Genomic DNA, 110,483 nt, shown 5'->3' with positions numbered 1-110,483 from the left:
GAAGCACCCATGTTCAGATTAAATATGTTATTTATTGCAAATGACGAAAATAATGAAATATAACTATATCAAATATGGAATCAGACTCCAAGCTATATTTAATATTCAAGCAACACGAAAGTGATCTATCCATATGCTGTAACTCTGAACTTCAGATTAACAATTAGTAAGCAAATAGCCGTAATTTGTTTTACTGTAATAGAATCAATGATCATAGCGAATCCCTTATTTCCCATGGTAAACTCTTCAGTCAAACACCAGTCAGCTTGTTACATACACAAACAGGAGTTACATATACCTCCCCGAACAGAATGATGTAAATGTTTACAATTCACTGTTAATGTATGCATAATTTTTTTTTCATTTTCTGATAAAGAATCTTTAAAATGTATAAAAAATGAAATAAAAAATGTATAAACAACTTACTTAAATATTTTTTTTTTTAAACCAGAAAGTCTTATTCAACAATTAAGAATTTGTGCGCCGAACTATTAATTTTATTACAAGAATTATTTTAAGCTGAATCTAGGAAGAAATGATAGTATGGGCGATGGTCTATTTGATGAAAAGAAAACTAGATCTCGATATGATTTAAAAATGATGCAATTTCGTTTTAACCAAAGATAAACCGAAGATGAATTTTAAAGTCTGAAAGATTTCAAAGACCCACAATTGTCATACTTAAAGAAATATGTGTATTGTATTTTTGTTCAACAATTCAACAATTAAGAATGTGTGCAACGAACTATTAATTTTATTACAAGAATTATTTTAAGTTGAATCTTGGAGGAAATGATAGTATGGGCGATCGTCTATTTGATGAAAAGATAACTAGAAATCGATATGATTTAAAAATGATGCAATTTCGTTTTAAACAAAGATAAACAGAAGTTGAATTTTAAAGTCAGAAAGATTTCAAAGAACTGCAATTGTCATACTTAGAGGAGATGATAATTGTGGCGAAATTTTCAGTTCAACCACCATGTATATCGCAGATTTTGAAATTTGAAATAGAACAAACTACCTTAAGATGCACAACATACAGCAAGCTGCATAAGAAATATAAAACATGACGAATGAAAAGATGAGTGTACCTCACATGTGTACATGAAATCAACAAACACATTCTGTTCATATTTACCATTGATCAGAAACAAGTTTTCTTGAAACATTTGTATTGTCAAAAAATTAAATAAAAATGCATATTTCAGATTTTTTTGCTACCAATACTTTGAAATACGAAGACAACATCGATGGTCACATAGTATCACCAGGATATCCTTTGGAGTATCCCAACAATTCCAACTATACATGGGTCATAAGGACCGGAAACTCATCAGCAAACATAATGTTTAGAATATTTGAAATGGATATCAAAGAAAGCACAGGCCATTCATGTGATGATTATTTAGAGGTGAGGTTAAAAGTGCAGTAAACCTAGAACCAAGAAGGTTTGCAGCTTTACACTAAAACATAAACAAAAAATATGCAGAGTCTATTGCTAGACGTTTCCGTTCGTGGGTTTCAGTTAACAATTGAACATTTGCAGCTTTAAACTTAAAAAAAATGATATGATAATGTAATTAAATGTGCATACATGGATATCTATAAATATACTGCAGGATTATATTATATCAGATAATATGTACTCTCTGTCTCTCTTTTTAAAGAAATATCAAACATTGTTTATAGATAGAAGAAATTGAACCTTGTTGCGTCCGCCTTTTTAAACGATGTGGTCGTTTGGAAAATAAAAATTTATTTGGGCGAGGAAAGGAATTCAGAGTATCGTTCATTTCAGACCAAAGATTGACAGAAAGAGGATTCAACCTTATCTGGAGAGGTAGCTTTCTTTGATTTCGGAATCCTAAAATCATAAAGTTATAACCATCCATACACCAAACCATTTAAGTATTTCTACCATCATCAAAAGTTTTGCCCAAAACAAAACTGAAAACGCAGACCATTTTGGAAAAAATTAAGAAAACGGACGTCAAAATTACTGCATAGAAAGAAAATATCACAACTCTTTCATTGTATAAAGGTTTCACAAAAGAAAGCAAGTATATTCTATGTCATCTAGGGTTTTAAGAATTACAAGGAAACTTTTAATGTGATATATCTGTAGACATAATATGAAAATTTAAAATGAATTTCTCTATTTCACTGGCACTTTCAAATGGGAATTCTATGTAGTTTACGAGTAGTTCAAAAATTTAACGCGATTAAGGATCATTTTCATATAAAAATAGTACCGATACAAATAAACCTGATTCTAAATCTTTTATATTTTAAGCGGAAGGGGCATATAAAGAATGATTTTCAAAAGACAGTCGTGTAATATTTCAGTCCATTGTAATTATTACAAACATCGACACAAATCAAATTTACGACCTTTTTCATATTAAATTTGCTTGAATAACAATTTCAGAACTGTGTTTTGATATTGTGATTATTCCCTATAAAAATACACGTAGGTTCATGCATATGTTGTTTTACAACATTCATCTGATTTCTGCTGTTTGAAAATGACCCAATGGTACAGATCTATGCTTTTTTTAACGCCTAGTGCAATATCGTACAAATATTAATCTTTAACCACGTCTCTACTGTTGATATTGGAGCTTTCATCAATTGAGGAGAATTGAAGATGAATATCCGGAATTCACATACCATTTGAGTTATAATCATATTTCTGTAAACAATATTACAACGGCAAAAGTATTTAAAAATATTCGCGACCATTGACACTGGCAGCAACGACGATAAACTAGTAAACTAGCGTTCATCTTTTGGTGAAGATACGAAACCTTAGGAAGAAGAAAAGTTTGCATTGATAGACACACAAATTTTAAAGTAGGTATTTCATGATTTATAGTTTGAAAACTGGTTTTCAATATATCAAACATAACTTCTAACTATTTTGATAAGTCGAGTTCTTGTTTTCTAAAATATGCCATTAGAGGGCTGTGTAGCAACATCTAATGATAAATCTTTCAAAATTAAATCATTAAAAGTCAAAATTCACATCCACTAATGATATACGAAAACACACCGCAAAATAAGTACATTGTTACCTTTGTGATAAAGAAGAGTGTGATTAATGGTCTGTTGTCATTAGAAATTAGGATTGTTTTTACTATTCATGTGGACACTATGCAATTTCTTTTAAATTTTTGAATCATTGTGGTTGTAAGATGGCAATAAATGCAGAAAGTTTTGTCCAAAATGATAAAACTGTTCAGAAAGAAAATTCATGCTTACTATCTAATGTTAATTGGGCTTAATCACAGCATAAAGACAAAACAATTAGAAGGGTTATTGAACTATTAAAGAAAGTTTATCTGCTCTGAAAGACAGGATTGAATTCGGAACCTGCAGATGTTTGTAAATGTTTTAGAGAATCTGTATTTGTATTTACAGAAAAGTGTATTGATTAGAAACTGTTTTGAATAATCAGAATGTCAAACAACTTGTTTTACCAGTCAGTTACAGAGATATCGTTTTCAAGCTCATGGACACCAACTTGGGACATTTTTGCAGAGACAGAACCTCTTATCAGAAAGGGGTTCTGTTGACCTCGTATAGAACAAGCGATATGTGAAAGAATTCAGAACTGTGACAGATGTGTGAAGTTTAAAACTCCTGAAAAACTTTCATCATAACTGGTTTACATCAAATCTTATCAAGCTTTAGATTAAGTATGCATTAATTATTTGTCACTTGAAAGAGCAAAGGTGGTAATAAATATATTTTGGTAATATCAGACCACTTCACTAGGTAAACTCAAGCGTTTCCTACAAAAAATAAACTGCTAAAACCACTGCTAAAATACTTTCTGAAGATTTTATACTTCTTTAAGGCTTTCCTTTTAGACTTCGCAGTGGCAAATGGCAGGAATATTACCAATCGTGTCATCAGAGAGCTCTGCAAGTTAGCTGGATGCAGCAGTCCCGCACTACTACCTACAATCCAATGGGAAATGGTATGGTCGAGCGATTTAATCAGACACTTGTCTGTATGATCGGTACTTTAGACGATAAACAGAAAGAGGGTTGGACATCCCTCGTAAGTAGCATCGTTCATGCGGACAATGCGACCAAACATGATAGCACCGGCTATACACCTTTCTATTTGATGTTTGGTAGACACCCGCTTACTGCTTTTTTCTGCATGTACATCTGTCTCTTTCTCAGTTTGCTGAAAGGAGTATCAAACAATTTATTCACCTTCTTTTTGCTTTTTCTATCATTTTGATTTTATAAAATTTATCAAAGAACAATTAAAAAATATTCCTATATTTAGATTTAAATTATGTGAATTTATAATATGTAAAAACACTCAAAAGTTTACTAAACATAGTGTTTCAACTGTCATACATGTACTAGTATACACTATGCACTGAGGTTCGGCCTATGTGTTATGTGCTACATCGGGGACCATGTTGTGGACTGTATGTAGATGTGTTTGTCCTCCGGGATATTCAGGGTATTACATGTACAAGTACTTTTATCTCTATTTTTACTTATATGTATACTTAAAATATACAGTTTGTACCAGTTTTACGCACCAGTTTTCTAATGTGTATAGAGGTGTATAAATATTTTTCGTTAACTTAAAAAAGTTTGTGTTCAATGAATATCAATATACCAAACTGAAAGGACATGTATGTGAGTGTGTGTGTGTGTGTGGGGGGGGGGGGGGGGGGTAGATTATTTGATTGTGATTAAAACCAATAGAAAAGGAAATAATATTGAAAAATAATAATAAATAAAAATGTATTATATATATCAGATTTAAAAAATAAATATGTTAAAACAAGAAACAGGAAACAACTGATTACAGTTTAATCACCGTAAGATATAATTTTAAGGAGTAAACTTTTATAAGCTGCATAGTCAAAATTGCAAGTGTTCTCTTTAACAAGTTTAAAATGTACTAGATCACCAGGCCATCAGTTATTTTGAAACCAGATTCCCATACTGAAGGAAAATGTACAAATGGTAAACATAAATTTGTATTATATGCAAATATTAATATATTACACAGGTTTAACAGTTTTCATTTGTGTATATTTGTGTATATTTCCTATAAACTATATATATCATAAATATACTTCTGTTTCAAGTTCGCATGGTTTTGGTCATAGTCACTTATTTCATTTTCTCAAATTTTCCATTTTACTCAAGCTGCGCATGCTCGAGTTATTGTTTAGTATAATTCAGTGAAAACAAACTAATAGGATCACAAGAAAGGAATTACAAGAATTTTCCACACCCTTTTGGTTTTTACCTTTAACACACCCACCAACCTTACTTATTAATTTCGATTTTGGAAGTACTTGTTTGCTTTATTATATTTTTGTTCCCCTTTCCCCTCTTCCGGATTTTTTCGTTTTTATATTTTGGGAGAATCTCTCACCCCCTTAAAATAGTATAAAACTGTACTGTTTTATAAATTACTAGTAACATCTATAAGAGTATAAATGTTTTTGCATTGCTATGATTGACACTAATGGAAATATTTGACTTGCATGCTAAAGCTAGTAAATATCTGATAGATTTAAGATATAATTCGTATTTCGCATTCCATTATTTGAAAGATGCAATATGCAATGAAGCCTCAATTAACCAAACGTTTGTGCTATTTTATCTCTTTCATACTAAACAGCAACAAATTAGATTTGTCCTTTGAAATTCATCTACTTTTTATACAAGAAACTGCTATCTAGCCAGGATATATATTAACCACACTATAATATTAGCCATATCTAGCTAAATATATCGTGTCCAAGTGTGAAATGTGCCATTTACGTTATGTTTTCAACACTCTATTTCTAGTCTAATTTCCACAAATGTACTTCCGATCAGTTGACATTCTTTTCCTTTTGTTTTCTTCCTATACTTCCGGTTTTGTCTTAATCTAACAAGAAAATCCCGAGACACTTCATTTAAAATAACTTTTGCGAATATAAATAACACAAATCTACTGTGTAAAACTTCCTTGATTTATTAAGTACATTCTTTTTTTGAAATAGAGGGGTAATTTAAATAGGTATTGAACTTGACAGGCGCACAGTTTAATCTACGGAAGACCTACAAAATGCCCTCAACAAAAGACTTCAATTCTATTAAGAAGTGTTATTCATATTTCAGAATTTGTACAAAGCACTGTAACACAATAAATATAGAGAAGGTGACAAAATAAAAAGAAAGCAAAAAAGAGATCGATAAAAAAAAATCCAACAGATTTTCAATTTGATAATAAGAAACCAACAGGAAATACAAATCAAATATAATCATATTTCTTAGTATTTAACATAAATAAATAGAAGGTTTATTTTAAACGGGAAATGATTCCAAGCAACAGCATTTGTCATTCTTAGAGCAGACGATTTTTGACATGTTAAGTAAAATAACATATATTGCTGTTAAATTCAAAATTATTGAAATTAAAATAAGTTTGTGTTCTTGTTATTGTTTAACTCTAAAAGAATGGTCTAGGCTTTAATTAAACTGTGGTACATGGAAATACATATTCAATATTCTGATGTCATGCATATATTGAAAAAGAGAAACGCCAAGGAAAGAAGTCAAATTGTGGAGCAGGTTCACTAGAAATCACGTCCTTCTGGAATATCTACAAAATACTAGTTCGTCAATAGTTCACTAAAACACATGTAAAGGAAACAGTATATCAGACATTGCCGCTAATATGATCTATAGAATAGCATAAACGTTAAATGCTGTGTAAACTTTTAGATGACATCACAATGAAAGCTGCAAGCGCTTATCGTTTGACGATTGCATTATTTTAAACATAAAGACATGGTTATGGAAATAGTTCTGAATAATTTGTTTTTCTCAAACGTGAATTCAAGTAAGAAACAGCAGTGTTAAAAAGTTGACCAGGATATGAACAAATCTTTTGAGAAGCCTTTCGGGCGTCCCAGGATTTGATCACGTGACCAACCAAGTTCATATCCAGGTGAACTTTTTAACCCTCTGATTATTTCGGATACAACATTTTGTTATGAGTATTTTTGTAATCAAATCTGTTGTGTGTGATTTTAGTTTAGTCATGCTAAAAAAAAATGTAACGTAAAATATTATTATGAAATTGATTAAAATTTATCAATCAATTAGTAACCTAATGGCACACAATAATCTACACACAATTTTTTAAAAAGTTTCTTCTTTTACGGCAAAGGTAGAAGAGCAAAATAGAAACCAAAATCTTGATAATGATGTTGTATATATCTGTAGAATCTCTTTATCTTGATCAACATTATTTAACTTACTTTGTTATTTCCTTTATGTTTTTCCTAGAGAAGGAAATTGTTGTTTTAGAGCAATCTGCATCAGAGAGACCAAAACAAGGCGACTAAAATGAACGCAGCTACATTTCTCAAATTGACTGTTGTTTGGATTTTATGTTCTGGTAACACATTTTCTTGTTATACATGTATGTATATTTTATAACAACTGGATATCTGATGAATTTGACTGTTATACGTGAATTTTTCAGAATTGGTTGCTGTCAATGTTTTGAAATACTTAGACGGCATCAGTGGTCAAATAACATCACCGGACTACCCTGGGAACTATCCCAACAATGCTAATTATACATGGATAATAAGGACGGGGAGCCGCTCAGCAAAAGTTACTTTCAGAATTATTGAAATGAATATCGAAAAATGGGAATGTGATGATTATTTAGAGGTAAACTTGAAAATGAAAAATTTAAAAAAAAAAAAGAGAATCCTTCAAAAATTTGTTAAAATATCTATGCATGATATTTTGATGTTGTTGCTACATTAAAAATGGTCGTTAGCTAGTCGTCAACAAATAATTATACATTGATATAATGAGGTACAAGGAATATTGGGATCGATTTGATCAACCTCTATTTGTTTCATATTCAGTAGAAAAAAGACGACCACTGTCTCGTGATCATGTTATAAACTTTGATATTTACACTAGCAAATGTTTTTCATTACATAACATTTTTTGCGCAATCCAATGTTATTCTTGCACAACAGCAGTCTTGTTCTAGATGTTAAGAGGTCAACGTAGCGTATAAATAATCTAGATCACTACTTTTTCTACGTTCTCAAACTAACCGATTTACGCTAAACATACTTAATATTGTATTGAAAATATGATTAAGGCATGAAGAAAAATACTTATCTGTATTTTGTTAAATGAAGTTAAGATCATTCATAATTTTTTTTTTTACAATAAATAGCATTAACTGCGGGGATAAATTATCCTGGCTTAAAATTCACGTAAGACTATGTTTATGGATCGACAACCTAGCAAAGCGTTCTTGACAATTACAACCGCAACTTGTCAAAGAAGATAAATCAGTTCATATTTAACTCTCATAAAAAGTATTGATCAAAATGGCAAACGCAATATCACAGACCTTCCGTGTTTAGTCCAATTACGGACAAGTTTTACTCCTTCTGCTTCTCTGTCCGTTTTGTTCCGTGAAAGAAACTAGAATAGCTTGTCTCTAAAATGTCCGATGAGAATCATTATGCTCTTGAATCCCATTCTGCGACAGAATCTTATCTAAAATGCCAAGTAAGTAGACTCTAACTTAGCTTTTAATAGCTTTGTTTTTAAATTTCGAACTGCTCTGTTACTTCGACGGAAAAGCCAGTAATCCGCTAAGAATTAATCTTTTTTTTCAATTTTACAAAACGTAGTAATTTTTCTTTACTGTATCACTTTATTATATTAAAAAAGTGCTGTCTTGTCAAACGTAACATCAGATTTATTTATTGACATAATCGAAAACTTGCAAGATTATTGAAGTATTTTTGTCACGTCACGTTAAGCGGCTTTCTAGGTCATCACAAAAAACGAAGTATGGAGCAATGTTATAGTCCTAATTTGCAACAATTGTAAATAAAAAAAATAAGATATCATTTTTGGATGTATATCGGGGTATAAATATGGGTTGGGAAGTGATCAAATCTTCCATTCAGGCTTTACGGGATTTAATCACGTGACCAATCCGTATTCATATTCCGTCATACATCCAAAAATGAAACCTTTTTTCTTCATAATTAAGCTCACTTTAATAAAAATAAAAAAGTAATAAAAATAAAAAAAATAATAAAATAAAATAAATAAATAGATAAATAAATAATACAATACAATTGCGACATCGACGCTCATAAAATGTAAGTCCGTTATTTACAGCAATTATTTTTAAGCATTACAATTTTTAGTTTATTATAGCAAAACAATTAGAGCCTTTGGGTTTCGGTTTCCACAAGCTTTTAAAACATTTTGTGACGTAATCTTAAGTTATCTAGCGAATCTATAAAATCTCTCATCGTCCTGCAACGACCCTCCAATAAGGTTTGTTTTTTGTTGATGCTCAATAAATTTCCTTTTATTGGATGGCTACGTGTGACACACTGGACTGCTGCAGATTATTGGGTTAACAAACTCACAGAGACACAATAGAAGAGAAAAACACAACTACTGGTTTCTCTCATGAGAATTTATCAGTTTTCACGTCCATACCACGAGAATTGAAATAATTGAAATTTAAAAATCAAAACAGAAGAGAAATTCTATCAAAATCAAAATAATCTATTGCACAATTTTCAGAAACAAAACATAATCTCACTTAGTTTGAAGTTCTAGATTAACGTCTTCCTTCTGTATTCATTTAATGTAAAAGATTTCTAAATCATATAAAACATTAAATTTTGTAAATCTACGTATTAACATATTTGTCCTACAGAACCACATCATCCCCTACCGTTGTTTGTAGAGAAATGACCAATATGAGGGAATTCAGAACTATACTCACCTTTGCGCATGTTTTTTTCATGAAGCAATGAAGACTATTAAAACTAACGAAAAAAAACCCCAACACTTTTCGTTTATCTAAACATTCTTCACCGTCTGACAGGAGTTCCTTTATTCAGTATTTATTATTTTTACGTACCCAAACGCAAAAGGATCTGTTTTGGCCATATGCTTATTGTTAACTTATCACCTCACTGTAGAAGGTCAAAGTACTAGTAAATGAATAAAGCAAAACGACCATACTGGTACTGTACCAGTTATCGGCTAAGACCAGTTATCGGCTAAACTGAGGGTTCGGGTTTATAGCACGCGACAATCCAAAATTTTTAATTCAGTCGTCTTTTTCGAATAAAGAAAAGTAAGTTTGCTTGAAAACTTTCTTGAATATGTTATAAACATGAGCTTAAACGACCATTGTTTACCGCTGATTTTATATCTTTGCATTTCAGCAGTGGGGGAAGTGACGTAATAAGTTAAAAATAGAATATGACCTCTTTGTGATACGTTATTATATCCCTTTTTTGATTTGACATATAATATCAATACATATAACATGTATAAACAAAAGGAATTCACAAATTTCCGAGAGATTCGTAACGCAGTTGAACGCCTGATTGCACAATTATGTATTGAATATTCTACGATTTGGTGTATTGCCGTATGATTATAAACGAATAATTTTATGAGTTTTGTTTATAATGTATCATAACCCCGACTACTTAATTACCCCACAAGGGGCATAATTCAAATCACATTTAGCAGAGTATAAAATCAACATGTACAGGGAGTTTGCTATTTTATTATCACAGCCGATAACTGGTACAGTACATCGTAAAAACTCGGCAAATTCGGGCCGTGCTAAAAAACACAAAACAAGATGTTATGGGTTCTAAATAATGATATAAACTAACATATTGATAAATAAGGACTTTACTTTTTATAAAGTATGTCAAGTTTTATCCAAAAATATCAAGAAATAAGGACATACGAAAAGAAAACGTTATATTTTAGCCGATAACTGGTACAGTGCCAGTAGAGCTGTACATGTTCATAAGCAATAAAAAGACAATGATTTCAGGTCATTGACTCTATAAAACTGTTTGAATATGTAGCAGACAAACCTACATGCACTTAAAGACACCATATGATCTTGTAAACAAGTTAATTATGATTGGTCAATGATAAGCGAATAGCATAAACACAGGACAAATATCTTTTACCACACATTGCACCGCCACAATTTTCTGTGTGGTAAAGGTATACTTACACTTTCATTTATACATACCCAATTATCTTTTCTTGTGTAGTATTGTGATGAATAATGTTCAAGTATACCAAACACAACCATAATCATACCTGTATTTCTATCCATGTGTTACAACAAATGAATAAAGCTCAAGATAGTATTTTAAGTACCGTACTCTAATGCATTTACATGTATATGGGTTCTTCACGGGGCTATATAATACTCAGAGGATCTGTAATGTCAATGGACCTCATGTCTTACGAAATGTCATTGATTGCTTGTAGATAACGGAACTTGAACCTTGTTGTTTTCGCCTTTTAAAACGATGTGGTCATTTGGAGAATTACAATCTAACTGGTCGAGGAAAGAAAATCAGAGTATCATTCATATCAGACGAGAGTATGACAGAAAAAGGTTTCAGCCTCACATGGAAAGGTTGTTTTCTTATCTTGTTATCACAAGTCAATATTTTATTGAAAGAAATATGTGACATAGCTCATGGATATTTTTGTTTCAGTAACTCTACCACCAACAAAAGCCTTACCGACGCAGAAAATGTTGGCAACAACAACAAAATACATGGTTAGAACATCTAAGAAAATGGAAGTCAAAACTACTGCATTTCAGCGAACGACCACAACACCTTCATCTCAGGGTAAGTGACTGCAGAACAAATAACAGTTAAATAACTTATAACGTTGTCGAATTAGAAGCGTTACAAACAATGTGATCAATACAGATACATATACAAATTCACACGTTCTCATACTGCACAGACTCATCGCAACTAGGTAAACGTCAAAAAGTTAAAAACTGAATCGAAACCGACGTTGTGATGAAATATGTAATTCATTGCAAATGATGAAAATAATGAAAAAGTAACAATATCAAATAGGTAACAAGACTCCAAGGTATATTCACAATAAAAAGTGACCTATCCATATGCTGTATCCGTAAACTTCAGAATTACAATATATGTCAAATTATATACAGCTCATTAATTAACATCAACGAACTAGCACAATTGAATAAGTAAATGCGCAACAATCCCAAACAATACAAATTACAAATGTCATTTATACAAAAACATAATTATTTACATGTTAGAAAGGTATGTAAAGCTGGAGTGGGATGGATGCTAGCTAACAAGAAATTGACAACCAAGATTCGTGTAACATGAAATTCAATTGAACTCGAGGTTTCATGATTGAAAATTATAGGCCGTTTTCACATATACATATACCTGAGAAAACATTCCTGTGTATTTATACCATTGTCATTGCAAACACCTTGCTTTTCACACATCTGTTGTTTTGTAATATAAAGAGATGAAAATCTTTCGTGATTTGAAGGATCTTTTAAGAATTTAGTTGAATAGCATTAGATAGCTTTAAAAGTATCATTTATGAGTTTATTTTTTTATTACTTTTTTATATTAGTTACTAGTACAGTGCTGGCTAAGATTGAATCAACACTTACGTCAACGGGATTAACTACAGCAGGCACAAGTACGTACAAACTTATAACCCCTTAATAAAATATTAAAGTTATTTTCAAGATTTAAAAAATCAATCATGATCCCCTTTTCTATGGTGGCACATCTCTGCCCCTTGTAAGCAAGTAATTTTTCCATCAAATATGTCGACATGCAAGATAAATATGTTGACATGCAAAATAGCTATGTTAACATGCAGCATAACTACATTGACCTGCAAGAAAAACAATTAAGAACTGTAAAAAATCACAAACAATCTCAAATATCGCCCACACATGACATGCAAGATACTAAATGCTACTTATTTATGTCGACATGCAACTTAGGTATGTTCTTATGCTTCTTATTTATGCCAACGTGCAACTTTGTTATGTTGACATGCGAGATAAATATGTTGACATGCAACTTAATTATGTTCACATGAATATGTTGACATGCTACTAATAAGTAGGATGTTAACATAACTAGGTTGTATGTTGACATATATATGGTGCATGTTAACATAAATAAGTTGCGTTTCAAGATGAATATGTTGCATGTCAACATATTTATCTTGCATGTCGACATAACGAAGTTGCATGTCGACATAAATAAGTAGCATGTAAACATAACTAAGTTGCATGTTGATGTAAATAACTTGCATGTCAACATATTTATCTCGCACGTTAACATAAATTAGTTGCATGTCGACATACATTAGTAACATCTAGCATCTTGGATGTCACATGTGGGCGATATTTGAAATTTTTTGAGATTTTATATGATTCTTATTTGATTGCAATTTTCTTGCATGTCAACATACATGTAGTTATGTTGCATGTTGACATAATTATGTTGCATGTCATCATAATTATCTTGCATGTCGGCATATTTGATAGAAAAATAACTTGAACACAATGGGCAGAGATTGGCCACCATACTTTTCACATGAAATATATATGAGGTAAAATTCAATGTGCATTGAAGCTATACCAATTATGATGAATAACTGAATATCCTCAACGCTTATTGTTTCGTTGTTTTTAATTTTTTCTTAATATTATATGTAGTTAGTAGTACAGTGCATACGATGTTTACGTCAGCACCTAGAACAACTGAATACACTACAGATGACTCAACTTCTTTAATTCTGATACCGGAATCACCATCAACTGTGACGAAATCAGGTAGAGCAACTAGCCTAACCATAATTTCTGAGCTACTATCATCTCTCTCTATACAGTATTCAGAAACAAAGTAAACAACGCTTTTAAAACGTTCGCTACCGCTGACACTGTCATCGACGACGAGATCATGTAGTATTGAGTTGACAACATTAGATTTCAATGAAACAACTAAGAATGAAGAAAATCGTACTCGACCTTTCATGATTGAAAATATCAATCATGAGACTGTTTTCACATGAAATTTATTTTATATGAATTGATGCTATGGTTATGGTTAACATCTTGTTTTTCACGCATCTGTTGTTTTGTAATATGAAGAGATAAAACCCTCTCTTAATTTGAAGGATATTTTCTAATTGTGTTGAAAACCATTACATAACTCTTGAAACATCCTAAATGCATAATGTTTTTGGTTTTCTCTTTATGTTAGTCAGTAGTACAACGCAGGATAAGATTACATCAACATCTGGAACAACTGAATCAACTACAGATGACACAAGTACGTACAAATATACATCTCCTACAGCATCTTCAACACTGAAACCAGAGTTCCCATCAACTGTGGATAATCAGGGTAGAATAACCAGTCAATCCATTCCCACTAAACTACTAACAACTCTCTCTATAAAGTATTCAGAAACGAAGCGAACAACGCCCAAAACACGATCGCGACCGCTGACATTGTCATCGACGACGAGATCATCCAATGTTGAGTTGACAACATTAGTTTTTAATGCAACAACAAACAAAGAAGACAAGAATACATTTGATATACAAAAAGGTTAAGTATTATACTCCTGGTTCATACTGTCTTTCCTTCAGCCAAAAAATGATACAAACTGTTCAGAACTAATTCTGGCGTTTCTGTCTTAGTAATAAAAGACAAAATACAGAAAGAGTAAAAATGGTACGTATTTTTAAAAAAACGTATTTTATATTGTTTAATGTTGTAGTGTACCTTATCATCGGCTTAGTTGTTGTTGATTTCCTTCTTTTGCTGGTTGTTTGTGTGTGCATTTATAGACGTTGTACTCAAACCAGGTGAGTAATATCATACGATAAATGATGAATATTATAAAATATTGAAATATTTAAAATCTGTAACAAAATACCATCCTAAAGAAAGCTTTTCTGACGAGTATATGGATAAAAAATATAGGAACCACGAAAGTTTAGTAACTCATTGGATGTCCACATTTTAATACTGTAGAATAAAAAAACCCGAAACAATAATGCCTGCATAGCATAAAGATATGCATTTACGTGAAGATGTGTTTTAGTAATTATGTTGTGATACATGTCCGTAGTCAACAGTCAAGTTATGTTGCAAAGGTGATCAATGTAGATCATGCACTTTCTTTAGTGCACACTATCAAGATATATAATATATTGAACATTTTGTTTTCTTTTTTTTTGGTTTAGAGCTCTTCAGAAAAACCTGTGTCAGCAAAAGAGAGATGAAGGAGCACGGGATGTTATCAACAACGCAAATTGCATATCAGTTCACGTTTATGACGATATCCCAGTGGATGCTGTGTGTGAATTAGAAACTAGTCCCGAGGAGAACAACGAGGAGGTTGAGGAGCAATCAACATTGTACGATAAATGCTGGAGGAATGAATACGATAAAACACAGTCAGCAATGGACGAATACAACAGAGACACTGAGCACACCTATGGTACCTGTGAGCGATTCTATTTCACTCTGGAGGCTACACACCCACGTTCAATCACTCAGACGGCGACTCCCACAACTACGCAACGAGATTCCACCAACGTTTACCACACATTGAATACTCATTTTATAAATTCAAGCCAACCGAAGTAAAATATCAGTATAACAATCTAAATGTATGCAACCGTTTTATCGTCTTGTTTGGATGACATTTTTGAAATGGATTCAACATGTTTTTGCATAACATAAAAAACTTTATCGGTTGAGATAGATATTTACTTATATTTTCGTACTGCAAAATACCTATTGTCATCAAGCTTCTAATGTTTTATTCATAATGAGTGTATGTGTACATGTTTATCTTGTTTTTTGCACGCATCATTTTCGATATATATATATCGTTTATTTTGGCACAGAAGAAGATAGCCTTATAGAGTTTGAGAGAATGTACAATATCAGGAAAAATAAGGCCCCATAATAAAAACGTGCTAAGACAAAATGTTTGGATTTAGTCTCATAAGTCTAGACATCATTGGAGCGATCAATAACTCCTATCCGTATTACTTCACCTAAGGACCAACACAAGTGTATCATATATACGCCTAGTTTCCCAACTGATGTTCGTTCAATAGAGTGTTATAGAGTATAGTAAACACTAATCCCTTATTTCCAGCGTTAATCAGTTCAACCATCCGACTCAACTACAGTAAAATTCATTATTTAGCTAGTGTAAACAAACAGGATTACATCCCTAGAAAAGAAAATGATGTAAATATGAATAATTCACTATTAATATATGTATATTCTTGTTACATGTTTGTTGTTACAAAGAAATGTTACAATTTTAAAAATGAATTTACTAATATAAATAATGCTGCAAAAAAATTATATTTTTTGTTTGAAAAAATTGATCACAATTATTATTTTCGCTTTAAGCACTGTACATAAAAATGATTAATGATTCGTTGCAAGTTGATGACCCATCAAATTTTGGTGTTCCAATATCTTCAACAAACAAAAAATAATTGAAAATGAATCAGAACTTTCATAAATTAAATACATGTAATGCTTAAACTAAATAGCCGTAAAATAATTGATTTTTTTCTTCCAAAATATAGTGAAAATATTTGGACCGACCAGTTTTAAAATGGTCACAATTCAAACACGAAATAATAAATCATTTGTGAATAAAGTAAGTGAAGAGCTAGGATGCAAATAAAGTAGTGTATCCATCAATCCATCCGTCCATCAATCAATCAAACAGAAAAAAAAAATTACTTAAATTCTGTCTGGACTGAAAAGTAATAATTAAGGACTTTTAATACAAAAGTGAAAATGACAATCTAATAACACAGGGAGAGTTTACCTGGACGTTAGGAATAATGTTTGTAGATAGTGTTGTTAAGGTCTTTTTCATAAGAATTGTTTTGATTTTTCCCTCTTTGAGTAATAAAAACAAAGGCTCTAAAAAATTGCATTTTAATTGGAATGTTGTATGCTCATTAAAACGCCAATAGTCAACTTCCGTTTTTCATTACGTTTGTTTTAGTTCCAGATCAAATAATATAACAATAAAACATTGATTGTTAATTCCTTGATTTTAATTTACTAGATGTCAAAGAAACAGAGCATATATTAAACTCCAAAGAAAAAAACCCCCAAAACAAAATCGTAAATGATAGATACATAAAATGAACACGTATATTTAAATACTTTTCTTTACTGTTGTTTTGAATTCATGTTAAATATTTTCTTGAAACATGTATGGCAAAAAATAAATAGCAATTTTGTATTTTGAAAATTTGACTTTTTCCAATATTTTGAAATACGAAGATAACATAGTTGGTCACACAGTATCACCAGGATATTCTATGGAGTATCACAATAATTCCAACTATAGATGGGTCACGAGGTCCGGAAATACGTTAGCAAATGTATCCTTTAGCATTTTAAAATGGATATCAAGGAATGAAATACATGTGGTGATTAATTGTAGGTAAGTTTGAAAAAGCAGAAAACTTAGGAAAGAGATTTGCAGGCTATCACTCTACAAACAATTATGCGGAGCGTTCCGTTTGTGGTAGTCAGTCCATAGTTGAATAAAAATTTCGAGAAACCTACTAGATCTGAGCACAAGACAAACCAAGTTTATCTTCCTGTGAACATTTTTAACTTGCTGTTAATTTCTTAAAGATACCAGGTATAACATATTGTCATGATTGTTTTTGTATTCCAATTTGTGTGATCTGACGTTTGGTTATTAAGGTAAACGAAAAAATGACACGTAAAATGTTGGTCTTAAAATCAATCAATCAATCAATCAATCAATCAATCAATCAATCAATCAATCAATCAATCAATCAATCATCGCACATAATAATCTACACGTAAAATTTTATTAAGGCAAAGGAACAACCGAATAGAAATCATCATCGTTATAATTTTGTTAAATAGACCTGTGCAATCAATCTCTTTGAGTTTAACAACATTGTTTTTGTATTTTCCCTATTGCATATGCTTGAGGACAAACTTGTTGTTTTAGAGCAAACTGCATTAGAGAGACCAAAATAAGACGACTAAAATGAACGCAGATTTACTTCTCAAATTAAGTGTTGTTCGGAATCTATGTTTAGGTAAAACATTTTCTTGCGACATCTGTCCAGATAACTTGATACCTGCTGAATCATATGGTCATACGTGAACTTTGTAGAATTGGCTGCTGTCAATATTCTGCAATACGAACATAGCATCAGTGGTCAAATATCATCACCGGGCTATCCTGAGGACTATTTCAACAATGCCAATTATACATGGATACTTAAGTACCGGGAGTCACTCAGCAAAAGTGACCTTTAGAATTATTGAAATGAATATCGAGAAATGGAGGCATTGTGATGATTATTTGGAGGAAAACTTAAAAATGATAAAAACTGTGTATAGAGAAACCTTTCAGCATTTGCTTTTAAGAAAAGTATGCATGAATCTTTTTATAATGTTGTTAAAACATGATTTGTGTACGTAAACCATATTCCGGAGAAAAAGACATTTATATAGTAGAATGTTCCCCATATTGGGTTTATCCCTACGTTTTTGTTTTTGATTTTATAAATTGACAGATGGGAGGCTAGTAGGAACTAAAATTAAAATCAATCTTTGTACATCTCAAGATGTGCACAATTAATGTGTTTTCGACTAGTTGTTTTACAAAGACATTGTTTATTTTTGGAATACAAAGAACTTAACTGTCGTAACTATTTGATATTTGTTATAACATTTTATGCATAAACGTTCAAAATATGTTCTGAATTGATAAATGAAAAGTGTATCTATAGAATTCTAAACAAATCAAAAAAAAAAAAATAATCACGTTTTATTGTCCGTCCGTCTGTTTGTGCAATCGTATCCGTGCCCTATCTCAGCACTAGAGAATCATTCAAAATATTGTTGTCATACAAAGATCGCTCCTGACTTGATGGATTCTGTAATAGTTTTTCTCTCATATGTTTACTTTAATGTCAAGCAGCTTTCTTTTTTTCAATCAATTCTTTGAGCTTGTGCTTGGTATATTTTTTTTGTTACAACATTAATTAATATAGTGTATCTGCAGTCGGGTATAGTGCATGTTGCCTCTGTCAAAAAAGGATGTCTGTGATAAACGTATAAATTTCGTTTATATTAGAAAGAGATTTGGTACAATTAAATTAAATGTTATTACAGGATTACCTCATATTTTAAAAAATCATGATCTAAACAAACATGTCCATGTATCTACACTACCTTAAGATGCTTCCACACAAGGTTCAGCTTTTCTGACCAAACTTTTTATGAGAGGAAGATTTTTGACAAAAATATTAACACATTCTCGATAATTTAAATTTATTTTCCCTTGAAAGAAGACCTGGACCTTCATTAACAGAAACTAAAATGTCCGCATTGTGCCCCCAATCTACCACTGGGAATGATGGTTTAAACAAACATGTATCTACACTACCTTAGGGATTTTCCAAACAAGGTTCAGCTTATTTGAGCAAACTGTTTTTGATAGTAAGATTTTTGAAGAAAAAAAATACCAATAGATTCTCAATAATTCACATTTATATCCCCATGAAATGAGACCTGGTCCTTACAGACAGAAACTAAAATTCCCTTTCTTTAAGGATGCTTTTCGCCACGTTTGGTTAAAATTGGCAATTTTTAATCAGGAAAGCTCATGTGAACCTTGGCTCAGATGTGTTAAAAAGGATAATTCTACTAAATAGTAGGCTTTCTATGGCTGTTTCCCGGGGCTCTTTTCAGAAATAGGTCTTCGTCCAAAAGTAAGCGTAGTCCGGACAAAATCAGGAATTTAACCTCATCGCTAGAGTAAGTTGCGTTTCACAAAAGTCGAGACTAAATTTGAATTCAAGGACACCTGCTCGTGAGTAGGCGTACATTCTTAGTTTGTACATACATGTACACATTGCGATTGTGTTGCTTTTATCGCAAAGAAAAAAAATTCAAGTTGTTGCTGTGTTATCTGTAATTTAAAAAAAAATACATTATCGTTTCAATATTTGTATATTTTTAACTTTAAACTATTCTCAATTGTTTGATAATTGCTGCAAAATGAAATAATATGAAATTAATTTTAAAATGATTAATTATAATAATAATATTTACGTTTGCAAATATAGTTCCTTATATGAACCTACAGAATAAAACCCAATCAATTCTGTTTTAACTTTTTAATGATGTACAATGATAACCGCATGCATTTATGTTTGACGGTTGCAATATTGTAACATAAATACACCGTTATATTAATGATTCTAAACAATTTGCTATTCTCAAACGTAGATATAATTAATAAACAGTCATGTCAAAAATTTCAACGAGGTATGTACTCGATGGGTGCGTGATCAAATTTGCTGAGAAGCCCATAAGGCTTCATTTTAGTTGATTACGTGACCAACCAAGTCCATATCCCGGTTAACTTTTTAAACTGTTGTTTATGTCTAAAATAAATAATGTTAAGGTCAGACGACACGTTCCTCAATTTTAGATAACTTTTTCCAGGAATTTGTTAATGGTTTACTACTACTTTGACAAGCTTTCTTGCAAAACATTAGGGTACCTTACCAGGCATTTCTGCAAAATACTAGAGTATGCAATATCCTATATAATCTTCTTGAAAATACGCTTGAATGCTGATATAAAAATAAATACATCTACAGCACAGCGAAATTCAATATCTCCGCCGGGGCGGGGCTTTGAACTCACGACCTCTAGAACCTATACGCTTTTGGCAGTGAGCGGCCACGGTTCTCATCACTCGACCATCTAGACATATAACCAAAATCCAAGTAAATTTTGATCATTTTTAAAGTAATTATAAAATTAATATTTTTTATTGGAACTCTTTATTACGAGGAGATACAAAAAAGATTTTTGAGGAACGTGTCGTCTGACCTTAAAACATAATTAAGGCTCAAGGCGGTTCAGGTTTGTAACTTCTTTAAAGCAGTTATACAGATTCCTACCGCAGCTGTATCATACTAAAGTGATTGATAACAACGTTTCTGTTGTCTAACGAAAATAAATTTATTACTTGTAGATGACAGAAATTGAACCTCTTTGCTATCGCTTTTTTAAACAATGTGATTATTTGAAGAATGTGACTTTATCTAGACGAGGAGAGGAAATAAGGATTTCTTTCATGTAAGACAAAGAATCAAACAAAAGAATAACAGAAAGAGGATTCAACTTCATCTGAGAAGTAGCTGTCATTGATATATTAACCATTTAATTAATCTTTATTCTTATTAAGCAAAAAAAAAAAAAAAATCTATTATTTTTTAACCCTTTTCAGTTTATCTTCCATCGACAATAGCAAATGTGTTAAACAAAAGTAAGTACTCCGAAAATGTTGACACCAAAAAAAAAAAAAGAAAAAAGAAGGATAAGAACAACGTCAAAGAAAATGGGCGTCAAAACGACTGAATTGCAACAAATAACCACAACTCCTACTTCACAAAAAGCTAAAGGGCTTTGAAATACAAACTACAGCAATATATTTTTCCTTAATTATGAATATCAATGGTTGTAGCTGTACAATTGTGTAAAACAAAGGGACTTATCCAATAAAATAAAATTTAGATTAACAATAGGTAACATTTGTAGTTCATGTATTCAAAATTTATTAGAATCTAATGCGTGTTACTTCCTCCATTTAGTGAGTAGTACAGTTCAGGTAAGGTTTACCTCAGCACAATTGAATCAACTTCAATAGATACAAGTACGTATAAATCTGATTAATGTATAATATATATTTTTGTTTGTAATTGATAATCGATACATATGTAAACAATAAAATGAAATTTAAACCATTCGAAAAAGATCGATATAAATTACAACAAGAGGCCCACGGGCCACATCGCTCACCTGAGCATCAATAGGCATGACAAAATCAGCTTCATGGAGTCATAATACAAAATATTTGGACAATGTGATATATACATGTAGGTCCTTTACAAAAAAAAATCTGTTTCCCACTATATATTGTTATATTTAAAATCAAGTCCCTTTACTAACAGGATGATTGTAGAGTCATATCACATTCAGCATTGTAGTACTCTAAAAGACCCTTCACAATGGATAATATACAGAATAAAAACCTACATCAGACTCCGAACCCTTTGTGAGGCCCAAAGTTTAAACAATTTTAAAGAATCAGCAATATATAAAAATGATTGCATATAAGTAAAAGCATACATAAAAACATTTCAGTTTTGTGAATAATTGAAATGTTTTCCTCTGTACAACTAAATCCCCAATCTGGCCCACACTACTCCTAAAGATTGTGATTTGAACAAAGGACTATGTGCGGTATTATGCATTTTTCGCCCCGGAAACTTCAGTTTTTTGAAGAGCTTTAAAAATAAGGTGGCGGGAAGTTGAATTTATATTGAAAATAAGTGTGTAAAATTTTAATAGCATACATTCTTACTAAGAGTAGATTTGTGTTGATTTTTTCAATTTAGTCAGTAGTACAGAACAAGCTATATTAACCTCAACACCAAGTTTAACTACATCAACAAAAAGGAGTAACAACTTTGTACAAACATATCGCCACTTCATCATCTGTACACTGATCCAAAAGTATTTGTCAACTGTGGAAAATTCAGGTAGAATAGGCATTTCACACATACCACCACCATCTCTCTCAGGGCGAACAACGCATCAAAGACGACTGCGACCGCTGATTTTGGCACTGACGAGAACAACTAGTGTTGACTTTACACCATTCGGTAGCAAGAATACATACATGATATAATGTTGCGAACATTTACGTTTGGTCAAGAATTGTTATTTGTACATGTATGTGTGTGCATTTATAGACATGTAATCAAGGCAGGTAAGAACAATTCTATGATATATTATTTACTAATGCAAGAATTAAAATTAGACTCCTTTTGAAGTCGATCATAATACAAGAAAATATTAGATATTTGAGATATCTACACGACAAGCACTTTAATGAAATGTTTAGTAAGAAAGTATGAAGACCACAAATCAGGCAACCAACTGAAGATCCACATCTATATTCAAATGTAAGAAAATTAACCTCTTGTTAAATTGACTGTAAATTTAAATAACAAAGACAGAATGTATAAAGATGCGTAATCTCAAAGTATGTTTTGAAATCCGGTAATGTTTCTTTCTTGACTTAAAAAAATATATATATTAAAAATGGGCCTTGTAATGTATCTGCATGGTCGACAGAAGGATCTTGTTGCAATGTGATGATTGTGTATGATAGTATTTCTGGTACGTGTAGTTGCTATTGTTTTGATAAAATATTTTCAAGGGAAATATTACATATTGAAACCTTTTTTTTAAATTGTTTCAATATATATTGGTCCAAAAATCCTCATAAGCAAGGAGGAAATGAGAATACACGCCATTGTACTGAAAGTATATACTGGAAATTTTCAATTGACGTTTAGGAGTCAATCCCAGTAGATTTTGATTTTGGAATAGAAACATGTCAAGTGGAGAACGATAAGGGTATTAACGAGCAACATTATATGCCAGATGAAAAAGGAATGACAGAGCAAATCGAGCATTGATTGAAGAATACACTGATCATGTGCAAACCTAAGAGACTCATGAACAGTTATAGCACACTCTACACACTCTACAGACAACATGTCCACTTAATCAACCGGACACAATCCCGACTTCTGAACGTGATATAGGGCTAAAACGGTGAACTTTTCGCAAAATGTGGCTTAAAAATTCAGACATGTTCTATACATTTTCAAAATTTTATGCTAAACGTTTATCACTCTCTCAAGATTGGATTTTGTACATGTCATACAGAACCTATAGAATATGTTACAAACCAATCAAATGTTAATATTATGAACAATGAATAAAGTATGAAAAAAAAAAGAAATGTACATTGACAATTCATAAAATTGCTTATTTCTGTTATTTTTGTCTCAAAACCTTCCGCGTGAAAAAAAAAATAGTTCCCCTAAAAACTTGTTTGTTTCTTGAAATAAAATTTATTTTTCTTATGAATGTTGTGTTATTATGAAATAATAATCTCTCTGTGATAATTAGATAAACAAAATCATATTCATTCATGATATAATGATCATCTGCGCAGTGAAATTAAAATAATGAGGAGTGAGATACCTTAAATCATATTAACCAATTATATATTCTTCTCTTTCAGCTACTAAATGTGTAATTATTTCAAAGTGTACTACATGGACGATAGTTCGAAGGTAAAAATTTAACTAGAAAATTCAAACACGCATAGGTTTCTTACATCGTACTCTAGTACTCCCGTTTAATTGAAACAACACTATTTTTCTCAAAGGTATCTTAATATAAAATACATTTAATCAAGCTATTTTAATCATCGTTATTTATATTTGGTGTTGTTCATGCATGATTTATATGTATATATCATACATGTAGGTGCACAGTCTTGAAAAATATGATACATCATCAAAATTATCAAATTAAACAACATTGAGGGAAATTTGCTGTTCAAAAGAATTATTAGTTTTTGAATATTTGCAAAGATTCGAATTGGAGACTAATGTCATCATCTTTTGCCACTTGTTTCTAATTCTATGTGTGTACATATTTGACAATTCTTGTCTATTATTTTCCGACGAAGGCGACTCTAAACTTGTTTCCTGTTTTGTTGACAATGCATTTGCAGATTTCAGCATCAAATCACAGCTCACGACTACAACTGGGTGGCAATGCTGAAGTTCGACCTCCAAAAACCCCAGATAGGTCATGTAACCTTAAGATAAAAAAAAAACATTTCACAATTCGTAGTAAAGAAATGAATTCTTTTACAGCTGCAATTTTAATCGTATTTGTATTCCAGTAATAAAAGTACACTCTACTCGTTTAAATTATGTCACATTGGATTTTTCTAATTTGTGATCTAAAAAGTGTGTCGTCAGATAAGCATACACTGAAACAGTTAAAAAAAGCAGCCAAAAAATATAACATTTCAGTTTCTTCAAAGTCATTCATCATTAATTAAAATACAGATTTACTTCCGTGTATGATTTAAGACACTAAAACTTATTCTACAATACATTTAAACATACCTATGTCAAACTGTTCAAATCCCGAAACAAGTAGTGGTTTATCCATACGTGCAATGTAGAATAAACTTATGAACATAGAAGTCAGCACACGGTATGTACATCGGTACAATCCAGTCAGGATGTAGTAGAAAAACAGGAAAAATGACAGGTTCTGGTATACCCGTCTGTAAAACAACCACTATATATTGATAACATCTATATTAAAATTTCACGAGTACTTGCATCGATTACAAATATAAGACAATGCACACAATATCATTATTACATATTTAGTCAATGAATCTAAATGTCTTGCCAAAGGTTCTAATGTAAATCAGAAAATTGATTTACTGTAAACTCTTAATTAAAAGCGAGGAATTAATATCCGAGTAAAATCGTGAGAATCAAGTCTCGCAGATTTTAAAATAACGCTTTTAATTTTCGGACGCATGTTAACTAAAAAAAATAATGATAAAATTTTTATGAAAAACAGTTAGATCGTTGAATTAAGTAATCGCGTAAATAAGGAATCTACAGTACTTAGAAAAAATCCGAACATGTCATAATTAGCTAAATGTTTTTGTAGCCAAGGAGAGACAATTTTCTAATAAAAAAAACATGTTAATGCAATAGCCTTCAATCAAAGCGTCTATGTTTTAAAATATTGATTTAAAAAAATGTAATTGAAAATGTTGAGCTTCAAACTTCTGTCGGAAAAGCTGCTAATGGGATTATACAGTGTATAATCGTATTCCACTGAATGCTGTAATTCCTATATCAGGCCATAAGTAATGAAAAAAACTTTTTCAAGCTGAAACTAGTTTTTCTATACCGAAGAAGCAAAAATACATATATACCTGTTATCAAGAGCCAATACTTTTTCCATGTCTGTAGCGCTTTGACGACTGACGAAATGGTTCTGCAGGAATATACGACCGCTGATGAATCGAAGTAGGAATTGAAGACCAAACATGAACAACACACCAGGTCTGTTAAAATGTTAAAGTAACACCGAGAAAGTACAAGAGGCGTTTGAAGTGAAATTTATCCGTAAACATATGCATTATACTTACAAGAAAACTTCAACAGGATACAGGAACACACTTGGAACCTTTTCCATTATCGGCAAAATAACACAATATGCCAAGAAGATGCAGAAGACAACAATCACTACCTGGGAAAGTAGGTAACCTGGAAGTATGCAAAGCAAAAATTGTCTTATACTATAATTTATGATAGGATGGTAAGAGGAAACCTGGAGATATCTTCCACTAAAAGAAATAATATTTTTCGAGGATATCGCCCTCGGGAAACATGATTTCATGGGGAAAATTATTTATGATTGGGAACATCGTGTAATAAATTGTTTATCATACCGGGCGACTTACGACTTTATTTCATGCGTCAAGTTTCTGTAGATTTCCAACTTCCAATGAAAAAATCCAAAGCAAACGGAACCCCAAATTAAAAAAAAATTACAAAATCAATAACACCCCTCCCCAAACATATAAAACCTAATATTTATTTCCGTTTTATCCCTTGACAACAGTTTGTGGCAGAAGCAGGCCAGTTCAAGAAATGTTTACATTTTGATCCTCAAAGGTACGAAATAGCCGCACTTCCCCGTTAACGATAAACAACTTCTAAAACAAACGGAAAACTCTACATTGTTTTGCATCTGATGCACATTTGATGACACAAAGTCAATACGATAACTCTGAGAATTAACAATAATAAAATGTTCATATTTTTAACGTTTTTAGTTTTTTTAAATTCTATCAATGATGGAATGATGGTGTCACTGAAGTAGGAAGTAATCATGATAATGACATTTGATTTTATTGGCTTCAATGTAATAAAAATTCCTGTGAAGAGTCGCCATAAATGATTTCTTTTCCGCCAGCAATAAATAAGTGATGAAACAGTGAATCTTACCACCAAGAAGATATGAAACCTGGTTTCCAGCATACATTAAACTTTTTACCTAAAACAAATATAATCAAATCGAAAAGTTGATTTCAATATGAATTGATTGGGTTTTATTTGAAATATACGAATATATCACCGAGATAACGTTGTTTGTTGATTGTGTTTTGTTAAAGGGACTTGGACACGATTTGAGATCAAAATTTTTAATCTAATTTTTATGTATAAAATAGTTAACTGGTGCATTTTAAATGATTGACCAAAATATTCAATGTTAAAGTCAAGTTACAAGCGATATACAGAGGTAAGAATTGGTTATTATGTAAACAAAACTCGAGTCTTATAGTTGTTTACAAAAAAAGTAATGCAGAGAATTACCATTTCTTAGACAAAATGACATGAAAAAAACAATTTAAACTTATTCAGTATCTTCATAACTACTATTATCAACAAAAGAAAGATACATTTGATTGAAACTTATACCAATACAACACATATGTAAAAAATGGCAATATTCAAGCTTTGTTTACAGTTTGAATTATGAACTCAGTATCTTGCTTATAACTTGATATTTGACTTTCAAATTTTGACATAGCATTATAAACTTTTATATTTATCAGTATAAACATTAAAAATGGAAAAATAAAAATTGAAAATTTTAAGTCAAATCGTGTCCAAGTCCCTTTAAATGTATGTGATGTAGTCGTATATATTAATGTAACATTTTAATAATAAGGAATTTCTAGTTAAAATAGGAATTAATATACTTAGGTTTAACATATAATCTATAATCCATTGGTATTGAAATATATACGTTGGGTTTTGTTTTTGAGAGATAAATAGAAAAAAAATACGTTTAACAATTCGCTTAAAGCTGACATGAAGGCACAAAAGAAATTAGTTGTCATGATATATCCGATTGTTCATCGAAATCCAACTCCGGAATATATATATAAATATTTAGAGCCACGGTTTGTTGTTCTTATACCGAGCTCCAAATTGCTAGGGCCTTTATGTATATGAACTTTTTGATCGAAAAGAAATAGGACAAAAATCATTTCCATAAGATTTAATCCGTTTTACAAATATGAAAAAAATCACAGAAATGCTAGGGTGTCAGACTTCGCGTTCAGATTAAAAACGTGTTTAGTACTCATATAATACATAACTCAGCAACGATGATAAGTCGGAAAATGTCCATTTTGTCCAATATTGTACAGTCCGAGGCGCGTAATATGCAGCAGTCCAGCATACTACAGCTACCGGTAACTTAGTAAAGCGCCTCAAGCCGATGAAAGATTTTAGGGACTTAGGGTTTAACACAAAATGACGTTTTTGTATCCCTCACATTGTAGACCCAGGAAAAAATAAACTGCTTTTTCTAAAACGTGTGGTGTATATTACCCGTGTGATAAACCTTTCGCTTTATGAAATGGGTGATGATTTATCAAATTCTTTCGGTCCGAACTCTTTTTGTTTCGCTTCAACGCTTTAGTCAGTTTTTTCCGAAGACCTCCATAGCATTTTCACATATTTTTATCGAACCGAAAACTGACTTAAACTGGAGTTTGTTTAAGTTTTAAATGTGCAGGAAAATACATCACTATATAGTTTATAAAACTGCATATTCACGCTAGCTATCAAGGAGTTCCACCTGACGACGCGATGAAAATAGGACGGTTGTGGTTTTTTTTTACAAGAACGTTTCGAAATAATTTCTCCCAAGTTTTTTATTTTGCCACCACTGTCCAGTTAGCATCCTTATTCAATATTTTCAACTTTGAATCACTAGGCTAGAGTTTGTTTCATAAAACATCAACAACTCGTTCGAGTCAATTCAAACTAATGAGCAATCACAACTATCTATGTCAGCAAACTTGATTATCAAAGTCTTCTGATCAGTATTTTCATTTAGTTAAGTAATTAAGCTCTAAGAAAAATTATTTGAAGATTAAAAATATTTCAAGGTTTATTTCAGTAAAGCTTTAAATTAAGACAGTTAAATTTATATCCGAAATGACGTATGGTTTTGCGCAAGTTCACAATAACCGCATATACTATAAACTCAACTTTGTAAAGCGTTTATTCTTTGATAAAAGTTAATTCGGTCATATAAGGGACTGTCTAAAAAGCTTCATAATATAACTCAAATTCTATGAGATAAATAGGACATCTATATTTGTGTAATCTATATTTGCTCTATCCAACTCGTTAAAATGTTTATGTTCGCTCGGCAAGCCTCGCGAATATATATACCATTTCAACTCGTTGGATAAAAAAATACAAAACCACATAATATACAAGTAGATATCCTCCATATAATAAATTTACCATAGCCAACATATAAACTAGCAATGATAATAATACTTAATAGGTTAGAATCTGTGGTTAATTTTTGGTTTGTTATTAAAAATAGTTCCCTGCATGATCTACTAAAGCATAGCGAATGTCATGCGACCTCATACTGAGGAGATAACAGTACGAAATGTAACTAAATTTTATTTTGTTCGAGATCTTATTGAAAATGTCTATTCAATACGGCCGTAATTGTTCTTCATAAAAATGCGTTGCATAAGATTTTTATTACTGAGGTAACGGGTTCAAGTGATTGAAGTTCCTTAATGTCGTGGAGCATGACTAGTTTTCTATATCTCATATCACTGTTTTGGAGAATAAAGAGAAATGATGACTTAATTTCGGCTTTTTCAATTGATATTAATTTTGTTTTCAGATTATATTGCATACAATTGATTTTAGTAAATGTAATACTTACCAGCATTTCTGAGTGATCAAGTTTGCATTGACTGGGAATAAAAGATCTGTCTCCTCTCCATCTTTTCATGAGATGTTGTCTCTGAGACCGGTAGATAAGGACCATGTTGGTTATCAGATAAACAGCGGACAGAATGTTGCCGATTATCAACGACACTGAAATATTAGATAAAAATATGACCAGGTCCTCACGTTTAAAATATAAAATGATATATTAGCTTAATATACCAGTAAAAATATAATATTACATAGTAGAACACTAAATTAAGACAAAAGAAAGATAGAAATGGCATTATTTTAGAATGCCATATGATTCACATATTTATTGTTAATGTATTTGGTTTTAGAAATGTAGTTCATCGAGATGTTTACAATACAACAACTACCTCTAATGACGTCCGATAAAATGACAATCTGTTCGTGAACATTCATTGAAGTAATAAAGACATAATCCGCCAAGTTCGACAAAAAACTCTCAAATAGCTCTCCTAGATAAAACGTCAGTAGAAAATTCTACAAATAAATCATCAGTTATTATTCATATAATTTGGTTAATATCTGATACAAGAATGAAAATGAAATGATTTTAAAAGATATCTGAAGTTAATGACATTAGCAAAAGAATAATATAATTACATAGTAGAACACAAGTATAACAATGGTGTTGATGGCAAGAGTCCTTGTTGTACACCGATACAGGCTTTTGTGAAGACAACATAGCTTTGCTTCTGCCAAAACAGTCTCCGAATACGAAACAATTTTTTCTCTAAAATATAAAATGAAATATTGTATTGAAATTGTTGTACTGTGTTAAAGCTTTTGAAATTTGTAAAATAATTGACTGACTACTTATTATAATGTATCTTATGTTTACTTAAACTGTATCTTAAGTTGGTTTATAAAAAATCACATGTTAGCTGACTAATACATGTACATTTTCAAATTGTAAAGGGCTAAGCTAATTTTCTGTCAACCTGAACTATTCAGTACATGACTGTGTGAGTGGGAGTACAAAATGCATAAAAGAGGAAATGCAAACAATTAAAGGTCATATGAAACGATATCCTGACCATATTGAGTTATATACGGGAATGAGTTCATAAGTGCCTATTTAATAAGACTGACATTGTTTTTTGAATATTTTATGCAAAATGTGAGCGCCACAGTCGATCAAAATCACTTAATAGGAAAAATGAACATTGACTTACGCGGCTTAGCTCCCTTGCTTATGACGTCAGTAAGACCCAATGGCCTTATAAAGCTATGTTGTTAATACAAATATCCATGTCATTTTGTAGCATTTTAAAAGAAAAACAAATACTATTTTATATAAAAACTTGTATAATTATACAATAATGAACCACGGCAGTATTTTTTCTCTCAAGAAATAAATCATGTGCGTTTATATTTGATATCGTGTACATATTCAGCTTAGAGACTGCACAGAGAATGAATGATTTTCTTCATCGATCTACATGCAAGTATAATATACATGTAATTTTAATAAATGCATGTATATATGTTTTATTTCAATCTTTTTAATGAAATTGTCAAATTCAAAAATAACTGATCGTTTTTCCCATTTGCACGTTCATGCAATTTATTAAGATTTTCTTCTAAACAACATATAGGCCTCATTGTGCCTCATTCGCTTCACGATTAAATCGTCTGTTTCGCTTTCAAATTCACAAATATGTTACCATTTAATTATTTTTAGTCTAAGGGAAATTTCTTCCAATGTTTTGATTTTGAAACGTGTACGTAGACTCATCAAAAAAAATCTTGACAAGCAAAAAAAAAAAAACCAAAAAAAAAAAAAAAAGGAAAAAAAGGAAATATTAGGACTTTTCCAAAATCCTAATCCCGGGGGGGGGGGGGGGGGGGGGGGGGAAAGGTTTGCGTTCTATATATTTTCAATTTCAATCCTCATTTGCTTATTTTCATATTAATTTTTTACATCCTCCAAAAAGTGGGGGGGGGGGGGGCAACTCCATGATAATTCAATTTTTTATATGTAAATTTTAAAAATTTAGTTGCTGCGAGAAAAAAGGGGGGGGGGGGCTGCCCCCCCCCCCCTGATGCTACATGTACGTGCCTGCCTGTATGTGTGGTGTTTTGATTTAACAACGTGTATGTGCGGTGTTTACTCACAGATCCCTTCGATCTCACTTTCTTCCGCAATTTTTTCTTTCTTTTTTTTTTTTTTAATTATTATTGATGCTTGTTCTTAATCAAATCTGTTGATTATATTCACAGTCGTTCACAACTATTTTTATCAAACAACCGATTTAATTTACCAATACATTTCTGAATCCCTAAATGTCATATTTCCGCGATCTAATTTAATAAAACGTATATACACGTGTACACAAAGTATTTTCTTAAGATATTGCTACATGTATGTATCAATAAGTCAGAAATTTATATTATTTTACAATTTTTACAAACTATGTAGCCAATGCATCAAACATTTTCATTGGCCTGCCTTATACTTTTTCATGTGAAAAAATAAATTAAATGATTTAAATTGCTTTAATTCCCTTTAAATGTAGCTCAATCATTATACGTATCGAAGAAGAAAATGATGTTTCTCTTTCAAAAGGATTATGATAATTCATTAACCAGTTGTTAATGTTGGAGCATTTCTTTCGTTTAATTTTCACTGCAGCACGGGATCTTCAACAAGATCTTACTCTGGTCAGAAGCTGATATTAGATTTATTCATTAACGACCAATAAAAACTAAGTCCTCTGTACTACGAAATCAAATGATCTCATTTCAAAAGAAAGACACGTTCATATATGCAAAAACTACAAAAATCAAATCAATAAACTACTGTAAAATTACACTAGTTTTGTTGCATTGTTTACATCAGTGGGTCTGTGTGACGTCATAAATCCACAAAATTAAGAACGATAAGCGGGGGAGAATTTTCACGGTTAATTCTCAGTAATGCAAAGGCAAAAAAATCTTACTTCACGTATTTTAACATTTGTTTATACCAAGTTTTATAATTATAAAAGAAAATCATAGTGTTAAAAATCGTTTCATATGACCTTTAAATACAACAAAGACAAAAAAACATTAGTCACAGACTGAAATTAGGAAATTATACATAATAATCGTACCTGATATCATTCCTATCCGAGTGCAATTTGGGCTTCACCAAAAGCTCCTTAACATGTTGTATCTGATCTATTTTTACTAGGACTTCATTGCGCTTTTAAAAGTTTAAAAATCAAGTTTTTACTCACTAAACTTGTTTTTATAATCTTGAAAAATTGAAATAAACATAAATATGGTCTTACAAACTTAGCTTTTTTGAAGATTGCTGTGAAAAATCGGTACGTAAACAAAATCATAATGTAGATTTCACTGATAAGTGTAACAGCATAGATGGCCCAGTACTGAAAACGTTACCAAAAGATCCTAGTTAATACATCATCAAACAAAACCTGTTAGCTGAAAAAGCACACACCTTTTACATTATTAATCAGGATTAATTTCGAAAAAAATATGTATTCAGCATTAGGTTACTCTGAGAAAAACATGTTTCTCCCATATTTCTACATCTTTAAATATCATCAATATGCCATTAGCTTTAAATAGCTGGTCAAACACATTTTCTAAATATACTTTTACGGGAAGAATTTTCGGAAATTGAGACGTGATTCATGTTAACAGTTTGCTAGCAAAAATTTATCAGCAGATTATGTTTGCTTTTTGTACAACGCTTTATGTACACATTAGGTCAAACAATATAAACGGCATTTATAAAAAGAAAACTGTCTTGATTCAAGGCATAGAATATGTTGGTCTTAAACAAAGGCTCAATTGAGCTTTCTGCATCTTATAACGTCGTCTGTCTATCCGCAAGTTTATCAGCGTTTCCAGTTTTGATTTTAGTTGAACTGAGCTGAAATAAAGCTCAATTGAGGTATTCTGCTCAATTGTCATCCGGCGTCCGTCAGTCTCTTAACTTTTTACATTTTCGACTTCTTCTCCAGAACCATTGGGCCGATTTAAACCAAACTTAGGTGAAGGGGATTCAAGTTTATTTAAAGGAAGGACCACGCTCTTTTTCAAAGGAAGAATTATTGAACATTTGCATGCATTTTTAAATAATCTTAACAAATACCATATGGCCAGAAAAGATGTAATAAGCATTCTCAAGTAGGATTGATTCGAGTTTGTTAAAATCATGATCCCCAGAGATAGGGTGGGGGCACAATTAAGGGAAGGGGCAATATCTGCATTGGAAAAAATAAATGATCTCATGAAGTTAAATAATATAATGCATGGTTTTACTAATATTCGACCCTCTTAACACATTGCTGATTCTCAATTGCTTAGACCCTAGATTAAGGGGCTAAAAGTTTGATGTTGGTTTATATATACATGTATGTTTGTATAATTGGTTTAAGATCTTCTTGAGAACTGTAATACTCATTATGTGATACGATACATGTGAAATAATCCTATTTAAAAGTGGTTCAATGTTCAACATAGGAATATATGAAGAATGTTAAAACACAGGATTAATTCTATTACTACATATTTTTTTAGCATGACTCCATTAATTTGATTACATTATGGCTAATGTTGCTCAGGTGAGCGATGTGGCCTATGGTATCTGTAGAACCATTAAGCAAAATAAACCAAACTTGCAACAAACATCCTTATGGAAGGTGAGATTTAAATTGTTAAATAAAAGGATAAATACATAACAAAGATAAGATAATTCAAACACTTGTGGAAATAGGATGAACGACTAAATAGTATCTCAGCGAGAACACTGAACCAGTAATGCTAATATTTACGTACAACTAAAAGCTTCTCTATAAAAAAATAATTCTAAATCATTCGTACTTAAACCATGTTCCCGGGACAATTTTTTGGCCCCAGAAGGGATTCAAAGCTCAATATAGAAATATATATTGCTTTTTAAAAAAAAGTATTTAGAACTGATATTTTTATTAATGATTACATGTATATTATGCAAGCAACCTGATGAATTATTGATTGAAAATCGCTGTAACATTAACATATTAACAAATTATTGTTGATCAAAAGAGCCTGTTAAACAGAATATCAATGCAAAAATTATATACCAACACATATATATTCAAATTATCGACAGAAAATCACTAGGCCTGGTAGATGGGACCTAGTAATTGTGTTATATAAAGAAAAACTTAAAAGAAAAAACTTTATTATAAATAATTGAACAATTTGATGATTGTGATATGTGAGCATCCTCCTTAACATTTAAACAATAGGTTCGTTTCTTTTAATTCATTCTAATCCTGCATCAAACTCAAAAATAGGGATACAAAGACCCACTTCCGATTAATGTTTTAGTTAAACAATGGCCTCGTGTAAAATTCCGTAGTCTATTAATCATGTAATTTATTCATTATCATTTTCTCTTGTTGGTAAGTGAACCATTTGAAAACTATGCATACGTTTGTCTTTACATTCAATATATTTCATAACTTTTTTCATTGTTAAAATACATTTCCTCACCCATTCTTTCACTTTACAGAAATAACTTCTTGCAAACATCATCAATGTTCTACAAAAAACATAAGATGCATTTAATACTTTGACGTACTAAAAATCAATTAATTTTAAATTCCTGTGGATGATTTAACTTGGCTTAATTGCATATCTTCTTTAAATTCGGCAATCGAAAAGTAAAAAAAGCAAAGACATCTTTAATTGAGCTAATGAAGTAAACTGTATAACTTACAGAAGTAACGTATATAAAAATCCAACGAGAGAACCAAATACTCTTGATGGTGAGTTCAAACAGGCAAATACTGGATAAAAACTCAATGCAACAATAAAGGAGAACAGGAACAACACCAATGCTGCAATAAATAATAATACATGTGTACTTCAAGTTACTAAAGCTTTACAATATTTATAAGTCAAATCATTATCAGATACACACGATCAGCCTCGCAATGCATACTGACTATAAGTCAACTCGTTGAACGTTTCTCGTTCTCATAAATAGTTCATGTTCTATTTTAAGAAGCCTGAGTGGTCAACATATTAGTCTTTCGATCTACCTTATTATTATTTAGTAAAGAAAGCTGTCATATATTTAAGCTTTTAAATATAAGATATTTTCCTATGTATATATTTACACTTTCAAGTGTTTTCCCTCATATAAAATACATTTTTTGCATGATTGTGAGGGAAATATAAAAATTAATTCTCCAGTGAAAACTCTTCATATCTCCCGAACGTTCATTCAATTAACTGTTTATCATACCGAACGACCTATGATAATTTAAAATGGATCGGGTTCTAATCGTTTTTCATTTCTAATAAAGCAATAACGTATTGGATGTTAACCGGTTTCTATGACGACAGGTAAATATGTATTGGATATATGCCGAAAACATTTCTGTGTGAAAAAAATATCAGAGAGTTTTGAGGCCCATTAGGGCCGAGAACTGTCTGATATTTTTTCATACAGAAACGTTTGAGACATATATCTTACTTAAAACACTGCCATTGATTTCCATATTTGGTTTTATCTGAGACAGTCCGATTTTGAGAAATATCAGTACTGTAACCACATTAAGACACTGTTTGCTTTCTGTGTACTCAGACTAACCAACTTACACTTTAACATACCTAGTTTTGTAATGAAATTATAATTTAGGCATAAAAAGAAAAAAATCTTATGTTTATCTGTAATTTGCAGTGTAAAGTTTTATTCATTCCTTTTTCTTTTTTTTACAATATATCGGCTTTAAAATACAATCACAATTTATCGAAGTGTTTATATCAGTTAAATATTAGTTCATTCCTGACTCTAATAACAATCGATAAACGTAATATCACAGACCTTTCGTGTTTAGTCAATTTTCGGTCAAATTTAACACCTTCTGCTTCTGATTTATATCCGTTTTGTTTCGTTAAAGAATCTAGAACAGCTTTCCCTAAAATCTCCGAGAGAAATCGACATGCTCTTGAATCTGATTCTGCGATAGCATTTCTTCTGACAATGCCTAGGTAGACTCTAACGCAGCTTTCAATCGCTTTGTTTTCATATTTCCAACCGCTCTGTGATTTCTACGAAAGTGTACTATTCCCTCAACCTTAATTTGTTTTTCTTGTTTAAGTGAAATGTCTCAACCATTTCACTTGTTGATAATTAAAAGAGTGTCATCTCAAAAGTAGTGTCACATTTTTTTTTATTATGATAATCAAATACTTGCAACATTGATGAACTACTTTGTTACGTCATGTTAATTTAAGCGGCTTTCAATAACAAAAAAAGATGTATGGAGCAATGTTATCGTCATAATTTGCAAGAAATTTAAATCTAAGAAATAAAGTATTATTTTTGGATTCATGCATCTAGCAAAAACAACATGTTTTATCAGAACATCATTGTCATTTTTTATACCTCCAAATACCTTAAGAAATTGGCTTTTCATTATATAAATAAATGATTGATAAATGGTAATTATGAATTCATGAGAATTTTAAAAGTTCATAACGTTGGCTCACGGTTAGTAAGCATAACTCTTTTTCTTCAATTTCTTTTATTTGACGTGTGAGAATAAAGACATGTTTTACTTTACTACACTTTGATAAAAATTGTTGCTGTCGTACATTACTTACAGTACATCCAATTATCTACTGTAAATTCCGTAAAGAACAACAGGGTTACTATATGTTGAAGAGTACACCCAAACGCTGCTGCATTGGCTATTGAATTAGATGTACCGTCCAAAAAATTGATGGGCCTGTAATGATAATGCTTTTGTTATGTAGGATCCAATTTTGAAATAAGATATTGTAATCTACACACGTCATTTACAATTTATCTTTACGTATAGTAAATTCTCTCTCTCTCTCTCTCTCTCTCTCTCTCTCTCTCTCTCTCTCTCTCTCATGAAATTTGCACTTCTGAATTATTATATTAAAAGCATCATAATAATGCATTGTGTGTCTGCAGAATGTGTGAAATTAAAAAAAAATTGTTCGTTTTTTTAATTTAGAAAAATACATTTTATTAGTATTTAAGTTTCAATAAGGGATGTAAACGAATACTCGAGTACTCGACTTTCGCTCGGTCACACCGATCATCTTCTAAAATTTTCTTAGTCGATTAGTCGTATTAACGTGGATAGAATTTAAATACATTATTTATATTTTCTTAACGCGGCAGTTTTTTGGCTACGAATGTTAACCCCCCCCCCAAAAAAAACAGAACAGTTTTCTCTTCTCGACATGTTTAATCCGTAAGTTAAAGGGGCATGGTCACGATTTTGGTCAAATTCTTTTTTTCTGTTTTTATTATTTACAATGCTTTAGGAATGCATTTCCAAAGACCAAATAAAATTGGAGAGTCAGCAGTAAAGTTATAAGCAAGATACAGGGCTCATAATTTTTTGTCATGTAAACAAGGCTCGTGCCCTGTTTTTGTTTACATTACTTCAATATACCGGTAAAAGTTCTTTTTCAAGCTGATATTTCAATCTTCTTATTCATTTTAAGCATAAAGAAACATATCTTAACGTTAACCACATTTATTTTCGGTCTAAAATGGGAGTTTTTACTTCAACGTTCAAAATGTAAACAAAAGCGTTGTTTACATAGCAATGAATTGTAAGCTCTGTAACTCGCTTATATCTCAACAATTGACACCTAAATTTTGGTTGCCTATTAAAAATGCCTTACTGAAGCATTGTAAACATTAAACTCGGGAAAATAATTTTTGACAAAAATCGTGACCATGCCCCTTTAAACTCTTTTCCATCGGTGTGTCTGGTGTAATTTTAAAGCGCCTAATAATTGATCTCTTTTGATTTACATGGGCAGATATGTACTTGAGAACAATTTGTGTTTCTTCTAGTTATCAGTTATCAGTTTTTTTTTTGGATTAGATGTTTGCATAATCAAAAATTTAATCATCAATAATTTTGTCAAGGTGTTTGTTTTTTTAATCATTAATCGTAGATTATAGAATAGAGATGGACAATTATTAAATTAACATAAAACAAGTCATATTTGATTTGCCTATTAAGATGATATTGAGCTCAATTATATGTAAGCGTCACAGGAAAAAGGAAAAGCCAGGACATTTTCTAACCGATACTTGAATAATATACTGTACTTTTCAATTTATCAAATATTATAATAAATATGTATTATCAAATACAGTTAGTACATACATTTAATATCATAAGTTTTTGATTTTAAGATAAGGTGTATATGACAGTAGCATTATTTGATTTGAAAAAGACACCCATTTTCAAATAAATATCGAGTCCTCGACTATCGCTCGACTTAAGCCTCCAGGTTATCGACTAAGCCAACCGAGTTAAATTGACATCCCTAGTTTCAATCATAAAAAAGATTTTTTAGTGTTATTTTTTATTATGAATTATTCAAAGTTATGCTTCATAGAAATGTTACATTCTAACACTCATGCATGTTTTTACTTTTCATAAAGTAATTAGCACAACTGAATATAATAACCACAAACATACTTGAACACATAAACAAACCATTCTACAGAGAGATACGATTGATAATACAACAGGTACTTACAATGGTAGTCCAGGTCTCCCAAAGCAAATTTCAGGTTTATATCGCCTTTTCTCAAACAAAGATATAATAAGTATTGCTACTATCTGTAAGCAAAGAATAAAATCTGTAAATTAAATAAACATCCATAAAAAGATCTAGATGTGGTATTTGATTGATTTTTAGGGGCTTTGTAGGTGTATTCTTACGAAATAAAAGAGATTGTGGAAACATTTGAAATTCTAATCTGTCTTAAAAGTTTCTTTCTTTCTTTATATACCGCATAAACCCACACTCCCCAAAGAACTCCTTTATCAATTTGGATGCACAGATCATTGGCAGCAGACGACACAGGTATAGCTGTTGTGGAATTCACAGAATATTTTGGCATTCTACAAATATAATGATTTTGTTAGATAATACTTCATTAAATAAAACTGCCTATATACTAATATTACTTTTATTGATTCTTTAATTAAAAGCATTATATTACGACAACTAATGTGTACATCCATATAGGATTCGTGTTTGAATTCTTTGCTAAAGGCTAAGAGTAGAAACACAAACAAAAACAAAAACAAAATTGAAGTTGGCAAACGTAGGCGGTCTGATAGAAGTTCTGCAGGAACAGAAAGTGAATTATCACCAAAAAGAACGCAAGTAATGCATGACCAACATAACACACACATACAGAGTACTAGTATTACTAGTCAAAATGTCACACTTGGCTTCACTGGCGAAATGATAGCCGGTTCAAATGAAATTCTAAATGCTAGACCCGAATTAGCTATGATGCACCAAACACCCAACCAAATGACAAACACACAGGTACTGGAAGGAGCCCCAATCCTTAGCCCTAATCTCCAGCAACACCGTCATTTTGGCGTACCGTCAGGATTCCCCCAGTTTCAAGCCCCTGTGCCCACTGTTCAGAACATTCTAGTGGATATCCGCAACAAATTATCAAAGTTAAACTGCTTAGATGAAATTCTTAATAAACTTGGCAATCTTGAAACTAGATTCGCTCATATGGAGCAAACAGTAAATTATCTAACAGAGGAAGTTGCCAAATGCAAAACAAACACATCTGTTATTGAAAACACAACAAGCAATATCAAAGCAGATCTAGCCAAAACAAAAGACGATTTGCTTGATTTACAGACCAGAACTATGAGAGACAATTTAGTATTTTTCAATATCCCCGAGAAACCAAATGAAAAACCAGAAGAACAAGAGCAAATCCTATACGAATTTATCGAACATGACATGAAACTAGATAGTCAGTTTGCCAAAAATATCAGTTTTGAAAGGGTTCACAGGGCTGGACCTATTGACAAGAAAAAACATAGGAAAATTGAGGCCAAGTTCAGTTTTCATAAAGAAAGAGAAACAGTCCGATCCCATTCAAAAAACCTGAAAGGCACCAACTATTTTGTTCGTGAGCAATTCCCCACAGAGGTAATCGAAGCGAGAAAGAGGCTTTACCCTATCTACCAAGACGGTAAGAAAAACAACCAACGCGCAAGCTTAGTAGTAAATAGACTCTATATAGACGGAACAGAGGTCAAGGTACCCGATGATACAAAATAGGACAGCGGAAGGGGTTCATTTGAACATCCTTTGAAGATATGTAGCTGGAACGTCCAGAGATCTCTTGATAAAAAATTACAGGACGAAAACTTTCAAACTCTTTTAAAGGACAATGATTTGATATTCTTGTGTGAAACATGGCTAGACAATAATGATTTTGAACTGTGTGATTTTGACGTTTTCCCGCCAATACAGAGAAGTAAATGTAAAGGGGTGGGTTATTACTTGCTAGCAAAACGTGGCTAAAGTCATTTATCACTGCATCCGAGGTTCTATTCGATAGCATTATTTGGCTAAAGCTTGACAAAGATTATTTGAAACTGGCAAGGACCTCTATATCGCCTTCACATACATACCACCCGAGGGAAGCGTCTTCCACTCTGCTTACAATATAGAGATTTTTGATATCCTAGAAGATAGTGTTGCGAAATATATCTCTCGCGGAAATGTACTTATTATGGGTGACTTGAATAGCAGGTGTGGAATTGCAGCAGATTTTATTGAATTTGATATTATTGATAAAACTTTATAAAGTCATATACTAAGTGTCCTTAGTTATATCCCGGATGAAGAAATTACAAAACGCAGAACAGAAGATAAAAATACTATCAACTCCCATGGACGTGCCCTAATCTCTTTATGTAAGTCAACGCAATTGAGAATCTTGAATGGTCGGTCTAGTGATGATAAAACAGGAAAAGTGACCTTCTGTAACTCGAGAGGCACCAGTCTTATAGATTATGTACTAATTGAAAATGCTTTTTTGCGAAGTGAAACTTGTAACTTTCGTGTTGGTGACTTTAATTTATATTCCGACCATGTGCCCATTTACCTTACAGTAAAAACGAAAGAAAACAATAATAAACAGCATAATATACCTCAAACCCCTGTGGTAAAAACTACAAAAGTATTATGGAACCCGGATGCTATTGACGAAATAAAAAAACGACAAGACCATAGTTCACCAAATATAATCGCTTCTGTTGAAGATATAGACGAATCTCCTGAAGGTATCAACATTTTTTCAGCGCAAATTTTTCCAGCGCAATACTAGACACTTTCAGTGAGTTCTGTGAAAAGGAATAACATCTAACCAAAACAGCGTACGCGGTTCCAAACAAAATTCCAAGTCAAACATCAACTCAGAACACAAACTATGGTTCAATGATCGATGCAAGGCCCTATATCAGGAATATAGAAAATCTTTGTCAACATTCAACACATCTAGAACACCGGAAAACCATGATAAACTCGCTGCTGCCAAAAAGAAATACAAAACCGTCGAAACTCGTCTTAAACGTACATACCAAAGACATGAGGGAAACCAACTGGAGTTACTCCGCCGATCCAACCCAAAGTCATTCTTCCGTGTATTTAAAGGTGCAAAAAAGAGAAATAATACAACGCTCTCGACATCAGAATTTTATGAACACTTCAAAAATATTGCGATCAACAAAACTGATTATGAAGACCCCGTATCCGAATTATCCGAACCTCCAATATTTCCAGAACTTGACTCTCCATTTACAATTGATGAAATAAACAAAGCAATTGCTGATTCAAAATTAGATAAGTCTGCAGGTTTTGATAATGTACTTAATGAATTTTTCAAAAGTTTTTCAAATGTATTTTCACCTCTTTTGACAAAACTGTTCAATGCCATTTTGAATGCCGGTTGTTACCCAACTGTTTGGTCACAAGGAATAATTGTCCCTATTCATGAAAAAGGTGATGTAAATTACCCAGATAATTATCGGGGGATAACTTTGTTAAGTCATATTTCAAAATTATTCACATCTATCTTGAATAAACGTCTGTTGTTGTGGAGTGAGGAAAATAATGTAGTAAGTGACACACAGTTTGGGTTTAAACCTGGATCAGGGACAAGAGATGCTATTTTTGTCTTACACTCATTAATAAGCAAAACTTTGAATGACAAGAAACGTTTGTACTGTTGTTTTGTTGACTATAAAAGGCGTTCGACAGCATTCAACACAATAAACTGTGGCATAAATTGGTTATAGCTGGTATTAATGGAAAATTGTTTGATATTATTCGAGAAAAATACATAAAACCTTACTACTATAAGAAACCTTCCTTTTTCAAATTTATACAGTTGTTTAGTTATGATAATTTCAAATCTACTCAGAAACTTTGCCAATATTTATTGAAAGCTTCGAAGCTGAGAGAAAACTTATTATGTTAATTCCTTATGATGTTTTCTGTCTTACGTATATTTACATATCTATTATATATTAATAATATTGTACACCATTTGATATATATTTCATGTAGAATCCCCCGCCATTCTCCTGTTAATTGTATGTATTATATGCCTATGAGCCGCATGGCTCCTTTGGTCAATAAAGAATAGTTAGCCATATGGCCAATGTAATATTTAAACCTAAATAAGTTTGATGTTTTTATTCTACAAAGATATTTGAAAAAAATAAACAAGCTTAGCAAACAATTTGTTCAGTCGTTTGATGTTTGATTTAAGAAAAAAAAATCAAAATAAAATACAATAAGACTGGCGAAATTAAAAAATAATATGGAAAATGTTTCCGTATAAGTACTAGGTGGCTTTGTTATAAAGTAGGTGGTATTCACAGGCTTTTTTATTTCCTTGATGTAGACTGAAGTTTGCTTGAGAGTCCATAATTAGGAAAATAAAATCACTAAATTTGTTAAACTTTTATATAGAGCGTACAGTTAAAATTAAGGAACGTTTTGTCTTCCAAACAATATTAGTACAAATCTTTGTTGCAGTGTGTGAGTACAGTCTGCAGTCTTGATTATCGTAACTAAAATTAACAAACTCCACGTAAGATCACGCAACTTTTCCCTCAAATTAACATTTTAAGAAAGACACTAAGAAACGATGGAACATTAATTTATATATCTTACACTTAAGTTTAAGAAGGGGTTTAAACAAGTTAGATCTTAATTTTGTCTTTAGGTAGCTTTCTTCATTACAGTGTATATACTATTTATGACAAAACAACAAAAGATGGCGATTTAAATGCTATGTGAAATTGTTTGTATCGATTAATTTGTTTGAATGTCATCATATGCAAAGTTAAGTGAATTTTAGTATGGGGTATAAACCACAGATCACGAACTCAAATCTGCCTTAGCCTTTTATTCGAAAGGACCGATTAAAAAAAAAGAAAACTGTTTGTCTCTTAAAAATACTTATATCTCGCCTTTTTGACTTATGCATAATGAAATCTTTTATAAGCGAGAAGTGTTTTATTTATCTGAGAAACTTTTTCAAGATATTTTCAAGATATAGTGAGCCACTTTAAACTGTAACGATGTCTCACATTGTGATCGTTTAGGTAAGCTAAGGCAACAGGAGATGCCTGTTGACCCATTGTCACTCAGAATCTATCTAAAAGACTTGCCAATACCCATAACAGTTAAGCTTCCTTCCATTTACTTTAACTCCGATACAGGAGTTAGCAGTTATAACCTTAATTCAAAATTTCTTTCACCGGATGATCACTTTTATTAAGAAAGTCAACTCGAAACCGATGCAAAAAATGTTAAAAACCGATGCTTAAATAATTGGATATAGAAACTAATATTAATTTGAACTATAATCAAACACCAATAAGAAGTCAGGAATTATATTAGCTATTCGCTAGAATAAAAATAGCCAATAGTGCATGTTTCCCAGTTCAAATTATCTTAAATACATAAATTCGAATAAGTGTACTATAAATATAGTGGCGATAATGGTCTCATGCTTGTAATTATAGCAAAAACAGATACCAGTGTAAACTCTTAAACCAGATGTTCACCTGTGTGAATCTAGAACAGACATTTCGTGATAAACATATACGCAAACAAAGTAAAAATCCATATTAACGCTACTGTAAACACTGATGCGCCTTTTATTTTAAAAACCAAAAACCCCCTATCTTTAGTTTTATAAACTATGTTCTCATTTCATGCTCTACTTTTTAAATTAAATAATTATGCATGGCATTTATTTTAATAATGATTCAACGTAAAGCTTAAATAAGATTCACGAACTGATGTCAGACTTTTAAATATTTATTAATAGCAATCAATTTTTTTATGAATTAAAAGAGAGAAATTTTGATGACATGTAAGTTTTATGATATGGTTATTTTTAGCGATGTTATAAATACAATCTACTTTTGTTACCTTTTGAATGACCATCAATGAAAGGTTGGTGGTGGGCGGAGGTCGTGGCGAATCATTGATTTATCTTGTATAGGTCATGGCTTCCCTATTCTTATTCTGATATCGTTTTCAACTACGATAACTGAGTAAGCCCTTGTCAATCATTGTGTTATTTTATATTTATCTTGTTTAACATTTATACACTGTAAATTAATGATTGTTATAATAACATGATTGATTTATATGTTATATGCGTGGAATTGAAATTTCCTCATATTGAAAGAGACCATTATTCATACATAACTTGTAACCATTTGTCTTTAGTAAAATTATATAAAAAACCCAAAAACATTCAACGCAATAGAGATATCAAAATTAAAACAAGTATTTAACTTTTGCCAACTAATGGCTTTCTTCAACACATTAAGTTAAGATATAATACATTCTTACAAAATCCCACTAGTTACATGTACCATTTGACTTTAAAACTTAAAAAAAGTATTACATAAAAACAAGAACATTTAATGCAATAAAGATATCAGATTCTAAGCAAATATCTATCAAAACAACATTAAATCTTATAGATGTCTGTGAGCAAAATTAGCTTCAAATCGATAGTATGACTAAACACATATGTCTATGGACATGCACTTAAATGAATTGATGTAAATGAGCTACTTCATAACTTACACTTTTTAAGGTAACTTTGCTTGTTATTCAAGTCTTAAATCCATATTATTTGGTTTCCTTGAATTCACAGATAACACATGTATACAGTTGTGTAAAAATGAAACCAAGGAAACATTAATCACGTTTAAAGATATGTCCAAACACTTGTTTATATTGACCTACGTGGTTGGGAATCGCTAAACAAATAATCTTTAGACTAACACTAAGAGAAATGAAAAAAACCCAAACAATGTTTTCAAACAGGCATGATTCATTTTAAAGATAAAAATAATACATCAATCATTGAACTTATTTGCACGATGCTAATTCATAATTGAAAATTGATTTTTACATTTGTTTGCAATTAACTAGTTTATGCAACCCATTCATAATACATTTTCATAGAAAGTAACGAGCAAAGAGGGTTGTCTTTGTTTTGAATATCATTTATAAAAATAACACTTTTGAATCAGGTTAAGTGTTTTTAAAATAAAGAGCCTAATAACTTCAAAAGTAGAATAATGTTAAAGCTTTTTAATACTAAATGTCAGGAAAACAATTTGATTTATGCTTGTGGGCGTAAATATTAATTAATTACTTGCCTAAATCCACGAAATATGGAGTAAAAATCACAACTTACCTCTCGTTTACGTGGGATAGGTTTGTTTTCTTTTTAAATTCTTTTTGTTTTCTTTTTAAATTCCTTGAATTCCCTTCTGCAAATTCGGATCTGTTCTTTTTTGTACATAATGTATTTTTAAAATTTGAAAAAAGAAAATTTACTTTTAAAGTAATTGATACGTACCATCGTGTACAGATATATTAAATGGAATTAAATGTAGAATAAATAGAGTTTTAGTACATATTTAGGATAGAAATTTCAGTTCAGCATACCTTTCTGCGTATGAACCTCGTTCATTGATTTTCACCATATTTATCAGATTAGAGAGCCGGAAGTAAATATAACCGTATCTTCGAATTTTCCATGCTTATCTAGCACATAAATTCAGCACAAAGACTGTCTGGTTTGAACAAAATCAAACACCTGAACGGAAATTCAGTGGTTTGTTTTACAAACTAAAAAAATAACTTGCTACGTAGTCTGTGTTTTGTTCCAAAAATGGAATGTTCATTTACAAGTTAAAAGCAATTTGACCCTTGAATTTAAGGTGTAACGAACTGAAAACTGTAGATGAGCTGTTGTTTTTCAAAATTATGTGCATCTACTCAGATTTATTCGTGACATACGATGCCCCCCCCCCCTCCAAAAAAACCCCAAATAAATATACCTTTACTTCACCCCAGTAAGTCATAAAATATTCTTCTAGGGGCCCTCTACATTACCTTAAAAAGTAAGGAAATGGTACATACATGTACATGTATGTGTAACACGTGTATTGAGGAAAACCCCAGAAGGTAAACTTGGCCCTCATTCTGTCTAGGAAGTACATGGGTCTGTCTTTAGAATATATCAGGGTCTTTATTTTGCAGTTATCAGTATTCAATGTAACAGCATTTGTTGTCGGGTAAAGGGCTCTTAGGTGATGAATTTATCATCAGCTGTCGTTTCATTTTTTGAATAGTCATGTGCATTTTATTGTAAAGTTTCATAATGTACTTTTACCATTATTACTTAAAACAGAGAATTATTTCACTGTGAATTAAAAAAAAATTTTTTACACGCGAGTTATGTGAAAAAAATATTTCTAAAAGCACGTATTGGGCATTTATTTACTTCAAACATTAGGGATGATAAATAAACATCAACACGCCTTGGCGAACTGCGATTTAAAAAAAAACCCTGCATTCACGTATCTCCATTCATATATTTTTTTCATCTTTTTCATTCATTATTTAATTCATTTTGGGTTAGTTTTATTCGAACTCCATTTGTTTTTGGTATTAAATGTTTTGTTCTCTGTAATGAACTACTGTTGATTATTAATTTTGAGCAAGTATATAATTCTGCGACTTAACCAGTTAGCATTAAATCGCGAAAATAAAAATTCGCAGCAAACACCGAATACTTGGCATAGTTTCGTTTGGTTTACATATGTCCGAAAAATAAAAGCGAGATGATGTGCTTCACGCGATTTTACGCTTATATTGATTTCTCGCGTTTAATTAGGAATCTACAGTATACAGCTTTAACAGGGTACAATACCTACATCTTTAAACTTGCAATAGTTATTCATCGATATACATCTCTTATATTAATGTATCATTGTGGTATAGGTAAAAAGTAGCAAGCGTTCATGTATGTTAAAGGTCATATGAAACGATATTCTGACCATATTGACTTATATACAGGAATGAGTTCATAAGTGCCTATTTAATATGACTAACAATGTTTTAGGATATTTTATGCAAAATATCAACGCCACAGTCGATCAAAATTTCTCAATCGGGAAAAGGATCATCGACCTACGCGGACTACCTCCCGTACTAATGACGTCAGTAAGACCCAATTGCCTTAGTGAATACAAATATCCATATCATTTTGCAGTAGATTAAAAGGAAAAAGATATCATTTTATATTAAAACTTATATAATCATACAGTAAATAACAACGGCAGTAAATTTTCTCTCAAGAAATTAAATCGTCCGCATTTTTTTTCAATTGACAGCGTGTGCTTATTCAGTTCGGAGACTCAAGAATGAGTGATTTTCGTTATAGGCCTACATGCAAATACGTGTATATGCATCTTTGTATGCATCGTTTCAATTAGTTTTAACGAAATTATCACATTCAAGGATAAAACCATCGTTTTTACCAATTTACACGTTCATGCAACTCATGATTTTTTTTAAACAGCTTACTAGGAAACATGCATCATCATTCGCTTCACTGTTAATTTTTTGGTTTCGTTTTCAAGTTGACAAATATGTTGCCATTCAATTTAATTACTTTTAGTCGAAGAGCCTCAAATGTGTTGATTTGAAACGTGTACTATTATACATGTAGTATGTGCGGTGTTTTGATGTTACAACGTGTATAATAATGTGCGGTGTTAGAACACTAGTTCTAATGCATTGTTTACATCGGAGGGTCTGTGTGACGTCATAAATCCACAAAATCAAAAACAATAAGCAGGGAACAATTTTTTACAGGTGCTGAGTTTTCACGGTAATTTCTCAGTAATGCAAAGGCAGAAAAATTTTACTTCACGTAATATGAGCTTTAAATTTCTCCTTCCTCAAACACTAGGCACCTATATAGATATACACGAATTGTTTAACTATTGGAAAACCAACAGAATTAAAATGTATAAAAAATGAACACATTCATAGAATTGCATTTTAACCATAACTCAAATACATCTGACAAATTAAAACAATAAGTAATCGCTAAGCAAATTAAACTTTTAAAAAGAAACTATTTATTGTAAGCATTTCAGTGAACTAAATTTAACTTGGCTTGCTGGGGCTGTTGAAAAGAAACATTTGATTTCGATTCCTTACAGATACTCTGGTTCAAGATCAATGTCTTCATCTTTTGCCACTTGTTTCTCACTTTTCGTGTGTAAATTTTGGACATTATATTTCTTTTATGTGCATCCATCGGGGACTCCAAGCTTGTTTCCTGGTTTGATGATAAGTGATTCACAGATTTCATAAGCAAATCACAGCACACCACAACTACTGGGTGACATTGATGAAGCTCAACCTCCAAGAATCCAAGATAAGTCATATATTCTAGTGTCATAGAATAAAATGCACTTATTATTATCACATTGGTTATAAATAATATATACCAGAAATTTCTGTATTTTAATCACTGTTTTTGTTATAAAGATATTTCTTGTTCAGTTATTTTATGATATAAATGTTTTGGTATTTTGAAGTCCGACTGGAATAAGAGAAATAGAATACGCATTTGATTTTTTCATAGAATCATTTATTCTTTGTACAGTCGTTTACAAATATTTCTAGATTCTATAAAATATTTACACGACAATAAGCAGTCATTCTCTACCTGCAATTTGTTTTCGTTAAAAATCCCTTAATTTCTATTTTTTAAAAGACAGATGCAGAATGCTTCACTAGATGCGTTTGTAGTAAAACATGTTGTAAAAAGATTACGAGGGTCATACATCTAATACAGTAAATATATTTAGATTTTGAGGAAATCAACATATGATATATTTTAAGTATCCAAGAATAAATTTGAAAATCTTGAAGAAACATACCTATGTCAAAACGCTCAAATCCAGGAATCAGTAATGGTTTGTCCATACGTGCAATGTAGAATGTATTTATACAGATAGAAGTCATGACACGGAATATACATCGGTACAACCCAGTCAGGATATAGTAGAAAAACAGGAAGAATGACAAGTTCTGGTATACCCATCTGTAAAAAATAAAGAGGAAAGCCATGAAACCCTTTATATGTGAAACTAGGCTATATCTAACAAGTGTTATTTTACAACTTTTTACTTTTTCTGGTTAAAAAGGTTTTAGAGTGTAGAGTGATGATGATCTTACTTAGCATTTTCAACGTTTAAGAAGTTATTTCCTTATCGTTGGAAATTATTGAGGGAATACACCTTAGACAGGTATATCTTTTGTCTTCTTTTCCAATATAAATTGTTACTTCATCCGAGAAATGAACAAATATGCCTTTTTGCGATAAACATAGGTCCTACTAAACCGGTATCTCATGTATTAGAAGGGAAAAAAGGTTGAGAGTTAAAAATTAATGCAAATAAAAAAATATCATTCAGTGGTAATGAATATTTGCTGATTTAATTAAAACAACTTTGTGTATAATTTTTTTATTTGCCTTAAAATAAACCATAGTTTGTACATGTATCATAATATTTTGTTTCCAACCATTATCAATTAAATGAAAAAGAATAGTCTCAAAAGAACAATATTTACAGTTGATGAATACATACATTTGTACAAGAGTGCATTGTATATTTAAAAAAGTGTTGCTGAAAGAAAGCACCAGTTTTACTCATTTGTTGTTGTCGTTTTTGTCATCTTTGATAAGATAAGCATTTTTTGCATATGAAATCGTTCTTGCTTATATAACATACAAATGAATAACCTGTTATCCAGAGCCAATGCTCTTTCCCAGTGCTTGCCATTGTCAGCACTTAGATAATGATTTTGTAGGAACACACGACTGCTGATGAATCGAAGGATGAATCTCAGGACAAACAAAAAGATCACACCAGGTCTATAAAAATCCGCAATTGACACAAGTTTATAAATGACATTAGAAAAAGGATAAGTTATAAAATCAAAGTACTGAAGTACTGACGGGTGTTGATTTTATCGATTATCATTTATTTTAAAATCAATTTATCTTGCATGACAATTAGCTTCTAGTTTGAATTTGAATTACGCACTTTTTTATAATATGAATTTTTTAGACTTTTCCGACAAGAATTTCGAGAAACACCATATGAATCATGTTGTGTAATATTTAAAGATAGATTTCAACTATATAGTATGTATTAGTTATCGAAACAATTCTAAAAATTGTATGGATCAAAGTACTATTGATAGCGAACTCTAGTCTCGTTTAACTAGACGCTCGGCTGTCTCCGTTAATATCCGACAAGCAAGAGAGCCCCCTCTCTGCTTGTCGCAGATTTACGGAGACAGCCGAGCGTCTGGTTGAACGAGACTATATTAATTAACTCTGGCGTAGGAATACATGAGACTACAAAAATATCTAAATTGTTCGTACTATATAAAATTTGACTATTTATAAAGTGTTTATAGACAAGTTTCCTTGAAAAACAATGCTTCGGCATACATTACATCGAATTTTTTTCTATTATTTTCAAGAACTTAGTCTTGTCAGCGGTGATGATTTGTACTTAGTTCCACACACTGTTTCACTTTCGGTTTGCCAGAGTAACTGCATAGGAGAGTTGAATAAAACCAACTCCCAAAAAGGTGCTATTTATACTTACAACACAAATTCCAGAGGTATCAAAAACTCTTCTGGAACCTTTTTCATTATTGGCAAAATACAAAAGTAAGATAACAAGAGGCATGAGACAAACACCAAAATCTGGAAAAAAATATAACCTGAAAAAAGGTATAATGGAATAATTATAATTTCATAACATTTCATTCGATTATATTTACGTTATATTACGTTCAGTGTTTATTTTCCCTTATGTTTGCATTTCAAATCTCCGACGTTAATTTTCCTTGAAAAACACATAGCCTTTTCACGACGCATGCCCTCAAATATAATTAAACGTCATTATGCGTTTTGAAAATATTTCTCATTGTAAAATAAGATGAATCGTTTTGACTTACATAACCAATTTAATATCTACTTATAAAAGCATTTAATAACTGTTAATTCATATATCTATTCGTTCATAAACCAGATTTTTCTCTAAACAGTTCGGCACTATAGTTTTTGTCGCGAAAGCGAACAAAGTAACATGTTAATATGGCTGCTCCATGCATGTTTCCCTGACTAAGAGTGTACTATATAAGGCGACGATACACAAATATTTCAAACAAATAAACATCCATATGAATATTTACATATATATCATTTAATGAATGATTAATTTTTTAATGACGTCGGTCCTATAACACACCAAGACTGTGCAGACAAATTATCATACAGCGTTAGCGAGCGGTATCCAAAAATAAGCATTCAATGCTTAAAAAACACTGTCCGAACATTTCCTATTTATTTTAAGATTTTGATTTTTTCATTAAAAATGGTTAAAATATTTCACTTTATGAACATTGACACAATTCAGTCATTTTTTTAATTTCCACTGTTATTTTGTTGATAATATAATTTAATTATAAGTACATTCAATCACATCGAGCTTTTTTTTGTAAAAGGTAACAACAAAAATTCTGCAAAGTAATTTTTTAACATTTAAATTTTAGCCAATTATAAAACGCCCAAGTAAACCACTCTATACATTTAAGGCGAAGGAATATAATATATATTTTTTCAAATACTTCCTACTAGTAGGACCCTTTACTATTATTTTTTTCTTCTTATCCAAAATATTGTACTCACATTTTCAGTATACGCAGTATCTTTGCTAGCCAAAGGTTTTCGGTCCACTCCGCTCCCTATAAACCCTTGGTAAATCTCATAACGAAAACTCAATGATGCAATGGCGCTGTCTATCGAACAACATGAGTTGCCCCCTTTTCATACTTACATTTTATTCGAATGAAGCAATGGTTTATTAACACGCCATGGCATAAATACAACTTGAATATTTGTTTATTAGTGAGTATTGGAACAAAATCAACGATGCTATTAACTAAGAATTAAGATGAAATGTAGAAAAAGCAAGGACTGTCTTATTTATAATGTTTGTATGGACCAGTGGAGGGAGTTAAAAAGTCGGTGATATATGAAAGCTTTCATGCCATAAAACCAAGTATTGTCGTGAATATTGTCGACAAAAGAAAATAAATAAAATAGAGTTCATTAAACCTGAAAAAGCAATAACCATCAGCAAAGACTCCTATAGCAATGGAATAGGCAACTTTTACATTCGCCATGTTTACTTCCCATACTACATAAATGTATCACGCTAGCCTTTACAAGTTTGTAAAACTCAGTACAATCCAAATAAAATATAGAGTTTTTAAAGCGGTTAAACCATCTTTGGGGGAAACATTTTTATCTCAACTTTTTAGAAGCCCGAAATGTTATACCAGAGATCACATGTGTGTTCTGTTTGGAATTTATTTATAAGAGCTTGTTTTAAACGTTACAATTGGATCAGCTACTTGCAGCTGCAGTTAATCATAAAACGGAGCTTGTAACCAAGTTTTCGTTATGAGATCTGCCAAAGGCTTATAAGGGAGCGGAGTGGACCGAAAACCCTTGGCTAACAAAGATGCAGTTTACCTAAATGTTTAATTCACTATTATTCATCAGTCTTTTTTAAAACCTCCTTTGGAATAAAAAACAGTTCTCAAATTATATTAGTGTCTTCGGATAACAACAAACCTCCAATAAGGTGTGAAACCTGGTGCCCTGCATACATAAGATTTTTTACCTAAAAAAAATGATTACATACATACTCAAAGAAGTTTGTTCAAAGTTTGGAACTATATTTTCATAGCTTTATAGACAATCTACAAAATTATTCAGAAATACCAGTGCATACGAAATTGCATAAGTATACATTACACTGTAAGTTAAATTAACTCTTACCAGTTTTTCTGAGTGATCAAGTCTGCAATGAGTGGGAATGAAAGATTTGTCCCCTCTCCATCTTTTCATAAGATGTTGTCTCTGAGACCGGTAGATAAGGATCATGTTGGTTATTAGATAAACAGCAGACAGAATGTTGCTGACTATCAAGGACACTATTTAAAGCCACAAAGAAAGTTAATATTACATGTAGTATTATTTTAGAATACCATATGCAATTTAACATTTGACTTTTTAGATATTGTTTTAGTATTAATCTAAATAATGTAACTTTATCAATAATGTTCTATCATTTCCAAAAATACAATCTTTATTTGTTTGTATGTAAAAATGCCCGGGTTATTGATAACAAATACATTTATTTGTGAAAACAGACTCTAGCCTAATAATCAGCCAGGTGTAAAATATTCAAAATGGTTTGCCATTTTGGTGGGAATTGAGAACTTTAGAATGTTGACTAAGTGAAAATAAATCGATGGAATGATCGGAAGAGAGATCACATTCTTATACAGGAAAACACAGAAAAAAATCTATAAAAATCTTTTCCTCAAAAACCAATCGGCCAGAAAAGCTGTAACTAGCGCCTTTAATTAGGTAAAGTAGATTTAAAATGTTAATATAAAAGGCATAATGTATACAAGTATCATGTCTTAAAATTGTTGATTCTTAATTGTTTACATTGTGGTCCCTGGGGTATTACTGGGCCTCACAAAGGGTAAAATTTGATATTAGATCATATTTATATAAACAATGTTAATGTCAATGTCTTCATGAAAACTGCAATCTTCATCACAATATCTGATGACAATGAAACCACCCAGTTATGTTTAATAAAAGAATTTTTTAGTAACAGTTTGAAAATATATTTATACAGGATTTATTTTACTACATTGTCTAAATTTTTTATATGACTCCAGAAAGCTCATTTATTATGGCTATTGTGGATCAAGTGAACAATGTAGTACATGGGCTACTTGTTTAGATTCTGGCAGATGTTCTTCATAGAGATTTTTTAATTACAAAATTACCTCTGATCACTTCCGATAAAATTTTAATCTGTTCGCAACCATTTAACGAGAGAGTAGAGTAAAGAGCCGCCAATTTCGATAACGAACTCTCCGTTATTTCTCCAAGTTGAAACGTCAATAGAAAATTCTACAAAATCATTCATTTATCACATAATGTGATTAAACGTGACATTTGTATTTAATATATCTGATACAAGAATGAAAATAAGATATTAAAAGAATGAAGTAATAAAAGAGAAAAATATCATATAATTACCGAGTAAAACACAAGCAAAACAATGGTATTGATAGCAAGAGTTCGAGTTGTACACCGATACAGGCTCTTGTGAAGACAACATAGCTTTGCCTCTGCTAAAACAGTTTCTGAATACGTAATGATTCTTTGTCTGTAAATAAAATGCATAAATTGCCTCAGGTTGAGCAACAAACCAATAATAATTTTAATAATAAAGAAATTGTAAGAGCAGAAATACTCCATCAATGTATACAACTAAAAAATGCATAATGTTTATTTTTAATTTAATAGAAATAAAAGTTCCTGCACAGTTCGTAAAACCACATCAATTTTTGTCAATTGAAATGGATTCTTTTAACAAAATAACATTCTTTCAGAGAGAGACAGAGAGAGACAGAGAGACAGAGAGACAGAGAGAGACAATGAGAGAGAGAGAGAGAGAGAGAGAGAGTTATTGGAAAGTAAAGGGCATGACAATATGATACATGCCGACACATAAGTAAAAATATACTTGATATCGTTCCCCTCTATTTTTGATTTGGGTGCCACCAGAAGTTCCTTAACATGCATTACTTGGTCAATCTTTACTAGGAGTTCTTTGTGCTAAATTTAGATAAAAAGAAACTATGAACAGTTCACTGACCAAGAACAGAATAGATAAAGCAATTAATGTTCAAAGAACTTTTAAAAAAATCATATTCCAACATATTCTTACAAATTTCGATTTTTTGAGGATGGCTGTGACAAATCGATAGACAAACAAAATCATGATGTAGATTTCACTGACAAGTGTAACAGCGTGAAGAGCCCAATACTAAAAATATAAGCAAAAGACGAGTGCATTTCCAAGACACATTTGATACATTCAATTCAAGCGAATCATAAGCCTCTCCTCTCCGATACATCAACAAGCCCTTTCTCAGTTGTTAGATTTCAAATGCAAAAATATTCAATTTTTCAAAAATTTGTGCAGGTTTGGTTATATCTAAAATTTATAATATGTGAATGAAATTACTTATGTTTATTAATCCAACTAGTTTTACCATTTTTTAAACACCAAAAATGACATTCAAGAACTTACAAAAGGCTAATACTAATATCAACCACAGAAAGATAAAAAAAAAAAATTATCTTAAGGTATCAAACGTATATATAATATACATTTTATATTCACCTTCATATTAAATACGGATAAATTTGAACTGTTAACAGTTTTATTATGTTTTATTCAAAATGTGGGCTACGTTAACTTACAAAAATTGTTTTCCTTACCCAACCAGATTCTTCACATAAATAGCCTCTTGCAAGCAAAACTAATGATCTACAACAATTTGGAAAAAATAATCAAAATATAACAATTGTAGTTAATGCCATTTATAATGCAAGAGGTCATACGTCGGTCCTCAGTCAGAACTTTGCTTACAGAGAAACTTATGAACAGTTTTACAAAACAATCCAATCATTGTTGAACTACTGAAAAAAATATCCAAGGTAACAAACCAATGCATTCATTTGACATGTGGAGAAAGAATTGTTTATGGAATTAATCCCAACGGCGTGGTGCATTACATAATTTCAAACAATTTCTTCCAAAATTCAATCAAGGCAAATCGTGAAAGGATCCAATCTCATTTTCGACTTTATTTTGGCCTAATTACGATAATGCTCAGTATTCATGATTGAATTATGTTGAATTATTCACAAGTTAAAAAACTTACAACAGGAACGTGTACAGAAATCCTACAAGAGAACCGAATACTCTGGATGGTGAATTCAAACAAGCGAAAATGGGATAAAACACCAATGCGGTTAGGAAAGTCAGAAGGAACAACACTATAGCTGTAATATCAAATTTAAAAGGAATTACAATATATCATTGTTGTGCTAAGTAATAATTGCATAATTATAACAATTGTACATAATATGGGTTTGAGGTGGACTATTTTAGATCTTGGAAAACATTACTTACCCACCAACCATCTGTTCACTGATATTTTGCCAGAGAACAGATAAACAAGGATATGTTCCAAGGTACACCCAAATGCAGCTGCGTTGGCAACTGAGTTAGATGTGCCATCCAGAAAATTGATGGGCCTAAAAATGAATATTTATCTATTTAATTATAATTGATCAGGGTTTTCATTTTTAATTCCATAAATACTATAGATCATGATATAAGGTTCAGACAAGGTAACAAAAGTAATGCCTTTAATTCAAAACATATATATAAACTAGAGCCTAGCTCGTTGCAAGCAACGAGTAGGTCCTCCGTTACAGCTTTAAGTCGACACAGGATTGTCACTTTTCAGGGTCTGACAATTTTTGATAGGAGGTAATTTTCACACTACATGGACCTTAACTTCTAACCAATCAGGGCTTTAGAAAATCAATTTGAACTCTTGAAAATTAGTTCATGCGTATTTTCTATGTATAAATGTAATCCCCCAGACTGCAGAGTTTTGAAGAGACCTCTCGTAAAACAGATAAAGGTATGTCTCTGTGATAAGTTTGAGATATATTTAGACAAGAAAAGTATTAGCTGCGAGTTTTAAACACTATTATGCACAGGGAGCTATTCCCTATAAGCAAAACGAAAGCGGATATGCATGTATTTATGTGAAGCTTTTAACTTTCATATTACGCAATATCCAAACAATACTATATTGCAATTAGATTGATAAGATAATGAAGAACAACTTTTCCAGCAACATTATTATCTTAGCATTTATCGTTTTTTAGTTATACTGCAAAGACTTTCCAGTCGCCTAGATCCCTTATTTAAGGAGCCAGTCCCTTTTTTCTCGTCTCAAATGAAACCCTTAAATGTATGCACAACTTTTGATCTATATGCATTTATAAAATATTTCAAACTATAAAGTCACGAAGAAAACACATGAGTAAAACTAAGCAATTTAAAACATAAATTTCGATTATATAATTCAAGTGGTACAATTGGGAAAAACTAAAATACAAAAATCAGAGGACAACACTCAAAGTGTCAATTTTAAAGATTCCTAACTTTGGATTATTTGCTACGGACCATTTTGGAGCCTTTGTCCGGAAACGATTGCCCCTAAAATATTGAAAAAGGGGATAACTCGAACCCGGAAGTTACGATTTCTCATCTTTTTTGTGACTTAAAAGCTTAATCTAATTTACAATACACCCTGAAAATTTAAATGAAATCGGACGACAAACAAAAAAGTTATGAAGGTTTAAAAAACGTCTAGAAGAAGAATAACAATAATGAAGAATTACCATCAGAATCAGGGTAAGGTCAATGTAAGGTTAACTATATAAAAAAACTTACAATGGTAGTCCGGGTTTTCCATAACAAATATCAGATTTGTATCGTCTTCGCTCGAATAGGGATATAATTAGAGTTGCTACCATCTGTAATGAAATATACCAGTACTTGACAATGATACATCTAATAAATGACAGAATATGCAAAATATAAACAGATAATTACGTAAAGAGCAATGATAAAATTGGAAATCTTTTAGTGAAATGCAAGTCTATACCTTTTTTTGTTTTTACTTCCTTACTTCATTATTTAAGTCACCACTCAACAATATTATTTATGTTAAACAGTGTGTTATAAATGTACATATAAAACTATTGGGTATTTACACACAAACGCCAATCCTTTGAAGAAATTCCTTTTTTCCAATTATTTAAGAGTTATTAAACACTATTGTTGATGGAAGATCGTTTCAGAAACTCAAGGCTTAAAACTTACCCAAATAATCTATCTATCTATCTATCTATCTATCTATCTATCTATCTATCTATCTATCTATCTATCTATCTATCTTTCTTTCTTTCTTTCTTTCTTTATAAATAATTCTTTCTTTATATTTACATACCGCAAAAGGAGACATTCCAAAACCATAAAATATTGCATTTGTATATTCCTTGCACAGCTCAGTGTTTGAAGGTGATGCTGCTACAGTAGTTGATACATTACCGGTTTCGTTTTGCATTCTACAAACATATTGACATTTTGTTTTTAACAATTAAAATGATAGGTATATAATTATAATTGAAGAGATTTGGCATTTATATAACATACCTCGCTTTTCTCCGGGAGTTAAAAAAAGCGAGACCGACCGTTGAGGTATAAGAAACGAGACCAGCCGTTTTCTGATGATAAAATTTGATTAACTTTGTTGTAATTGGAACCAATGAAGTACCAATCCGACAGCTGCAAATGATAAAGACACATATTTTCACGGGGTTGATAATTTCATTTCTCAGCTAGCCGTCAAACGTTGCAATATTCGATCTTTTCCATTTGTATTTTAATAATTTTCATTTGTATTGTATATTTTTTTATTTGTATCGTATAATTTTCATTTGAAAACTCTCATTTTCATTTGTATTATATAATAGTTCATTTGCATAGTATAAACTTCATATGTATTATATTATTTTTCATTTCTCAGTATAGTAAAAATTTAAATTGTATTGTATTGTAAAATATTATACTGGTTTTGTAAAATAATTCTTTATATGGCATAATTTTCATAGGTATTGTATCTTAAGGTGTATTTGTTTTGGTTTTTAGGAAGGATTTTATTGAATTAATATTATCCTTTATCGAACTTGGTAATGCTAAAGTGTCTGGAAGCTGGCTTAGTCCTTTTTGACAATCATAGCATGTCCCAAGTTGTTGATGCCTGTGAACAAAATACACTAAAAAAATAAAAAAAGTAAAAATATCCAAGATATCTTTATTATCAAATTATCATTTTTCACTAAGAAAAGTTGACAGGAAAGAAAAAAATTCTTAAGGAGATTTACGATGGGTAATGTATACTTCTTTACACCATTCTGAACTCACTCGGAATACCTTGCACAATTTTTCAACGTTTTCATTCGGGCCATTTCATGAATGATGCATTGCAAAATCTTTCTATAGACTTTCTATATTGGGTTGTGTATTTTAAACCTGTAGCGGGAGAGGGAGCGTTTCAAAACAGATAATCTAGACAGTTTTCATATACATGTAAGTGGAGAACGTACTAGTAGTTAGAGCACAAGGGTATTCATGATTATCGAAAATTAAGCAAACGTGATGAAAGCAAAAACTCAGGAGAAAGTATGAATACAAATATATTTTTTAAGAAATTGTAAGTACATGTATTAATTTAATCATCATCGGAATCGCACGAATGATCCAGCCTTTTTAACTCTGGAGGTGGGAAAAACGAGATTGACCTTGGAGGTATGAGAAACGAGATCGGCCTTGGGATTACAACGATGTAATATTTCTTTGAAATCTAGTAAATCCTATAAGTTAGTTGACACAGTTAGGAAACCCAGAGCCACTTGAAATGTTCCAACATGGAACAAATTAAGATTTTATGATTGGATGCTTACTTATCTGAGTCAACCCTTCCCCTCCTCTCTTTCCCTTCGTGGCCTTAACTTTTTGAAAAATTTGGCTTCAAGGAAGACTGAAGTAACTCCTGCAGGAGTTGGAGGAGGTAACGGGAGAGGTATCAAAGGTAGTGAGACCATCTCAAAGTTTCGGCGGTTGTAACAACCCAAGCCGGTAATAAAGCCGATAAGTTATAAAGACATTGAATTTGTTTGCTAAAAATAGATTAATAACCTGTCAAACAAGATACAGCAGATTTCAGGCACCATAGTATTACCCACTTTGATAAAGGATAACAATAACTAATGAAATCTTTTGAAACAAACCAAAAGAAATATTTCACCATGCTAATAGAAAGAAATTTATGCAATGAAAAAGACCTGGAAAATCTTAGAATACAAAAAAAAAATATACAATGCAAAAGGAATAACATAGAATTAAGTAGAAAGTTATAGAATACAAAAAGAAAATTATACAATAGAAATGAAAATTTAGGCAAGACACAAATGGAAAGGATAAAATATTGCAACGTTTGACATGCCATAAATGCTCTACAATTATTGTTGTATTTTAAGCTATGAATAGGTTGAATAAGTTACTCAAGAAAAACAAAATGCACTAAGTTGAAGTCTCGGTGAATTTTGCATTTCGATGGTAGCTAAATCATCGTATTGATAAAAACATTAAAAAAAATTATTATTTACACATGTATATATCTTAAATGTCTTTTCAAATTAGAAAAAAATCCATTTAATTCTTTTTCAATAGTAATTGGTTCCTCGATATTTATGTACGATCTTTTTTTTTCTCTTTTTTAAGGAAAAAAATATTGTATCTAAGCTATTCAAAGAATGATATCATTCTAATGATATTTTATTTATGTTGTTTAATTGTTCAATTATGTTGTTTTGGTCATTCTGTGAATTTTCTATAAACATATATTCACCATGCAATTTATATTGTTTTACATGGCTTCAACAAGAGACGGCTAATATGGGGAGGTACAAAAACCGGGAAAATTGAAATACACAGAAAATTCAATATTTTTAGTTATATACGGAAGGCGTTTCACTACTGAGAAAGAATTTTAATTTGTTTCCATATCTTCACTCATGCTTCGATTTCGTAAAATAAAAAACCCAAAATCTGTCTCACTCTTGATAATATTTTAGCAGGATAACAAACTTGACTTGTTAAATATTGAAAAACATGGATTTTTTTAAGAGATTAAAATTTAAATCTCATGCGGCCAGCACTGTGTTACCTGCAGTTAAACTCAAACCAATACGTGACGAGATGTTTTCTGAAAGATTTCACTCTTCAACGTAACTTTTTTAATTTCTCTATTATGTATGAGATTATTTTGAGATGGTTTAATAAATAGTGGAAAACGATTCTTTTTTATTTCTAAATATTATCTGCAATTTTACCCTGACCTAGTTTTCAAATATTGACACGGGATATTTACATTATGATAAGACAGGGAAGAAAAGTTTTAAAAAGCAATTTGTATTCCAAATGAAGTTTTATTATGAAACATCAAGGTAACTTACCTTTATACTTCTGTAGGTCCCAAACAATGATTGATTTGGCGGGAAATGTTCTTTCTGTTTAAATACTTAGAAATATTAGTTTAGAAATTACCCTTTCCGTCTTTTTTCAAAAATGAAAACACGCCAAAGTTACGTGTCAGGGTACTGGTTACATAATTCATATTAACAAACGACAACCCCGTTCTGATAGAAAATGTTCTATTTATAGTAAAACTATGATAGGCTGCACAAGCGTGGAAAATAACACTTTACACATCAATAGGCTTTGCATGTTAGCCAAAATATTTTTTGTATAATTTAGGTTGTTTTTTTTTCTTAATTGATTTTCCTAACAAATATTTATAAATTAAAATGAATAAAAAACCAATTGCTTTGGCATTAAGCGGACAATGAGAAAAAATCTAAATTGGAGTTGATTTTAATTATAAGTGGCTTATATTTTTGTTCTAGCTTACTTAAATGTCAACTTATTGTATATCTTACATGCTCAAGGAATTTCTTTAAACAGAAAGGGTGTTTGAAATATGAAATGAGTAAACAGTTACTCTGGTGCATGCATTTCGTAATTTATTGACAAAATGTCTTTATTCACGCATGTAAGTATAGAGACTTCCATTTCAGTTGAAACAATCTTTTAAGTTGCCGGGCTAGACAGAGATACTCAGTTTCGAAGGATATGTAAAAAATACAATATTTGAGACCAAACTATATTTAAAAAAAAATGTTTTTCACGAGATATATATTATACTATGTATATGTTTGCAATGTTTGATACCTTTGCAGCCCCACTGAAGCACCAAAAAAGCATTTCAGTGTTTATGTTTATATCTATTTTTGCTTTAGTCAATGAAATACCCAAAATACTGCTTTTAATATAACATAGAAATGATATAATTGATCTGACTCATTTGTTTTTATTGAGTGTACAGTATGGTTACTGAAATTGGTTACACGAATTGGGGAGTATATAAGAACTCAATTGCTATAGCAAAAAATCAACATAGCGATCATACATGCATCTTTAGGCCCTTTGTTTGAATGTTAAAAACATTCAACACAATTTTTCATTACTGCACAGTGGTGGAATTTGCAGGTAAAACCCGTCATAAGATAAGGTGTGATTGAACTTCAGACATTAAACTGCGCATTTCATATAATGTACAGAGTTAGGATAACGTTTTGAACACGAGAGGTGTCACATTGAGCGGAGTTTAAAGGGGCATGGTAACGATTTGGTCAAAAATTATTTTTCCGATTGCTCCAGTAAGGCATTTTTCATGGGTAACCAACATTTGAGTGTCATTCGTTGAGTTATAAGCGAAAACAGAGCTTACAATTATTTGCTATGTAAACAATGCTTTTGTTTACATTTCGAATGTTGAAGTGAAAATCGAGTTTTACACCTAATTTGAATGTGTTGAACGTTAGGAACTGTTTACTTACGCATAAAATGAATAAGAAGATTCACAGAATACACAAATCAGCTTGAAAAAGTTTCTCTTAACTGGTATATTGAACCGTTAACAGAAACAAAGCCCTGTTTATATGATAAAGAATTGTGAGCCCTATATCTTAGTAAAACTTATAACTCTACGACTGACTCTCAAATTTCATTTGAGCTCTCGAAAAGCATTCCTAAAGCATTATAAATCATATAAACTGAAAAAAAGAATTTTACCAAAACCGTGACTATGCCCCTTAAAAGGCATGTAGCATCGTTTTTGAAGACCAGATTATTAAAAAAAAACAAGTAAAAAACCCAGCAAATTATATGAGAGAGAGAGATAGACAGAGACAGAGAGAGAGAGACAGAGAGAGAGAAAGTAGGAGAGAGAGACAGAGAGAGAGAGAGAGAGAGAGAGAGAGAGAGAGAGAGAGAGAGAATGTTATTTGCTTTATTTTCACTTCCAGTTTTTACATGCTGGACGGAAATCCTTAATAATTCAAACTTCAATAAAAAAATAATAATTACCTGCGTGAAGAAGTGGGAAGGGGCAGTGGCGCTGTCTGCGTTATTATACAAACTAAATATCAACTAGATTTACATGGTAAGCAGAACATTGACGCCCTGGCACCTTAGGCCCATGAGGCAGTTTGATCGTCAAAAAACGTAATTGGATCATCTTGTGAAACTGACGCCATATTACGGTTTAAGAACAAATATAAACATCAATGTTTGATAAATGCATACAGATGTGCCATATTAATATTAGAGGTCAATTGAAATTTAGAAAGACGTACTTTTTTTTATAATGGTTCTTTGGGTGTAAATCTCTCAGAACTATATGCAGTTCACCTTGACACTCTTTATCGAATTTAAAATATCTTAGTCACGGAAGTTCATACTTGACCTAAACTTTATCATCCACATGTTTATAATGGTGCTGTTGCTAAACATGCGTTATTGGTTTTAATATCTTATCTTAAGTTTATACACTTGCTTTTCATATAATTATTGAAATCTGAAAGGACAATAAACCTTTCAAAATGTTGTTTTGATTTAATTTTCCAAAACATGTTTTAGAAACAATAAAGCTAGCAAAGCATGGATAAATTTGTTATGTATAACACATAACGTGCATCTTAAAATTCAAATTGAAAAAAAAATGCACATTTTGATATAGCTTAGCGTGCTGGCATCGCATAAAAGAAAAACATAAATGACAATAACAGGGGAACAAGTACGGAGCCTGATACCAATATAAACAGTGCATCACAAAACAAGTATTCCTTTTAAAGGAATGATCGGCATGTGAGATCATTGGTCAGCCCTGATAATGTAATACGAGATCATTACGCTTCATGCAAAAAACTATATATAGCACCTTTTGGTTGATTTTTGAAATGGCAAAGGATGAAATACGCTTTACTTGTAGTATTATTATATTTTTGATAAATATTCTTACGCATGTGTGAAGAAAAAAACGTGATTTTAATAATTATGTATGTAACTGTATAAATGTTTTAATTTCAAGACAAACGGATAAAATTAAGGGTTTTAGCAATCTACGTGTAATTAAAGATATGAATGTGGGTGTCATTGCATAGTAAATAAAGCACCATATATCTCAACGAATTGCATAAGGACGTATCGACCCGCTTCGCTTCGTATCAAATACTTAAACTATAGAAAAGTTCCGAGATCAGATACCATTTGTCACTTGCATGTAACAGATTGCACACAATGGGAACGTAGTATAATCGAAATCATTAAAAAGTTAAAGTAATCATTGGACATACAACTTAAAGAAAAGCAAGAGAAAACTTTAATGCGTTGACTCAGAACAATTAGGCCCATTGGAACAAACATTATACTGTCTTGAACTTCTCTTAATCTCACTACGGTTCCCATAGTAATTTCAACAAATCCAACAACAACGACAAATATATTAACAAAAATTTTTACCATCAACATATTCAAACCAAGGATCGACTCATGCATCTAGACAAGGTAAAATATTTCAAACACAGCGATTGCAGAGCAAAAGTTAAAACAACGGAACAAAAATTAAATATGTATAAGAACATGATACAACCCAATAGTAATTTTAGATGTGATGATTAAATTGATCATGATAGCGAAGACTAATTTGGACTAGGTCGCCCAAAGTTAGAATTTGCTCCTGCTAGAGAAACTTTTTGTCATCTTCGAATCATTGGCGAATTACTTCACTCTTCTTGTGTGCTCTCTGAACTCTGTGGTTGGGATAAGTCGAATAAAGATGAAAACGCGTAAGCGACGTATATTTGATAGCTCTTTTGCGTGTTTTCCAGATAATGAAGAATTCCATTTTACAAGCAGCAATGACATAGGAAGAGTGAATAAGTTGTTATTTTTGAGTTATCAAAGACCTTACATTAGTATATTTTTAACAACAGTGTTTTTGAACCGATTTATCAAGTTAGCAGGTAATGTCCACAGTGGTCAAAAAGGTACCAACAATGGGGTAGCCGACAACATGGCATTCCCCTTAAATCAACATATCATGCCCTCCCTGCTTAGAAAAGTAGCACACTGGGACGACCGCAATCGTGCTACGGGCACAATTCAAAGTAAAATTGATAATAAAGTTGTAATAAATAATTTTGATATTCTGTCCTCAAATGGCCTATTAGTCCACATAATATATCAATATACATCAACAGCAACTACGACAAACTCACTACATACTAAGAACATTTCAATGGTTAAATTGAAGGTGACATTTATGCCGTCTCGACCACTATGACGTATGCAGTAACCAAACGGTAGCTGCTATCCAGGTCACCATCATCGAGCCATTTACTCAGCTATCTGTTGAAAAGAAAAAGCAAAAAACAAACGGCAGCAAACTATAATTTTATAACACTGAAATACTGAATAAACTCGAGATAAATGTAGTATGTCCTAAAAATTTGTGAAAGAGAAAACATATCACAATAATATAAACAAGGATTAGGTTGGGCGGGTATTTCGAATTTTAAAAATATTTTCAGCTCCTTAATTAACCAATCTTTTCTTTCCGTTACTATATGAAAAAAGGGAGATAAATAAAAAACTAATCTTGTGCAATCGGATATGTAAATCCCGGCTACATTATCCACGGAGCTAGACAATAAGGTAAAATAATTGCGGGGGGGGGGGGGAGCTTTGATAACCGCGCATATTACGAGACAAACTCAAATATTCTTTATTATCAAAGACCTTAGATTAATATATTTTCAACAACACTGTTTTTGAACTGATCTATTAACAATTAATTATGTCCACAATCGTCAAAAGGATAACAACAAGTGGGTAGCCATTACAACATGGCATACCCCCTATATCAACATTTTTTGCCCATCCTGCTTTGTTGACCTGCTACGGACACAATTCAATACAAATTTGATGATGTAGTTGTATTTAATAAATTTGATGTTAACATAACAGTTCAGAAACGTTTCAAAATTTTGAAATTGCTTGCATGTTTTTGTTTTTATATTTCTATGTATTATTCAAACACCCATTTAGTAGGTTATGTTATAATCTATTTAGGGACTAAATAATTTTAAGAATGAAATAGTTATACAGTCATGTAAAACTTTAATTATGTTTTAAGTTTTTGAATTCAGCTGTAAATTATAATAAACACTTCCCTTAAGGCATCTCACTCCTCACGTTTTAATTTAATTGCGCATATGTTAATTATATTTAATATGAGTATGATTTTATTAATTTAATCATTACAGAAAGATCATCATTTCATAATTACACAAAATTCATAAAAAAAAAATCCAATTGAGTTCAAGAAACAAAGAAGTTTAAGGGGGAACTTTTTTCTCGTGTGGAGGGTTTTTTAGACGAACATGATAGAAACCAGCAATATGATGAATTTTCAATATACTTTTTTTTTTATTATTCTTTATTCATTAATCACATTTTGAACATTTGATAGGTTTGTGACATATTCTCTAGGTCCTGTGTGACTTGTACAAAACTAAATTTACAGAGAGTGATAGACTTTTAGCATAAAATTATGCATATATATATAGAAAAGGTCTGAATTTTTTAAAGCCAAAATTTGCGAGAACCTTAAATTTGAAGCCATATATCTAAACTTTGACATCACTGAGGCCAATGTTTTATTTTGTCAAAATAATAACGAATACATATCTACGCAAACTGGATACATCATATACAATCCTTGATATTCAAAATGCTAAAATCAAATTGTAACTTGTAGAAATTGTATATTATAAGTGCAAAAAGGTCACACATAAAATTTATACAGCTTCGTACAAAATGTTTTCGTAATCCCTCTATTCAGTGCCTAATCAAAAATACTGACAACAAATACTAATGTGGCTGAAATTGCATTTTAGGTGCAAAGAGGTCAAATTAAATTGGCCTTAACTCAGAGAAATGAACACTGACCTCCCATTACCTTTGTATTTTTCAAGTATATTTTGTCTATAGATTTCAATGATATAAATGTACTTCTCAAGAAATTCTTGATACAATAACATTGAGGAGTGGGATACCTAAATGAATCGTGGACTTTGCCCTTAGGAATACAATCTGCGTATTGGTCAGTAAGGGGGGGGGGTGGCTAGTCGGGAAAGATGATGACACCTAGTGTGTTTATAGCCTTTTGATTACAGCACCAACCTTTATAAATCGTTGCAGCGACAATTAGCTTTGCAGTTCTTCTAAGATCCTGAGGATGTCAGGGGCACAATTAAGAGTCGATCATGAATTGGTTAATTTTGTAATTGGTTAGTTGGTTAATTTAAAGGTAATTTTATGGTTAATGATTGGATTAGTTTTATTGGTAGATTTGGATGAAATCCGGATTATCTACGGTGCTCATCTGGAATTCTTGAAAATTACTTTTATTAATTACGGATTAGTTTTAACTACTGGTGATGTTTTTACACCGAGTTACAGGTGTTTACTATCATTTGGGAAACTATTGGTGGCGTCGATTTACCATAGTTTAGGACAACGGGAGTGGTGGTGATAAAGAATTGTTGGTGGCGTTGATTCACCACAAACTGTTCGCCAGAGTTAATTTAAATTTTTACCAGTAGTTTCCTATAACAAAAATTTGGGGTAATAACTAGTTTAACGAGTGTTTGAATTTCTTAATTTCATTTCATTGTTTAGTCAATGATCACACATTAGTTTTTAATAAACTTTATATCGTTTTTGTATACTGAACTTATTTCCTGTGAGTTTCCAACACCAAAGAAGTTGCGCTACATTACGCTATTGTCTAATAAATTATTCAAACCCGAAGTTTGTTAACGTTTCGAGCCGCGTCACAATATATAAGATTTGACTTAATTCTGCTATTGAGATAATTTAATTTTTTTTAAAATCGAGTACATATCATCACTAGATTTTTTGGAAAATGCAGAGATTTGAGTTTTCTCAAATTTAAGAAAAAAAATCAGACTATTATGAAATCATTATTTAATGTGATTGTTAAGAAAAAAAATCAAGTTTGTGAATTACTTTAGTGCAACTCGGAATTTGTTTTTCTTAAATTGATTACCGTTGCTATTAACTTTTCAAAAAGTAGGAATTTTTGTGCTATTTTCTTTGGTACTTTAATTACCGCAACAACAACACATCTGTGCTGCATAACAAAGCTTATTGGGGTATAAGGACATTTGGTAGCTGTTCATTTTTTTCAGTTTTTCGTTTTTCTTGGCCTTGTTAACATAGCAGCGGAGTACATTTTTCATAAAAAAAATAGACATTGATAGGAATGTACATGTAAAAAAGTAGAGAGTTATCCAATTTAGATTACAAAGAAATGTAATAAAAACGATTTTTATAATATTCAACGGTTTTTATGTAAACATTTTTAAAAATATCGTATAACTATTTCAACGAGTTGGGCAAAGCAAATATAATATCACACAATAATAGATGTTCTGATTATCTCATTCCGTTTGATTTATAACTATTATAAAGAATTGATATTTTTTAGCCTAATCGATTACTTTGTCTTATTGTGACCTTGCGCAGTCCAAATTATTTTATCATTTTGGAGATAAATACAGCTGTTTAAATGTAAAATTTAACTGAAACAGGCCTTGAAACAATTCTTTATCTCTAAATATTTATTTCTTAGGGCTTAGTAACTTAAATAAAAATATCGCAGGCTTGATAAGTCAAGTGCTCGTTTGTTTGAATATTGACTCGAACGATAAACTAGCTGATGTTACTTATGATTTGAAGTTGAAAATATTGATTAAAGATTCTTGCTGGTGGTAAAGTAAAAGTCTTGGTAGGCATTACTACGGTAAATTCTTGTGAACACAATCAAACCGTTCAGTTTTCATCATGCATCGCGTTGTCAATAGCTAACGTGATTTGCAGTTTTATTAACTACACCCCTATTTGTTGTCCGTCATGATTTATAAAGTAAATCTCTGACAAAATTATTTTCTAGTAGAATAAATATTGATTTGAAATATACAGGAAAATCTTCAAAACTAGGTCAATGAAGCGTTGAAGCGAGGGATTATGTCAAAAATAGTTCTGACCTGAAGAATTTGATAACTTATCGCCCGTTTGATAAAAAAAGTTGTATGAGATAAAATATTTTCTCTGAAGCTCAGGAAGCAGTGGACTGTTTTTATTTATACAATTCAGTGTAACAAGGGGATTTGTGTTATCAAAACTCTCTAACTAGAATTTCCTCAGTTCCCATTCAGCACAAATACCTTTAATTCACTCCTTATCAGACAATTACACATTTCTGAGGTAAAGTACTAGTCAGAACAGGTACGATTTTCTTTATATTAATTTTTCATGAGATTTCGACCCTTTCATAGTTCGCATATTTTAATGATTTTTTCAGCTTTTTGACCTCCCCAAGATAATACCCTGCAAATGGTTGACATTCCGTACCATGTGCATGTTGCACCATCACATGTCAGAAACCTGCTATTGTATAGCTTACTATGTCCCATTCACCTACTTTTCTTGATATTTTACCTCCCGTCTGTAACATGCAATTTCACTGTGTAAAGTCAATACAACAGTCATAGTCACCAGTTTCGAATTCGCATTTTACTCCTGATTCCATGTATTAAACCATAAGGGCCAACATATTGCATATCTATTTCAACAAGAGACATCTCTCTAACTATTGATAATCACTGAAAATCATTTCATGAATTTTAACAACATTTCTAAGCATTCAAGTACAGCAACGCTCAATTTTACAAAAAATAAATAACGGGTACTTTGTCCGTTGCTACCTCATCGACAGATTACACATGAAAGAAGAAGTGTACAGAGTGTACAGTGTGATTGCAAATTCCCACATACACTCTACATCATCGTTATATGTGTACATTTTCAAATAAATGTTCATGTACACTTTGTACAATTCAACTAGAAGTGTACTGTGTCAGTGAGTTTCAGTGAAAATGTTGTACACACTGCTCATAAAACGTTAGTGTAAAACGAAGGCTACAATCGGTCTTCGTAGGACATTGACATTATTTCTAATTATTTATACTTTGATATTCATCAATTAATTATAATTAATATTCATTTTAAATTTTCAATTTAATCATGTTGGTTTTGTTTTGCTATTAAATTATTAAATTTAATGTATATACATTTCTTTGGTAATTGTTCAGGTTCAACCGGATTTAAAATAATCATACACGCACTGGCGCTAGTATAGTTAAATAATCGATATACTACTAGTGCATGTACATATATATATTTTCTTTAATCTTGAAATGTCTAGAAAATGGTAAAAAAAAATCAATAGCCGTGTTTGTTCATAAGTCACCAAACTACTTAACTCATTGGTGCCATTTTATATTAATATCATTAAGGTATCCCACTCCTCAATGTTCTTGTATCAAGAATTTCTTGAGAAGTATTCTATTGAAATCTGTAGACAAAACACACTTAAATAATACAAAGATAATGGGAGGTCAGTGTTCATCCCTCTGAGTTATGGTCAATTAAATTTGACCTTTTTGCACCTAAAATGCGATTTCAGCCGGATTAGGATTTGTTGTCAGAATTTTTGATTAAGCAAACTCTTTTCATAAAATGTTGTTTTTAATTATGTACAATGGTCACACTGAATAGAGGGATTACGAAAAAAAAATTGCATGAAGCTGCATAAATGTTTGTATGACCTTTTTGCACTTAAAATAGACAATTTTTATAATAGTTACAATTTGATTTGAAATAAAAACATTTTGAATGTCAAGAATTTTAGAAGATTAATCCAGTTTGCCTACATATGTATTCAGTATCATTTTGACATAATAAAACATGGTAGTCAGTGATTTCAAATTTTAGATACATGGCTTCAAAGGTAAAATTATTGCAAAATTTGGCTTTAAAAAATTCAGACATTTTCTATATATTTGCATGATTTCATGCTAAACGTCTATCATTCTCTCAAAATTTAGTTTAGTACAAGTCATAGAGAACCTATAGAACATGTCAAAAACCTATCAAATGTTAAAAATGAGAATAAAGCATAATAAAAAGAAAAGTATATTGAAAACTCATAAAATTGCTTGTTTCTGTCATTTTCGACTAAAAAACCTTCCGCACGAGAAAATAGTTCCCCCTAAAACTTGTTCGTTTCTTGAACTCAAATGGGTTTTCTTTTCGAATGTTGTGTAATTATGAAATGATGATCTTTTTGTGAGGTTTAAATTAATAGAATCATATTCATTAAAAATATAATGAACATCTGCGCAATGAAATCAAAACATGAGGAGTGATATACCTTAACGACAAAAAAAAAAGAAGATACGGAATTTTATTGTATCGTTTATATATGATTAACAGAAATACCGACAAAGTGTTTCCTTTATGAACGAACAATGCTAATAAAAATATATGTCATAGAAATTATTATTATCTCCCAATTCACTACTACTTATGCTTAGTTCGGGCTCATGATTACAAGTAGCACATAAATGTTTTCAAAAGACTTTTATTAAAAAAAAACTGTAAAAATTACAATTTTGCTGACCTATTCATATTTCAGTCATTACAAAATAGTACATACAAGTAAATACTTTTATTTCATAACAGTAACTGTTTATAAGAAAGCAACTTTTTCAAATCAATAAGAAATTAAATGTATGTACAAGATTGTGTGTTTTAGCCACACAATAAAAACTCTCAACACATCTATAAAATGAAACGAAATGAAACGGAAAGTGAAAAAGTGAAATTGTAACAATCAATTAAAAATAACAACATGATTATCCTCGATTTTTTTCAAACATTTATGATGAGTCATTATAATAATACATGCTATCAACGGATGAACTTTAAGATAACTGACATAAATACATTGATTAGCACCTAATAAAATGTATATTCTTAGTCTTTACTTATGATTACAAAGTAGAAAATATTGTTTTTTAATGTTTTTTTCTGTAGGAAAAAAACTGCTAAAACTACAATTTCGTAGACAAATTCATAATGCATATATTTTGTTACTGTAAGAAACATAAAACATAACAGATACAAAATCTATCAACTATTCAACATATGTAAAGGTTTGTCGCCATAATGAAAAAATTAAACAATGATTAAACTGAACTTGTGACAAGCAATTGAAAATCTCAAAATGAATATACAAATTTCCTTAATATACATTGTTCAAAATACGGCTATGTCCCGATTTGCCGGTATATGTGCTTTAATAATCACCTGATGTTTATACTTAATCTATACCTACAATTACACAAAAGTATATATATATATATATATATATATAAAGCACAAAGAAATTCACCTTGTTGGAGCTCCACCTCCGCCCCGGCCAGGGCTTGAACTCACGACCTCTGGAACCCATTCTCCTAGCAGTGAGCGGCCACCGCGCTAACCACTGGGCCATCTAGGCAAGACAAAAATCTTGCTTTCGATGACGAAGGGAACCTAGCGCGCTGGTTCCCTTCGTCATCGAAAGCAAGATTTTTGTCTTGCCTAGATGGCCCAGTGGTTAGCGCGGTGGCCGCTCACTGCTAGGAAAATGGGTTCCAGAGGTCGTGAGTTCAAGCCCCGGCCGGGGCGGAGGTGGAGCTCCAACAAGGTGAATTTCTCTGTGCTTTATGTATATCTTTATCATTCACTATGGGCAGGTATATGTCAATTTGAGAGTTATTGCAATGTTTGTGCTTATTATATGTATATATCTATGCAATGTGTATCGTCCCGATCCTCTCAAATTGTCGTTTAACTGCATTCCACCTGTATCTCAAACGACCGTGTAGTGAGCGACCAGCGCGCTAAATTCCCTTCGTCATCGAAAGCAAGATTTTTGTCTTGCCTAGATGGCCCAGTGGTTAGCGCGGTGGCCGGTCACTGCTAGGAGAATGGGTTCCAGAGGTCGTGATTTCAAGCCCCGGCCGGGGCGGAGGTGGAGCTCCAACAAGGTGAATTTCTCTGTGCTTTATGTATATCTTTATCATTCACTATGGGCTGGTATATGTCAATTTGAGAGTTATTGCAATGTTTGTGCTTATTATATATATATATATATATATATATATATATATATATATATATATATATATATATATATATATATATATATATATATATATATATAGTTTTCTCATGATTTTTAACAGGAAAAAATAATGCAACAATAACATTTTTGCAGGGTACAGGTTTCCTTCATAAAACAATATGAACATAAAATAATGAACATACACTGTAAAGCTACTGAAGAATAGAACAGATTCAAAATATCTATAAAATTTGAACACATTTACAGAGATGTTTACCTAATAACTGTTTAAACATCAAAACCCTTTTTACAAACAAAATAATGAAAAGTACAGACTAAACAATTGGTCATCCAAAGTAAATTGAATTTGTGACAAAATAATGATTAAACTTTTATTGAACCAAATTCAACTTTGCTGGACGTGGCGTTTGAAAAGAAACATTTGATTTCGATTCATTACAAAGATTCTGGTTCAAGATCAATGTCTTCATCTTTTGCCACTTGTTTCTCACTTTTCGTGTGTATATTTTGGACATTTTATTTCTCTTACATGCCCCCATAGGTGACTCTAAACTTATGTTCTGGCTTGATGATAGAGGACTCGCAGATTTCATCAGCAAATTACAACAGACAACAACTACTGGATGACATTGATGAAGCTCAACCTCCAAGAATCCAAGGTAAGTCATATACCCTTGTAGTTATAAAATAAAAACAGATCAAGATTCGAGATCACGAAGGTTATCAATTACTCGCATAAGAACTTTTTGTATGATAACTGGTTTTTTTCTAAAATACTAGTTCTTGTTTTAAAATTTATTTTACTATGTCAAATATTTACTTTGACGCGTTTAATTGCGGTAAAACACATTCTAATAAAAAACACGGTAATCATATAATGCATTTAACATAATTAGAGTTAACGAGACCGGGTCTAATTTGTTCTGCCCTAGATTTTTGAATGAAATTTTTTACATGAATTTTTACTGATATAATTATAAAAAAATAAGACATTTACCAAACCGTTTGTTTAGGGGATCTCAGAGTTTGTTGATTTTTAACATAGGCCCTTATGGGATTTTGCTTGAAATGTATCAATTTTGCACAGTTTTCACATTTTTAAAAAACGTCTGTCCTAGGGATTTCTTTTTCTGTTCTACATATTAAGGTTAATGCTAAAAAGCATTAAATGATGAAATAAAAAAAAAAACCGTTTACCTCCTGGTTTGTTCCAGGGGTCTTATCAAACTTGTTTTTTGTATGCACAGTTTTCCAGATTTGTCAGAAATAGCTATTTTCTGTTTGACTAAGGCGGAAATGGTTATCTTTATCGTATTATATAAAACATTCAGACATATCTAAGTAATAAATAAATATATAACATCACATATTAAGGGTCATTAATATAAACGGCATGGTTACTATCTTGAAATATATGTATTAAGCTATATTTAGGCGGGTTAAGAAAACGTGTATAGCTTATATATAGCCAAATATAGCTTATACTTCGAGACATTTATGTTTATTCCACAATATTAACATAATATCAATTTTACGCATCAATCGAGCTATTTTCAACAAATTCCGCTGAATATCTGCAGTTGAAACTATTACGGCACGGCGTCAACAAAGCAAAAAGATGACGTCACATTACAAATGAAACGCTGCGCGAAAGCGTGCGTACACGATATGTACTCGGTCTTGTTAAAAAAAATAAACATATATAATAAGTATTCAAAAACGCATTTGAAAATTTATAAGAAACAAACCTATGTCAAAACGCTCAAACCCAGGAATCAGTAATGGTTTGTCCATACGTGCAATGTAGAATACATTTATACAGATAGAAGTCAGGACACGGAATGTACATCGGTACAACCCAGTCAGGATATAGTAGAAAAACAGGAAAAATGACAAGTTCTGGTATACCCGTCTGAAAAAAAACCAAGAAAGCCTTTTTACATGAATTAATTTTTCCTGGGTAACAGCTTACAACTAATAATATACAACGTTTCACCTTTTCTTGTCCAAAAGGTTTTACGTATGCTTGTGCAGGGTGATTATGATTTAATAAAATTTACATCTTTATCGTATCAAAAGTTATTTCCTAAAGAACTATGTGCGGTATTATGCATTTTTTGCCCCCCCCCCCCAAATCAGTTTTATAAAGACCTTAAAAAATAAGGTGAAAGATAGTCAAATCATTTTGAAAATATGGGTGTAAAAGGTTATCACCACAATGACGTTTTAATGTAGAAATGACGTCATGAAGATTGCCTTATTTTGATAAATTGATGTTAAGTAGCAAAATCTGGGTGTTTTCCGATAGTTTTTTGACTGGGAAACATCGAGTGCAGGCTTGCTCAAGTACCATCTTGTAGCATAATGTGTATAACTATCTCAAGAAAAACATATGTTAAAACCTTACTTGAGCAGACCTGCGCTATATACTTACAAATGCAAAGCATAAAGCAAAAACGTGATTATTTTCATCTGTTTGCAAATTTTCTGGAATAAAGTCATTTAGGGGACGTCATAGATAAACAGCGAATGAGCAATTATGACAAGATTAAAGTGATAGACATCCTCTGTACAACGATTTATGAAGATTTGATTTTTTTTCAAATTTGTGGAAATCGGGGGAAGATATTTGACCATACCGCACATAGTCCTTTTGGAAATTAATAAAATGGATACATCTTGGGCAGTTATATTATCGGTTTTTTTCAATATGAATTCTTTATTTGCAATGAATACTGCGAAAAGATTTAATATACCAATAGTTTTTATTAGTAATACGATGGTTTTACATTGCTGTATTAAAGCGGCATCATTGATCATGTCTAGTGATATTTGTTCTTTTAAGAAATCAATTTAATAATTGCGCGTAGTGCATAGATGATAAAGTTTCGCAGTCAGTTTTTCTTTGATATGTCAATCAATTAAAAAATTATCAAATTCATTACTTATCATTTAAAAAAACATTTTCAAATCATAAAATGTGAAATGTCATTGATCAAAAATGTAAATAATGTAAATAAAGCGGCGCGTATAAACACAAAACAACATCAGCAACAATATTCAAAATGGATGAGGCTTCAGCTAGTGAAGAGCTATTGAGCAGACTTTAATGGATTAAACAAAAATTGAGAGTTGAGATCTGAACAGAATGAATTGAAAACGAAGGAAAATAAATACGATGACTTGTGATATTATTCATTGTGCAGTAAGATTCGTTAAAAGTGGAATATTATGCAACTGGGCATAACCATGCAATGAGATGCGATCGTGGATGAAAATAGTTGATATGTCGACACATGATAGTATGTATGTGCAACTTTTGTAAAAATTGGGTAACTCGATAGCCAGTAAGGTACATAACTATGATATGTCTGTCGCTTGGAATACGCCGAAGGAGTTGATGCACTACTCATACATGTAGCTTTGCTTTACGATGCTTGTTCTGATGACCGATCATGTACTGTACTGAACGTGTGTTAATTTAACGTTATTAAATTTGAACAGCAATGTTACCGTGAAAGTGTAGATCTACAAGCCATTCCTTGAATTGGAACAGCCAGCCTCGCCGTAATTATTGAACATATCCTTAACAGACGAAATCGTGGAAAGACGCTTCATTTTCTATTTCATGAATTTTATGGATTGACTGGTATCAAAGAAATTTTTCGACCAATCAGAAGCGCCAGTATCTCATCAAACGAATAAATATCAAATGATTAACGAATAAAGATATCGTCTAATACGATAAAAATCTATTGAAGTTTATTTTAGAAATACTGCCGAAGAAATGTAACAAGAGGCCCATGGGCCACATCGCTCACCTGAGGAACAATAGGTCTGATAAAATCAGCTTTAGGTTTCGATCCTCATGAGCCTCATTTTTTCATCAAAAGAATGATATTTTACTTTCAACCTTTATAATTTGAATGATATAAAATGATTTTTAGAGAGTATCAATGTATTTTATAAAGTTATTGTATATTTGCCTACGATGGATAGAATTGAATGAAGAAACAAGTTGAGTAAAAAAAATTTGCAGTGCATCGATTGGCTCGAAGTCTATATCAAGATGTATATAAGTGGGAGTGCTCCGTGGATCCACTACGCCAAGCATGCAGTTGTGTAACTGATGGTTATACTAGAAGTAGAATACTAAACTAAAATTGTCTCTATAAAAGTCAGATTTATGGTACGAATGAAAGATATCTGGCTAATTTAGAGTTATCGAACTTTGCTGAGAATCGAAAATAGATAATGGAGTCATGATACAAACTATCTGGACAATGTACAATATCACATGTAGATCCTGTGTAAATAAAATCCATTTCCCCCTGGATATTCTTATGTTTATAATCATAAGCCCCTTAATCATAAGACACGATGATTTTATAGTCTATCACATGTTGGGTACTGTAGTTCTCAAAACGATCCTTAACAATTGTTTATGTATGGGATATAAACCTACATCAAAATCTGAACCTCTTGTGACCCCCCCCCCCCCAATTGTAGCCCCATCCTACCTCATGGCGATCATAATTTTCACAACTATGAATCAACAATACTTGAGTATGCCTTTACACAAGTTTCAGCTTTCCTGGCTGATTGCATCATGAGAAGATTTTTTAAAGATTAACTCAATATATTCCTATGTAAAACTTCGACCCCCCCCCCATTGTGGTCCCACCCTACCCCCGGGGGGTCATGATTTTCACAACTTTGAATCTACACTACCTGAGCATGCTTCCACACAAGTTTCAGCTTTCCTGACTGTTAGTTTCTGAGAAGAAGATTTTTAAAGATTTACTTAATATATTCCAATGTAAAATTTTGACCCCCCATTGTGGCCAGACCCTACCCCCAGGGCTCATGATTTTCACAACTTTGAATCTTCAATACATGAGAATGCTTCCACACAAGTTTCAGCTTTCTTTGCCGATTAGTTTCCGAGAAGAAAATTTTTAAAGATTTACTCGATATATTCTTATGTAAAACTTTGACTCCCCATTGTCGCCCCAACCTACCCCCGGGGGTCATGATTTTCACAACATTGAATCTACACTACCTGAGGATGCCTCCTTGCAAGTTACAGCTTTCCTGGTCAAATGGTTCTTGAGAAGAAGAACATTTCTCAAAAATTTTCATTAATTTCTAATTATCTTTCCTTGAAAAAGGGTGTGATCCTTAAATTTCACAGCTTTGAATTCCCTTTGCCTAAGGGTGATTTGTGCCAAGTTTGGTTGAAATTGGCCCGGCAGTTCTTGAAAAGATGTTGAAAATGTAAAGAGTTTACGAACAGACGGACGGACGACAGATAAAATGTGATCAGAAAAGCTCACTTGAGCTTTCAGCTCAGGTGAGCTAAAATGTTACTGAAAGTAAGCAACAGTTTCATTCACAATTGGAGGTCTGTCATTCGTCTTCGAAAAATTCAGCATAATTTTGCCAGCTAAATCTTTTTTGTCTCTATAACATACCAAAAAATATAATTCATAAAATTATTTTTAAATGTTTTTATTGCAATTCAAACTACCTGTTATCCAGAGCCAGTGCCTTTTCCCAGTGCTTTCCATTGTCAGAACTTAGATAATGATTTTGTAGGAACACACGACTGCTGATGAATCGAAGAATGAACCTCAGGACAAACAAAAAGATCACACCAGGTCTGCAGTAGACAAAAACAGGTTATAGATAGGATAAGGAAAAATATATATTATAAAAAAAGATAAGTTTAATACTTACAAAACAAATTCCAGTGGTGTCAGAAACACTTCTGGAACCTTTTTCATTATTGGCAAAATACAAAAGTAAGATAACAGGATGCAAACGGCAATCACCACTGATTGGAAGAGCCCGTAACCTAAAAAAATTCATAATGTAGTTTTATTACAAGTTCTTTTAATTACTTCATTCTATTACTGAAAAACTTATCTCTGGTTCTATTATAGAAAACCGTAAAATCTTATCTAGGGTTCTTTTAATATATCGATCTTTTCATAACAAAATTGCGTTATCAATAACATATCTTCCATTATTGGGACCTGGACACGATTAAGGCACAAAATGTCTAATTTTGTTTTTCTGTTTTAATGTCTAGTATGGTTAACATGCATGCTTTAATGCCTCATCCACTTTTTTTTAAATATCGAATTACAAGCGAGATAATAGAGTACAGAATAGTTTGCTTGTAGACAAAGCGCGTATCTTCATATTGTTCACATGTGTGTCGTCTTGGTTTTCGTCTCCATTAAATCTTCAATAGTTGGTGGAAATTTTATTTATCAACAAAATGAATCAATTTATTCCTTTTGCCATGAGGCAAGATTAAGAAAATATATGAACAGTACATTATTTTGTGAACAAAAAGAGACTTTAATTAAGCTTTATTTTCCTTAAAAATAAAATGCTTTCTTTGGTGATACATGAACATATCCCGTATAAGGTTTATTTTTTCTGCAATGATCGCTACCTTCATAACCCACATAAATCAAACAAAAACAAATTAATAAACTGGTCCTAAAAAGATAAATTAACTTAATTATTGTTAATGTACATCAGTGCGTTGAATAAAATTAAAGAAACAGCCTGATTGTCTTCTATGGTCTTCTATGGGAGTATGACATTATCATGATTATTACGTGCAGTCTGTGATCTTAGGTTTCTGAAGGCTTCGACCGATTGATAAACTGGTTAAATCGTGTCGATTTCAGTCCTGACAGGTTCTATACAGCTCTGAATTACAATTAATGTCCGTGAGAAATAATTATAAAGGGAATCGTACTAAGTGGATGTAAATATATAACCTCTATATCTCCCGTGCAACTTGACTTCTAACAGCAAGCATTTAGAATATCCGACGTAATCACTCTGTACATTAAAAGTAAGTAAAATCGTGTCTAGGTCCTTTCAGTAACTGTTCTTATTACGTAGAATTGCTACTCAAAACAATACTAGACCTTGTCTCCCGGTTTTTTAAATTAAAATTCATTTGTTTAAAGGAAAAACAACACTTTTTAAATTATATTATGGTAATCAAATCAATCAGACCTGCAATAAGGTATGAAACCTGGTGCCCAGCATACATTAGATTTTTTACCTAAAAAAAATAAATAGACAAGTAGTATTTTTGATTGTTAAAAAACATATGTCACTTTTTTTTTTTTTTTTTTTTTTTTTTTTTTTACATAATATGCCACCCAGGACTTAATTAGTTTTAGCTAACGTTGCCAACTACATGTAATTCATTTTTCGTGCAACATAAGTTAACCTTTTCTAAAAAAAAAGTCAGGAAAAATCAATCTTTATATTAAAATAGTATATTGCATCGTGTTTAATTCAAATGCTGTATCATGGAAATTGTGCATATTATAGTACTATCTAAACTGCTTGGACTTTGGGTAGTTGTGTCAAACATCAATGTGACATAGGTCTGTCTATTTCGCTACTGGCCATTCAGCCTTGGCTCTTTGAAATCAACATGATTTGTTTCGCTTTTAAGCTAAAACAATGCAATCTGTGTATATTTCACTTAAAACCCACGTCGTTTTAAACTTGTTTCGATGCAAGAAGAAGATACATGTAGTTGCATCCTACGGAAAGTACAAGGTCTTGTTAAAATGGTTCTATATGAAACACTGCATGACAGTAAGATTAACTCTTACCAGCATTTCTGAGTGATCAAGTTTGCATTGACTGGGAATAAAAGATTTGTCTCCTCTCCATCTTTTCATAAGATGTTGTCTCTGAGACCGGTAGATAAGGACCATGTTGGTCATCAGATAAACAGCTGATGTGATGTTGCTGATTATCAACGACACTAAATTAAGACAAAAAAAAATAGAAATGCTATTATTTTAAAATGCCATATGATTCACATATTAATTGTTAATGTATTTGTTTTTAGAAATGTAGTTCATAGAGATGTTTACAATACAACACTACCTCTAATGACGTCCGATAAAATGACAATCTGTTCGTGAACATTCATTGAAATATTAAAGACAAGATCCGCCAAGTTCGACAACAAACTCTCAAATATCTCTCCTAGATAAATCGTCGCTAGAAAATTCTACAAATAAATCATCAGTTATTATTCATATAATATGGTCAACTGTGAAATTTGTATCTTAAATATCTGATACAAGAATGAAAATAAAATGATTTAAAAAGATGCCTGAAGTTAATAAAAATAGCGAAAGAATAATATAATTACCGAGTAGAACACAAGTAGGACAATGATATTGATAGCAAGAGTCCTTGTTGTACACCGATACAGGCTTTTGTGAAGACAACATAGCTTTGCTTCTGTCAAAACGGTCTCCGAATACGAAACAATTCTTTGTCTATTAATAAGGAAATGTGTATTTTTTAACTTGACTTATTTAAAAACATACTGAGCTATAAACTTATACATCTGTACTAATTTCTTTAATATATATTATTGATAAATAAATTATATGTTCATGTTCTTTTTAAAAAAATACTGTACCTAATGATATCCTTATTAACAATTCAAATTTAAAAAAATCAAAACTGCTTTAAAACGGAGCAAAATTGTTCACAATGTTTATGACTTAATTAGAAGTAGTGAACTAATATATTATATCTGTTAATATACAATTTTTATAACAAAACTCTCAGAGAGAGAGAGAGAGAGAGAGAGAGAGAGAGAGAGTGAGAGAGAGAGAGAGAGAGTGTGTGTGTGTGTGTGTGTGTGTAAAGGTAAAGGCAAGGAATCACGCAGATAAACCTATAGACATATACCTAATATCGTTTTTCTCTATATTTGATTTGGGTGCCACCAGAAGTTTCTTAACATGCAAAACTTGGTCAATCTTCACTAGGTCTTCTTTGTGCTGAATTCAGAAAAAAAACCAGAATACAAGAATTGTTTAATAAATGGAATTTTATGGGTATAGAATTCAACCAAGAATTTTAAACGAAAATATTCTTACAAATTTGGATTTTTTAAATATGGCTGTGTAAAATCGGTAGACAAACAAAACCATGATGTAGATTTCACTGACAAGCGTAACAGCATACAGAGCCCAGTACTGAAAATATAGAAAAATTATGGACAAATAATGAGCAGATCTCACAACAAATATGGCAGACTTAATGTACGCGATTTCGAAAATTTAGACAAAAAAGCGCCTCTAACATGCACAGTTTCTCATAAATTTTATTATTAAACTTCAAATACAAATGATATTCAGAAATATTTCAAGCGATCTCTTGCTTGCAAAAAAAAAATTGTTTACTTAAGTTGTTCAAGTTTATATTTTGTTTAAACAATACAAAAAATAAATCCAAAAATAAATTTAGAAACTTATCAAATTGAATGAATCATCAATGACAATAACGAATATTTCAAATGTGAAAGAAAAAAGACTCGATAAGCTCTGTCATTTACAAATATAAAAATTCAGTGTGTATTTCCCCCTTATTTTCGCATTGAAAACATGCGACCTTCAATTTCCTATATTTACATTCTACTGTGTTTTTCCATTAAATTCTGTGATCTTCAAATGCCTCTAAATGCAACAAGTAGTCAAAGGTCAAATTAACGAGTTTAATTATGACGTCACAAACGTTGAACGCTGTAAACTGCAACGTCACAAGCGAAAATCAAAGTTCACGCTTGTTGCTGTTACTGTGGCTCTTCCATCAATATTAACTTTCCCTTAGGATAAGATAGGAATTTTAAGGTATGAATCACATATGCAGACAAGGCAAGAAGTTAAAATAATGTAAATATAAGCATTAAATCATGATTTTTTTAAGTATACACTCTCATAACTGCAGCGATGTGTGCATACAAATTTTCATAACGCGCTAACGCGCGTTACTCAATTTGTATGTACACACCGCTGCAGTTCTGAGAGTGTATACTTAAAAAAACATGATAGATTGAATACACTTAGCTGATTCATGCGCCAGGAGCACATATAAAAACATCATCACGCGGTTTTGAGTATATTTTTATGTAAGATTAATTGAAATGTTAAAACTTGCATGATCAACTTGATGTGTTCTAATTGAAAATAATTGTTAATTGTCTTTTCGTCAATAAAGAGAAAAAATTGACAAATTTTCTGGTACTTTATCTAAAGACGCGGAAGCGACCTAAATAGCATGTTAATATGGCTGTTCCATGTAAACTGTTTCCTATCCCTGACTAAGAGTGTAAATTATGGCTTTAGAGCGACTAACACAATAGTTCATACAAATAGACATTAGTTTGAAAATATAAATATAAGCATTGAATGCCTAGTTTTGGAGGTCGTCGATCCTATAACACACCAACACGGTGCAGACAAATTACATGTAGCATACCGCGCTGTATTCAATTTGTCTGTACTGCCTAGTCTGTTATATGACCGACGACATCCAAAATAAGCATTCAATGCTTAAATAACACATTTCAATATGAAAGCCTTGTATAATTTATACACAATCTCTATAATATCAGCCAACAAAACACGGATTACTTAAACAATGTTGTCTATCGTTGATTTGTTAGCTTTTAAATTCATTATTTCCTTACCCATCTCGATACCTCACATATGTAACTTCTTGCAAACATAACAGATGTCCTACAACAGTATGGAAACAAAGTTGAATCATTATTATTATTCCAACAAGTACTTAATTCAAATTTAGATTATTTTATGCCCTAACTACACGATATAATTTCTAAGCAGACCTGGACGTTCATGTATTCTTTAGGTCAAATGGCTTTAAGAAGAATTTTCAAAAAGATTATATATATATATATATATATATATATATATATATATATATATATATATATATATATATATATATATATAATATTCCTGTTACTGATGATGCTTTGTGTCACGTTTGGTTAACATTGACCCAGTGGTTCTACAGATTGAAGAAGTTGAAAATGTGAAAAGTATACGGACGGACGAACAGACGGACGGACTGATGCCGGACAAAAAGGGATCAGAAAAGCTCACTTGAGCTTTCAGGTTAGATGAGCGAAAAAAAAAACCCACAAAAAACGGACAAGGTGACAATTTTTTTTTCACTATGATATACTTTATTAAGGTCTTCCGTTTCCAACGGAAGACCTTGTACTGATTCTGTTGGAAATTCTTCATTATTATTTTTCTTCTTCTTTTTCTTCTAGACGTTTCTTTAAACTGTAATATCTCGCTTGTTTGTCATTAGATTTTATTCAAATTTTCAGGGTTTATTGTAAATGACAATAGCTTACTATAGCAAAAAATATGGTGAAATCGCTACTTCCGGTTTTGAGTTATTCCCCTTTGAATATTTTTTTAGTGGGTCTCGTGTACCTGCAAAGGCTCCGAGTAGATCCGTAGCAAGTAGTTTTAATTTACAAATCTTTAATGTAGACATCTTGAACGTTGTCCTCCTAGTTTTACATGTTTGATTAACACACGTATACTGCTTAAAAAATTACATCGAAATTTATGTTTCAAAAAATGTTAAATTTTGCTTATATCTTTGCTCATTAACTTTTTAGTTGTAAATTTTTTCTAGACACATATAGAATAAAAGTTGTGCAGAATATCAAGAGCTTTCATTTGATACCATAACAAAGGGGCTAGTTCCTAAAATGAGGGGTCTAGATCCCTTAAAAGTCTTTGCTTCATAACTCTAAAACGGTAAATTTTTCGATATGGGCGTCGCTGCAAGAAATGTTGTTTGTGACTTTATTGATCTCATAAAACTGTTTTTGTGTTCGGGTAGTGCATAATATTCGGGTAAAAAGTAATACGTGTTGACCAGTACTCGCGGCATTTGGCCAAGTAAATGAAACTCTCCCTCGCCCGCGGCCGAGAAAATCGGTCATCATGGTCGCGGCTGGGTTACCTAGCGGTCAGCGGTTATCTAATACACGAGAGTTGCGTCTCTCACAAATGAGTTTATTTAGTCGCGAACTCAAAAATTGTTGTAGTTTTGATTACACATAAAAGTTTATGGACTAAACGATTGGGTGTCAATGAAAAAATCGTTCAGTTAATTAATAAAAGCAATGTCATTCTCAATCTAAAGCAATATCAGACAAAGATCAATTGTGGGTTTTAAGTTTAAAATAAAGAACGTCTATTTGATAGAACATGGTCGTTATACGGCAAACTTTTCAAATCTTCCTGGGTTCTGAGATGTGCGTGTCTGTGCGTTGTACCTTTACGTAATCTATCCTTCGTCCACGGCCGATCAGCCACGGCTGCACTACTAGCGGTAAGCGGTTATCTAATACACAGGATTCACACACCGCGACGCACACTTAGATGAAGATAAACGTGTTTGAGTTTATATAGCCGTAAATACAAGAACTGTTTTAATTTTAAATTATAAAAGTTTGTCCATCTTGTATTTATTTAATTAAACATTTGAGTGTAACTGAATATTAATGAAAGATATTACTCCAAATCGGAAACATAGTCAGACATAAATTAATGGTTGGTTTGTATATCTAAAAAAATTTAACCCCCCCCCCCCCCCAAAAAAAAAAATTAAATGATGATTATCCCTCGCACATGGCCGAGGAGATCCAGCGCGAGTGGACAAGTGATCTGCGGTCGGCTCGTGTTCTTCTATATGTACCTTATCACGCGTTCATGTTTCATATTTTGCACGGACAGAAGTATATTTTATTATGTTTTCAACTATTATATAGATTTAAGACGAAAATAAATAAATTTATTTTACTTGTACAGTTGATTAAGCATTGATTTAATTATACAATAGCGTACAAGGTAGTTTAAAAATCAAATCAAATTTTAATCAAAGTTCCATGTTACATGTACATGTTTGCGGTAGGTGCTAGCACGATAAAAGAATGTCCTGAATTGTCCTGAATTGAGGCATTTGATGATTATTTAAAAGAATATTCACATGAGTTTTAAACAACTTAAGATTAATAGATTATATCAGTCACATATTAATCACTCTGTAGTTTTTCTACATGGTTGTTCGTTTCAGTGTGGAAGCGAACTCAGTGCTGTGTCCCCCCTCCTCCCGCCCCTCTGACAAGTGCTCGCGCTGGATTTTTTTAAATTGGCGAAAAGATATCCAGATCTGTCGAAAATCATTTTTGGTGACTTCTTCTCATGTGTAACATTTTCTCCTCAACGTGTTTAATTTTCCCACCCGTGTGTTTATTCGGTCAGTCTGTGTTAATTCAATCGCCACGTGCGACCGAAGATCTTGTGTCGCTTCAGCGCACACAACTCAGAACATATGTAATTGAGTAACAACTGGAAGGGTGCTTTTATAAACAATAAGACTATTATTCTAAGTCAATCATCTTCACATTAAAGATGTGAAATCGTAACCTAAGAATGTGGCTAATAAATTAACCTGTTGATCACGCTAAACTTTTATAGTTATGAACATAATAATTCATGATATATTATAATTAAAAGTTTGAAGACAAAGACAATTTTTTTCTTGGGAAATACGACTACATTATGCAATGCAGTCGTTCGCCATAGAAATCATCAAAGTACTACAACTGTCGACGGATTTCTTATTTCTTTGAAAGACCATCATGATAATTCACTTGACTTGCAGGCTATAATATAGCGATATATCTGCCTCCCAAAAATATATGCGCTTCTCAAAGTTACACTTAAGTGAGATAGATGTGCGTTATTGGGAATTTTATTTATTGCTAATTGTATGGAAATTGATTTAAAAAAACAACTTTTAATTGAAGTTGTGTATTATGAGGTTGTAATGCATGCCACTCAAACTCAATAAATGAGTGCAAATAAAGGTGGGTATTGGAAGAAAAATGAAACAGTGTCCTCATCGGTGGAATATTGTTTTTCCAAAAGATTAATATATAAGCTTTATTTTTCTCAATTTTTTTCAACATCAAAGAAAGCGTTTTATTGTGAGCTCATTTTAAACATTGACCATTTTTCTGTGATTAAAGTGCTAGGAAATATCCGTTACTAATCCACCTGTGGCTTGTAAGTGCTTCAAAGAGACATAAAAGGGAAAGGACCCTAATAAATTTTATTTTTTATATTAAGTACATAAAATAGCTGCAAACCAGTATTAGGTTTTTGCTGATACTTCCGATTAATTTCTATCTACTGTCAGCTAAAAGAACGGACCCGAATATGTTTTTACAAAATCAAATGTCATGTCATATAATTTAATCATACAAACTATTTCATATTTGATAGACAAAGACTAAACTACCGGTTTGCTCAAATTTTATTCATTTAACTAACACCAAAACATCTAACCATTTAAAGAAAATCAAAAGCTTTGATAAATCTTTCAAACAGAGATTGAAAAAATAGTACCTCTATTGTAACGCACATTACAGAATAAACAATTGCTATATCAAAATTAAAAACATATCTAAAGGGTCATCTTGCATAGTATTTATGTTCATCCTACAAATACAGTGACTGATACTTATCCTATTTTCAATTAATATTGATACTGATACTGATGGGTATAAATCGATTTTATGTTCATTTGTGTATGAAATATTGCACAGAAATAAGTTTAGATACATGAATTTTAAAATAAGTTTAATTTCTTAAGCAAATGTTTTGTTTTTGGAAAATGTAGTACACTTCGGATTAATTACAAAAACATCTTTAAAAAACCAACATATTGTTTGTAATATAACAGAGACCAGTGTTGTAATTTTCGTTACAATGTGCAAAATGTATAAATCTTAATTAAATTCTTTATAAAACTTTTTGTTTCTTGTAAATGATGAAGTATTTAAAATAGAAATAGCAACTTAAACATCAACAAAACCATAGTAGCTCAGAGTAACATATTTAAACTGTTTTTGAATCAGCTTTAGGAAATGTCCGTTACCTAAAGATTATCAAGTTTTCCCCAAAATTCATTATCGATTAGAAATAATCTTTAAGACTTTCCCAAGGGTTTTGGCTCTTGATTTGGCCTATTTGCTGTTAACAAATTAGATGATTTCGCTGTTTACCATTTCTTTGAGTGTAAAAATGTCAATGAAATGTTTGTTACTTTCGTATGAAATGTACGTTACTCTAGTTTACAAGGATAAAATTTGAAGATACTCCATTATGCTCACGTATTTCCTATTGATAGGTATAACATAATTTCAAAAATATATAAATATGTGTTTATTCAGGGTTTTTTTAACAGCCTTTATTCATACGTTTGTTTTAAATGCTGAATTATATTATGTAATTTTATAAGTGCCTGTCCTACGTTGATCTACGATGCAATTTATGAGATAAATCCCACTTGAGTAGCCAGAAATTAATCAAATATGATGCTAAAATAAAAATGTGTGTTTGATTTCAATTTAAAGTTATTCATAATTGCAATAGTTGTTAAAAATTACAATGCTTGTCTATTGAAATGTTCGTTACAATAGGTAACGGACATTTCATTCTTTTTTGAGATATACTACAAAGATATGAATAAACATGTGGATCGTTTATAATACAAGAACTGATCTACATGACTTTTGTTTTATGTACCCATTTAAAATTGTTCGATACACATAATATAAACTAATAAATCCTTATGAAGGTGTATGCATACTGATGGGGTCAGACGTTTAGATGGTTTTAGCAGGAATAATGCTGTCTAATTGTCCTTGGCCTTAATGGCGAATGTTGATGTATCAACAATTTGTCACGTGTTTTATTTGCATCAACCAATTTGAGCTAGGATTGAAATTACAAAGAGTTTCGTAAAAATATCATAACGAACATTTCGGTAACGAACATTTAGTAACCAACATTTATGTACCTAGGCGGCTTCAAAATAAAATTGTAGTGTTTATCAAAGACAGTTTTTGATGGCGACAAATGCTTATCGTATGTTCAATACTCAAGTTGAACAGTTGTTGCATTTACTTTCTCAGTTATAGCAGTAACGAACATTACAGTCTTAAATCTACGCTCAGACTTTTTTTGTTTTTCGTACTGATATGATTAGTCAAAAGGAATTATATGAATTTTTTTAACATTTATGTGGACAAAAAGACCTCGTAATGTTCTTGATAAGATTTTTGTATTTTTTAATGGAATGTACAACTCTTGCAGTGGTTATATATCTAAAGTAACGGAGATTACATCGAAACTGGAGACAATGTTCAAAATAATTTAAGTAATTCTTGGACTAGTGAAAATAACTTGTTGTCTTTTAAATCATTAAATTTTCATACTGAAAAATAATATGTAAGAACTTAATCCGCACATTGTCCAGTTTATATGGCAAAACATCCTCTTCAAAATGTAATTATCAAAATGGCGACAGTAACGAACATGTCAGTTTAGGCATTTTGTATAGATTTCTCGCTGAAAATAAACGCATTCCATTGATCTTTTTATGTGTTTTGGAAACACTTATGAACTAACTTTGTATTACAAAATCAATTACAATTCTGCTGATTTTAATTTTTTTGTAATTTCATGGCGACATCAATTGCACCCATTTATTGAGTTTAACTTAATTTACTTACAAGGTTAGCTACAGCCAGTGGAATATAGGTGGCTTTTATGTGAACAATGAATACCCAATATATTAAATACAAGATAAATAGTTTCCAGAATTATAATACTAATATGCTTGTGTATATGAAGGTTGCACCCTCATTTGTATGGCTGTAGGTGAGGAGGTATAGGTGTATCGATGTACATACAATGTATGATTGCACATACGGATTCCGGACCATGGCTACAGACGATACCAATGATAGTCTTTTAATACATCAATGCACAGTTTGATCTAGAAACTGACCAGTTTCATAACTTCTTCGAATTTCTCTAACACGGACTGTCTAATTCCTTCCCAGAATTCCAATTTACGCAAGCGCAATTGAAGTTGTTTTTTTAAATTTAATTAGTCAACCCACTGACATAAAAATAAGGATTTTGCATATTATTACATCGTCGAGAGAAGTAAAATTCATTTCTGTATATAAGGTTATTAAATTCACATTACATAGCGGTGTCTCTATGAAACAGCACCATCTGGTGTAAAAGTTAGATGCTCGCCTTTGCATAAATTCTCCCGCTCATCTTTTTTATTAGCTGATTATATATTATTTTGAATGTCCAAATCTACTCGTATCATTAAATAATATCAGACGACACACATTTCCCTGAAGAAAATCTCAAAGATGCCATCAATTTTGACTAATTACTAAATTTTGTCAGCACGTAAAAATTTTAAACTTGCAAATAGTCTTCAAAAATTTAGAAAGATTTAAATAAACAAGTTATCTTAGAGAAAAGGTTACGTGTTTTGTAGGCGGGTTAGGTTTTAAAAAAAAACTGCAATTCCTGACATGAATCATGAGTACATACTGTTTATAACAATGCTTGCTACCCTTTTAAAATTTAACTCGCCATTAAACATCTCACATTTTATAGAATTTTTGAAACGATTACACAGACTGTGTTCGACAAATAGTTTTCCTAAAACATTTTCTTCCTGTCTTGTTCAAAACACATTTTATATACAGGCTTTCAATCACAACACGTTTTTATAGCAAAAGCAGAACTGAAAGTTTAGTCATTATAATCGTTTGACACCATATTACATATATTTTTAACCCGCAGCAACAACGGAAGACCTACTCGTGGCTTTGCCACGAGCTTTGCTCTAGTTATTAGATATATTAGGAATTCTGCTAGGAAAAAGAAAAAAAGTTAGTTTTTTCAGCTTTCGTAAGCATGTTACACTTGTATAACAACAAGATTGCACATTCTGAGTACATACCGATGTATGTAAAATTCAATATAGGTAAACTATTTTACACAATGTTTGTTTTTGGATGTTTTAATCAAAACGGGCATTACATTTACAGGGCTTGTTAACTGAATAGTTTGTGACCCGTGTAGAAGAATAAATACCCCCGTAGAGTAATACCGACTTGTTTTGTCAACCGCTGGTGAATAATTAAATCTAGTTACTTCTCGATACTTCTATGATTTTTTCGGGGTAATTAATTTTCATATCTGCCGAACGTTAATGCAATAAATTGTTTATGATACCGAACAACACGTGATTATACAAAATTATACAGAATACATCAGGTTTTCACAGTTCTTCAACACTTGAAAATCAAACATCGTTGTGAATGGTTACCGGGGTCTTTCTATGTTACTTTACTATTATAAAAAGAATTTAAATGATGCTATACCAGTTATCCGATAATTTGTAAGCTCATCCTTGGGATTTCTTAGACGCGTGGAATGAAAATTAACGTGGCTTCCGAAGGGTATGTGATACGATGAAAAATATGACGATGACAAGGAAATATGAAGTTCCCTATAACGTGATTATATTGAACCAATCAGTTAAAGCGTTATACAGAATTATTATAATGAGGTATTGTAAGAACATTTGTTCCATTTAGATAATCAAAGTACTGAAGAACTGACGAGAGTTGATTTTGTCGATGTTAATTTATTTTAAAATCAATGATATGTTATTTTGCATGACACTAATTTAAATTACGCACATTTTTATAATATTAATTTTTGGACTTTTTCGACAAGAATGTCGAGAAACCCCCATATGAATCATGTTAAATAATATTTTAAGATAAAATAAATTCAATCAAACTATGTATCTGTAATAGAAATATTTCTCGAAAATTGTATGGATCCAAGCAATATTGAACTCAAGTCTCGATCAACCAAACGCTCGGCTGACACTGTAAATCTCCGACAAGGATTTACGGAGACAGCCGAGCTTCGAGTTGAACGAGACAATATTAAACTCTGGCGTAGGAATACATACGACTACAAAAAATATTTAAATTGTTTGTACCATTTAAAATCTGACTATTTTCAAAGTATTTATAAATAAGTTTCCTTGAAAGACAATGCTTTAGCATATTTTACATCGAAATTATCAATTATTTTCAAGAACTAAGTCTTGTCAGCAGCAATGATTTGTGCTGAGGTCCAAACACTGTTTCACTTTCGGTTTGTCTGAGTAACTGCATAGGAGAGTTGATTAAAATCAACTCCCAAAAATCAAGAAATGCTATGCTTGCAATTTAAATACCAACATACATGTATAATCAGATTAAGTTCCTATACAAACAACCGACTTACAATCCAGTCAATATTGTAGGATTCATAAAATGTTGAAGAATTAAAATCAATACATTCATTTGACATTATGGACAGAGACCCAATGTGTCAGCATACATTGTACTATTCAATGAAGTTTTTGTTTTAAAAAGTATTGGATCAACGTTCTTATGATTTAATATATTGAAGCGGTGCGTATTTGAAAACTTACAACAGTAATGTATATAGAAATCCTACGAGAGAACCAAATACTCTTGATGATGAGTTCAAACAGGCGAAGATGGGATAAAACACCAATGCGGCTAGGAACGTCAGAAGAAACAAAACTACGGCTGAAATATAAACATTATAAAGTGAACACTTACTTTCGAGAAGTATTACTGCGGATTAGAGGATACAATCATTATGATAATTGTATTGTATTCTGGGTTAAACTATTTCTGATCTAGTCTAACAAACCTTACCGGTCAACCATCTATTTACTAATAACTTAGTAAAAAACAAATAAAATAGAATATATTCCAGAGTACATCCGAAGGCCGCTGCGTTGGCAACTGAGTTTGATGTGCCGTCCAAAAAATTGATGGGCCTGGAATGAAATGTTTCAAATCGTTAGCAGATACCTCAAATCATTCAGGAAGCTTTTTGTGTTTTTTGTGTCCAAAAATACTATAAAACAACGCTATAAGATATACACAAAATCCAAACAAGAGGCCCACAGGCCCTGAGGGTAACCCGAGTACCAAAGCCATTAGATTGGCATGTCCAAATATCATTTTAAGTTCCATTTTAGACTTCATTTTGAAGACTCAACCCTAATCTGAGGCTTCTCACTTTTAACCCTTGCTTTTATTATTTAATAATTAAAAAAATTATCCGTGAAAATGGATGTCAAGACGGGTGTCAAGAGTCGGAGAAATATCAGGGTATTTATACTCTAGCTCGCAGGGCAAAAATTATAAAAAACTAGACACGATCTCGTTGCGAGCAACGAGTGGGCCGCCGATTTTTGAAAATATTAGATTAAACTTATCACTTCAAAGATAAATTCGTAGATCTAAGCGAAAAATAGTAAAAAAAAAAATTGCGGCAATCGGGGCTTGAACCTGGGTCACCTGGGCCATGTCCACGACTCTATCGACAGAGCTACTCAGACTCTCACTTCAGAATTTTGACGCTTAATTTCTCAAGAATGCCCGAATTACCTGAAAGCACTTTGTTGCGAGCAACAAGTGGGTCTTTCGTGTGATTTTGAATTGATAGGGTTCAATTAAACTGTTGACATTTGGTACGGTTTACTATCATATTAACTTCCTTTTAAACTAATTTTTCAACCTACACTGCGAAATGCAGATTTCCGGAAAACGTCAATTTTAGACTTCAATATCTCCGCAATGCGTTGTCCGATTTTAAAACGGGTTATAGTTTTGTATTCAGTACAAAAATGTCAACAAAACGCACATGCTTTAAAATTCCAAAAATCGAAAAATTAGAATCACTTCTGGTGACGACTGGAAGTGACGGACGACCTGCTCATATTAAAATTTGAGATGTTTAAAACATATTCTGATGGTAAAAAAAATGTAGATTATTTGATTTAAAAAAAAATTTAAAACACAATTTTCCAAATATGCTGTTTGAGCTGACCGGAAGTGACGGACGATCGTAGTTTTACCTGATCGGCCCTAGATATTCAAAAATCTATCATTCCTGAAACTTTTAATTTTCTATCTTTAATCGTTTTTTGCGAAAAAGGGAGGACAAGATCACTTTTTACAAAAAGAAAAACGAATATAACGGCCGACTGGAAGTGATGTCATCAACAAAAATGTACATGATATAAGACCTTGATATTTTGTATTATTCGTGAAATTTTCATAAAAATCCATTGTAGCATATTTGAGATATTTGAGTTTTAAGAAAAATGTTAAGAAAAAAAAAGAATAATAATAGTTAAAAAATAGAGAAAAAGAAACCTAAAAAAAACAATAGGGTCTTCCCTAAAAAAAAACAAACAAAAAAATTTTGGTACAAAGAGACCTGCAGGTCTGTAATGGTCAATCTTTCATAATATTTACAATTTTTTTTACTGCACACAACATGCAAACAGCTTACGTTTACAATAAAACCATGCACAGAAAATTAAAGTAGATTGTTAATATACGACAGACACTGACAGCAATGACACCTATAAAAAATACATGTTCACTGTATTGCTATATTGACCCCCCCCCCCCCTTCCAATATAAACAGCCTCTTATTCTGCAGTGAATTTCACAATTTGAGAATATGACAACATAACCATAATAACAATGCATTTAGTTTATCTCCCACGACTGTGACAGTACAGAAAAATATAATTAAATTGATACATTTTCGCTAAACATGGCCATATTGATATTGGCCCTTCTGTCCTAGGGGTAATTAATTTCACAAATTAGAAATAGGGCCTTACGAATACCAGAATTATGCATTTATTTGTCTATTGAAGTGAAAAAGAAGATTTTCTAAGATTTAGTACATTTTCACAGCATGGCCATGTTGGCCCTGTCTTAGAACATGAAGTTATCATATAGAGGCCTTGAATTTCACTTTTTTGTTTAGGACTTCATGGACATCGTTTTTATTTCAAATTTAAATGGGTGCTGAAAAGAAGACTGTTTTACAAATTTAATTTATTTTTACTTCATAGCCATATTGACCCCATATTAGGACTTAAGTTTTCTCAAATATGCATGAGAGTAGAGAAGAGATTTTTGATTACAATATTTAATAAATTTTCACTGTATGGCGACATTGGCCCGCCCTAGGGCCTGAGTCCCAAACTTAAGGTCCATGAATTTTACAACTTCGGTAGAGGACTTTATGGACATCAGAATGTTGTATTCAAACTTTTCTCAACTATACGTGGAAGTAAAGAAAAATATTTTTTAAGATTAATACTTTTCACTTTATTACTTTATTGTCCCCACACTAGGGTCTAAACCCCTGACCCAGCGATCATAAATTTCACGATTTAGGAAGAAGGCTTCGTGAAGATCATAATTATCCATCCAGTCTATCTCTTAAATTACTACTATGGAAGAAGAAAAAAAAAGATTTTCCAAGATTATATTTATATATTTCACAATATGGCCATAATGACCCAACCTAAGGCCTAAATCCTTGATTAAGGGACATGAATTCAACACTTTTGGTAAAGTGCTTCGTGGACATCCTAACGATGCATTCAGTTTTATTCAAATATTTATGGAAGTACAGAAGAAGATTTCTAAGATTAATACATTTCACTAAACCGCCAGAATGGCCTCACCCAGGGTCTGAACCCTTGACCAAGGGGCATTAAATTGCACAATTTTTTTAGACGGACTCATTGATCATATCTTAACAATGCATTTAGATGTTTCCCCGGATGTGTGGGAGTTTTGAAATATTTTTGCATATTTTGCCCCACCGATTAGGTCCAGGGGGTGGTGGGTCATACATTTCACAATTTAGGTTCCTTTTCTCCTAGAGATGCTTCACACTAAAAATGATAACAATTGGCCTTGCAGTTTTAAAGAAGATAAAGTGTAAATTGGTAATGCACGACGACTAATGAAAACTAATTTCAACAGGTCACCTTTGTGACTCAGGTGACTAAGAATAGCAGTCTTTTTTAGGTCACCTGAGTATAAACTTGGGGTTTCCAGGGTAGAATGTATTATTAAATATAGTTGTCATTTTTAAAGGAAAGAAAAAAATTCATGGAGAAACGCACATTTTTAGAGCGTTTCCATGGTTACTAAACATAAATGTTAAAAATCTCTTTTCTTCATTTAAGGTCAAGATCTAGTAAATGTTTTATGAGTGTCTTTTATGTGCTAGAACCATTATGACGTCATAATTGATTTTGATGAATCTTTTCCCGTATTTTGCAGTTTTAAAGGAATTATGTAGAAAACAAAACAATATTTTGACATTCTATATTTAATCACGGCAATAGTAATCCCGGTAACTATATTCAATTTGACATCATTTTAAAGAAGAGGTCAAGAGCTTGTTTCATGCAGTTTTTGGAGAGACTGTAGGCATCCTAGATATATTTCATAAGTCAAAAATGGACAAAACTCCGAGATTTGTTACTTTTATCCTTCATATTTCATTGAAAATGGTTGTTTAAAACGTGATTTTTAATTGAGTTTACCAAATATTTAAGCCCCGGTACACCCTATGAAACAAAGATATTGTTATGAAGCATCATTGAAACAATTTATATCTTGAATTTCATAACCCTGTAGGCACCTTTCATTTACTAGATCTTGACCTTAATTTGAATAAAAAGTGCAAATCTTGGAATTTTTTTGGCTTTAACACTATTATGATTTCGCAATTAAGAATTTAAATATGAAAATTGAGAACCGTTGCTATGGTAAGAAGCTTAAAAACAAGGAAAATTATAATATTTTTAGGCATCTTTGAATGGATATTTTTCACTTATAATGAAAAATTATATAAAATCAAATGGTGAGAAAAAAAAAGTATGCCCTTAACATTAATGACACTTGAAAAAAATTTGAAATTTTCTAAAATAACTGCCGTTGCTATGGACTTTTCAAAAAGTAAGAATTTTTGTGTGATATTTTACTCAACTTTATTTTCCATATTAACAACACTTCTCTGTTGCATAACAAAGCTTTTAGCGGAATAAATTGAAAAATTATGTTTTTACAAGTTCAAACTAAAAAGATTATAAAAAAAATTCTAAAATCGGGAATAAAAGCATATCAAAATCAACTTTAATTTATCAGTTTTTCCTATTATTTGGCCTTGAAAATTTAACAGTTTCCTCTTTTATGCTCTCTATCATAATATTGCATCAATTTTTAGCTAAGATTTTTTACAAGATACAATATTTCTTCAATAGAACCTATTAATTCAAAACTGATAATAACATAAAGACTCACAGTGGTAGTCCGGGTTTTCCATGACAAACATCAGATTTGTATCGTCTTCTCTCGAACAGGGATATGATTAGTATCGCTACTAACTGAAATAATATGTACTCTGATAACGCATTAAGTATTCTACTTCTATCCTTAATTCTAAAGTATTGTTATCTCCTAAAGACATGAAATAAACTGAAAATTTCAGCATTTAACAAAATCATAAACATATTATGTGGTCCAGAGAAGTTGTAATGGAAATTGAAGGAAAAGTAAGCAAGCTCAGATACAACATTCTCCACCATATCTTGACAATAATACACATATTAAGAAGTTATTATAGCTTTCAAAAAAGCTTACCTTAACAAAACTCTTCATGCAATGGAAGCATGCATGTATCAATTAGACTATGTTATAAGAAATAGGTGTGTTTATGTACATGTATATAAAGGAATTTATGTGATCGAAATACTTACAGTTTTATGTACTATAGTTTAACTATGTTACAATTTATTGTTCATACTATGATATATAGTATGAAGATTGATCTGTCAAAGGGTCTTTCAGGGTTTTCATACTCATCCCGCTAAGAACATTTTCAGGCTATTAGCCGGATCCTAAATATATCAAATTTGACTCCAAATCGGTGTGCTTCAGAAGTTTTGCCCACCTCAACCCCTTCTCGCCTACTTACTATACGTTATTTGTTTGTTTGAGTTGAATGGATAACTTCCTCTTATAAAAGGTGAAGGATATTTTTTGGACCCATCCTTCTGCTGCATTGTTGATAATTTACTAAATGTATGCAGTCTCACATTTTCATGTTTTTATACAGTATAATTTTTTAATAAATGCTCTTCACACAAGCCGTCGTTTTTCTTAATCAAGGTAGCAGCGGAACAGAGCTGCAATTGTGGTTAAGGTTCTATTCTCCAGTAATAGTAATGTAGGATTTACCAGTATTTAAGAGCACATTAATATGATTTTCGCTGCTGATCATAAATTCATTTATTTAAAGGAACGTGCAGATTTAAGAAGAAATTTCAGTCTTTTCTTCGATCAAGTGCATGTACATGTACTTGTATATCACTTGAAATAAATTTTTTCATTAATTCAAAATTATTTTAGAAATATACGTAAATCAAATAATAACATGTAAGCTTGAAATCTTTATCCAACACAATTAAAAAAAAGGAGTGAATTTTCAAAATCATGAAAGATAATCTTAATTGTTTCAATTCAATTGAAATTCCTTATCTTCAGTTTCATTTATTACATGCTTCAGTAAAAGTGGAGAAGGGCAGCAAATGTGGAGAAGGGCAGCAAAAGTTGAGAAGGAGGGGGGGGGGGGGGGGTAAATAGATGATATTTTCATTTATTATATGTAATGTTCTAAAAAATGTCTGCTGCAGAAAAAAAGTAGGGGAAGCCCCTCCCCCCCCCCCCCCAATCGATGATACGTGCACGTGTCTGTGCTGTGATGTGTACACGGTATGCTCTGGAGTATTCTCATGATCCCAATTTGGACTCGTCCACTAATCAGCGTGCAAAAATTTTGAATGGGACATAGTTTGGCTTTACCATTCATGCAACGGCTAAGATCTCAATCCGATGGTTTGAATGAACTCATTCATTGACATAGATTAATTAGGAGGGAGTCAAATGACTTTTTTGGCATTTAGTCTGCAAAAACTACATATATTTAACTTTGGATTTAATGTTTTGGAAGAAATCTAACGAATTACGAACACACACATACACCCTTATGTTAATTGGTAATTGTTATATTAATTCATTGAGTAAGAAGACGCGAGATGTGTACCCTTTTCAAGATGAATGAAATCGCCCAATTGATAGAAAATCAGTCCACCCCCGCTTCGGCGATTAATTATTTCAATAGTGGTTGGGAATGTATTTCATTAGAAAAATCACCTTGCAACCGCTATTAAAATAAAACCACTATTGAAATAAATTATTTCAATTGTGGTTGGGGACGTATTTCATTAGAAGATTCACTTTGCAACCACTATTGAAATACAACCACTATTGAAATAAATTATTTAAATAGTGTTCCGGGATGTATTCCATTTTGAAAATCAATTTACAGACACTGCTGAAGATGACGTCAGGCAATGAATAGCAAGATAAACATTAAATACATTAAAAATCTCTCACTCTATCTCTCCATCTATCTATCATTGTTTTTCTTTCCATAATTACATGTACATACCGCATAAAGAGGCATTCCAACATTATAAAATATTGCATTTGTATATTCCTGACACAGTTCACTAGTCGAAGTTGGTGCAGGCACAGTAGTTGTCACGTTACTGGTTTGGTTTTGCATTCTACAAACATATTGACAATGGCTTACATGTAGCGTTATTTTTATATGTATGTGTTATGCTTTTTAAAAGATCCTTAAAAGTATTGTAATATTTTGTTACTTACTTGAAAATAATCGTTTGAAATATAGCATATATCATTAGTCTAGTATTTCATCTTGATATAAAGAAATGTTTTTTTTAAATATGATTCAACTTTGACGGACAAGTAAATGTCTGTCTATTCTTTCATGACGAAAATTTATCTAATTTTATCAGCTTAGACTTTTTATGTATACTTGCATGTAGCCCATGCTTATTTACGAGCCTACCGTCTTAGGAAAGAATATAGCTTATTCGATGATAACATGACACCAGTTCTTGCCTGAATGGACGTAATGATTATAAGCCTAGGTTTAATTAAACGGATGTACACGCGGCATTCCGAGCAGCCCGAGTTCTATTCGCTTTTCACTATTTACTATACACTATTCAAACTAATATAAAAATGCCAATAAACGAAAATTGAGAATCCACATCAACTTCTCCTTTTTAGTTGAAAAAAAACCCAGTAATATAGTAAAAAAAAATTATAGCCATGGTTGATGCTTTTGATGTGCAATACCATATGCTTTAAAAAAAGAATGGGTGCCTATATTGTATAAAAAAAAACATTCTGCATAAAGTAGTAAATTCTGTTTTACTATTAAGGCTATTACTAGGACAGGCGCGGATGGAAAGTTAATCCTTATGAGGGATCGCTACTTAGCATGTTAATTGTTGCAACAGCGGAACAAAATATATTTTCTATTATCACATTTATTTTCGGAACTCATTTATCCACTAATAAATGAGGATACAGTTTACAATCAATTAAAGTCTTGATTTTATTTTGACTACAAGTACCTAGATTCTGGGAAATAGAAAACACGAGGCACGAATTTTACTGCCAAACTGAAAGGGTCAAATAAAACTACGTGGTCTAAAATTTAAATGATAATAACATTTGCAGGGGTGTGTATTTTTATAAGATATATTTAGATCGATAGATCAAATTTGATTTGAATTTATGCAACGGTGGTTGATAAAATGATCAAAAAGTGAATTTTTCATATTTTTTTGCAAAGTGTAAGAGGCACAACTCTGTCAAAAATCATTGCACCGGTGTTGTATAGCAGTTTTTCCCGTAGTAGCTTTTCCCCCCGGAAAACCTACTATGTAGTAGCTTTTCCCCCATAGTAGGGTTTCTCCTTCACGTTTTTGGTTCAGATTTTATAAAAAATATTTATGGAAATACAGTAAGGATTAAAATCAATGTTTCTTCACTCCCAGGTTGCATACATGTATATCTGCATTCATCTGTACAGGTTAAGTTTCGTTTTGCCGATTTATTATTTTTATAGACAATGGTGAAAGTTGAACATGTGTGTGATGGAATTACACATAGACCTTAATTAAGGTAATTTATTGAAAAAAGTTTTTACAAGTTATAGACTTATATGCATAATTCTGTGTTCTGAAATTGTATTAAGCGAGAACGTTTTAAGAATCTTTTGATAAATCTATCAGACTGTTTGTCTGTTTGTGAAAATTTCATCCAGGCTAAAACCTCTGTTTTAGAGAAATTTTGTTTCCGATGTTTCAGAGCCCGATTTTTAAAATCCAATTATAATAATTATAGTGCATATTCTTTAGGGTCCAACCATATTTTCACAGTGATAGTGATATACCACTAGTAGATGACACCGAAAATTTAAGCCCCCGTGCAGGGTAGGAGCCTTTGTTGTTTTCGAGCCCGATGTTTGAAATCCAATTATACAGAATATGTATTTTTTAGGGCCCCATATCTCAAAAACTATAGATGACCACATGAACATATTTTTACGGTCATTTAAAAGTAAAAACATCATTTAAAAATACCCAATCACTCATATATTTCTTTATCAAAATGATTGAAAATTACGTTTAATTCTGCTGCTTTTTTTTAAATTTACGAACAAAATAATTAGATTAATAAATCAATGAACTTTTATTCATAAAAGGAGACACCGAAAATTAAAAATAAATAACCAACCTAAGCGCATATATACGACTTTTTCTCTTGTTAGTTGATTAGAAGAACAAGCTTATATTTTAAAAAAAGTCAGCTCATCACAATATATGTGTTGGTTGTTTTTTTTTGGGGGGGGGGGGTGGTTGTTTTGTTTTTTTAATTACCCTTGTTTAATTGTTCGAAGAAATAATATGGTACACAAGTAAATCTTTATTGCAAAAATATGAAACGAATAGTATAAAATTTTTAGGTAATTGAATCGTATATCTTGATTAATATGGCATCGTTTTCAAAATTGTATATTTATAAATCACGTTGCAAACTTAAAAGTGGAAAAATTAGCAAATAGTGAGTGACAATATAAACATAAAGTTAGTTCAGGCTCCATTTCACATTTTCCAATGTAACCAGCAAAGATACCGACATTGTTCTGGTTGTGAAGACATTTCATTGTTTTTTAAAATGTTTACATCATAATATCTTGCGTTTCGTAGAAATGTACTTAAAAATATGAATATGCGTAACTTTAAAACCAAATGGTAAACACTAACTTTACACATGCTTTTAATACATAATGAAAATACCCCTTACCTATGATTTAGAACCCCATCAATCAAAGTAAAACTAAAACATTTCAGTTTCTCATCATATCATTGCATCCTGTCTCCTGTTTGATATTTAGAAGAATAAATATATAATTGTTTTTAAGATCGTCAATTCTAACGGTATTAATTTAAAATTGATAGCCTTTTGGACGAAGGGAGTAATACATTTCCACTTTTTATTCCCTTCCTCTACAAAATTAAGTCAAGATTGGTCAGTTAGTTCCATAGGAGAAGCTTATACATTGATGGTAATACATTGGAAAATTAAAATTCCAAACCGGCGTATTTTCACTCAAATGTGTTCTCACGTGTTCATAACGTCGAAGTCAAAACTGTAGATAAGCATCGATTAGATAAAAAAGATTCGAGGTATTCTGAAATCCGTGTAAAAGGTGTTCCAAAAAGGTGTGAGAACAGGTGAAATAAACGATGATGACACATGAATGTTATGAAGGCGCATGCCTTAGTTCATATTTGGGGTTGAAAAACCATGTATTTTATTCTATGTATTAATACATGCCATAATTATCCTTTTTTGTGAGAAATTAATATCATATCAGTTATTGCAAATTATTGTCACGAATGGTCCGCAAAAAACATGGCCGGAAAGTAAAAATGGGGGAAAATCCACTATATAGTAGGTTTTCCGTGGGGGTAATCTGGCTATAAAAAGGGGGAAAGCCCACTATATAGTCAGCTTTCCGTGGGGGGAAAACTGCTATATGGCCATTTTTCCGGGGGGAAGAACTGCTATATAGCCATTTTTCCGGGGGGAAAGATGGCTAGGGGGAAAAGGCACTATATAACACCGGAACTATATTCGAACTCGGAGTGTATATTAATAAGGTACATCTATATTGTAAGTTTGAGTTGAATGTGTGCAACTGTTGTTGAGATAATGATTGGAAATTGAATTAATGATGGAATGACATGTACAGAAGGACGAAATGACGGAACGGGGTAACATTATATGCCCCAGCCATTTTATGGCGGGGCAGAAAAATCCTGTCTCACTAGTGAAATAACTTCTGTATCCAACTATAGAGCATTGAATGTTCTCTATTTGTTTACTGTTTAAAATCGCTTTAATAATGTTTCGGTCGGATAACAAATTGATTTTTTTTTTGGAGAAAAAAAACAACACGAAATGCAATTTTCGAAAATAGAGTAAATCGAGTTAAAATTTCTATTCAATGTACGTGACCCTCTAAAGCAGCCAGCATTGTACTACCTGTAGTTAAACCCGTAACTTTATGTGAGGACAAGATGTTTTCAGATAGATTTCTCTCTTCAACGATCCTTCAGCTTTTTCTCTATGATTTCTTTTCATGTATGAGATGATTTTGAAATGATTTTTTTTTTTTACAGAAAACGTTGTTTCTTTTTTATTTCTTAGTAACATCTACTTCTTCCTGTTTACCCATTCCGCATTGTTTTTTTGAAAATTGACACGTTATATTATCACATTACAGTAAGACTAGGAAACAGTTTTAAAAGGCTTTGTCGGTGTTAGTAAGGACGTCAAGGAAACAAACGTATCACCCTTGAAATATTTGCATTTCTTCTCTCAACTCAACGTTAGTCAAATATTCTTGTTCAAAGAGGATAAATGTAGCGTAAATCATGAAATCAATGCATATAAGTTTTAATTAAAATGCTAAGCGGAATAGAAATAAAATTTAAGTTATTAACTAAAACTTAATTGTTGTTGTCCGATATTCAAATGCATCAAATTAAAGAGAATAAAGCCAGACATTGATATTATTAATTCAAATGATTTTGCAAAGAATAAAACAACAGTTGAAGGATAAAAGTAGCTGATTGATAACAACTTGCATAGTAGTTGAAACTGGCAGACTAATTCGAGAATCTTTGCTAAAATTTCATTTTAAAGAAAGTAATATAATAGAAATATCACAACAACTTACCTCTTTACTTTCTGGTTTCCAAACAGTGAATGATTTTGGCGGGAAATGATGTTTCCGTTTAAATACTAGAATATGCAGGTTAAAAAAACACATTTTGCTATTTTTTAAAAATGAAAACGTGTTATAGTCACGTGTAAGGGTATTGCTTACATAATTTATGTTTCTCACCGAATGACAACCCATTTTTTATAAAAAAAAAAACAAAACAAACAAAACCCACTTTATCTAAAACATAAAGAGCTTTTAACACGGGCCTTTAATCACCAGGTACAAAGGCATTGTTTATTGGTTACATAACAATTTTGAAATAAAGTCTATAACAAGTCTATAATTGTATGATTTATAACTTTTAATGTAACACATAATTGTATAATGGATATGACTCATTTGTTTTGACTGAATATAAAACAAAATATGGTTATATCAAGGGGAGGCATTTTCTTTTTAAAAAAATGAATGACTCGATGGTAATCACAGAGAAAGAAATATAACAAAGCTATTTTTGTATGCTCCTTGGTCGGAATGTTCAGACAAAGTCAACACAATCTTTCTTTTTAATTTTGCAGCGCACGCGGTGGAATTTGCAGGTAAAACCTGTAATAGGATAGTGTGTTATGAGACAGAGGACAATAAAGGGCATATCTTATAACGTTTTTATTATATGAGAAGGTGTCTGATCCAGGCTAGCGGAGTTATCATATACAATATATCAACTGGATTTAAATGTTATCAGACCTATGACGTCCTGACATCAGGATCCTTGACAAAACATTCCCTTCTTCATGTGCTTTTTTGTTTTTTTTAAAATCGCAATCTATGGCCCATGACGCATATTTTATACATGTAGCTACAAAATGAAATTGTGTGATCTTGTGAAACTGTTGCCCTTTTTAAACCGGTTTAAGAAATAACATATGCATCAATATTTGATTTAATGCGTATGCATGTGCAATATTAAATTGTCTGAGATTGTCAGAAATTGAAATTTAGAAAGTGTTTTTTAAACAAACATACCTTTTCTTATTCTTTTACAAAGATTCTTTGGTGGGAGACTAGTGTTTTCTTAAAATCTCTCAGAACTATATGCAGTTCAGTTGACCCTTTTCATCGATTTTAATTGGATATCTTAGTCACGGAAGTTCCCACTAGACTTAATCCCTCACCTGTTTATCGTTGTGCTGTTGAGCAACATGCGTTAGCAATTGTTAAATCCTCTCTAAATTTTATACACTTGGTTTTCATAAATTTAAATCTGAAAGGCTGAAACACCTATCAAATTGTTGTCTTGATTACAAGTTTCCAAAAATATGTTTGAGAAACAATAAAGCCAGTAAAGCATGGAGAAAATTGGTATGTATAATAAGTAACGTGTATCTTAACTTTCAATGTAAATAACCAATATAATTTTGATATTATTCGGTTAACCGAACCTATTATCAATGTAAAACAATGCATCACAAAAAAGAAAACTACAAATTTTGGATATATGAAACATATCAGTTAATATGTAGATATTTGCTAAAATATTGAAACACAGAACTGGTACCAAAAGGAACAAACCTAACCTAATCTAATATAGGCAAGTCACCTAGAACTATATCATACATAATGAAATTGATCCAGACAATTGCTGAACATCATTTAAAAACATGCTTAGAATTATTGGTCATAGTTATAGGTCAGACGGAATACAATGGAGATCCACTATAAATCAAATTGTAAGATATACACTGCACGACAACATGACAATGCATTGCTGCACAAATTGTAAGATTCCCAGTACATAATTATTGCAACATGACAATTTATGCAAAAAAGTACTGAACATTTTAGACACTTATAATTGAAAATAAATAAATATAGCCAACAGAAGTTGAGATCTGTATGCAACAAATGAAATTTCTATGCAGTGCTGTGAGATTAACATGCAATAATGTAAAAATAAAATTTGTAAACGTTTTCCCACGAGGAATCCAAATGAATTCTAATAGTTTAGAATGACATAATATAAGATTTAATGAAATTCACTTCCAGATAAAAATAATCCTGAATACAATGGAGATCCACTAAGTATCAGCATGCCCTTTCACAACAGAGTACATTGGTTCGTTAAGAACGTATACTTCTTTCATTGAAGTGAAGGGTCGCTGTTGCGGTATTTTCTCACTTCAATTAAATGTCTTTGCGGGAGGGGGAGTTAACGCCTCTATCTACAATTTAAAAATTACAAAAAATGTCCTGCTTCCTTAAAGGAGCTTTACATTCCTGAAGGACTCCATAGATATGAACATTATAATGTTTGTGGGCAGCTTGTTCCAGATCCTAATGGTGGTTAAATGATTCCTTGAAGACTTCGGAGCGACAAAATAGGATCACGTACAGCTGTTGGTGTCCCTAGTGACTGCTCCTGTCTGGTTGAATTGGAGAGACAGTTCTATGGCAAATACGGCAAAAAACGGACATTTAGATCTTTACATATCGTGTCACCTGAAATATGTATATTGTGAACTAATCGTATCATAGCTAAACGAATCGCATAAGGACATGTCGACCCGCATCAATTCCTATCAAATCATAAAATTAGAAGTTCCATGATCAGATACCATTGCCACTCGTTGTGTACCTAAGTACCTAGTATAATAGAAATCATTCAAAAGTTAAAGTAATATTGGACAGACAACTAAAAGAGCAGCAAGGGAAAACCTCGATGCGTTGACTCAAAACAATTAGGCCCTATGGAGCAAACATAATACTGCCTTGAATAATCTTACTTCATGTATATTCCCCCGATATTGAAAACTCAGCCAGTAGAATGTCGGATTCTTATAATATATTGTTTCTCTATTTGAGAGCGATTATTTCACGAATAAATCAGAATTTTTACTCGCCATGTTCATCACGATAAACATATAAATTGTTCACACGAGTATCCTTTATTTTACTCTTGGGTAAATTATTGTATCTATAAAGATTAATCAGACTAAACCATGTTGCTGTCAGATTGTGAGAAGATGTAGGGAAGTATCTCAATTCAAGTAATTAGTTATTGGAAAATTATCAAGATTATTTCACTTGTATCAAATAACGTCCTTAACGACAGCAAAAGCAATTCAGGAAGTATACAATCTATTTTGTTTCCTGGTGGTATACGTGCATGCACTCGAGGTGTATTGTAAATTCATTGATTAATGATACAAAGTTCAAATTGTTATTTAGAATGATCAATTATATTAAAGGTTTCTGTAAGATCCCCAGAATTCCTCTCGAAAAATCTATTTAAGCGTTACAAGGACACATGTTTACATCATATACGAGGTCTTCATGTGAATTTTGGGAAACAATTTCTGTTGTCTGAATAAACAGGGCTAGATAGCCGTGACCGTTACAGGCTATGTTCATGTCCTTTGAATACATTAGAAATATAGAAAAAAAAATTGAAAAGTTTAACCTAATATATAAAAAGGTTTCTTTGCTAAATAAAAGTTTAAAGATAAATTTTAAATATATAAGGTAGATCTAATAGATTTTTCTTTGACCCCTCAGACTTCTTCAAACTCTTTGTTGGACATAATTAAATTGTTAGTAACTATACATTTGTAACCTACATGGAGAAAATTCTCACAAAGCATTATGGTTTCAGCATTTTAAATTTTTTTAATTACATGATAAAAACTATAAAATTAATATAGTTTTTTTTATTATGCGTGTATTTTCTTTATTGGGTTTTATGTAATCAAGTTAATTAAGCAATAAACAGCAGTTTAAAATGTTCACTGGGATATGAGCTTGGTTGGTCACGTGATCAAATTCCGTGAAGTCCGAAGGGGTTCTCAGAAGATTTGACCATTTACCAGCAAAGTTCATATCCCAGTTAACTTTTTAACATTGCTGTTTTTTACTTATATTTACATTTAAGGCAAATGGTTCAGAATTGTATAAACTGGCAAAAGATGTGTTCTTTTGTTTACAATAATCCAAGCGGCAAGCGATAAGCGCGTGCTATGATAATTGTGATCTTATGAAAAAGTTCATTTAAGAAATAAACAGCAATTTAGAAAGATCACCGGGATATGAAGTTGGTTGGTCATGTGATCGAATCCTGTGAAGCCCAAAGGGTCTCTCAGTAGATTTTCAGATACAACCTGTTACCGTCATAAATCAATCGTGTATATTCAATTTATATATAGTTAAAAGTCAACGGCTTCCGATATAAATTTTTGATATCTATGATTTTATATTACAGTTAAGACAACCGGACCAAAGAGTGATTGGGTGTTTGTATACAAATCCATAAGTGTCGGTCAGAGGCAATGATGCTAAGATTGTCTCACAAATAAAATAGAAAATATAGGCGTAAAACACACTAGCGACTAATATTAAAGTTATTTTAACATTAAAGTATATTAGAAAAAAAAATTAAAAATGTAAATAAAACATTTTTCTTTAGTTTAAATGATTATAAACATCTTATATGAGAGAACGTGTCAAATGTGTCCTGAATCTCGGTTACTTCTTCTCTTTTTGAGTAACATTTTATTGTTAAATGGTAGACTACATGTACATGTTTTACTTCTTATATATATTCATAATTTTTGGTTTTGTTTGATATTTGTTCAATAAAGAAAATTATTGCAAAATTATAGCATTGCAATTATATTTTCCTGATGATTATCTTTTAGTTTGACTCAGTTTAATTGATATTAACATACGGTTTCATGGACATTTTTTTTTAAAGTAAAATCAAACAAAAGTTAGGATTTTTTATATGAGTAACTTTTAAAAATATTAATTTATTTAATATCTTAACATATGTGCAAAGAAACAAATCATAATTATCAAATATCAAGGGCCTATTTCAATCTAACTTGCAAAAGATAACATTTATTGTAAAAAAAAAAAATTGCAGGATTATGTTCACAAAATGAACACAATTATGGTATACATACAATGGTTAAGATAGCAGTGTAAAGTATTTATATATGTTATAGTGATATACCCTTAGCTAGGGAAACAATTCGCTATCAAAATTTGAATTAAGAGTATTTCAAATTTATACATAACAGATCATGTATAGCGTCTACAATACTTAATTCTCTCGACCTACAACAAAATGAACAATTTCACCTTCCTTTGTTCTGTACTTTCTGTGATTGGTAAGTATCAGTTTTTATAGACGTTTTAATTTGATTAACTTTAAATTTATAATTGTATAATTATTAGAAGAAACAAAACTGTTTATGCAATAGAGGGACGACGCGTACGTACAACACACGGAAATTGACGCTTCAAGACATTGATCACCTGTTTATCATGAAAACTATCCAGACAATCCAATTTATGCATTGACTTTAAAAACAGAAAATCTCAAAGCAACAATTCCTCTAAATAATACTGGCCTAAGTGTGGTACAATTTTGATTTACTACACCGTGTGATGATTATTTACAAGTGGGTATACGAAATTTAAAGGGACATAGACACTACTTGATTTTAAAAA

The 110,483-nt window shown here is 31.6% G+C and overlaps 4 protein-coding genes across 12 annotated transcripts; 1 reads left to right on the top strand and 3 right to left on the bottom strand.

Moving 5' to 3' along the window:
• Positions 1-1,213: 1,213 nt before the first annotated feature.
• Positions 1,214-17,123, top strand: LOC105325754 (uncharacterized). 2 transcript variants are annotated; one of them, XM_066078499.1, is made up of 11 exons: positions 1,214-1,414; positions 1,693-4,068; positions 7,329-7,440; positions 7,528-7,721; positions 11,364-11,514; positions 11,597-11,734; positions 12,519-12,587; positions 13,624-13,740; positions 14,171-14,521; positions 14,694-14,781; positions 15,163-17,123. In XM_066078499.1, the coding sequence occupies exons 3-11, from the start codon at positions 7,389-7,391 to the stop codon at positions 15,566-15,568; spliced, it is 1,566 nt and encodes a 521-aa protein (XP_065934571.1). In that variant the 5' UTR covers positions 1,214-1,414; positions 1,693-4,068; positions 7,329-7,388; the 3' UTR covers positions 15,569-17,123. The 2 variants fall into 2 exon arrangements, with proteins under 2 accessions (XP_065934571.1, XP_065934572.1); XM_066078500.1 differs by lacking the exons at positions 1,214-1,414; positions 1,693-4,068 and having other exon boundaries at positions 5,092-7,440.
• A 4,243-nt stretch (positions 17,124-21,366) lies between these two features.
• On the bottom strand, positions 21,367-46,811 carry LOC105325750 (stimulated by retinoic acid gene 6 protein-like). Of its 3 annotated transcripts, none has more exons than XM_034443517.2 (17): positions 46,582-46,811; positions 46,328-46,417; positions 39,554-39,665; positions 39,298-39,380; positions 37,363-37,487; positions 35,468-35,588; positions 35,242-35,290; positions 33,024-33,122; positions 32,844-32,935; positions 30,352-30,481; positions 30,102-30,228; positions 29,717-29,871; positions 26,953-27,001; positions 26,091-26,208; positions 25,875-26,006; positions 25,039-25,202; positions 21,367-24,722 (listed from the first exon to the last, which is right to left on the bottom strand). In XM_034443517.2, the coding sequence occupies exons 1-17, from the start codon at positions 46,617-46,619 to the stop codon at positions 24,430-24,432; spliced, it is 1,977 nt and encodes a 658-aa protein (XP_034299408.1). In that variant the 5' UTR covers positions 46,620-46,811; the 3' UTR covers positions 21,367-24,429. The 3 variants fall into 3 exon arrangements, with proteins under 3 accessions (XP_034299408.1, XP_034299410.1, XP_065934569.1); XM_034443519.2 differs by having other exon boundaries at positions 21,368-24,722; positions 46,328-46,422; positions 46,582-46,808; XM_066078497.1 differs by lacking the exons at positions 46,328-46,417; positions 46,582-46,811 and adding an exon at positions 45,040-45,157 and having other exon boundaries at positions 21,368-24,722.
• A 2,164-nt stretch (positions 46,812-48,975) lies between these two features.
• LOC105325751 (stimulated by retinoic acid gene 6 protein-like) lies at positions 48,976-64,311 on the bottom strand. Of its 4 annotated transcripts, XM_020066144.3 has the most exons (18): positions 64,041-64,311; positions 62,069-62,122; positions 59,205-59,336; positions 58,999-59,116; positions 58,440-58,522; positions 57,099-57,223; positions 56,848-56,968; positions 56,402-56,450; positions 55,845-55,943; positions 55,641-55,732; positions 55,151-55,280; positions 54,895-55,021; positions 53,867-54,021; positions 53,660-53,708; positions 51,621-51,738; positions 50,744-50,875; positions 49,878-50,041; positions 48,976-49,383 (listed from the first exon to the last, which is right to left on the bottom strand). In XM_020066144.3, the coding sequence occupies exons 4-18, from the start codon at positions 59,113-59,115 to the stop codon at positions 49,082-49,084; spliced, it is 1,863 nt and encodes a 620-aa protein (XP_019921703.2). In that variant the 5' UTR covers position 59,116; positions 59,205-59,336; positions 62,069-62,122; positions 64,041-64,311; the 3' UTR covers positions 48,976-49,081. The 4 variants fall into 4 exon arrangements, with proteins under 4 accessions (XP_019921703.2, XP_034299417.1, XP_034299414.1 ...); XM_034443526.2 differs by lacking the exon at positions 59,205-59,336; XM_034443523.2 differs by lacking the exon at positions 64,041-64,311 and having other exon boundaries at positions 62,069-62,237.
• A 9,836-nt stretch (positions 64,312-74,147) lies between these two features.
• Positions 74,148-106,127, bottom strand: LOC136269466 (stimulated by retinoic acid gene 6 protein-like). 3 transcript variants are annotated; one of them, XM_034443521.2, is made up of 17 exons: positions 106,002-106,127; positions 104,988-105,052; positions 100,308-100,425; positions 98,099-98,181; positions 93,617-93,741; positions 93,364-93,484; positions 84,620-84,668; positions 83,028-83,126; positions 82,837-82,928; positions 82,286-82,415; positions 82,015-82,141; positions 81,735-81,889; positions 81,121-81,169; positions 79,816-79,933; positions 79,607-79,738; positions 75,825-75,988; positions 74,148-74,749 (listed from the first exon to the last, which is right to left on the bottom strand). In XM_034443521.2, exons 3-17 carry the CDS (start codon positions 100,422-100,424, stop codon positions 74,448-74,450), a joined length of 1,863 nt encoding a protein of 620 aa, XP_034299412.1. In that variant the 5' UTR covers position 100,425; positions 104,988-105,052; positions 106,002-106,127; the 3' UTR covers positions 74,148-74,447. The 3 variants fall into 3 exon arrangements, with proteins under 3 accessions (XP_034299412.1, XP_019921701.2, XP_065934570.1); XM_020066142.3 differs by lacking the exon at positions 106,002-106,127 and having other exon boundaries at positions 104,988-105,133; XM_066078498.1 differs by lacking the exons at positions 104,988-105,052; positions 106,002-106,127 and adding an exon at positions 104,291-104,311.
• Between the last annotated feature and the right edge of the window lie 4,356 nt (positions 106,128-110,483).

This window comes from Magallana gigas, chromosome 3 (assembly GCF_963853765.1).
Source record: "Magallana gigas chromosome 3, xbMagGiga1.1, whole genome shotgun sequence".
In the NCBI taxonomy this organism is placed as follows: domain Eukaryota; kingdom Metazoa; phylum Mollusca; class Bivalvia; order Ostreida; family Ostreidae; genus Magallana; species Magallana gigas.
Note: the sequence above shows the minus strand (reverse complement) of the source record. Positions and strands in the feature narration are given on the sequence as shown.

Excerpts from the sequence above, each read along its gene's own strand:
- LOC105325754 (XM_066078499.1), top strand. The coding sequence starts at position 7,389 with ATGAACGCAGCTACATTTCTCAAATTGACTGTTGTTTGGATTTTATGT. Across the intron at positions 7,441-7,527 it reads TGTTTGGATTTTATGTTCTG|AATTGGTTGCTGTCAATGTT; the intron begins GTAACACATTTT and ends TGAATTTTTCAG. Across the intron at positions 7,722-11,363 it reads AATGTGATGATTATTTAGAG|ATAACGGAACTTGAACCTTG; the intron begins GTAAACTTGAAA and ends GATTGCTTGTAG.
- LOC105325750 (XM_034443517.2), bottom strand. The coding sequence starts at position 46,619 with ATGGTGAAAATCAATGAACGAGGTTCATACGCAGAAAG. Across the intron at positions 26,209-26,952 it reads GGTTTCATATCTTCTTGGTG|GTTACCTACTTTCCCAGGTA; the intron begins GTAAGATTCACT and ends GCATACTTCCAG. Across the intron at positions 25,203-25,874 it reads GTATTGGCTCTTGATAACAG|ACGGGTATACCAGAACCTGT; the intron begins GTATATATGTAT and ends GTTGTTTTACAG.
- LOC105325751 (XM_020066144.3), bottom strand. The coding sequence starts at position 59,115 with ATGCAAAACGAAACCGGTAATGTATCAACTACTGTAGCAGCATCACCT. Across the intron at positions 56,969-57,098 it reads AGTGAACAGATGGTTGGTGG|CTATAGTGTTGTTCCTTCTG; the intron begins GTAAGTAATGTT and ends TTGATATTACAG. Across the intron at positions 50,042-50,743 it reads GCATTGGCTCTGGATAACAG|ATGGGTATACCAGAACTTGT; the intron begins GTTATTCATTTG and ends TATTTTTTACAG.
- LOC136269466 (XM_034443521.2), bottom strand. The coding sequence starts at position 100,424 with ATGCAAAACCAAACCAGTAACGTGACAACTACTGTGCCTGCACCAACT. Across the intron at positions 83,127-84,619 it reads TATGTGAGGTATCGAGATGG|TACTGGGCTCTGTATGCTGT; the intron begins GTAAGGAAATAA and ends CTATATTTTCAG. Across the intron at positions 82,416-82,836 it reads ATAGAGAAAAACGATATTAG|ACAAAGAATTGTTTCGTATT; the intron begins GTATATGTCTAT and ends CCTTATTAATAG.